Here is a 127,732-nt window from a genome sequence, read left to right on the forward strand (position 1 = left end):
GCCATGGCAATTGTGCCATCGGGTTCCACAGGGCTCTATTCTATCCCCCATGCTGTTTAACATTTACATGAAACCGCTGGGGGAGGTTATCCGGAGGTGTGGGCTGAGGTGCCATCAATATGCGGATGACACCCAGCTCTACCTCACTTTCTCATCAAAACCAGGTGAGGCAGTGGCTGTTCTGAACCAGTGCCTGGGCACGGTAATGGACTGGATGCGGGCTAATAAACTGAAACTCAATCCAGACAAGATGGAGGTACTGTTAGTGGGTGGTTCGTCTGCCCGGCTAGGTGATATTCAACCTGTTCTGGAGGGGGTTGCACTCCCCCTAAAGGATCACGTTCATAGTTTGGGGGTGCTCTTGGATCCAGAACTGTCACTTGAGGCACAGGTGAACTCAGTGGCACGGAGCACTTTTTAACAGCTTAGGCTGGTATACCAACTACGCCCTTATCTGGACAGAGATAGCCTAGCTACAGTTATCCATGCTCTGATAACTTCTCGTCTGGATTACTGCAATGCGTTATACGTGGGGCTGCCTTTGAAAACGGTCCGGAAACTTCAGCTGGTCCAAAATAGGGCAGCAAGATTGTTAACAGGGACTGGCCTGCGAGCTCATATTACGCCAGTACTTTTCCAGCTGCACTGGCTGCCAGTCCATTTCCAGGCCCGATTCAAAGTGCTGGTGTTAACATTCAAAGCCCTTAACGGCTTGGGGCCAGGTTACCTGAAGGATCGCCTCCTCCCATATGTGCCTGCCCGGACCTTAAGATCATCATCAGTGGCCCTTCTCCGTGAGCCCCTGCCGAAGGAAGTAAGGAGGGTGGCTACTAGGAGGAGGGCTTTTTCTGTTGTGGCACCCCGGCTCTGGAATGAGCTCCCTAGTGAGGTTTGCCTGGCGCCTACATTGTACTCCTTTCGGCGCCAGGTGAAGACCTTTTTATTTTCCCAGGCATTTTAGCTTTCTAAATTTTTATCTTTGCTGTTTTAAATCTGTATTTTAAACTCCTGTACTGCTGCTAGGTTTTATTGTGGTTGTATTGTTATATTGTGGTTTTAATGTCCTATATATTTTAAATTGTTTTATTGTGTGTTGTTTGGTTTTAGTTTTTGTGAACCGCCCAGAGAGCTTCGGCTATTGGGCGGTATAGAAATGAAATGAATGAATGAATGAATGAATAAATAAATAATAACCAGTTAGCTATACTTTGCAGTGGAATGAGAATTGAAGGTACCCAGTATGTTAGTTGCTGAGAGATGAGTTTGTATCTTTCTACCAAGAAACTCTAGCATGTTTGTCGTGAAACTCATATTCACTGTAGAGATTTTAAGTCACCCTTTCCTAACTTGGTGCCCTCCAGGTGTTTTGGATGTCAGCTTCTATCAGCCCAGCCAACATGGCCAATGGTCAGGAATGCTGGAAGTTGTTGTCCAAAATATCTGGAAGACACTAGCTTGAAGGAGGCCATCCTAGGCAATAGGATACACACCAAAGCCTCATTTTCACCCTACATAAAGTGTCGGTGCACCTTTGAACATACATACTACTCTTCTGGAATTGCGCATTGCAGAGAAAGACTATAGTGGGTGGGCAAGGCAATGGAATTCAGGAAGACTTATCCTCCATTACTGGCCTTCTCACTGAAAGGCCCTATTCACATGTAACATTAAGCCATGATGGTTAGGGAATTTGTGCATGTTGTGTTGGGGGAGAAAAGCCACCAAACCATGGTTCCAGAACCACGCCAGGCAACCATGCCCCTGCAGCAGCATTAAGGGCCCCCAGGCTGTCTTACTGTTACATGTAGTGTGCTCTCCAGTGATTAGAACAGGCTTCTGGTAGTTTCTAGGCCACGAACATAGAAATTACAGCCTAGAGCATTCTGTACCTCCGGTGATGCTCTAGGTGGTGTGGACTTTCTCTATGGTTGCCATCGCATAACGACAGATGGAGCAGCTGTGGTGGTGTGGTGTGGAGAGCCGGTGTGGTGTAGTGGCAAGAGTGTTGGACTGAGAGCTGGGAGATCCAGGTTCTAGTCCCCACTTGGCCATGGAAGCTCACTGGGTGACTTTGGGGCAGTCACACACTCTCAGCCCAACCTACCTCACAGGGTTGTTGTTGTGAGGATAAAATGGAGAGGAGGAGAACGTAAGCTGCCTTGGGTTCCTTGCAAGCGGAAAAAAGGTGGGATATAAATGCAATAAATAAATAGCTGGCATGTGCGTTTTCTCAGCATGAAGGCTGCTGGGATCATTGGCAGCAGGAGGATAGTTACGGTAACCACAGGGGATGGTGGGTATGGGAACCACACGGCGTGATATGTTTCCTGGTCATGTGCATCGTAATTTCACTAACCGCCCCCCTCCATAGTTACCCTTAGCCGCCTTCCAATGTGCACGTCTGAACAGGATCAAACTCTTGAGGAGCCTCAGGACTTCCTAGAACACAGCATGAAAAACCGCTGCTCTGTTTCACAATGAATCTTAATACCAGTACAGGAAATTGAGATATATGAATTTGTCTTCTTTGCTGAAATGTCACATAATTAGCATTAATGAGGTACCCAGAAACTCGTGAGCATTTACAACACATACAAGTCATGGTTTAAAGAACAAGGTGGCTCACTTTAATAACCACAAAAGTTGGTCACTATTTAACATGACATTCTAAAAAAAGTCACCACAGGATTCATTTTATAGTAAATTTACAAGTGGATGGTATACATTGAGATATAGAGGTAGAAGTTCACCGTTACAATATTCCACTAATACAGATTACCAAATTCAAGGCACAAAATTGTTCTTACAAAAAAAAAGTAAGAATTTTGTTTTCTGTTCTACAATGCAAATACTTTTCGTAAAAAAAAGAAAAAAAATGTTTACAATCTTTCCATAACCCAGTGTTCAAGTTGCATTCAGCATTAATTTTATCTCTGAGATTTCTTGGCATGAGAACAAAGACTTACAATTTTTCTTCTCTTAAGCAAATTGAGTTTTGATTCTTACAGTAATGGAGGGTGATGGGTGGGGGAAGGATTTTTATCATAAAATGTAGAAAGACTATGTAAATATAATTTAGATACGTCTTTGCCATCCAAACACACAAATGTCAGCTTTTAAAAACTGTTGACTCTAAAAGGGCTAGGGGGGTGTAATCAAGAAGTGTCCTGTATAGTTTCATTCTGAAAACTTGTAAAAATATACTTTCCTGGTGAATTAGGAAATATATGCAGTTGTTACACAGGAGGATTTCATTAAAATTTATCTGTTCAACACAGGCTGGGAGAACCCCTCAAACACAGCCCTGTTATGTCACATTTGTATAAAACGATTACACAGAAAATATCACAAGAAAATTAAGAATTTCTGAAACAATTTCATCTTCTAGTTGAATGACCATCTCAGGAAAAAAAAAACACCCTTACATAGTTTATCTCTACAAAAAAACAAAAGAAAAAATGAGTAGCATATGTTACTGTACATTTAGTAAGTTCCAAATGGACAAAGGTGACCACTACATTTTATACATTTGTTTTGCCTGTCATGGTTTCCAAGAACTCTAATAACTTTATATACAGTATGAAAAAACGTCGATTTTCTGTTCACTATACAGGTACAGGATCCGAGAGAACGCCACAGTACAATGTTAACAACTGCATTTGCTAAACGCAAGTGCTCTTCACAAGTCAATCGTTCGGTTTTGACCATAATTCAGTTACAAATGCCAGTCCTTTGAAAAACGTTAAATTCCATTTTTTGCTTCATTGTTATTTGTGGCCTGTTTTCGTTGAGCAATGAAAGGGTACATACACTTGTCTGCTCCTAAAAACCGGTACATGCACACAACTGCTTCAAAAGGCAGGATGCTAAGAGAGAAAGAAATTGAGAAATATTACTTTAGATGGCAGTTGATATAAAGCATTCATTTTTACAAAAACAAATGTAAGGAACTTAGAACTACTGTTTACAGCAGGGGTGGGGTCCCAATCTGGCCCTCCTAGGGGTCCCCAGGTGGCCCCACTCTCTTACCCTGGCCCCACCCCCTTTCCCCCAACTATTAATTGTTTGATGATCTCCCAACTTTTGAGCATCCCCTCCCCCCCAATTCAAATGTTGAAATGCCTCTCCCAAGGCTTAGTTACTGGCAGTAAAAGCTTTAAGCTCAAATAAGCTGGTATTTTTGGCCTCACCCATTTTGCCTTCACCATGCCCACCGCTGGAATGTGGTCCCTGAAACCACGTCCAAAATTGAATTCTGCCCTCAGGCTGAAAGAGGTTCCCCACCCTTGGTCTACAGTTACTATCCTATCCTTGCAGGCATAGTGAAGAAAATAGCCCAAAGCAACAAAGCAGTTGCGGAGTTGTTTTCAGCAGTTGTTTTCAGCCTATTTAAACCTCTTGACAGCCCAGTGTGAACAATTTGCTCAGCACTTTGCAGACAAAATCACTCGGATCCGCTCTGACTTGGATGCTATAGTTGATAAAGGCCCCGTGGATGTAACTTTGGCCCCTGCTTGTCCAGTGTTTTGGATACTTTTCCATTTGTACAGGCTGAGGATGTGGGTGAGCGCCACTACGTGTGTTCTAGGTCCTTGCCCTTCCTGGCTCATAAAAGCAGCCAGAGGTGGACTGGCCAAGTAAGTGGAGTGGTTAATGCCGTCCTTGGTCAAGGCAGAGTTCCAGCCTGCCTGAAAGAGGTGGTGGTGAGACCTTTGTCAAAAAAAGCCCTCCCTGAACCCCTCCATATTGGATAATTATCAGCCAGTCTCCAATATTCCATTTCTGGGCAAGATATTGGAGCATGTGGTGGCCTCCCATCTCCAGGGATTCCTGGATGAGACAGATGATCTAGATCCATTTTAGTCTGGCTCCAGACCTGGTTATGGGGCAGAAACAGCTTTGGTCACCTTGGTGAATGACCTATGCCAGGAACCAGACAGGGTGTGTGTCCCTGTTGGTTCTGCTGAACCTCTCAGCGGCTTTCGATACCATCGACCATGGTATCCTTCTGGGCTTCCTTGCTGGGATGGGACTTGGAGGCACTGTTTTACAGTGGCTCCATTCCTTCTTGGAGGGGCGGACCCAGAAGGTGGTGCTGGGGGACTTCTGTTTGACTCCCTGGCCATTGGCCTGTGCAGTTCCTCAGGGTTCTGTTTTGTCCCCCATGCTATTTAACATATACATGAAACCACTGAGAGAGGTTGTCCAGAGTTTTGGGGTTTGATGTCACCAGTATGCTGATGACACCCAACTCTACTTTTCCTTTCCATCTAATTCCAAGGAAGCTGTTGTGCTAAACTGGTGTCAGCCGGCAGTAATGGACTGGATGAGGGCAAACAAACTGGAGCTTAATCCAGACAAGACAGAGGTGCTCCTGGCCAGTCGAACGGTAGATCAGGGAATAGGGATTCAGCTTGTGCTGGAGGGGGTTACACTCCCCCTGAAGACACAGGTTCGCAGCTTGGCTGTACTTCTGGATTCAGCCCTGAGCCTGGATGCCCAGGCTTCAGCGATGGCCAGGAGTGCATTTGCACAGTTAAAGCTAGCGAGCCAGCTGTGCCCGTTCCTTGAGATGTCTCAGTGACACATACCCTAGTTACATCCCGTTTGGATTACTGTACATGGGGCTGCCTCTGAAAAGCGTTCAAAAGCTTCAGATGGTTCAAGGAGCTGCTGCCAGACTGTTGACTGGGGCTGGCTACAGGGAGCATACAACTCCCCTGCTTAAACAGCTTCACTGGCTCCCAGTCTATTTCCGGGCACAATTCAAAGTGCTGGTCATGACCTATAAAGCCCTGTACAGCTTGGGTCCAGATTATCTGAAAGACTGTATTCTCCCCTATGAGCCTGCTCCTGCCCCAAGATCTTCAGGGGAGGCCCTTCTCATGGTCCCGTCACCATTACAGGCACGTCTGGTGGGAACACGGGAGAGGGCCTTCTCGGTGGCTGCCCCAAGGCTCTGGAACTCCTTTCCCAGGGAGGCAAGAGTGGCACCCTCCTTAGGTTTCCGCAGGCAGGTAGAAACTTTTTTGTTCTGGCAGGCCTTTGGGGATAGATAGTCTGGACCTGTGAGAATATGATGGATTGATACTATTGTTTATATTGTTGTTGTCTTTTAAAATTTTGATATTTTATACAATTTTAATACTATTGATGATTTAATTATGTTTTAACTGTTGTATATTTCTATTTATGTATTTTAACTGTACAAGTTTTTAATGTTGTAAAGCCACCTTGAGTCCCAGTATTGGGAAAAAGGTGGGATATAAATAAATATATTTGTTTTTAAAATAATAATATCTCTTGTACAAGTAAACAAAGCCAAGTAACGATAATTGTTAAGGTTAAAAAGATGAAAGATTACGACTGATAAAATGTATGACAGAAATTAGAAAGTTTTAACTATTAGAAGTTTACGTTCTCACATTGTTCCCACAAATGTCCTGAGGAGTTAGGTCCTCAGTTTTAAAAGAGAACTAGACAAATGGAGACCTGCAACATCTCATGGAAATTTGAGGGCATCCACTCCCAAGCACTGGGGCGCCACACGGTTGCCTTCTAGAAAGATCTACTCTTGGCTGCACACACCCCAGATCTTTCTGACTGCTAGAGTATTGATGGCAGATACGTACAAAAATATTATGAACTCATCTGATCACTATCAGTTTTAAAACTAATGTAAAATCAATCCCCTGCCTCTGTAGATGTTCCGTTTTAGTTAAAAATTGAAGCATCCAGAGATCTGAACATAAGAAGAGCCATGCTGAATCAGACCAAGGATCCAGCATTCTGTTCACACAGTGGATGATCAGCTGCCTATGGGAAGCCCACAAGTAGGACATGAGTACAATAGCAACCTCCTGCTCATGTTCCCCAGCAACTGGTTTATAGAGGCATACTGCCTCTGGCACTGGAGGTAATATATAGCCTTCATGACTAGTAGCTGTTGATAGCCTTATCCTCCTTGAATGTGTGACATCCATTGAAAAGTAAGAAGGCTTCCTCCTTAAATGACCCTGGGCTGTTTCATGTAGAGAGTTCATATAAACTCTAAAATGATGCCTGCTTTTGCATACCAAGGCATCGAAAGTAGGGAGAAGGTCACTGGACAGTGGAATTTTTAATCAAAGCTGACCCTGCCATACTGCAGCAATGGACACAGCTGCTATCACCTCCACTAGCTTCATTTCACAGAAGGCGCTTGTGCCAATTAAATTAAGCTGAGCGTATCACTGGAAGATAAGACACATGGTGGAAGAAGAATTTTCCAGATCTGAAGCTACAGTGCAAGAAGAGATGGCTTAGTACTGATTAGCTCCAAATTACATCCCAAATTAAGAAGACATGTTTGCTCCCCACCCCCATTCCCAACTGTGGATTCCACATTATGGAGACTCAGCAGCTGGACAGAGATGTGGGGGGGGGGAGATGTTTGGGAGGGACCATTTATTAAATATGGGTGCCAGCTGGGCCTGGTGTAGTTTTTCTGTACTTCTGTGAACTATAAAGTTTCAGACACCAAAGGAGCCAAGTGTAAGGGAGGCTGGTAAGTGCCTTATGGCATCCACAGAGGCTGTGTGTGTGTGTGTGTGTGTACATTCTTAATATAGGGATGAAGATTAAAGATTTCTTTTAAGAAACTGGTGCCTGCAGTTATGGCCCTTTGGGATGAGGAGAAATCCCCTTCTCCCCACTACCAGGTCATAAAGGTTTTACCTTTTCAGAATTTGCCATGAACAGAGCTAGTACACTGAAAAAGAGTGAACCAAGGACCCCCCCCCCCCCCGAACCCAGATGAATAGTTTCAACTTCAGAGAGTTTGCTATATTTGGGAACAGAAATGACTTCACTTCCAGGGAATTGGAGGGGGGCAGTCTGTTTTTCTCTGGTCATGCAGCTTGACTTGCATGCATGACCTATATGATTTACTAAGCTATTCTTTTAATGAGAAGGGTACTTCGCCAGTGATTTTTTCCCCTGTAGCATGCTAGATTCAGGATGCAAATTAATTTGCAGTGCAGCCTTCTGCATGGGAGCCCCTGGTTTAGGGTTCTTCCAAATCCTCACATTGCTTCCAACACCTGTAGTTCTAAGGAATAGCTCTTACAGGGATCATCATGCCTCTTAGGTATACTGCCTATTGAAACTCTGTCATGCTCCTGTTTCTCCAAACAAAGGAACATGGAAGTCCAACAAATGGTTCTTGTTCACACAGAGTTTGCCACAGTGATGTTCCCATGCAGACTCTGCTAGCTTGCTGGGAGGGCACAGCTCAGTGGTAGAGCACATGCTTTGCATGCAGAAGGTCACAGGTTCAATCCCCAGCATCACTAGATAAAAGGAGCAGGCGAAGGGAAATACCTCTGTCTGATACCCTGGAGAGATGCTGCCAGTCAGAATAGACTATACTAGGCTAGATGGACAGAAATGAAATGGACTTATGCCAGGTTAACCTATGTCCCTATGAGTGCTCTCAGATCCTACAGGCCTGAAGTACACCAAGCTCTGCACTGGATGAAGGCAGTCTTAAATTAAAAATAAATTCTTGCATGTGTCAGTTTTTCCTATAGAGCCTCTGCCAGTTTATCCTATATATTTTTTTATGTCAACAGATACTTCCAATTGACTTGGGGGTCACCAGACTATTAAGTTCCTGTGAAGAAATTCCTGCATATAACTGTGTTGTTATTAGGGCTGTGCACCACTTTGGCCTGAGGCCCGAACCCGGAGTCGAAGAGGGCTGCTCCGAGCCACTTTGTGCCCCCTCCAAGGTGGAACGGAGGGGGCACGAAGCGGCCTGGCCTGGGTTAGGGGCTCAGCGTGCTTTGGCGCCTGGCCCGGCCCCCCCCCCACGCCTCCAGGTCCTTACCTGAGCAGCCCTCTCCTCGCTGTCACCATGCCTTTACCGTCGCACCACATCTTGAGGCCTGGACGCATGGCGACTCTCCTTCGAGGGAGTCGCCATTTTTAAAATGGCAACCTCCTGGAAGTTCCAGGAAGTTGCCAATTTAAAAATGGCAACTCCCTCGAAGGAGAGTCGCTGCGCATCCAGGCCTCAGGAGGTGGCGGTGGCGAAGACAGCAGCAGCGGGTGGTGGCGAAGGTGATGGAAGCAAAGGTGGCTCAATGGAGAAGATGGTGGCGGCAGAGGAGGCGGCAGCCCAGGTAAGTAGCTGGGGGGTTGCATGGGGGCGTTGGGGAGGGACCTGCTTCAGGTTTGGGGGGCCCCCGAATCTGCCTTAGCCGGATCAGGCCTGCCTCGGATTGGGGGGTCCCTGTACAGCCCTAGTTGTTATGTAATGATTACTCTGTGTGGCTACAGTGTATCTAAGTAGGCCTGAGGCCTTGTTTTGTTTCTGTTAAAGGCCTGGGTAGTAATTGCTGAGTAACGTTTTGAAAGGGGGGCGGGGGAGAGAGAGACAATCGCTTTGAATATTGTTAGATAGGGCCTGGGTGAGGTTCAATGAAATTCAATTCTGTTTGGCTGGAGATTCTAGCTAGGTGGAAAAGAGCGTCCGGAAAATGACAAGTTAAGGTCTGACAGTTGACAGTTAGGAGTCAGTCAGAGGGAGCCTGTGGAGAGAGGGAGAACGTCTGCTGGTTGGTGTGTGGTGTTTTGGAAGGGCTAAGAGAAAGCTGAGGAGAACGTTAATAGCCAACACTTAAATATTAAGCTATTCTTTCTCTGTGGTATTACCTTAGGTGGCTGGTGGAGTAGAGCACGCAGCTGTGTTATGCCAAGAGGCTGCCCTAAGATCTTACCAGAGGGAGGTTATACAAGTAGGCTGTAAAAACCTAGATAAATTGTCCAAGCAGCCAGTAATACAACGGGAAGAGCTTGGGTGTCAGATGAAGACTGTACCCTCAAACTGGACCTGGTTATAAGGGTATTTGGCTGGAATGGAGGTTTGGCGAATTTGGCCTGAGGTAAAAGAAGTCCGTAGAGGCTTGTAACAGCAACAGGGTCCCTTGAGTCGTAAAGAATTGTCACTAAGCAGTCTTTTGAAAACTCCAAAGTAAATATTAGTAATCCCTTATGTAGAAAATATCCCTTTAAAAAAGTATTTGTTTAATAGTTCAGCTTGTCTCTAGCGTTGGTGCCCATTTCATGCCTAAGACTCTCAGCTATTATGAGGCTTTAGAATATTTTAACAAAATTGATGGCAGAGGGAATGGGTCAGTTGGTGGAACTCTTGAATTATAGTGGCAGAGAGTTCCTTAGGCCCAGAAATATAAGCATTTGCTATAAATAAGAAACCCTATAGGTGAGATTGCCCAGTGAAGGAGCAGTTTCCCCATAGGTGGTGGCAATAGTGGGGAGAGGAAATCCCCCATAGAACCACACAGCTGTCCCAAGGTACAGTGCCCCGTAAAGTCTGTCTGCCCATTTATCTGTGAGAGTTGTAGATTTTAAGTACTAGGTCAGAGCGTCCAGGCAATCACCTTTTCATGAAAGTGACCATATACATCAGGCGAGGTGTGCAAATCATAGGCTGGTCTGTAAGTATAGCTCTCATAGCTTGTTTTACACAGTAATCTGGTTTCAAAGGTGGAAGGAATGGCTCAATTTCTTTTCTGAAAAAAGCAAACAAAACTAATTTTAGAAATACACTCACAGTAAAGTACATGCAGACAGAAGATAAAACTAGAGTTAAAAGTGCTTTTATCCCACTGATTCCAAAGGAAGAGATCTGATCTGGCAACTGTTTGTTATTCATGCCTCTGTTACATCGGGGTTAGACGATTGCAATGTGCTTTAAATGGGGCTACTCTTGAAGAGTGTCGAGAAGCTTCAACTGGTACAAATGCATCAGCTAGGCTGCGAACTTATGCTCAGTATCATGATCACATCATCCCAATACAGAAAGATCTACGCTGGTTACCAATTATTTTCCAGGCTCAATTCAAGATGCTAGTTTCAACTTTTAAAGCTCTACATGCCTTAGGGCCTGGCATAATAGAGGGGCCATCTATTTTGGTCTGAATCTGCTCGGTCATTCAGATCAGCAGGATCTTTTGAAGACACCCTCGCTCACAGAAGCCCACTTGTCGGGGACTCAGGAAAGAGTTTTCTCCTGTGTTGTATCTAAACTCTAGAATGCACTCCCTTTGTAGTTCTGAGTAGTCCCCATTTTCTCTGAATTCAGGAAGAAGGTCAAGATACATCCTTTTAACTTGGCTTATTAAATGGTTGTTAGTACTTTTAAAACTTGCTTTAATGTTTTACTATATATTAATCTAATTACGGTTTTTATTTTCTCCAATATTTGTAAACCACCTTGGTCGGCTTCAGAAAGGCAGCACAGAAATACAATAAATAAATTTAAACAAGTGCTTAACCTTCCCACTGAGATCAATAGGACTTCTTTAATGTATTTTGACTCATCCCTCCACTCAATCAGTGCTCCAGGTGATTTACAATAAAACCATAAAAAGAATAAAATACAGCCTTTTCAAAAAAACTAAACACAAAATGTACATTTGTTACAATAAAACAGGAACCCTATAAAAATCAAGGTGTGGCATTAATCAATTAAAGCTTGGAAAAACAGTAAGAGTATCAGCCATCTAAAGGCCATAACTGATTGAGGCAACCTAACCACCCCAACAAGGATGCCACAACCAGGACACTGCTTCACAAAGGCCTGTCTCGAGTCCCCTCCAACTTCACCTGTCTAGGAGGTGGGACATGTGACAGGGACTCAGAAGATGAACACAGGCTTTGGGCTCTTGAAGTGTTTCTAAATTACAAATTTAATCTAGATACACAAGAGTTTACAGATAATAAATAAATAAATCCAACAAGTGTAAGAGGCATTAGTACTATATCAAAAAAGGAAGTTAACACATACAATATATATTTGCAACTTGCTTTTAAAGATATTTGTGTTTCCCCATTATATGAACACAGTTATGATATTTTTATTATAATTATGTTTGTAAAGTGGGTAAATCTTACATTGAAACAAACCAGAACCATGCTGTTTCAACAGAATTTGATATAGCTGTGTTACCTTTTTCCAGGTAAGGCTGAAAATTAGAAAAAAAAATCAAGCTAGCCTACTTACCTAATTCTGCAGCCTCTGAACATTCCGGTGTCTACAAGGTAAGGGCAAACCAATGTTGTTTTAATACCATCTTTTTCAGCTGCCTTCAGTTCATGGCTCAGAGATTCATGAAAACCCACAGCTCCAAATTTACTGGCACAATAATCCTAGATTGGCAACACAAGAAGCAAGTGTGAAATAAATAAATAAATAAATAAATCTAAATTAAGAAGTGAACAGATTTGAAACCATCCTGTTATGTTTCTAAATGGAGAACATTAGGAAGCTCACATCAAAGCTCCACATTGTTTCAGTGTGACTGTGTGTCAAAATACTTCTATATTTCAAGCAGCAACACAAAAGAAATAGGTTGTCAGTTCAGCCAAATCTCTTTGCCATAGTTTGCTTCTATGGATTCTACCTTGAAATGAATAAAATATTCCTGCCTCAGGAATTTGGACAACAACTTAATTTGGGGGAACAGCAGCTAAATCACTATTTTTAGCTTTAATCTAAAGCAAGGGTGGGCAACCTGTGGTCCTAGGCCTAATTTTATGTGTTGTTGTTGGGTCCTTAAGTCGTGTCCGACTCTTCGTGACCCCATGGACCATAGTACGCCAGGCCTTCCTGTCCTCCACTCTCTCCCAGAGTGTGCTCAAGTTCATAGTCATTGCATCAGTGATACTATCTAGCCATCTCATCCTCTGCTGTCCCCTTCTCCCTTTGCCTTCAATCTTTCCCAGCATCAGGGTCTTTTCCAGTGACTTTTCTCTTCGCATTAGGTGGCCAAAATATTCGAGCTTCAGCTTCAGTATCTGTCCTTCCAATGAGCACTCAGGGTTGATTTCCTTTAGGATTGACTGATTTGGCCTCCTTGCAGTCCAGGGGACTCCTAAGAGTCTTCCCCAGCACCACAGTTCGAAAGCATCAATTCTTTGGCGCTCAGCCTTCCTTATAGTCCAGCTCTCACAGCCATACGTTGCTACTGGGAAAACCATAGCTTTGATTATACGAATCTTTGTCGGCAAGGTGATGTCTCTGCTTCTTACTATGCTGTCCAGGTTTGCCATAGCTTTCCTCCCAAGGAGCAAGCGTCTTTGAATTTCATGGCTACAGTCACCGTCTGTGGTGATCTTGGAGCCCAAGAAAGTAAAATCTGTCACTACTTCCATTTCTTCCCCTTCCATATGCCAGGAAGTGATGGGGCCAGATGCCATGATCTTAGTTTTTTTTAATGTCGAGTTTCAAACCAGCTTTTGCACTCTCTTCTTTCACCCTCAACAAGAGGCTCTTTAGATCCTCTTCGCTTTCTGCCATTAGGGTGGTATTGTCTGTGTATCTGAGGTTGATAAATCTCCCAGCAATCTTAATTCCGACCTGTGATTCATCCAACCCGGTGTTTCTCATGATGTACTCTGCATATAACTTAAATAAGCAGGACGACAATATACAGCCTTGTCGTACTCCTTTCCCAATTTTGAACCAATCGGTTGTTCCATGTCTGGTTCTTACTGTTGCTTCTTGACCCTCGTACAGGTTTCTCAGGAGACAGGTAAGGTGGTCTGGTACTCCCATCTCCTTCAGAATTTGCCACAGTTTGTTGTAATCCACACAATCAAAGGCTTTAGCGTAGTCAATGAAGCAGAAATAGACGTTTTTCTAGAATTCTCTTGCGTTCTCCATGATCCAGTGAATGTTGGCGATCTCTAGTTCCTCTGCCTCTTCGAAATCCAGCTTGTACTTCCGGTAGTTCTCGGTTCACATACTGCTGAAGCCTAGCTTGTAGGATTTTGAGCATAACCTTGCTGGCATGTGAGATGAACACAATCGTACGGTAGTTTGAACACTCTTTGACATTGCCCCTCTTTGGAACTGGAATGTAAACTGACCTTTTCCAGTCTTGTAGCCACTGCTGGGTGTTCCAAATTTGTTGGCATATTGAGTGCAGCACTTTAACAGCATCATCTTTTAGGATCTTAAATAGCTCAGCTGGAATACTGTCATCTCCGCTAGCTTTGTTATTACTAATGCTTCCTAAGGCCCACTTGACTTCACTCTCTAGGATGTCCTGCTCAAGTTCAGTGATCGCACTATCATGGCTATCAGGGACATTCAGATCATTCCTGTATAGTTCTTCCATGTATTCTTTCAACCTCTTCGTAATCTCTTCTGCTTCTGTTAGGTCCCTGCCTTCTTTGTCCTTTATCATGCCCGTCTTTGCACAAAATGTTCCCTTGATATCTCCGATTTTCTTGAAAAGATCTCTAGTCTTTCCCATTCTATTGTTTTCCTCAATTTCTTTGCATTGTTCATTTAAGAAGGCCTTCTTGTCTCTAGGGATGTACAAAAGTCACTTACCTTTTCGCAGCTTGGCTTCGCGGTGGGGGGGAGGCTCTTCGCTTTCCCCCCCGAAGTTCAGGCAAAGGGGGGGAGGCTTCCCGCCTCGCCCGGCCGAAATTCAGGCCGGGGAGAAGCGCCCCGTCTCCCCGGCCGCAAAAGAAAAAGTAAAAAAAAAAAAAAAGACCCCGTGATAGGCTACGTGACGTTTTACGTAGCCTATCACAGCTAGATTTCCAAAGTCAGCCGTGATAGGCTACGTAAATCGTCACGTAGCCTATCACGGGTGACTTTGGGGGAAAAAAAAAAGTGCGTATGCAAATGGCGGCGGCCCATGGGCGCCGCCATTTGCGTTCCTTATTTTGGCACGTCTAGTCTACGTAAAGATTTACGTAGACTACGGCGAAAATAAGGGCGGCGAAAATAGCGTGCCCTTATTTTTACCGTAGTCTACGTAAATCTTTACGTAGACTAGACGTGCCAAAATAAGGAACGCAAATGGCGGCGCCCATGGGCCGCCGCCATTTGTGTACATGCTTCCCCCCCCCCCAAAGTCACCCGTGATAGGCTACGTGACGATTTACGTAGCCTATCACGGCTGACTTTGGAAATCTAGCCGTGATAGGCTACATAAAACGTTACGTAGCCTATGCACGGGTGTATGTGTGTTTTTTTTTTTACTTTATTTTTTTTTTTTGCAATGGCGGCGGCGGCAGCCAGTCGGGAGACCGGCCGCCGCCCCCACCCGCGACGAACCGCCGCTGGGACCCACCGCCGGGAGGGACATTCGCCAAAGGTAAGTCCCGTCCCGGGGGGGGGCAGGGGGGGCGGAGAATTTCACCGCCAATTTCGGGGGGCCGAACGCGTTGGTGCTCGGCCCCCCGAAGACTTGGGGAGAAATTCTCCGCCATCCCTACTTGTCTCTCCTTGCTATTCTCTGGAAATCTGCATTCAGTTAGGTATATCTTCCCCTTTCTCCCTTGCTTTTCGCTTCCCTTCTTTCCTCAGCTACTTGTAAAGCCTCATCAGACAGCCACTTTGCTTTCTTGCATTTCTTTTTCTTGGGGATGGATTGAGTTGCTGCCTCCTGAACAATGTTATGGACCTCCGTCCATAGTTCCTCAGGCACTCTGCCTATCAGGTCTAATCCCTTAAATCTATTTGTCACCTCCACTGTATATTCATAAGGGATATGATTTAGGTCATACCTGAATGGTTTAGTGGTTTTCTCTACATTCTTCAATTTAAGCTGAAATTTTGCAATAAGAAGTTCATGATCTGAGCCACAGTCAGCTCCAGGTCTTGTTTTTACTGACTATATAGAGCTTCTCCATCTTTGGCTGCAAAGTACATAATCAATCTGGTTTCCATATTGACCATCTGGTGATGTCCATGTGTAGAGTTGCCTCTTGTGCTGTTGGAAAAGACTGTTTGCTATGATCAGCGTGTTCTCTTGGCAAAACTCTATTAGCCTTTGTCCTGCTTCATTTTGTACACCAAGGCCATGCTTGCCTGTTATCCCGGTGATTTCTTGACTTCCTACGTTAGCATTCCAATCCCCTAATGATGAAAAGGACATCTTTTTTTGGTGTTAGTTCTAGAAGGTGTTGTAGGTCTTCATAGAACTGATCAACCTCAGCTTCTTCGGCCTCAGTGGTTGGGGCAGAGACTTGAATTACTGTGATGTTGAATGGTTTGGCTTGGATTAGTACTGAGATCATTCTATGGTTTTTGAGATTGTACCCCAGTACTGCTTTTCCCACCTTTTTATTGTCTACAAGTGCTACTCCATTCCTTCTAAGGGATTCTTGCCCACAGTAGTAGATATGATGGTCACCTGAATTAAATTCGCCCATGCTTGTCCATTTTAGTTCGCTGATTCCCAAGATGTCGATGTTCAATCTTGCCATCTCATGTTTGACCACCTCCAGCTTACCTTGATTCACTGAACTTACATTCCAGGTTCCTAAACAATATTGTTCTTTACAGCATCAGATTTTCTTTTCACCACCAGACACATCCACACCTGAGTGTCCTTTCAGCTTTGGCCCAGCCGCTTCACTCTTTCTGGCGCTACTTGGAAATACCCTCTGCTCTTCCCCAGTAGTATATTGGACACCTTCCGACCTGAGGGGCTCATCTTCCGGCATCATATCTTTGAGCCTTGTGATACATTCCATGGGGTTTTCTTGGCAGGAATACTGGAGTGCGTTGCCATTTCCTTCTCCAGTGGACCACATTTTGTCAGAACTCTCCGCCATGACCTGTCCATCTTGAGTGGCCCTGCAAAGCATAGCTTATGGCTTTACTGCGTTACACAAGCCCCTTTGCCACAGCATGGCAGTGATCCATGAAGGGGCAATGATCCATGCCCTCAGCCTAAGTTCAAAAGCCCTCTGCATGTAGATCTCTATCAACAGCAAGCTATGCCTCCCCTGGCAGCCTCCCCTGGCATGGGAAGTAAGAAGAATGAGAGAAAAAAAGGAGTGACCCGCTCATTTTTGGCTCTAGCCTTTCCCACCACTGACTTTGGCCCTACCCACTGCTGCCATATAGCCCCCAACAGATTGCTCATGAGGGAATGTGGCTTTTGACAGAAAAAAAGGTTGTCACCCTTCTCTAAAGGTTTTTTTTTTAATTATTAAGAGAACAGGTATGCTTGGGGTATCTGCACAATGTGGCCTGGTTTGGAACAAACCACAATCTTAAACCAGGGGCTGAACTTGGTTTAAGATTCTGCTTTGTTCCAGTCCTTATAACCATAGTTTACTGGTTCAGATGCAGTGGGAAATGATGACTCAATTAAGACCCAGGAAGTCCTCAACAAGACTGCACTGAAAAGGGAGACTGGAAAAGGCAGTACAAGAAAAAGCATGCAGGCACAAGGGTCATGCATATCTTGGCTTAATAAGCTGTCTGAATTGGCCATTATTTAACCCCTTAGTTGGGGAATTAACTGAAAATAATTTCTTGCTGTTCTCTAGAGTTTTAGCTCTATCCAGTTGTATTTCACTAGTGATGAGCAAGAATGCATTATTGATGACTGAACCTTACTTCCGTCACAACACAAGAAGAAATGCCAGCTATTCTGGGCTCATATCTTAACAATATAGGACACACAGAAGTTCATGTTCTACATCCTTCTGATACCAGATGTTTCAGGTACCAGGCTGGTAAGGACGAAGAAAAGAGGTACACACAGAAGCCTGCCACTGCTTCGAGTAAATTTAAATACCAGTCAGGGATATGTAGTCTAAACCAGTTCTGGTTTAGTATGTCTAGCTTGCTTGTTCACAAATAGGTTATGTTCCATATAATCTTTCTGAACATAATGGACACCTTTGATACATGATCAGAACTATTGACTAATGGATACTGGCAGTATGAAATAAGTCCACCAAGACAAAGAGCTATTGGAATCAAAAGAATTAAAGATCACTGTTGACAGAAATAAATATACAAGCACTGCATATGGAGGAGTGATCCTCATTGGTATAGAACAGGGGTGGGCAACATGTAGCCTTCCAGATATTTTGGCCTGCAACTCCCATCAGCCCTTACCAGCATAGCCAATGGTGAGGAATCATGGGAGTTGTGGTCCTCAGGTGTTTTGGCCTACAAGTTGTCCATCCTGGTATAGAAAGTCACCAGCATTGGGGAAAGTGTTCTAGAAGCTGTTAAGATGAGGCTGGGAGAGAAAACAGGTGGCAGGTTATGCCATTTTGATCACACATGGCTATCCATTTCAAATAAATCTCTATGTCTTTGGCATTTTCCTTTTGAAGTAAGAACGTTATATTGCTCCACCTAGATTCCTCAAACTATCGCATACTCTAACAGTACTTTGTGGTGACACTGGTGCAGGGGTGTGTGCAGAATTGTTAAATCTCATATTGTTGGAACTTCAAACAAGCTTGCTTATTCTCATTCTCTCTGCAGTGATAGCTTCTTTGTTGTTTATTCATTCAGTCGCTTCCGACTCTTCGTGACATCATAGACCAGCCCACGCCAGAGCTTCCGGTCGGCCATCGCCACCCCCAGCTCCCCCAAGGTCAAGTCCGTCACCTCCAGAATATCATCCATCCATCCTGCCCTTGGTCGGCCCCTCTTCCTTTTGCCTTCCACTTTCGCTAGCATCAGCATCTTCTCCAGGGTGTCCTGTCTTCTCATTATGTGGCCAAAGTACTTCAGTTTTGCCTTTAATATCATTCCCTCCAGTAAGCAGTCTGGCTTGATTTCCTGGAGTATGGACTGGTTTGATCTTCTTGCAGTCCAAGGCACTCTCAGAATTTTCCTCCAACAACACAGTTCAGAAGCATCTATCTTCCTTCGCTCAGCCTTCCTTATGGTCCAGCTCTCGCAGCCATAGGTTACTACAGGGAATATCAATGCTTTAACTATGCGGACCTTTGTTGTCAGTGTGATGTCTCTGCTCTTAACTATTGTATCAAGATTTGTCATTGCTGTCCTTCCAAGAAGTAAACGTCTTCTGATTTCCTGGCTGCAGTCAGCATCTGCAGTAATCTTTGCGCCTAGAAAGACAGTCACTGCCTCCACATTTTCTCCCTCTACTTGCCAGTTATCAGTCCAGCTGGTTGCCATAATCTTGGTTTTTTTGAGGTTTAACTGCAACCCAGCTTTTGCACTTTCTTCTTTCACCTTCGTCATGAGGTTCCTCAGCTCCTCCTCGCTTTCAGCCATCAAAGTGGTATCATCTGCATATCTGAGATTGTTAAATGTTTCTTCCAGCTATTTTAACTCCAGCCTTGGATTCATCAAGCCCAGCACGTCACGTGATGTGTTCTGCGTACAGGTTGAATAGGTAGGGTGAGAGTATACAATCCTGCCATACTCGTTTCCCAATCTTAAACCAGTCCGTTGTTCCATGGTCTGTTCTTACCGTTGCTACTTGGTCATTATACAGATTCCTCAGGAGGCAGACAAGATGACTTGGTATCCCCAGCCCACCAAGAACTTGCCATAATTTGTTATAATCCACAAAGTCAAAGGCTTTAGAATAGTCAATGAAACAGAAATAGATGTTTTTCTGAAACTCCCTGGCTTTCTCCATCATCCAGTGGGTATTGGAAATTTGGTCTCTAGTTCTTCTGCCTTTTCTAAACCCAGCTTGGCCCATTCAACCTCACTCTTCAGGATGTCTGGCTCTAGCTCACTGACCACACCGTCAGATCTATCCCCGATATTATTATCCTTCCTATACAGATCTTCTGTATATTCTTGCCACCTTTTCTTGCTCTCTTCTGCTTCTGTTAGGTCCTTGCCATTTTTGTTTTTGATCATATCCATTTTTGCCTGGAATTTACCTCTGATGTTTCTAATTTTCTGGAAGAGGTCACTTGTCCTTCCTATTCTATTATCTTCTTCCACTTCTGTGCATTGCTTGTTTAAAAATAATTCCTTATCTCTTCTGGCTAATCTCTGGAATTTTGCATTTAATTGGGCATATCTCCCCCTTTCACTGTTGCCTTTTGCTTTCCTTCTTTCTTGGGCTACTTCCAGCATCTGAGCGGACAGCCATCTTGCCTTCTTGGTTTTCTTTTTCTTTGGGACGTTTTTTGTTGCCGCCTCCTGAACAATGTTGCGAACTTCTGTCCATAGTTCTTCCGGGACCCTATCTATTAAATCTAGTCCCTTAAATCTATTCTTCACCTCCACTGGATATTCATTAGGAATATTAGTGAGCGTATATCTAACTGCTCTGTGGGTCTTCCCTATTCTCTTTAGTCTGATTCTAAATTGCGTAATAAGAAGTTCATGATCTGAACTACAGTCAGCTCCAGGTCTTGTTTTTACTTTACTGACTCCAGGTCTTGTTTTTACTGTGGTATAGATGTCCGCCACCTTTGGCTACAAAGGATGTAGTCAATCTGATTTTGGTGTTGACCATCTGGTGAAGTCCATGTATAAAGTCGTCTCTTAGGTTGTTAGAAGAGAGTGTTTGTTATGCACAGTGAGTTGACTTGACAAAATTCTATCAGCCTATGTCCCGCTTCATTTTGTTCTCCCAGACCAGCTTTGTCATAACCATTTCTAGAAAGAAAATAATTGCTGCTGGTCATTATGTTGTTACGTACAATTTAAGTCAGTGGTACCTTAATTTTCGACAGAAAGTAGATTGGTCATGAACTCCCACCAAAAATCTGAGACTTTGCTCAAGTACCGTAGACTTTAACTTATGCAGCAAATCTGACAATGACATGAAGTTCTTTGACACACAAGAACAGTTTCAAGAAGTCTAACAAACCTCCACTCCAGCAGTACTGAATAGGCCAAGGGAACTTGCAACAGTAACAATGTGTCCGTGATTCAATTCCAGCATTTTGGGGAGGAATGCTTTAGTGGTCTACAAAAGAAGAATACAAGAGAAAGTTATTTAAGTGCAAGCCATTCTTTGGTCTATTTCTCCATCAACTAAAATGCAAGACTGCAGAGAACTTTATATATAATCAGAGTAAACCACCAGATTTGAAGCCCTGGTTGCATCATTTTAATTGAAATTTCAGAAAAGAACTGCTTAAGTACGAAGATTCCATTTAAGTAAAACAAGTGCGACAAGAAGCAAAGGTCATTTAGCTTCTTCTATTGCTATATTAACTTCAGCTACTAATTTTGATTTGAGAGCCAAGGTAGTGTAGAATAGTAGTTGTAGCAACAGAGCATCCCTACACACACCACCACCACCACACTTTTTTCTTAATTCCACCTTACCTCCCAAATGTTCTTATTCTCGCAGCAATCCTATGGGGTAGGGTAGGGTAGGCAGACTGAGATGGTGACTATTCATAGTCACATAGTGAGCTTTCTGGCCAAATGAAGATTTAAACCAGCTGGACTTCAAGATGGAAGATTTGGGTTCAAATTTTCACTTGGCCAGAAAGCTGGCTATGTAACTATGAATAGTTACCATCTCAGTCTGTCTACCCTACCCCATAGGATTGTTGCAAGAATAAGAACATTTTGGAGGAAAGGTGGGGTTAAGAAAAAATTGTGGTGGTGGTGTGTGCAGGAATGCTCTGTTGCTACAAATGCTGTTCTCGACACCTCTTTACCTCTGAACTGGCAAGTTGGAAAGGATAAGTGGCAATCCTCACTGGCCTGGATATAACCCATGTGCCTCCAGCTTCTAATCCAAGTGCATGATCACACATGCCATACAATTTCTCAAATATGTGCTATATAGACCACGCGTCGGTAATATATAAAAGGGCCACAAGCACTAATGGAATTAGATGCTTAAAAAAAATTAACAACCACAAAACAAATATCTGCAACTCTTAAGTGCATAATCCTACTAATGACCAATAATGACCATTCCATTAAATCATCCCCAAGTGTCTGAATAGCACCTAGAAGTCTAGCACATCTCATGTTAACCCACAGGAAGCCCCCCTATAAAGAATGATCAGATTTGTTCAGGCTGCTGGTCCAGATAGTTGTAACTAATTGTTTGTAGTAACCATTCAATATCCCATTGATTTCCATGGATCTGCTCTAAGTGCGACTAAGTCTGGATCCAACCCATATCTATTAGAATCAGAACTCAAGTATTTAATTTGTACCTCCTACCTAATTTCTTTCCCCATTATATATTGGTTAAGGGGCACTGAAAGAATCTATCCTCTACTTTTTCCATATTATGCTTCGTTAAATACCACCTCCCTTTCCCTCATCTTTTCAAACTGAAGAATCCTAATCTTACACATACTAATCCTACACATACTACTATTAAACCATGCTCTAATTAGTATTTTTATGAATGCAGCATTGTATCCAAGATCTTTCACAGTTCAGCAAGAGCTATTTCTTTACTGTACACATATGAAGTACATTGCATTGCTGCTTGTGTTACATTGTCTATTTCCTCTGCCAGTTGGCTTCATCAGCTAGTTTTGTAAGATCATTTGGCAACTTGATCATCTGGTGCAGATATCACAGACTTAGAAGTTCTGTATTTCATAAATCTGATCATTTAATAACTGTTTGGAAAAGTGGATAAGCACTAGAGGTTGCAACTTAAATTTGCTGCAGCACCTTTCTATTGTGCAGTGCATGTTGACCATAACATGAAAAAAAAAAGCTTTCTACTCTTTTCCAGCCCAGTATACTGCTCACATCTGCAAGATAATTCTTTATTTTGATTGCTGAAAAAATGAAATCCATTAGCTGGATGAATTCTTCATATGCCCGTAAAAAGTTTCAGAGAGAGTCCAGATGGAGATACAGCTTCCTTTTGCAAAAGCTAGGACTATTTCCTAAAAAATATAGTGTGTAACCGTTCTTAAATATAAGTTCCCATCTATCTGCTGTACTGAAATTAGGATCACTGTGTATCTTAGGAGGCTTCCAGCCCTCTAGAACAAAGACTTCTTTAATGAATGACCTTACAGCCATTTTGTAATATGAAGCAGCTTTTGATGAATAGTATCTAAGCTGCTTTTGTTGCCACAAGAGTACCACTGAACAATAATATTCATCTGTCTCATGCCTTGACACATTTCATTGGAATACTCTAGATCCCTGGTCAACAATTACTTTTTAAACAAAGGCTATATTTTCAAATGAACAAAGGTTTAAGGCCATAAATATTAGCTCTGCTCACAGACAGAATTCCACATACAACACAAAGAGCTATTTAATCCCTTCTATCCCCGAGTGACCAGTAGGAGAGCAAAGGGCCACTTACATATCGCCCCCCAAAACGGTGAAAAGTGACACAGATTTGCATAAAATTTAATGTGCTTATATATATTATATATGCATATATAGAAATTACTATAATCTAAACAGAAATACAATGTATCTAATCCCATCATGGAGAAGACCGATCAGGTGACCCGTCTGCCTGCTCAGTCTGTTGTCCAGGTACTAACTGTTGATGAACAATTTCAAGGTCTCTGCTTTTCTGTATGGTTCTTTCTCTTTAAACTGCACTTAAGTGGACAGTCCTTCAGACAGAGGACTGCCCTCTGTAAAGAAGGACATGTGGCCACCCTTAAGGCACCTCGGTTGCTCCTTACCATTTTCCCATGTCATTGGCACAGGAGTGAGCAGCTGCAATGCATAGTAAGGGTTAGGGTTAAGGTTCACATTACAGGCGAGAGCGTTAAAGTGCCCTTTGCGTGGAGGGAGGGGATAAAGTACAGCACAAGGCCTTATGATCAGAAGCTATGCTGGGAGCCATTTGAAAAGCCTTTGGGCCACTGAACCTCAAGTTGCTTATCCCATAGCCGAAGCTCTCTGGGCAGTTTACAGAAGTTAAAACATTAAAATACTATATATAAAGTTTAAAAATCATATAGATAAAAGCACACAGACAATACATTCAAACATATAAATAAAAACAACTTTGAACAGTCAGTTATAACTGAAGACATATCCAGGACCGATTAAAACTCATTATGTGCTGCCAAATGACTGTAAAATAAACAGGTCTTAACCTGGTGCCAAAAAGATAACAATGTTGGCGCCAGGTGGACCTTGTTGGGGAGCTTGTTCCACTGATGGGGGGCCACCACTGAGAAGGCCCTCTCCCTTGTTGCCACCTTCTGAGCTTCCCTCAGAGGAGGCACCCAGAGGAGGACCTTAGATGCTGAACATAGCATATGGGTAGGTTCATTTTGGGAGAGGCATGCCATCAGGTATTACAGTCCCAAGCCGTGTAGGGCTTTATAGGTTAAAACCAGCACCTTGAATTGAGCTCAGAAGCATATAGTCAGCCAGTGCAAGCGGGCCAGAATTGGTCTTATGTGTGTGGACCTTCTAGTCCCAGTTATCAATCTGACTGCTGCATTTTGCATGAGCTACAGCTTCCGAACTGTCTTCAAAGGCAGCCCCATGTAGAGTGCTTTGCAGTAATCTATCTTGGAATCCCTGTCCAGATAGAGGCGTAGCTGGGCCACCAACTGAAATTGGTAGAAGGCACTCCGTGCCACTGAGGCCACTTGCGCCTCAAGTGACAAAGATGGTTCCAGGAGGCCCTCCAAGCTACGGACCTGCTCCTTCAGGGAGAGCACAACCCCATCCGGAACGTGTTGAATACCCTCCATCTGGTTAGCAGAACCACCCACCAACAGCATCTCAGTCTTGTCTTGAGCTTCAGTTTATTAGCCCTCATCCAGTCCATTGTCGCAGCCAGGCACTGATTCAGCACATCCACAGCCTCACCTGAAGAAGATGAAAAGGAGAAATAGAGCGGCATGTCATCAGCATACTGATGACAATGCACCCCAAAACTCCAGATGACCACATTCAATGGTTTCATGTAGATGTTGAATAGCATGGAGGACAAAACTAATATTGTTAACGTTAATTGCATTTATATCCACTCTTCCTCTAAGGAGCTAAGGGTGCCACACATGGTGGTAGTCTTTTTCTCCTTCCCTCCACTTTATCCTCACAACAAACCCTGTGAGATAACTTAGGCTGAGAGACAGTAACTAGTCAAAGTTTACCCAGTAAGCTTGATAGCCAAGTGGGGATTTGAATCCTGGTATTCAGCCTTCCCCAATCTAGTACCCTTTAAATGTGTTGGACTACAGCTCCCATCATTCCCAACCAACATGGCCAAATAGCTGCTCTAATTACTATACAACACTATATAGATGAAAAGCTCCAATTATAAGTACAAACTTTACTTTAAAACATAGCTTGTTAGCTGCTTCTACAAATCTGTAACAATAGCCTGATGTTTCTCAGACTAATATTTGGTTATTTGATTTGTTTCCACATTGCAACAGGCATGCTAGGCCAGAACAAAAAGTAAAATAAGTCTCCACAGACACAGCTCCTTCTATAATTTCATCCCACAACACCTGGATATGCCTCCATGGACTTTGCTAGGATTCCACCTGCAGAAATCCATTTGAAAGATTAAGACATCTATAATTACTTTACACCAGTCACTTTACAGCTGCCATGTGGTTGCAGGAAGTGACAATGTGCTAGAATTGCATTTCTGCCAAATTGACTGCATCTGTAAGCCAGAACTAGGGCTCCATTTTAAGTTGCTCCACGTCAGTTCTGCACAATTAATGTTCCCCCTATTCAAATCAATACTGGCGGCTTTTTAAAGTTAAGCAATTAATTTTTTTAAATCACAGTAATTTGAAGTACTGAAAGCTAGCCACCTAGTGAATTTTCTTTAACTTAAACCACTTGCCAAACAAATTTCTTCACTGGGTAATTGATGGCTTGAACGATTTTAGTTTCACATTTGTACAATACGACTGCAGCTGACTCAATTCCATTCTTATGGCATCTGTGCATTTTCTAATCAGAGATGTCGGAACAGTTTTCCTTTAACAATTTTCACGTGTTCTTGTACTGCATTTTTGCTTGCAGGTGTTAAATGACTAACTCAGACCTCTGACCACCACACAAAAGAGGGTTTTTCACTGGGCAGCTGGGGGATGACAGAAGATTAACAGGTCCTCACCCACCCACCCTTCTTGCCTCTACTGTTGATTAGCAGAAAGATGATATTTGCTTCAAAGTTAACCTGGTTTGCTTGTTTTTTTCTCCCTCCCCTCCCTTCAAGTTGTTCAAAATATGAACTCTGCAAGATTTCTTTGCAGTTCAGGCAGTTTACTATTCCAAACAGCACACAAATTCTGGGGCCAAATTATACTGAAAAGTCATATTATGTTCCCATGCCCAATAATGTACATATGATTTTATTTATTTATTATTACACTTGTATCCCACGTTTTTTCCTCTTGCAAGGAACCCAAGGTGGCTTACATGGTTCTCCTCCTCCCCCTCTCCATTTTATCATCAAAAGAACTCTGTGAGATAGGTTGGACTGAATCAGTGACTGGCCCAAAGTCACCCAGTGAGCTTCATGGCCGAGTGAGGATTAGAACCCGGATCTCCCGAGTCTCACTCCAACACTCTAACCACTACACCACAGTTGATAGTTCTTTTAAAATAGGAAAAGAGATCAATTGCTAAAGCTAAGCTGCCAAGAAGTGGATGGGTAATGGGTCCTTCCTGTCCTGTCTTCCTATCTTCTGCTTAATAGCTATGCCTGAGAAGTGCAGCATGCCACATGCCATACCATTTACCACACACACACAGACTGGGCAAATGATAGAGAGCGACTGGAGGACACAAGGGAAGGGCTGATAAGTCCTACAAAGTACCAACTCCCTATCTCCAACACCAGAGCCTTTTAATGAAACAGCCTGCATGTTTTCAAACACATCACTGCAGCGTGTACAGATAGATAGATATAGATAGATATAGATACACACACGCACGCACACCCACTGAATCCTCAGATTCTGTGCCAAATGTTGGATTCTGCCAAGTTCCATATACAATTCTGTGTGAACAGACACATGATAAAACTATCATGTTTTAAGTTTGTCCCTATTCTTGTAGCCAGAGGCATCTGCAAACATCATGTGCACTGATAGAGATGGAAATCTGTTTCATTTATCACCAGTGCCAGAAACATAAAATTTATTTCCTTTTCTTGACTACAGGAGAGAACAGTTTATTCTAGGACAGAATGGTCTTGGGTGCAATACATAGTTCTGTTGATGTCACTGTTTTAGACAAGAAGAATCTATTTCAAGTAATGGGAACTGGGAGAGGACCAAAGAAGTGGTTATCTACATTTTTCCTAACAAGTAGATATTAGATGCCTAGAAGGGAGTGCCTTACGTTGAACAATGTATTAGTGGTTTTCCCATATATGAGACATCAGAACTATTTGCCTGGTTGTCTGTGGAATGCAAGACTTACTTCCAGGCAGTGAGGCAGAGAAGACTGAACAAAAGCTGGCTGTTCTTATGTATGTATGGGCATGCAGGGTAAAAGTTGGGGACTAGTTACTTATGTGGACTAGTTTCTTATGTGGACTCATTTAGGAGGCTAATATTTCTTATTCATTCCCAAGCTTTTCTTGCTCAGTTAGAGAAAAAAAAGTAGATAGCATTCTTTTATTTATGTAATCCATTCCTCACGGGAGGAAAGCTGTTGCAATGTAATGAAATGGTGTCATTGTGCCCAATTTCAAAATTTAAATAAGTTCATCCTTATTGTTTATCTAGTTTTCAGCTATGAGCTCTGCCATCATAAGGCGCCCCTGACCCCATTTCACATACCTCACAGGATCACTGTGAAGAAATGGAGAAGTCTCATGTATGCTGTCTTGGATGAAGGGTTGGATATAAGAGAGGAAAGGCAAAGGGACTTTTTTCTACCATTGTCTTATAGATCAGCTCATAGGCACTAGGTAGTTCTAGATGAAATACAGCATGCAACCAACATGATGCAACCAAAGCTTAGCTGCCTAGGCAATTTTACTGCAGATGCAGAAGTTCTCCATAGGCCTTCTTAATGCTTAATTTTCTTTAATTGTGCAACATCCTTTTCTATACTTAATTTAGTCTCAAGAACGCATCAGTTGTTCATTCAATTCAACTGGTTGGACTTGGACAAGGCAAAGCAAGTTCATGGTTCAGGCCTAGGTCTAAATCCAATGTACCATTAGTGGAAGAAATACCTGTTTTAGTGGAGCTCCGTTGCCTTTTTCCATTGCACAAGAGCTAGCAGACCATTTTGTAAACCTAAGATCTGCAAGTGGTTGTGCAAGTAGAACTTTAGCTGGAATCTCCCCTTGTGCATAGTTTAGAATTTGGTTTCTGCTAGCCCAACATTGTTTGTGCTAGAAGAATGATGCCGATGGATACAGCCCAAAGAGCAAATGCTATTTTTGATCTGTTATGTAAGTCAATAAAAACTCACAGTACAAATCCACTCAGCTACAACTACCTCCACATTGCCAAACTCTGTATGGAACTTATAACAGTTCAATGAAAGTGGATGAGTTTGTTAACAAAGCTGGACTGAAGGAGTCTAGAAATGTCTATACAGTTCCCTTCCTCCAATCTCTTGAACTATGACATCATTTGGGTGTATGAGGTATGCAATACAGCTGAACTCTTTTTAATTTGAATTGTTCACAGGCTAAGATAAAGTTCTGCAACCAGCATCCTGCAGAATTTACTCTGAGCGGAGTTATGAGTTTAGCACAAATGTTTTGACCTTGACAGCAGCCAAACTTTGCCCAGTATCAGTAGAAGTTTTACTTAAGGGAGAATGTGTAGAGAGCGCTCCCTCACCTAACCACCAATGCACATGTGGAATAAAACCATTATGGTGCCATCTTTCCTGGACTATACCATCCAGATATGTTTCAATGATCTCTCTGGGGAAGGAGAAACTCCATGTACACAGAAAACTAGCAGGCAGAAGGCTAAACCTTCTCTGACATGCTAGTTTTCTATGTGCAAGGAGATTTTCCCTCCAGGACCCAAATTCTTCTCTACTCCTCAGCTTGCAGTCTGAGGACTACAGCCCACCATACCCACAACCACACAACTTGTTTCTGACTCACGTGTTGGCTTTAATTTGTAAAGAAAAAGAGGTTAGTATATAGAGTAGCACCAACTTGGATCCAGAGGCAAGTTGTGAATTAGTCAAAGTAACAAATAATCTTTTTTAAAAGGTTTCCTATCTTAATTACTAGAAGTGTCCCCGTTCTAACATCAGGGTGATTTGCAGACATTTTCATCACCTTTAACATTAACGCCTATTACCTTGAGGGCTACAGACTTGATATTACAAAAAAGCAAAGATTCTCTATAATCTCAGGGGTATGCAGGATATCATAATGGGAGCTATACTATAATAGCAGCTAGCTGTCCTACCTTTTCTGGGGAAGAAAAGCTCTAATGGCTTTTTGGAAACCAATTTATGAAGCTGAACAATTATTTGCTTGTTATTTTATAGTTTTAGGGCAAAATGCTATCAAGATGCCTCTGAGTCTGGAGGCTGACGGGAATCCTATGCAGAGCGGGAGGAATGTGGAGGTGATCGTCACCTCCGTGTTCCTCCCCCTGTGCATTTTTGCTAGATGGGCTTTTCTTCCCTTCTCACTCGGGCTATGCAGGGCAGGAGGGAAGGAGGCTGGTCCCCCCCCAGTCCCCTTCTCGCCCACAGAACCACCCCCTTTTCCTCCTCTCCAAAGTCACAAGGCAACCTCGGAGACAGCTGGCACAGTTCTCTCCTTGCTGCTGCGAGGGGGAGGGGGAGGAAGCAAGGAGCTTGGACTCCTGGGTCTGAGCGCTGTCTCCAACCTTGGATCCAGGAATCCAAACCAAGATCCAGGAATCTGAACTATCCTATGGCCTCCCAGGTGCTGCCTAGGGGCCATAGGATTGCTCTCCCTGTTAGTATAACATTTTATGGTTATGATTTTTACTGAACACTTTGACTTATGGCAAACTTAACTGCCAACAGTCTTCATTTCCCAAAATTCTTTAGTTCTATTCACAAAGCTGTTAATTAAACAAGTTGAACAATTTTATAGGTCAAAGTACAACAATGAGAAAAGTTGAAGTATGAAGGCTTACCTTATTTTTAAAAAAATCCTAGACACAGTACTGCTCATGTATGGAAAAACAAATGTTCAAAAACAGAGAACATGGAAATATGCACAATACAAAAATAGTGCAATACAAGACACACACCAGCCTTCATCAAGGAATAGGGCCTCTAGCAACACCAATATCTTAATGAAGCATTAGGGAAGAGTGTTAACCAGCTTTTTTGCACCATCCTGACAGCACAAAGAAACTAGTTCAACTGGTTTGACAGTCATAAAAGGAATTCCCTTGATATGCACATAGCAGCTACTCTTGATGACTCTAGGATAGACAGGACTCAGTGTACTGTGCCAAAGAAATGCCAAGTTGTGCGTCAAGAAAATCCCACTTTTTCCCCAAGAGACAAATTGAATGCATTTGCTACAACTTGGCTCTAAAATGTGTATTTACTCTGCATGGAGTACTTTTTTTTTTAGAATCTGGGATACTTCAGCTGTGGAGAAAGAAGGCAAAAATAAGGGGAGATGTCCATGTGAGATAACATGAGTAGAGACAGATGTGTTAAGTACACGGAAGTCCTACTTTAGAACAAACAAAGCTTTAGCCTTTGTTGTAAAATGCAAAAGATACTAAACACATTATGCTCTGAGTGGTGTAAGCAGATGAGCCCCCCCGCCCCCCAAACCCTCACACACACCCGTGCACAGACACACACCTGCCTCTGCTTCCCTCTCCTTCCTCTGTGGTCTTCCTGACATCACATTTTAGATTGTAAACTCCTTTGGGCAGAGATCTTTGTAGAGTGCCATTGGGTTGGTTTCTCTCAGCCTAACCTCCCTCACAGGGTTGTTGTGAAGATAAAATGGTCTGTGTGGGGGAATAGAATCATGTACACCATACTGAGCTCCTAGGAAGAAAGATGGGATATAAACGTAATTAAATAAGATTGTTGCAAGGATTACACCAAGATAATGTATGTGAAGTGACTTTAAAACTCTAAAGTGCTACATAAAAGCAATGTGTTTGGAGCAATAATACCCAAAATATTATTGCCATTATTGATAGACAGTGGAAGTGCACCATTGTTAGAAATACAGGAGACATGCTGCACCAATTATATATCATTGCTTACAAAGGAATATTCTTTGATTAAGGACATAAGCTGTCGTTTTCTGGAACACCCTGCCAAACTAGACTAATGGTGCCATTAGTTATAGCAAGCATTTGCACTTCACTCCTGCTAGTTCCGTTTTGCTTCAGTAGCTCCATGTCTACCTCAGTGCAATGGCTGGGGGAGTGGGCAGGTTAGCAGGGTTGTGGGGAATAGATTTAGCTTTTTAAAACGCTGGGGCAGGGAAGTATTCACACAAAGGAGAAGGGAAGGCAGCCCCAACTGTTTGAGCTGCTGTTGTGGGATGGGGGGTTAAATGAGCATCAGCAATCAATACTATAGTAGTCAAAGAAAGAGAACTACCTGTTTAAAGAAGTGGTGGGAGAGGCTGAAGAGAGAAGAGGATAAAAGTATATATCCTGAAGGTGTCTCAACATGGGTGGGTGAGACTGCTGCTCATTGGTAAGTGTTGTCAGATGCCAACGCCCAAGACAGCTATTCACAAAATACTATAAAAATAGGATGGCTGCATTTTCCCCAGCAACTCAGGGCTGTGACTTCAATGGTGGAAAAGAAGATCCACTACTTGGGCAGGGAACACTGTTCAGAACCCTGGAAGGGCTGGGCAAGGACTGCATGTAATTTTTGTACCAAGTCCATGGACTGCCAATAAGCCCATGGATAATGGAGTTACTGCAAGGTGTGAGGGGAGGGAAAGGGGGAGAAGCAATGCTACTTTTTCTTCCTCTAACAGGAGATGTGTAGTCCAGAGCTAGAAAAGGGAAGAGCACATAGCTAAACCAGAGTCTAATAAGGGGAAAGATGCACACAAGCAAAAAGACACTGGCTTGGTTTTTTATCATTTTCCTTCCCTATTTTAAAGGCTGGCTGAGCACTCTGTCCTTAGTACCACCGAAAGCATTCCGCCTCAGTTGCCTAGAGCACTTGGGCACCTAACTATGGACACAGCTTTTCCTTCAAGAGCTGCACTTGCAGGAAAGAAACTTCACATTTCTCTAGTAGCTCAACATTTTTTAAATTATGAAAAGCGATATTTCCCCTGCAATGACAGCAGAATGGTCCTTTTCCATGTTAAGAACAATTTTGTGGCGGCCTGAACCAAAGTGTTCTCTAAGGTGATGCTACAGCTCTGGAATCATTCTCCAAAGGATAATTGCCAAGCTGCCCCACTATTAAGGCCAAACTAGACATGTGGGACATTGGATCTTTGATGCATTTATGTTTGGCTAAAAGCAGCTGCAGGGGTGAGAGGTGACATTTAGCTTAACCCTTTCCCCATGTGCCAATTCCCTGATGCAAAATTACTACCCACCACCAATGCTATTAGCTGCAATGGGGAAAACATACAAGTGCCTGTATGTTTTATCTTCCACAACTAGTAGCAGCAGGGATTATCACAGGGGGAAAAGTTATCCCACTCCACCTGCAGTACAATCCAAATGCAACCCTTCTCTCCCCACACCCAGCTGCTGCTTTTACCAAAAGGCAATGAAGTTGGTCCAGAGATCCATTCATCAGTCTCCCATGTCATGTGTTTGGATCATACATTCAGGCAGAGTAAAACACCCTTGTAATTTTCTTGCATTTTTAATACAGTTAAATGGTGTTGCTGCATTATTATTGTTGTTTTATTTACAGAGTCATTTTAATTTTAGTTGATTATACATTGCCTTGAAGTATGTGTAGCAGAAATGTGATTTCCTTAAGTCTTAAACCAGACTGGCGTACCCAATGGGCTGGATTAGGCTCACAGGCTGGAATTTCCACTTCCCTGCCTTAAGAGATGACATTCTTCTCCTGAGCATTTCTTTGGGGAGCTAACAAGGGTGACGATTACTAGCTAGTTCATCCTTGGTTATCCAACCATTTGATAAACATAAGCAATATTCTATAATTTATAGAATATCTAAGTGTTCTACAAATTAGGGATGGATGAATCAGTCAATTCTACTTTCTCCCACATTTCAAATTTTTAAAAACTCAAGATCTTTCCATCCCATTTATGAAGAAATGTGTAAATTCCGGCAAGCCCTTATGAACAGGGACAGATAATTCCAGCATGGAGAGGACCATATTGTACCTGTCTGCCATGTGGCTGATAAAGGGGGGAGCCTGTTAGGGAGAAAAAAAAAGAGTCGATAACCCTAATTCAGTACCACAAACATGGTTGAATTGAAACCCAGACTTTTAAGAGTTAAGCATCAAAGCCCTCGCTGCCTGGATGGACAAATCTGCCTGTTTTGCTTTCTCCCTTTCTCTTTTTTAAATATCAAGTTCTTTCCATCTTGTTTATAAAGAAATTAACAAGGTTGGTAAGTTCTTATAAAAACAAGAGAACAAACAAAATTCTCACCCATCCCTACTACAGATACAAGAACAAGAGAAGGGTTTCATACCATGTGCCATAATAAAACAATCCTTCCACAACTGTTAACTTTTGCCAATAAGATATAAACATGAAATTATCTAAATACTCAAAATGAACCAGGGCAGAAAGAAGAGGGAAAGAGGAATATCATCTTGCTAGTAAGTCCACAGAAGTGGGAAAATATCTCAAGAGTTTCTAGGGAGTAAGCTAAGAAGTGGGTGATGTTCTAGTTTATACCTACAGGAATGGGTTGTCCAAATATTATCTGAAGCAAGAAGTAAACAAACATTAGGTTTTGATTGTCACAGTCATTTATTTGTGTGCTATAGAATGTTAAACCCTAGCCAAAGAAGATGTCAAAGGTTAAAATGGCGAAAGTGTTTGTCGTACAAGATTACCATGCTGCCCGACAAATAGTGAGATCAGCTCAACATTGCCAATTTCATAGCATACACAAATGGTTTTCAAACTTTCTATCTGCACATAAGCCTTTTCACATATGCTTGCTTATCACAGACATCCTGTGTATTGCATAGGTCTTGGAGGAGTGCTCCATTTAGGTGGAAATCTGGCTAAGCTGTTGGGCCTCATATGAGCTGACAGAGCACCCCAGAACATACACCTTACATTAAAACATTGCAGGGGAAGATTGGTAGAGATGGGCAAGCTGTCCTTCAGGGAGACCATTTATTTATAATACTTATATAACACTTAATATAATAAAATCTAAGTGGTTCACATATACATATTAAAATTCATATTTAAATACACTATTAAAATAATTTCATCTACAACAACAATACGAAACAAAACAAGGAACAGTAAGATGGAACAGCATATAATTGCAATTATTTACAGGCCACAGAAAGCCTGGGTAAACGTGCATTTTCAGGAGGTTTTGAAGCATACCACATTTTCTGCATCCCAAACTGCACGGGGGAGGGTTTTCCAGAGCGTGGGTGCTGCCACCGAGAAGTCCTGCCTTTGATATCATGTGGTGGCATTCTGTTGTCCATGGAATGACCAGCAAAGCCTCCTCTAAAGATCTTAAAGGTCAGCTCTGTGTGTGTGTGTGTGTGTGTGTGTGTGTGTGTGTGAACAACACAGCCTTGAACATGGCTTGGTACCTAATGGGCAGCCAGTACAGTTCTTTTAATGCAGGTGTTATGTGAACATAGCTGGGTGTCCCCCTGACCACCCTAGCTGCTGCGTTCTGCACTAGCTGCAGCTTTCAAATCAGGTACAAGGGCAGATCCACATACAGTACATTACAATAGTCTAATTACAATCCAACCAGTGCAAGGATCACCATGGCTAGGCTGTCCCTATCCAGGAGTGGGCATAGCTGGTACACCAACCAAAGCTGGTAATGGGTTCTCCAGGCCACTAAGGTCACCTGGGCTTCCAGTGACAAAGATGGATCCAGGAACACCCCCAATCTATGTAACCTTCAGACTGAGTGCAACCCCATCCAGAACAGGCAAACAGCCCAATTCCAGGACCTGGGAACCACCAACCCATAGGGTTTCTGTCTTATTAGGATTCAGCTTCAGTTTGTTAGCCCTCATCCAAGCCATAACTGCAGCCAGGCACCAGTTCAGAACGTGCAGGGCCTCTCCCAATTCAGATGTCACAGAGAAATCTACTGTGCATTCTGGTGACACCTTGCCCCAGATCTCCTAATGACCACTGCAAATGGCTTGATATAGATATTAAATAACTTTGGGGACAAGATAGTGCCCTGTGGCATACCACAGTTCAGGTGCCAAGGAGTCAAGGCACAGTCACCCAATATCATTCTCTGGAATGGACCCTGCAAGTTAAAAGCCATACCATTAACAAACAATGCCTCCAACTCACGGAAGTGGTCCAGGAGGATACCCTGATCAATGATATCAAAAGCCACTGAGGGATCAAGTAGTAACAGGGTTGCACTCCCTCTATCCCTCTCCTGAAGGTCATCCAACAGGGTGACCAAGGCCAAATCCATCCAAAAACTGGGCTTGAACACAGTCTGGAATGGCCTTGACAGAATCACCAGCTCTGGCTACTGGATATTCTCCAGAACATTCAAGAATCCATTGAATTCCGAAAGCCCCTGGAAGTTGACCATCTTCATGGGTCCCCCACTCCAGCAAGGAGGGACTGGCATCGTGAGATCAAATTTCACCAGAAAGTGATCAGACCATGAGAAGAGGATGATTTCCACCCCACCCCCTGAATATCCAGACCACCTCCCTCATGCCCAGAGACAAAGGCCAAATCTAGGGTATGGCCTGACCTATGTGTTGGGCCAATGACAAACTGAGACAGCCCCACAGTTGTCATGGAAGACATGAAGTCCTGAGCTGGTACTGTTAAGGCAGTCTCAGCATGGATGTTGAAAGTCCTCCAGGAACAGGACCTAGGATTCTTCAACACCACATCCGAGACTGCCTCAACCAGCTCGGTCAGGGAGACCACTGGGCAGCAGCATGAGCAGTACACCAATAGCATCTTCAATCTGACTCTTTGGCCCAACACAAGATACAGGCCATCATAGCCCAACCCAGGTTGAAGGGGTTTCCTGCTGACCAAGGGAGCTTTTATGGATTGTGGTGACTCTCACCTCCCCTGGCTCTCCAGCCTGGCGCTGTACCAAATAACTAGATGGGCAGAGCTAGGCCAGGTCTACACCACCCAGGTCTCAGTAATACTGACTTTATCATGAGTAACTCCCATTAAGGTTCTGAGGACATCTAATGATTACCTGAAAATAAGTGGTCCAGGCCAGTGGTTCTCAATTATTTTTGTGAACTTCTTGAAATTTTCTGGGTTTCTTGGACCACTTAAGCATTTTTTGTTATACAAATCAAAGAGCATACAAAAATTCATACTTTTAACATTTTTATCTTCAGTGCTGACATCATCACCCAAACCAGCCCTTTATTATGAACACAGGTCCTAGGTCAGGGCCTCAGTCTCTTTGATAATCTGGCCCTGGTCAAAATGGCATCAGAAAAAGAATAAATCAAGTACAGGCCCAAGTAAAGATATTCTTGACTGTTCTGCAACCTTTCCACAAACCATCTGAATGTAGCCTGTGAATTTTGTTATGGCCTAGGCCATTATTATTGTCTAAGCCATCATATTTTTGTTATTTCTTATTTACTGAAAGTTTTTTTAAATATTTTTTAACAATAAAAGAACCCCTTCCCTCCTTCCCAATTATACAGTTGATAGTACAACAATAAGCATCCATTTTGTATTGTTCTCTCTGCCTACTCTTCCCCAGTCTTAAGCCATTATATAACAGCTTGCAAAGAGTTCCAAACAGAAAGGTTATCCTACAAGTTAAGGCAGAAGTGGAGAACCTTTTTCAGACTGAGGGCTGAATTCAATTTAGGAGATCTCAAAGGCCAGTAGTGGGCGGGGCCAAATGCAAAAGTGTGCGTGCGTGTGGGGGGGATACCAAAAGTACCAGCATATTGTAGCTTAAAACTCTTACTGTTAGTAACTGAGCCTTAGGAGAGGCATTTCAACCTTTTAGAATGGGGAAAAAACTGCACAAAAGCCAGGAAACGACCAAACAATCAATGGTTGGGGTAAAGAGGTATGACCATCTAGGAACCCTGGAGAGCCAGATTGGGACTCTTCACTCTCATTCCTGAGTGAAGAGATTTCCTCTCTGGGGCAAGGATTGGGACAGAATAATTCCCAAATACATTAGTGAATCCCCAAGTAAAGGTTTACACCAGGGGTGAGCAATTGGCTATGCTGGCTAGGGCTGATGGGAGTTGTAGGCCAAAACATCTGGAGGGCCACAAGCTGACCACCCCTGGATTAAACACTCTTCTACAATCCAGTACCAGTAGCCAGAAAGCTATCCAGAAGCAAGAAACTAAACACACATAGATGGGGTTTTTCTCAACAGTACATCACACTTTCTGGCCACAAAAACTTACACTTGTTAGTGGCAAGCTCCAAATGGATTAGCCATTGCTTTCCATCTATTTAGTCTATTCAAAGCTGACCCTGATTCAGGATCATCAGGAAGCAAAAGAAGTTGGCATAGACTTTAATAAGAACAGCAAATAAAGAAAAACTCATGAAGGTTAGTTTATTTTTAGGCATAGAATCTAAGCCAAGCCCCATTAAAGGAGTCGCCTTTTGTCTTACACAGTTGTTCATTATACATTAGAAGTTTCCTAGCACCTAAATCCTAAATCTCATTTACTAAAGCATTCCATTTCCAGTTGTGAGAATTCACCTCAACATCAGAGCCACTTCCCATTTGGTTATGAAATAAATGAATGCAAATATCTACCCTTTTTTACATGATACCAATTCATGTTTTATTATTCTTTGTCAAACACACACACACTTTTTCCTTTTAAATGTACTTAAAGAGATACTGTGACCATTTAAAACAGAATCACTACTAATAACACTAGCTGGTCCTACCGTTAGGGCAGAATGAAGCAGTTGCCTCAGGCAAATGATTTTGGGGGTCAACAAAGGGAAGTAGGTTCTTAGTTATTGGACTTATTATGGGTTGTATTCAGTGACAGTCTTAACTTAAGTCCTGTTCATTTCAATGGATTTATACTAAGTAGGACTAACACTGAATACAACCCAGTAATAGTATTTTTACTGCTAGGGAGAGATGCTTGCTGTAGGAACTATGCACCTTGAAGGTGGTGTGTGTGTGTGTGGGGGGGCATTTGCTGATCCGCTAAATGCAGCAGGGTATTTTGGGCCAGCCCTGCTACTACTCCAGATGGACATACATCACTTTTACACAACACCTCTAGTTTTTGAGGTACTGCTTTAGTTTTTGAGGTACTGCTTTTTCTTCTGGGAAAAAGAGGGCAGGGCAGGAATTTCCCCATGATGTTCCAGAGGGTCCCTCAACCCCATGGGCATTTCAGAGCATAGATACATTAAGATGAACCAAGGCTGGGAAAACAAAAGTAAATTTTTGAGGTTCTGTTCTGTGAAAAGTAAGGTAAGTGTAACAATGATACAAATATAGAGTGGATTGCTCCCTCAAATAGGAGGCAAGACCAAAGCAAGTTTGATTAGGAAATGCAAAAAACACTAGGTGAAATATAAATCAAGACGATATACAATACTGATAGCTCACACATGTGCTCTAGCCACGAGCATCAGAACAAATTAAAATTCATACTAGAAACCAGGTCTAAAAGAATAAAGATTTACATACAGCAGCAGAATTTCCACCTTAATGAGAATAAGGAAAAATGTTTTTACTTAAAATAGCATTTTGCTTCTTGACTTAACTGTGCAATCCTACACTTGTATACTCAGAAGACCCAATGACTTCAAGGAAGCAGGAAGTCTCAGGGTAAGCTTCCTTCCCTACCCACCCTTAGAGAACAACAGTGTTGACAGATTTGTTATGTCACAGCGTGTCCTTGGGGCAATTTTTCCACTATGATGTGACTTGATGGTAGGAGGATCTGAGTATACCACTCAATGTTGATAAGGCATACTACTTAGAAACTGTATCATAAGGCTGAAGCCTAGGACAGAATGCAAATTTTACTTCTATATTGAAGAGATAAGAGCTTGTTTTTTCCAGTTAAGTTTTATTGGCTGCACCCATCTCTATTTTTACTGCTGTTTGTTGATTAATTTGTTGGATTTTAGATTTTAATGTTTTTAAACAGGTGTTAAGCCACCCTACGTGCTGTGAAGTCTTGCTGAAGAAGAATCAACATGGCTTCTACAAAAGTAAGCCCTCTCTTAGTAACCTTGCAGAATTCTTTGAAAGTATCAACAAGCATGTGGATATGGGGGATCTGTAGACATTCTTACTTGGACCTCCAAGAGGCTTTTAACACAGTACCTCACCAAGGGCTCCTGAACAAACTTAGCAGTTATGAAATAAGAGGACAGTCCACTTAGGGATCAGTAACTGGTTAAAGAGTAGGAATAAACAGACTGTTCTTGCAATGGAGATACATAAACAGTGAGATTGCCCAAAGATCTGTATTGGGACTGATGCTCTTTAACCTGTTCATAAATGATCTGGAGTTAGGGGTGAGCAGTGAGGTGGCCAAGTCTGCTGATGTAAACAAATGATTTAGGTTGGTTAAAACAAAAAGGGCCAGCAAAACACTCCAGAAGTTCTCTCCAAACTGGAAGAATGGGTGCCAAAATGGCAGATGTGGTTCAAACAACTGCAGTGATGCATGCTGGGGCAAAAAATCAAAACAAATTTCGTGTTGGATCACTATGAAAGGAATCAAAAATAAAACCGCCAGTATCATAATGCCTTTATACAAATCTATGGTACAACCACTCTTGGAATAATGTGAAGAGTTCTGGTCAACACACCTAAAAATAGATACTGTGCAGCTGGAAAACATAGAGAAAAGGGCAACCAAAATTATAAAGGGGCTGGAGCTACTCCCCTACAAGGAAAGGTTGCAAGAGTTGGCATTTAGCTTAGAAAAAAGGTGTGTAAGGCATGGAGGGTGGAAAACATAATAAAGATGTAGTGACAGCCATTACATTCCTATAAAGCAGGGGGGTCCAGAGGCCATTTTTCACAGCCTAGATTCCCCCTTTCTGTGGGACACACTTCGTAAGGTGCCAGAAAAAAAAACCTCCAATAGCAAATAGCTAAAATTGGTGATGAACAGTTCATGCCTCCAAATCCGTCTTATTTTGAACTAAGATTTAGCCATTTTAGCTTCCACAGTGGTTCACTACTGCTACGGGTGCCTAAAACTACCAAATCTTGCTTCAAAACAAGCAAGATTTGGCTGATTTAGGCTGCTGATTTTCTGTAGCAAACTGACAATGTTTTTGCCACAACAAATTTTAGCAGCAGTGGGGGAAAGTGATGGCCACATGCAGCCCACATGTTACCCATCCCTGCTATAATGCCATGCTGAATTTAAATTTGCAGATCATCATCTTATTCAGACTATCCCCAGTTTACATGAAAAGGTCCCTGGTTTGATCTTGGCATTTCCAGTGAACGGGTCTTAGTTAACAGGGCTGGGGAACACCTCTGTCCAAGACTTTCGAGAATCACTGGCAGCCATAGTAGACAAAACTGGGCTAGGTAGACAAACTAATGATCTTACTTGGGATAAGGCAGTTTCATGTGTTCACATACACCTAGCTGAAAGTTATCTTTCAAGACGAAAACCATAAGGAAAGAGCAGGCTTTACAGCTGCTATGTGTGTCAACTGAACCCAATCCTTTGTCAACTAATTCAGCTTCAAATACTCTTAGCCAGTAGAAAAACAGAATAGCTTTTTAAGGTTATGTGTATGTATGGGGAGCAGTACATATAGAATATTTTGAATCAGCAGTTATATGGAGGGGTAAGGAAATGCTCAGGCCAGAAGAGAGTCTTTTGCTTTGAGCAGAGCTTCCAAAGATCAGCACTTTAAATGCTAGTAACTCATTATTTAGGGAGCAATCCTATGGCTGCTAGACAGCAGCTAGATGGCCACAGGATACGCTGTTTTCCAGGAACTGACCTCCTGACTTCCGCAGTGCCTCGGAGGCAGTGCGGAACAGCTCCGTCCGCGCTTGCAAGAGGAGCGTGGAGCAGCCAGAAAGGGGCATGGCTGGGGGCATTCTGGGGCAGGGAGATCGTAATTGCCTATACAACACATCCTATGTGTCGTACAGCAGCCTCCTTCGCCGCTCTGTGCTCCTGCAGCCTAGCTGAAAAAGCAGGGCAGGAGAAGCACGGAGGGAATGATCCCCTCTGTGCTTCGCCTGCCCTGCTTTGGATAGGCAGTCGCCTCTGAGTTCGGAGGTGGCTGCCTATCTAGATAGGATTACACCCTTAAGAAGTTAAAGCCAAGTCCTTCAGGCCAAAGAGAAACGAGATAAGTAGCTGGACTTATCTACTCCTCTTTCAGTTCACACATGAAAACATTATGCATTTGGACTTTCATTTCCAGTCCTGTACTTTACATATGAGCTAGTTTACCACCAGTTTGAGGTATTGGGCACCAAGTCTTCAACTATCAAGATTATAAGGAACTATCAAAATATTTTCAAGTTCAACCTTAAAAAAAATCAGAGAGTTTCTTTTATGTTCATGCCCAACTTTCATAGTCCTTTCCTATAACAGCTGGTATATTCCAAGTCTTTGCATTGACACAGTAGTAGTCAACAGACTTCATGGCATCCCTTAAAGATTAATAGTTCAAGCTAAAGGATCAAATATATTTGATGAGTGATCTGGGCAAAAACAAGCAAACTATCTAGAAAACAAAAACATCTAACTGTTTTGCCCTCAAGGTCATATTATGTTATAATTTAAAGAAATAGAGTTTGGGACAAGAGATGGGGGGTGGGGGAGAAAGAGACTGAAAATAATACACACAGGGAACCAAGGTTTAATGAGATCCATTTTCAACATCATTTTAGTTGTCTTATTGTTCATCATTTAAGAAGTGTCTACAAGATATTGAGGGGGTACTTATAAGCAAACTCCCTCTGCTGAAGAGCCAGGTGGTCTATATTTAGACTTTCACAGAGAAATGGAACCACCATCTAACATTAACACCAGCATATGCATTTAGTCAAACAGTTGTACTAAAATATAGGAGCAGCAGTTGTACAAATATAGGGCAAAGATCTTTCTGTATATACACAGAACAGTCTATAATACTATTAAAATTAATCCTGCCTGGCATCATCTTAGGTTGTTCTGGAGGGGATAAAGAGGCGATGTGCACACTCTAAATATGGTATATATACATGGCATTTCAAAACTATTTTTAGCTCAGCCTAAATGTTTCCATAAGATTGCAGGTTAGGAGATCAGGAATGTACCGGGGTTCTTCCATTCCCTTTCCTCCTACATGAATTTATGTATAGTCTCTTGGATAGACTGCTTTAGCCATAGTGTAGCACAGTATATTTATCAGTACTAACTATGGAGAACAAGAATTGCCCTTATAACCATGGAATGAGGTAGCTTCTAGAAGTAAGTTTATCAGCCTGTGAGCTGAATAGCCTACTCAGAGCTGAACAGAAAACTTGGTACATAGATGAAATCTCTCCTTTTAAGCCATTAGGACTAGAAATGCAAGAACAAAAAATGTGTAGGAGATATTATTAAGCTTCCCTATTAAGCTATTAAAAATCTAAGAATCCTTAGCAATGCTCTGTTTAACAAGAAATGTTTTTATTTTATGCAAATTATATTTGGATATGATATTAAGTATATTAATAAAAATTAAAAATTGATCAAAAGTTTTTCTCCTTACTAATTCTTGTTAGTACAAGAACAAAACTGAATCCAGCCTAGAACAGTTTTTGGTTACAGTAAAAAAACAGTTTTATGTTTTGTTAGAAGTCATCTAAAGATACTTGACTGGCAGCCAACGTCTACCTAAATACTGGAACCAGGGCCAGCCCTACCATTAGGCCTATTTGACTTCTACTGGGAGGTCTGTTAAACAAATTGTGACATCTTGACAAAGATTGACATAGCTTGTGCTGCAGAGAATTGCTCTTAGGACCATTCAAGCTCAAGGGTTGTGCGACAGGTTCTGTGCCATCTGCAAGTATTTACTTAACCTAGCCCAGGGAAGGAGGTTGACACCACCTTCCTTCAACAAAGGCGGTACAAGTGGGCTAGCCAAAATCATGTCAGGTCACAGGTTCCAAGCCAGCCAGCAAAATAAGATCTGGATGTTCTATAATATAGCAACATTTTATCTTCCAAATGGAGTGATTTGACTTTAGCAAACATCCGAGAAAATAGCCAGGCTGCCCACAATATGAAGGCAATGGTTCAGCCTCTACGTAAGACCAGAAGTTTAACTTCACTGTTGTTCACCTTGCTAAAGAATTCCTGCTCAAATCACAGTGTAAAGCAGACACTATACACCCTTGGCTTGCACTGAGGTAGGTAAATGTATGTAAGATAGTAACTGAGAAGTTCTGTTGAATACAGTGGTCTGGCTTGGTCTGTAAGCAAACAAGATGTATACTCAATGAAATTCAGCCAGATTGCAAGAGAACTTATGCCATGGTTTCAGTTTGCTGGACCACTCACTCTGGTTTCCCATGTGCCAAACAAGGCCAAGTCGGTAATCCTCTCAAATATGCGTCACAACATGGCAGGAGAAGAAAAAGGCAATCCTAAACAATATTCTACTATACTGGCACTAAAAGTGGTGATAACATGGATAATTGTTGTTAGAATTTGTTGTTATTTGCAGAAAGTAAAGAGGTAACCAATGTTGCTATTCTTCACTATGCTTGATTTGGCAGATATTGTACACATGGGTCAACAGCAACCCAATTTAGAACCACATTCCCAGAGAGAGAAGCAGCGCTTGTTAGTCAATTGTGTAGATGACTCAGATGTACATATGAAAAGAGTATTCAACAGCTGCTTGCTCACCATGCTTCAAAGAGCTTTCCCATTTCTTGCTTATGGCAGAAACAAGCAATCCCAGTGAGCGGCCACTGTTCCATTTCACCAAGTTCAACTGACTGGAAAAGCCGGTATGGAAAATAGCAAGTGTGTGAACCGAACATGGAGCATCAATACCGTGATGACAAAATTACTTACAGGCTCTTACCAACGATGGGCTGGTTTGCACAGTGAAAATAAGGCAAGGTGACTTATTTAAGCAACAGTGGCTTATTTAAATCACGGTGTATGCTGGGCACGGTTTCCATAGTCACTGCCCATGGGTTGTTGTTGGAGGGGGAAAACAGCCCTTCAGCAGCCCTACAAGCCATGGTGCCCACGTTTGGGCAACACAACAAGCTGCGCCCAGGCAATGATCACTCGGCACACACTGGGAGTTAAATAAGCCACCATGGCTTATTTTGATCATGTGAATCCGGTCTATGAACTTAAGAAGAGTTGTGCTGGATCAGACCATTCAAACAGTGGCCAACCAGCTCCCCACGGGAAACCCACAAGCAGGACATGAATGCAACAGCACCCTCCCACCCACGTTCTTCAGCAACTGCTGTACATAGGCATACTACCTCCGATACTGGAAGTAGCATATAGTCATGAGGACTATTAGCCATTGATAGCCTTCTCCAGGAATTTGTGACAAGGATCACACACACACAAAAAGCCTTCCTCTCTGGCCTACTGGCAAATGGCATCTGTCAGTGGAGTGATCACAGAAAGTTAGTTGGTTTTAAGTTAAATTAGTTGGAACTAACTTGTGCTAACAATTTCAAAATGAGATTTCAACATGACCCTACCTTTTCAGAATTAAGACCATAACTTGGACAACCATAGAGACCAGGATTTTAGCTGGCAGACCAGTGTTAGGATGCTTATCTCTAGCATGCTAGAACAAAATGATTTACATCAGTTACAGATGTTAATGGTTCACATTTTGTGTTTGGATACTTAAGTAGTTCAACTATGTTTGGGTAACCAGCAATTGTACTCTTGATATTTTGGTCTGGGAAAACAAGAATCGCTTAAGCATCCCCAGAAGAAAATAATTTCTTTGTAAATGAAGTTCATAAGAGGACATCTTCATTTAAGTACAGAAGTTGTAGGCTGCTCCATTCAACTACACAAAGTCTGTAAGGCAAGGTCTGGACTTGTTTAGCGTAGTTCTAAAAGTGGTACTGGGCCATTCTAGTTCAAACAAAACAAACAGTGACAGCTCCAGAGCAGTACTTCAAAGGGGAAAAAAGAGCTTGAAATGAAGAGTATCAAAAGGATTTCTAAAACATGACTAGGACTGTAAGCCTAAATACACTTACTTGAGAGTAAGCTCCACTGAATTCATCGGGACTTACTTCTCAGTAAGAATGCATAGCATTGTCCTTCATAGCTGCAATCCTATATATGCTTACTAGGAAGTAAGACCTACTGAACAGAATGGGACTTTTCCGTAAACGTGCAGAGAACTGCACACCAGTGGAATGGACACCACTTCTGGACTGAATTCCCCTTCCCCCTGGAACCCTCCCATTCATCCTCCAAATCTGCTCTGGGGGATTGGGGACCCTCCAGAGCAGATTGGCGTATGTGAGGAGTGAGGCTGCAGTGGGAGGAACCTCCCATTATCTGAGCAGAAGTCAGTTCATGTAATGTTCACTTTAGTCCACTGTTTGCTTTCCATTGATACTTCAGGATTTTTAAATATTTCCATAGAACATACAATGTTGTAAATAACTGTTGATTTAGATGCTCGAAGCAAGAACAGCTGGCTAGTCCAGGATCCTCCCATATTTTAATGGCAATGATGCCATAAGTGACAAAATTTCCAAGAACTCTAAATTTTACAATGCTCTTAAGTACACATTTACCAAGTTAGCAAACTTCTCTGCTTTTATAAGTATGAACTGGATATATACTTCATTCATGCATAAAAAGCCTCTAAGTACATTCTATTTGGAAAACATTCAAGACAAGATCTTTTGAATTATCCAACGAATGTGTGCTGAAACTGGCTCTTCTTTCAGATCTTACTTTAACTCACTCAACAGTGTGTGGTATGGATCTAAAGGGTATGCTTGACACAAGGGGTCACGAACCAGTATTCTACTCTCATATCTTAAGATAGGCTCAGCAAATACTTAAAAGTCTCAGCAACACAGAGTCTGCAAAGCATTTCAACACTATAGATGCTGGAATTGTCACCGTGCCTATTCTTCAATGGACTCTGAAGTAGATTTCATAGCATTATTCAAGAAAATAATTCTGAGTGTAGCCAGGCAGCAGAGCAAATCATGCTTTTCAGAACATTTGTTGATATAAACAGATGAGGGAGACTAATCACATGATTCTCTCTGCAGATCTGCATCACCCAGCATGCTTAAAATGAAATTCTATATAACAGCCTTCCCCAACCTAGCATCCTCCAGATGTGTTGGACTACAATTTGCATTATCCCCAGCCAGCATGGCCATTGGCCATGCTGACTGGGATGAGGGAAGATATAGCCCAATACATCTGGAGGGCATCAGGTTGAGGGAGGCTGGTATACACTCTTACCTGGGAGTAAGCCCCAATGAACACAGTGAGATTTAATTCAAACTAAAATATATAGAATTGCACTCTTAGCAACTAAAACAATACTTGCTCAAACTCTACATAGATACCTTACATTGTTAGTACCTTACACTGATAGTGGTGGTACAGAAGAAGGGTCACTACGGATATTCAAGATTCAAAGGAAAGATCCATAGCTTCATGATAGATAGCTGGGAAACACTTCTGCTTGAACTTTGGACAGCTGCAAAAACTCAAGAGAAAATACTGGGTTTTGTAGACCAATGGTCTCCGTCAGTGTAAGGCAGCTTCACATGTTGAAGATAAAGACTTTTTTTGAGTCAGTTCCAATGAGATAAATGAGCTAGATTATGAAGTTGGTTTAAGTGAAGATTTTAAAAAATCTTCATGTCACAACAGTTTACAGGTCTGCTAATGCCTCTGTATTAGTGGCTCTAATGCAGAGTCACACTCAAGTCTACTGAAATCAGTGGGCTGTATTCAATGTTAGCCCTACATAGAGCAGATCCACTGAAATGAATGGCACTTAACTTAGGCTAACAGTCGACATAAGCCAAAAGGACAAAAGTTAGTTGTGGCTAACATGTACAATTGTTTTCACTTGAACATTTCACACTAATGTTTTCTGGATGACAGATATATAGAAAGCACAAGATTGTAACGACAGAAACATAAAACTCACATTCAGCCCTGAAGGAGGAAGTGGCTGCAGATTTTAAAAAATGTATTTCATTTTATAGGTAAAGAGACAAGAAATTGAATGTAGTAACAGAAATAATTATAAACAAGGAGTCTTATGGCACCTCAGACTAACAAATTTATTATGGCATAAGCTTTCGTGGACATTTCGTCCACCTCAGATTCATGAACAGTTTTGCCGTAATAAATTGGTTTTGCTCTTTGTTTTTTGCTGCAACAGATTAACACAGGTACTGATTTGGAAATAAGGATATTTACCCAGAAGTGTGCGTGGCAGTTAACCATCATGGTCCTCTCAATAAGCTCATCGGGACATTCTAGAAGATGGTGCCCAGAAACCACGCCAGCATTGTTAACCAGGACCGAGACTTCACCAACCTCCTTGCGGACTCTTTCTGCAGTTGTGTATACATTCTCTCTTTTGCTCACGTCGCAAGTGTATGTGTGAACTTGCAAGCTGTAGTGAGGTAGTGCTTCTTCACCATGCCCAGCTGCTTATAGGAATTCAGACAAGCAAAGAAGAGGGGTGGGGGGAGTCTAATTAGAGGTATTGTTCAACGTTTACATATCAGGAAGTAAGAACTAGTAATTAATCAACCCACTTGTCAGATTTTTATTGCCCCCAGTTCCAAAAGGTGCAGGAAATTGGGACAGGTTACTACGTGCCAAGACAGTGAGGTATCTAACCCTGCACAGCTTATCTTCAGTTGTAATCTGTTGATACCCAATGGAAGACACTCAGGCTACGGAGTAGACCAACACCAATCCAAACAGAACAGACACCTCAATCCACAAACTACTTCAGCTGGAGTATTTGAATTTGAGATAAATGGGAACAAAAACATGCAGCCTGAGCCAATACATATTTACACAGAAGGAAGTCTTATTGAGTTCAGTGGATTCATTCTCAAGTGTGAACAGCGCTGCAGGCTTAATAGGTTTAAAAATAGAACTACTCTATTTTAACTGGTTTGTATAAATGGTGCACATGTACTAAAGAAGCATAATAAAAACTGGTGCAGCCACGTGCGACTAAAGCTGCAATTGTACACCCACTTACTTGGGAGTAAGCCTATTGAAGTCAATGGGATTTCCTTCCAAGCAGACTTGTCTAGAATGGTTTAATAGATTAAACAGATGTGTTTCCCCCCCCTTCTCTAATTAATTACACTGTCCAACTCCTACAACCCTCAACCCAGATTTCCACACAAAAGGCACTTAAGGGCATTCACATTTCACCATTTACAAGGTGACTGAGTGTTTCTAGAAAAACAGTATCTCCCTGGGTTGCTCTATATAACTAAATATTTGCAGACGTTCATTGCCATCTCTATATAATGATGACAGTAATGCTATTTGAACAGATTACTGCTCTGCTCATTACCTTCCCGGAATATACATCAAATAGGTACAAAAGAAGTGCAGAACCTAGTAAACATTTGGTCAATTCTGCTTCCCCCTGAAACCTTGGGTTATTTACTTTGATTTCCTAGATTTTTATGGATGCGGTGTTCACACTCATATCTAGATGCAATTTAAAATGTATAGCACATCCCAACCAAAAACATCAAAGCAGATGAACTTCTTCAGTTCTGGTCTAGCCTGGCATTTTCAAGTCAAAGATAGCAACAATTGCTTCTAGCATGTAAATCTCTGCTTTAGTGAAGAATGATCATATCCCTTTCTAAACTTCTTGGGTAGCGAGAATGGAGAACATTCCCCAAGGGCCACGACGACGTGAAAGATGGTCCTTGCATTTTCAACACGTTTTTTGTGATAGAACTTGTGAAACCTAACTCAACAGCCCTTCATAGGAAAGCAGGTAAAGTCAATCTGGAGAAGGTTACAAAATAGTGGTACAAGTTATTGTTCCTCCCTGCTCTTAAGCAACTCGCAGAAATCTCTTCTCCTGCAAAACCTATAAGGCACCTAAACCATCTCCCGTATTGCCCTGACTAGTACCATCTTTTTGCCTAAAAACAAAGAAAACCCTCAAATCCCCTGAAGCGGGACTAAAGGTTAATCCTAAATAGAAGTTTGTCTAGGTGCAGCAGGAAGCTTCTGTTCAACAACGCTATCAATGAGGCAACAGTTTCGGCTACTATTATTGGTTCCTGAAAGGTTTAATCTTTTCCTCCGCATCAGCGTATTTTATTTTAACGTATCATAGGCATTTCCATATACACCTTGCTTTTCTTTCTTATAGGAAAGGGGCACTTGATTCTCCATTGTTATTCATTACTGAAGAATCTGGCGCTTCTCCCGGCTCCTGTGGTCCGCAGAAAAGGAGAGTACGAGGCCACACGCGCGCGCACACACACACACACACGCACACACACAGTCAACAGGATCCCTTTACCTTTCTGGGCAGCGGCCACGGCTTCCTCGGAGACCTCTCGGTAGATGTGCCGCACCATGCCCGCCGTCTCCTCGTTGCTCTGAGTGTTGATGTCCCACAGCACCAAGCGTGCCCGGCGGCGGGCAAACTCCAGCGCGAAGAGCCGGCCCAGCCCACTGCCAGCTCCGGTGATCAGGCACACCTGCCCCGCCACGCTCTTCTCCTTGGGGCGCATGAGCCATTTGGCGGCGGCCACCACGAACGCCCAGAGGACTTTGAAGGTGACGACGAAGAACTCCAGGACGATGTTCATCGCTGCGGGCGGCTCCTTCGGGCGGCGAGGTGGGCGACTCAGCAGATGCGGCGGCAACCAACTTGCGAGCGCCGTTAGGCGGCCGCGGGTACTAACGAGGCTACTTTCGGGGTTCCCTGCACGGAAATCCTGGGAGCGCCGCCTCAGCAATTCAGTGAGGAGCAGCGCGGCAAAGCATAGTCGGGAACAGCCTCTACTCTCAAGGGAAAGGCAGGCAAGGGTCACCTACCCACTGGCCAAGCCTCTTAGCCCGCCTGAGGGCACCTGGCCGGGACCGCAACGGGCGCCTCGGACCGAAAAACTTCGCCCTCTCAGGGTGCCCAGGAGCCCGCGGCGGCTCCTTGCTACGGGCACGGAGCGGAAGAGCAAATCTCGGCGCTCCCTAATAACTACCCTGATCCTGCAGCGGCGAAGCCAAAGCCAGCGCGGCTCAGCCAGGGAGGCCGGCAAGTTTAACGAGCCCAGCAAGCAAGTTTCCACGGGGGCTGCCGCCGCCAGCCAGTGCCTTCGCCTAACACCCGCTGCTTCTTCTCTCGCGCGCGCGCTCGCCGCTTGGCTCAAGCCGAAGGGCGTGCTGCCGCCGCCGCCGCCGCCGCCGCCGCCGCCGCCCTCACAGCTCAGGGGGGGAACGCAGAAAAGGCTGAGCGGCAGCGGCTGCGACGCGCCTCCCTTCCCAACCCTACCTGTCCCCTTTGCCCGGCAGCCGCGCCACAGCCCACCCCCTCTCGCCTGGAAGTGAGCATCTTCCCACCGCTCGGACCTCTATATAGCCCCGGTGCGAGGGGACCAGGCCCCCTCCGCCAGCTCTCCCGCCCCCGCCATCCTCCGCGCTTCCCGGCGCCGCCCCCTCGTCGCCCACTTTGCATGCCTGGGCCTTCCCCCGGCGCGTTTCCGCCCAGCGGCGCCGCCTTCCCCTTGCCACGAAGAGCCCGGTCCGGCGGCACGCGCAGCGCCCCTGGCCCCGCGCACCCCGTCCCCTCCCGTCCCGTCCGCGCACTCCGGCCGCTTTCCTTTCCCCGCTCGGGACTGCGGCGGCCCCTGGCCAGGCGCGGGCGCTCGGACAGCTGCCGTCCTGCGACGCTGAATTCCGGAGCGAGGCCCGTCTCGATCCGCAAAGTCTTGTGGCGCGTTGAAGGCGAACCGACGTCGTGATAGCATAAGCTTTTCGTGGACTTGCGCCAGCCGCGACAGAATCCGTTGCAGCGCAATCCTCTGCTTGTTTAGACGGGGGGGGGGGGGAGTCCTACAAAGGCAGAGCAAAAGTCCTACAACTCCCAGCATTCCCGGCCAGCCATGGCTGGCCGGGAATGCTGGGAGTTGTAGGACTTTTGCTCTGCCTTTGTAGGACTTTTTTTCCCCCCCCTGCCTAAACAAGCAGAGGATGGCGCCCGTAGCCTGGTCTTGAGGGTACTGTAAAGACTCTTTGTCGTTTTCCCCGCAACGTACTAGCGCGGCTCCTCCTCTGGAAACTCTTAAAACACTGCTAGGGAAGCGTGAAGAGGAGCGGGCTGGAAGTACAGGCGAAGCGCGTTGGTGCCGCCTGCCTGAATCTGCACTCCCACCTCCGCGTGAGCCTTTCTCCGTCTTCGCCTGCAGCTCGTTTATCGACGGAGACTAACCGGTCCCTCTTGACAGCTCGAGCCATAAAGCATTGCTGGGCAACCCCAAGGGCACAGTACTATGCGTGTTTAGAGTCCCCAACCAGCCATGCAGGCTGGAGAATGCTGGGGGTTGTAGGGCTTTTTTTTCTGTCTAAACATTGATAGGATTGCGCCCTTAGGGCCAAAACATTAAACATGTGTCTAGTAGGTATGGCTGCAGTCCTATACAGCCTTACCTGGGAGTAAGTTCCGTTTCGTTCAATGGGGCTTACTTCTGAGTAGACATCTATAGAATTGCATTATCTTTTCGTTTTTACTTTCCGGTAGATATTGGGAGCCGATACCCCCCCCCCCCCCCGTCCATTCCAGACTCTGGATCTCTGGCGGAGTCGCGCACCTGCTCTAGAGCAAAAATAGGCATACAGTCAAAGTAATGTTTTGGCCCCAAGCCAATTTATTTGAATGGGTTTAGACGAGCCTACCTATGGGTACGATCGGGCTGCACAACTGCAATCCTATATACGCCGACTGGCAACCTAAGTATTCCGATGCATGCACTGAATATGAGGCTTACTCCCAGGTAGATGAGTGCAGGACTCCGGCAGCACTCAGAGCGTTGGGGAACAGTCTGATAAGGAAAGGAAATAGTATTTTTTACTATTGCCACTCGGCAATCCTGGGGAGCCCAAAAAGTCACGAGAGGTGGCCTACATTCACCAGAATGCATAGCGCGGCCGTTCGTACAGTCTTGCGTAACATCTAAGGCGCCCGCTTGGGTGCCATAAAGACTACAGGTCCCATAGTGCATTGTGAGTTTTCATTTCGCTCTCTCCCGAAGTTCGCGAATTTGGAAGTGCATGCTGGGAGATGTAGTTTAAAGTTGGCATCTGAGTTCCCCCCCCCAGTTTTTATTAACTAGCTTACAACGTCATTATGTTTAGAATGCAATCATGCATGTTTACTCAGCAATAAGTCCTGCTGTGCTCAACTGGGCTTACTCCCAGCTAAGAGTGGGTTGGACTGCAGTCTTAGGACATCTCTACACCAGCCTAAAATCCTGCATTTACAACGGGGCTTTCTGCGTCCGTTTTAAATGCAGAATCACAACTACTCCCTTTTTCACCCGCTTCCTTCTCTCCAATCCCTTCCCCAATCCTTCTCCCTGTATCTGAGTTTTCGATTATCTTTCATTGATCTCCCTCCTCTTCTTGTCACTTTTCCTCTTTTTACAGAGGGAACTCAAGCAGAACACAACAGGGTAATTTGATAGCTCATTATCTGCGATCTATTTAAAAACGGAACAAAGGGCATTTAGGGCTCCTTCACACTGAGCTTTTATCCTGCGATTGAGATTGCTCCTTCATGGAAGTTTGCGGGCTCTTTACGTGATGCCATGATCATTCAGGGCGTCTCCTGCACTAAATGCCCTTTGTTCCGTTTTTAAATTGATCGCACATAATGAGCTATCAAATTACGCCGTTGTGTTCCGCTTCAGTTCCCTCCGTGAAAGTAGGAAAAACATTAGGAAGAGGAGCAAGATCAACGAAAGGCAATGGAAGACTCAGATACGGGAGGGAGGAGGGGGAAAAGGGAGTCGCTGTGATCCTGCATTTAAAACGGACGCAGAAAGCCCCATTTTAAATGCACGTTTTTAGGCTGGGGTGCGGGAGATACCTTGGATGTTAACGGCGTCATGTAAAGAGCCCGCAAACTTCCTTGAAGGAGCAATGTCAATCACAGGATAAAAGCTCCATGTGCAGGAAGCCTAGTTTGTCTCCTATGCAGCTTTTATATAACAAGCCAGTTTCGATGGTATATTCCAATTTCCAGGCTGAAATTCTGTGCGCAGGAATAAGCCCCATTGAACTCATTGGGGAAAACCTTTACAATAACCATGGACAGACGTACACATTATATGTCAAGTACATAGAATTTACATACTTCAAGCGATATATACATGGATATATTAATTTTAACGCTCAGAAATTGAGATTTTTGATAAATGCATAGCTATCAATGAGATTCCAAAGTTGGTTCATACAACCTGCTGGCTGAAAGAATCTTATCACCATTTTCTACCTTTTCGAAAAGAAGTTATCGTAAACATCATCCTTAAAATATACATAAGGTGGTGCTGGGTGTTCCCCACCGCCTAATTTTCTTATTGCCGAACATATCCGTAGTTATGTATGTGTTAAAGTCACTGGCGTTTATCTAGCCACCTCATTTCCCTCTTTTCCTCAGGCATTACGTTAGTGAGCTAACCCTGGGGCTTTCGGCACAGTGGTCCCTTCCATTCGGTCGCTGACCGACTCGTTATGTTCACTGCGCATGCGCCAGGTCTCTCTTTTCGGGCGGCGACCGCAGCAGCCATGGCGGGTGAAGAGTGAGTAGTTCTTTCTCATCAGGCACAATCCATTGGCATCCGCGGTTTTTAGAGAGCCGTTCATGGTTTCTTTTTCTCTGGCATCAGCGCTGAGGGACCCATCGTCTGAAAAGACGTTGCTAAACCGTTCTGTCGTGTACTGTCTGGAGGGGGCTTGACGGGATATGTGGCTGGGAACTGGGGAGTGCCTCTGCTGTGAGGGATGCGTTGGGAGTCGGTAGAGGGCTACTTTCTGAGGAGTTAGACGATGCCGACCCAAGCGGGGAGGTGGCATTCGTAGTTGGCGGCTCCGAAACCCACTAGGTTGCCTTCTTTCGGGGCTTTTCGGTCCTGCAGCTTGTACGGCGCGGCCTAGGCCTCGCTGTTGCCTTCCGGTACACGCGTGGACCGGTTGCTGAGTGCAAGGAGAGGGCAGAGGAATTGAGAAGCCTGTGCTGACACGGTGCAAGCGTTGCCCTTCTAGCGAAAATGTATTTAGGGCTGTGAAGTTCCATACTGCCCAACTTTGCAAACGCAGGATTGGATCCAATGTTAGTCCTACTTGTAGTAGACCCATTCAAACGAATGGGACGTAAGTTAAACTAGCATTGGCTACAAAGCATTGGATAAAACCCACAGCAAGGGTTCTATGGGTTAGTAACAAGAGAATTTGGGTGGGTTGGGTGAGTTTTCCAAGATCGTTTGCCTGAAAAAAAGCATCTTGGAAGTGCTCTTGATGTCCATAGTAAACTTAGGTTACCATGAACACTGGAAGAAACCATGTTAGCAGGAAAAAATGCAGAGTGTAAGCAGCTTTTCTTTTGGCCTTACGTACAGATATGAGGATGTGTATGTGTGTGTTTTTAACAAAGGCGCAATCCTATGTATGTTTAGACAGAGAAAAGGCCTACAACTCCCAGCATTCCCCAGCCAGCCAAGGAGTGCTGGGAGTTGTAGGCCTTTTCTCTGTCTAAACATGCATAGGATTGTGCTGTAAGCTACAAAAAAAGGATGAAAGCTTTCTGGGCCCTTGGTTTGTTAAACATGTTTGTAATTGTAGTACAGCATTAACGATGGGAATTTACTGAATTTATTAAGTATTTGTTAGTTACTCAGTAATGTACGTTTTTTGGGTGGACAATTCAAACAGTTCAAACAAGATCCTTAAAATGTGATCAGAATACACACTGCGAATTAGATTAACTCAGAGACCAGAACCAAAGCAGCAAAAATAGAAATACCAGTCAGTGCTTAGAAATGCTACAATAATACAGTCAAACCTTTGGATATGGCATAGTTGCTATTTAGAAATGCAGGAAAGCATGCCCACAAAGAGGCAAAAAGATTTTAAAAATGTACATTAAAACTAAGTTCATTTAATAAAAATGTGTCTGAAAAATAAGTTTGGAATACACACTTTGTTTACTCAGAAACTAGTACAGCCATAATAACTGGTTTATTTATATTGTAAGTTAAATAGTCTAGCTGAAGTTGATCCATAGCTACACTTTAAATTTTTATTTTGCTTTATAATGTAGAGCAAAGAAGAAGGTGCCTTCGGTTCCAGAAAGCCTTTTGAAGAAAAGGAAGGCTTTTGCTGATATAAAGGCCAAACGTCTGAAGAGGCTGTTGGTCCAAAAGAAGGTGAATGTGGCTTAACAGCACAATTCTATGCATGTTTACTCAGAAATAAGTCCTATTGTATTCAGTGGGGCCTTACTCCCAGGTAAGAACATAAGAGCTGTGCTGGATCAGACAAAGGTCTGTCTAGTCCAGCATGCTGTGGCTAACCAGCAGCCCACAGGAAATCCAGAAGCATTATATGAGTGCAGTAGTATCTGCCTGCTTGTGTTATGTAGAAAGTTTTTTTCAATACTTGTAAAAGTTCAAAGGCAACAGCATGGATCTCCCTTATATTGTTTAAATTTAAGAAAAGAGCAAAGCTATTTTAAAAAGTTGGCATGCTAATACATTTAGGCAACCCAAAGATAGCCACTCATCTATTTCAGTGGAGTTCAACTCTCTTCCACCGTGATGTATGAGACACACATATTTTTCAATGTCATAAATATATTCTCTTACATACATTACAGGAATAATTGCCTGAAAAACGTTAATTACAACTTTAAAACTGCCAGCACTTTACTTGATATTTGTTGTGTTCTGGAATGAAATCATTCTTTGAAGTATCATCAGTTAATGAAAGTAAGAACCAGTGTGGTGTGGTTAGGATGTCAGACAAAAACTGGGAAGACTTGCTCAAATTTGCACTTGGTGTTGAAGTTCTTAAAATGACTTTAGGCCAGTCTAGTCATGTGGGGTTTCCAGAAAATTTTGAATTGGATAATTTGCATAGGGTAATTTACATCAGAAAACTTTCAGTTTGCATCGGAATAAATTCTGATATTCTATAGCAGCCTTCCCCAACCTGATGCTCTCCAGATATCACTCTGATCCATTTGGAGAAAGGGCGAGATAAACATGGAAATAAGTGCATCTCAACACATTGCTGTTCTCATTTCAGTTGCGAAAGTCAGAACGAAAACTCATCTATAAAAGAGCCGAGGCCTACCACAAAGAGTACAGGCAGATGTACCGACGTGAGATTCGTATGGCCCGAATGGCCCGCAAAGCTGGCAATTACTATGTACCTGCCGAACCCAAACTGGCATTTGTGATCAGGATCAGAGGGTAAGATGAACAAATGTGTTGCACTGACTTAATGGTTAGCAAGCTTTTGCAACCCCGCTGTCCTTAAAGTGCTAATTCAAGAGCGTTCTTTATAGAAGTTTGTTCTAGTTGGCGTGGTTTTTATCCACTTTGTGTGGCTTTTATCCCATACGCTGTCTTCAGTGGGTTCTATTCTTAAGGGTGGCCTACAAATTATTTTAGGTAGATTTAGATAGAAGTTATTCTTAGCTAAAATCAGTTTTAAATTGTCTAAAAATTGCTCAGTGGTGTAATAAGTTCTATGAGGGGATAGGACTTTGTTTCTTCAACCTAAGAGGCCTACAGACAATCCTCGGTGCAACCTGAAACCATCACAGCACCTATTAGATCCTAATTTGAATGTCTTACTTTCTCCCACATTCCATCTTAAGACCAACTAAATGCTGATTCCATGTCTTCAGCATCAGCCAGATTTTTTCCTCTCCCCTTTGCTTTGCTTACCACTTAGCCTCATGAGTTCTGAAGAACTTGAAAACTTGCACACTATTTTGTGACATGTGTGCTGGCCTAATAAAGGTATTGCCCTAATAGAGATTTAAAAATTAATCAATAGCACCTAAAATAACAAAACGTAACAGCATAGTGTCAAAAACAGTGATATTTAGAAGAGGACAAGAAGTAGTGATAAAACAGATCAACTACCAAAGGCTCAGGAGAATACGAATGTCTTTATGTGATGTCTGAAAGATGGTAGAGTTTAGCACCCAATTTAATTTTAAATCCTGAAACAACTTGGGACATTTACCCTAGAGGTGTTGACCTGGCACCAACATTGAAGTTCTTCTGGTGCCAGGTAAAAGCATTTTTATTTACCCAGGCATTTTAATTTGTTGTAAACTGGTTTTATGGATTTTAGTTAATGCTTTATTACTGTATTCTTATGATTAATTACACACCCCTAGAATCCTAAAAAGGATGAAAGGTGGTATAAAAATGTTTTAAGCAAATAAAGTTGGCACCATACAGGTACCTCTGGGAAGAGTGTTCCACAAATAGGACCTCCTTTGTTGTGGCACCCCATCTTTGGCTGCCAGCTGCCTAATCCTTAATCGTTTCCCGCTTCCAAATTCTCCTCATTTTGAAATGGTCAAGGACTACGGTTTACACTTGTATGGATTTTTGAGTTCTGTAGTAGAGTATTTTGTGTAGCAAAAATCTAGATCCTTACAGCTGTCCAAAAAAATGTTTTGCTGTGAATGTTAACTACAACTTAAGTTCAGTTGTCTGTTGTACTATGTATTTTGCTTAATGGAATGAAAATTCTTTATTTCAATGGAGTTGATAAATTTAAATATCACTGCTGAAAATGAGCTTACTTTACTGCACCTTTTAGAATTAACGGCGTTAGTCCCAAAGTTCGCAAGGTACTGCAACTCCTTCGCCTGCGTCAGATTTTCAATGGCACATTTGTGAAGCTCAACAAAGCATCCATTAACATGCTGAGGATTGTTGAACCTTACATTGCATGGGGGTAAGTTGAACCTTGAATACAGTAGCTGCTAGTTGAGTACCTAATGTGACTTCTATGAGTAATATTTAGGGCATTCAAAATGTTGTTTTCTGCTAGTCTTGTGTTGAGAGAAGTAGTTCTGCTTTCTGCTCCAGAATGTGGATTTCTACTGTTACCATCAGCAGCGGACTGAATATGAGCTTATGTGCGTTTGGCTTTTAAGAACAATGGAGCACAAAGAGTTTGGTTGCCCTCTAAAGCTGTAAAGAAAACATTGGTCTATATTAGCCCATAAGAAGTATAAAAATTTTGCTTGTGGTTTCACTTGCGAGGGAAAGATCCAGTGAGTTTTCATGTGCATTTCATATTCATCTCTTGCATATACTACTGTAAGCAAGCCCCAAAATGTGTATGAAATAAATGCATATTCTTCCTCTGTTTACCCTTGTTCCATCCTGTTCTTCTGATGATTTCTCTGAATCAAATTCTAGATTACAGGTGCCTTGGGGCAGGGACTTGTCCACTACTTTGTAAACGACCGTGCATGTTAATGGCATAATAGACATTGTCCATGCTGGCTGGGCTGATGAAAATTGTAGTCTAACATCTGGAGAGCACCAGGTTGGAGAGGATGATAATTGTATTTCTGTATCTGGAATGACTACTCTGGAGTAGCCCTTTGAAGGAATTTCTGAGGAAACAACTCTGCTCCTTAGCTGCCCCGCAAATTGACCTTATACTATCTGATTATGGGCATTGAGATGTTAGTCTCATTTTTTTGAGAGCACACCAACCTTATTAGAGATCTTCGACATCTGTGAGGAGGCTAGATTGTTTCAGCCCTGGATTAACATTTGAAGAATGATAGTGGGTCATACCTGGTTTGTGGTATCCAACAGGTCGTGGGCCAGAATACAAGCCTCTGATAAATAACCAGACTTGGATAATTACACTTGCCATAATGACTGTGTCACTACCCTCTGGCAAGCCTGGCAAGCAAGAAGCCTTCCTCCCAACTTTGAAGCTGCAGAAATGGGCAGGAATCATCCTGACAGTTTCATGGAGATTTTTCCTACTCCCTAGCTCCAAAGTTGGGAGGAAAGGGATGTGTTTGTTCAGGATACCTGAAGAACCTTTTCCCAGGGGAAGATCCCGCAGGAGCAACTCTTCTCTGTTGTGATAGCGGGGTAAGCACAGTTGGTTGAGACACAACAAAGGGTTTTCTGTGGCCATAGTGAGACTATAAAATTCCCTGCCTTGGAAGCTTCATTTGATTCCTCTTTCTTGACCTTGGTGTTTACTGAAGACATTTCTGGTCTGGGTATTTTAATGCAGTTTTAATAGCTTGCTCCATGTGAGAGGTTTTTATGTCTCTATTTTAATACCTTTTTACATTATTTAAGTTGTGTTTAATGTTGCAAGCTGCCCTGTGTATTGTGATTGCAATAGGATGGGGTATAAATTGTCTTAATAAAACCAAACCAGTACTCTTCCCCACCATCAGTCTTCCAGCCCAACGCCTACATGTTCCAAGCAGATTTTCTTCCATGTAAGATGAAAATCTGATTTCTTCAGCACCCTCCTTTCTGCCTTGTCAGACAGAGGGCCAGTTTACATGATTTAACAGCCCACCATGTCTTACAGAGTGTGCGGGCAGCCATTTTGGATATTCCAAGGCCAGCATGTGGCTTGTCATGTCAGCTGGGGACTATGGCGTGTGCCAGGGTAAGACAACCCTGACATAACCCAACAATAGACCATGGGTTATGCCAGGATTGTTTAGCCCTCACAGTCCCCAGGTTTGGACAATATGATACGCTACGGCCAGGACTTGAATATTCAAAAGTGGGTTACAGTCTTTTGCTGCATGTTTGCTTCTTGGTCCTTGGTGGGAGAGCAGCTGTTCCGAGTATTTGAATTTAAAAGTCTGTGTCTGGGTCCACCTTAAATTTTTTTAGAAAGCAGTTAGCTGGGGTAATTTTAAATGAGTACAGGATATACAACTAAATATATGCTTGTTTTGACAGTAGCGCTTTTAAAACCTCCTTACTTGTAAACATCTGTTGATGACAGTTTGTTAGGTGTTGTATTCCTAGTGGAGCCTTTCCCAATGTGGTGCCCTTCAGATGTATTTGACTAAAATCCCTCTCAACTATGACCATTGGTGATGCTGGTTAGGACTCATGGGAGTTGTGGTCCAAAATATCTGGAGGACACCAGGTTGGGGAAGACTGCCCTAGTGCATTGCCAGTGGACTGATACATTTGGCATATGCATTTTTGTAGGAATCATAAGTAATTTACAAATGCAGCAAACTACTCGTTATGCTATTGAATTAGCCAGTGTAAGTAATTCCTTACCTTTTTGTTTCAGTTATCCCAACTTGAAATCTGTCCATGAGCTAATCTACAAGCGTGGTTATGGGAAGATCAACAAGCAGCGTATTGCTTTGACAGATAACTCTCTGATCAAGAGTTGTCTGAGTAAGTGCAGCCCAGGTGTTTTTGCAATCATGGCAGAACAGGCTGTTTAAATGATGGGTGACTTGTGTATAGTTATATCTGTAAGCCTGTTGCATGTTTAGCACATGTTCTCTTCTTCGCAATTCCACTGGCTGTCTTGAGCATCTAATGTCTTGATCTTTCATGTAGTAGCTGTTCCTATACTGCTCCAAACCTTTCACAATGCAGCCACATGTGGAATATGTCTCATATTTTGCTGTGCCTCTGCCTCAGATTCTCCCTACCCATTCTTACATACAAGTAGGTGGTATTTCCTTTGGAATAGTAGTGATACCTCCACCTTTATGGAAGATTATATGAAACACTGGATTTACGCTAAAGTTGGGAACAGAAAGAAGTTGTATAGCACAGTGTTTTGCATTTCTTAGCACATTCAAATTGTTTCACTGACATTCTCAACTGTTAGAACTGCTCTATATGGAAGGCCAGTATAATGCTTGTACTGCAAGATAGGTGGTGAGCAAATGTCTTGCCAAAACCTATCCGGTTTGTGATTTGATATTTGAACCAGAGGATTTGTGGCACTCTTAGCCATCACGCTACACCACACCAATACTTGTATCTGTAGCTTAGCATTAGAAGCCAACATCAAACTAGAAAACTAGCTTACGTTTTATTGAATAGCAGACAAATGCAAATAGACTTCTCATTTAGCAGAACCCGATTGGGACATTCTGAAAGATGATTTGAGTAATGGTGACATTGACATTTTGGATTAGTGGCAGAATGTTTTGAATCCTGTGGAGGCCACTGTAGTGCAGTTTGAAACTGGGCTTCCCTTGCGCCAGTCCCTTTTCAGCTATGAGAAGGGACTGCCACAGTTCCTTCTCATAGCTTGCCAACTCTCAGGTGAGTTGGCAAATTACAGTCTCTTGGCCTGACATAACGGGGTGGTTGTGAGAAGCAATGAGAATGGTCAAGCACGTTGTAGGGTGACCTTTACGTAACTCTTTATTTCTAGAAAAGTACGGCATCATTTGCATGGAAGACCTGATCCATGAAATTTATACTGTTGGCAAAAACTTCAAAGCGGCAAACAACTTCCTCTGGCCATTCAAGCTGTCTTCTCCACGGGGTGGAATGAAGAAGAAAACTACCCACTTTGTAGAAGGTGGTGATGCAGGAAATCGGGAAGATCAGATTAATAGACTCATAAGGAGGATGAATTAAAGGTATGATGGGATGGATTAAAATGTGTTTCGTATAAGTTATGGAGAGATATTACACTTTGGTATAAGCATTTTCAGTAGTCTCCATTTTTTACTACGTGCAGAGTATTGTACTGCTAATTTCTATTTTCTAGTATAGCAAGAGTGGGCAATATAGCACCATTGGTTATGCTGACTAGGGCTGATGGCAGTTGTAGGCCAAAACATTTGGAGGGCCATAAGTTGCCCATCCTTGTAACATCATCATCGTAACAGTTTTAAATAGGTAGTACTGGAACAGGAGATGGAGAAATATAAAGGCTTGGATCCAGAATTCTTGTGAACAGAACTCTTATCAGTGCCTGAAGGGAAAGTGCTTCAGAGCCCTATGTTAACAGGCTCCCATAGGAAAAGGGTGTGTGTGTAAATGTGTTAAAATAAATTCCATTGATCTGCTTATACCTCACTGATTATGTGATATGGTGAAATTCTACTACATCATGATATCAGTATGGCAGTTCTACAAAAATGATGACAAATGTATCTAGGCCAGATTGCCTTAATGGAAAATAAGAAAAATATAAGAAAGGTGCACAACATTTACTTGATAGTACATTATTCAACATTTAAAAGTTCTCTACATAGGGTTTGAGGAAAGAGTACATGCAAATAAAGTGGAGATGATAGTTGTCCAAGCACAGCATTACACCTCTATTGTGTGAGGTTGATTCTAGCAATGTGCCTCACTTTGCTTTGCACTTAAGAGTTCACATTGTTAGGTTAAGCAGCAAACTATAGCTTTCTTATTCAGAAGCATGAATTGTGCCATCTTTTAGCATTAAACCAAGTAAACTTTGTTGGTCCATTTAAAAGAACAATACCCAAATCCATTCCTAATAAAAGCATTGGAAGACATCAGACAAGTGAGTATTCACACAAGAAAGGGTTGCCCTGTAAATAATCGCAGCTCTTCTATGGCTCATAGGAAATTCTCAGAAATATTTTAACTAATAGAAATGTTACTAATGCAATATTCATTTACAAACTCACGTAATGAAATATATATAAAAATATAGTTTATGCTATGTACTTTATGTTTGTTTTTAATGTTTATCTGTTTCTCTAGGGGCCCAGAAGATGACTTCCTTACTCATTGTTAATAAAAAAAACCAAATGTCAGTGCATATTGCTTGCTCTGTTCTTTCTTGAACTTATATTGACTGACAATGAAGTAGAGTACTTCTGAAACCTAATTCCATTCAAAATTGATTAGATAGTTACAGTAAATGGTAAACTGAACATTGCCATTGAGAAAGTTAAAACTAATCTAGGATTAGATTGAGTCAAGCACCAAAACATCAGATCAGTTTGTGTAGAAGGAATGCCTTTGTCTAAACAGTGCACAAGAATACAGCTAAGTTTTGCTTCCACCTATGTAAACAGAAGAGAACAGATCCACTCACAACCAGTCTGGATCCAACCTTTTGTCCATTCCTGCCAGGTTCACTTCCATTCCATTAATGACTCATTAAGGGTGCAGTCCTGTGTGACGTGCCCTGGGTAGTGGGCACTCGTAAGCCTCCAAGCTTGGAGGCTTATGATTATCCAATGCGCCTCCTGCTCTCCATTTTAGCTAGTCAGGCAATTCTGCCTGTCTAGTGGAGGGGGAGGGAAGGAAGCTGGGGTGGCTATAGGATTTCTCGTATGTCTGCCACCTCGGTCTCCTGCCCCCCAGACACCCCCTCTTTCCCATCTGTTTTCTGAGCACAGAGAGGTAGCCGGCGTGGTTCTCTGTATGTCTCCCACAAGGGGGCAGGGAGAGCAGTTTCCTGGTTCTGAACCCACAAACCAAAGTATCCTATGTCCCCCAGACACTGTATAGGGGACACAGGATTGCTCTCTAATGTGCTTTACCTTCTGTAATAGGTCTTTGCAAGATGGAGTAGGAATGTACTGTTTCCTATTAAGATACTGGCTGTTGACCTGCTTTCTCTTAATAGAACACAAATTTCATTGGATTTAATGGGATGCGCCTAGACAAAATGTACATGTGAAAAAAAGTACTGATTTGGGAGTACAAGAGCCTCTAAAAGTTATCTGCTAGACCCTGTTAGAAAAACTGCACAATTCTGGTTATTAAGCAAATACACTCCAGCACATAATAAATTAACCAGGGAAACATCTGAAGCTGCCATGTTGTGGCAGTTGGCACAGACTCCACTGATATACATGTGCCCACAGGGAACACAAAGGCCAGTAAATGGGGGAGCTATATTAAATCAAAGCCCACAGAACAACTGCTAACAGGCTATGCTGGGCGCTCTTCCTCTGCAGGCAATGCTAGAAGAGAGGTCACCCCTGAAATTAGAAGATGGCCTGCCTGCTTCTAAGTAGCAAATCCAGTGGTTATAATTATGGGAAAAACTCAACCATAGACACAATATTTTTCAATAATTGAACAGTCCTCTAATACAGAAAGTAGCATTAAAATGCTGCTTTTGGGGTGTTTGTGTCAAGACATGCTACATTTCACATATTGGATGATGGAATATTTAAAATTACAAGTCTGTCAAGTGTGTACAGATGGTTAACATTTTTGTTTGGATAACTGCAGGCCTATAACTTTGTGAATTTACACTTATGTGGACAATGATAACAACTCTACAAACATATAAAATGTTTATTAAATATCACTGATCTCTCTGTTATGTTAATTGTGAGGTTCACTGATCAACATAATATTTGTGAAAGGTTCTGTACATAGTAGTGGACAAGAAAATATTAATTTGTTTAATGAGTTAATATTAACTGCAAAGGAGCCTGCTCCTTGCCCAGCAAGTTTTCTACATCTCATGTTTCTTGGTTTTCCTACTTTTTCTGCTTTTCTCATGATGAATGGTTTCACATTCCAAGGCAGCCAGTTCACAAAGCCGCTGGACATACTGAGGTGGAGCTCCACTGACAGGATCTGTGAAACGGTAACCTAGGAGAAGAACAAAGGACTCCTCTTGATTGCACACTAATATTTATTTAATGTATAATGTGCTCTCTGATAGAGTACTTGAAGTGGCATTACATAAAATACATCAGGTAATCAATTATATCTGATACCTTCAAATATAAATAGATGTTTTGGAAACAAGACATAGTGATCTGTGGATGGCTCTAAGATGGGCAGGCAACCCAGTACCCCTAAAGTGCTTTGGACTACAACTCCCATAATGCCTGATCATTGGCCATGCTCGCTGTGGCTGATGGGAGTTGTACTTCAAAACATCTGGAAGGTACTAGATTGTCTATCCCTGTTTTAGGATATCTCTGTTAAGCAGATAGTGTGGAGAAGGGGCCACAATGCTGACAAGCCTGATCCATATATGGAATTCGGTTGATCATGGCAACTTGGAGAGCAGCCTTCAACATAAATGGCCAAGTCCCCAAAGAATTCTGAAAAGTGACAGCATGAATCTCCAGAGGCAGACCAACTCAGCTCGACCATTAGTGTCTACATGGCGCAACTAACCAAGCATTTATAAAATACAATATAAGGCCTGAAAACAACTGCTATGCCCCAGATCACCTGAAACATTACATCCAGCATGCGATCTACGTTAAAGCCTCTGGGCTTGTCACAACAGGCATGATACACAACAGCAATACTGAGCATGGTAATGGAAATCTCTGGGGGTCTACACACCAGGCCCAAGATAAATTCTGTAAGTCACTGAATCTGAGGCATCAAATTATACAACAGATTTCCCAGATCATTACAAAATATCTTTTCTATACTGCGATGTTGTAGAAAAAGTGTTATTCTGAAAGATGCAAAACAGCTGTGTTTAAAACCCAGGCTGCAATCCTAAATAAACGTCCTATGGGGTAAGCCTCATTGAACACAATGGAGCCTGAGTAAACCTGCATAGGATTGTGCTGTAAACTGTTTCCTATTTTACCTTATCATTTAGATGATCATCATCATAATCATTTGAATAAGGCATGCATTTAAAGTCACAAATTTTCATTTGTAGTGCAATCCTATGTATTTTTATTCAGAAGTCCCACTGAGTTCAGAGTGCTAACTTTCAAGTACATTCATTTAGCAGCCAAAATACACTGAAACATCCACCACCCAAAAGCAAATCGTATTTGTTTATATGAACACAATTATCTTGTAAGAGGAACAAATCCAGAATAATGATAAGTAGCTCCATAATTAATTTCCTTTTTATGTTAATTGTCTGAATTAAGCCTTTGAAATATGATTTACAGGCATACTGGAAATGTCTGTTCGGTACATACAACAGACTTCAAGAAGCACTTTTATAGGGGAAACAATATTGAAGAGAATGCAAAATGGGGAGAAGCTAGTTCACAGTAACTGAGTGAGAAAATGAGCTTTACTTAGAAATGGACAGTGAAGCAGTGAGAAAATTAATTTGGCTTGCAGATGCAGCCTGGTGATGACAGAGGGTAGGAAATGTAAGATATTTACCAGACTTGAATTTTGACCCTTCTGGAAATGAAATTAGGCTGGAACACCGGTTATATTTCTTCAACCTATGAACATTTGCACAAGAACACGTATTAAGAAATAAAATGTGTTACATTTATTCTATAGCAATTCATTGTAACTTTGCAAAGGAATCTTCCAAAGGTATGAGGATGAAAAACATCTTGATTTATTACTGACATGCCTACTCTGCAAGCATTCCTTTATCAAACTACTTATGTTTCTATAGCAGCCATCATCCAAATTCCTAGTATATTCTTTAACAAGCATCAAAATCTTTGTTCTGACAAGACTAGGAGGCAGTGGGCTGCCATCATTAGGTAAGATACAATACTGAAATACTATTTTCTGAGGTTCAGCAACGCTGGGCAATAGAACTGGGAAAGAAGCCAGTTCTGACAATTTTATTATGCTAGCCATAACATTCCCTTTAAATTTCCCCAATCTGCAAGATTTCACATACATACTCCTATGCAACCTGATCTATGATATTAAAGGAGCTAGCATTACAATCCCACAGATGTCTACTGAAGTCCCACTGAATTCAGTTACCTATCCCCAGGTAAGTGTAAAGACTTTTGGACTAACTATACTAAAATCTAGTTAATTTTGTCCTAATTTGGTTGTATACTGTGAGGGTACTGGCAAAAAATATTTCTTGCGAGTCTTCCTCAGACAATACAGTAGATTCCAGAAGTCTACCCAGGTGTAAGTTTTCAACAGGAGCTCTTAGCATTTTCTTTTCAAATCTCAAAACTTCTATTTAAAACATCTGCTTCATTTCTAAGAAATGAAAGTGAAATCAAACAGCTGAAGCCAAGCAGGTGAGGGGTCTAGTCATTGCCCAGATAGGAGACCTCCTGGGTGCATGCTCATGGAAGAAAGGTGGGATGTAAGTGAAATAAGGGCAACATCACATCAGAAGACCTCAATTTGCACAACTGGATGTCCTCCCCCTGCACTCATCCCCTTGCCTGAGGATCCCCCAACCCTCCAGGGCAGATCTGGGGGCACACGGGGAGGGGGGAAAGGGGAATCCATTCTGACAGTTGTGTCGGTTATGTTGGCAAATGAACACAATTAGATATACCCCGAAATACTCAATTTTCATGGACAAAGTCACTTCCCTGTTTAGTTTAATCTTATTTCAAGAACAAACATTTAGAGGACAGCCTAGTAAAAACCCTTACTTTTTTTTACTTCTGTAATTGCCAGCATTACTTTTCACAAAGGAAGTGGTTGTGTGTGTCCACTCAGATCCTTACCTCACAGCACCTAACTCTCCTGCTCCTCCATGCATCCCAGATGTCTTCAGAGAGCCTGGTTTCCAAGAATACATCCCTCTTTTACCTATATCCCCCAAAGCAATATCTCCTCTATAGGAAAAAAGAAGAAATATTTCGAACAGTGATGGGCTTTACAGCAATACAAACGAACATGGTATTACTTCTTATTCACACAGTGCTACTAGGAAAGTTCTTACAGCCTGATATACCCAAGAAGGTTCTATCAGCACTATGGTTCAACTAACTTCCTCAGTCTTAATGAAGCTTATGTCCATTTCCAGCTACGGTCTATTTACAGTGCAAGCTTATATCCTGTTGCTTCTGGTTTGTATTATCTTTATCTGGTCTTCAGTTGCTAGAATATTATGTGAATCCCATGTTTACACTGCTGTGTACAGGAAAAGTAGTCTGTAGGCTACTCTCATGGCACTAGCAAGAGTTTTGTCTGGCACCTTAGATGGATATTAAAGTAAAGCTATCTAAGAACTGTGCAGTTCCACAAAGACCAAAAACAAATAAAAAAATACATAATTAAAGAAACTGACAAAGAAGTAGGTGAAAAGTAGAGTTGTCTGGTACCTACCTGATCATCCTATGCTCCAACTTGGAAGGCAAAATTGAAGACAAGAATACACTGGCAGTAACGGTCAATTATAGTCCCAGTCTAGAGAAGCATGTAGTTGACTCCACAAGCCATTCAAATTAAAAATACCTTGTGCTATCACAGACAATGGAATTAACTCTTAAAATGCTGTAACTATAGAAAGCAAGTAGCACCTACACTAATTCTCAGTTTAGTTGTCACCAGTAAAACTGATTGCATGACACACTGACCTGGTCCAAGCACATATCTCAAAAACGTCAAGGAGAGAGGCTGTATCTCAGTGGTAGAGCACTTGCTTTGCACACAGGAGGTCTGAGGTTCAATTTCTGGTAACTCCTGGAAGGCCACTGCCAGTTAGTGTTGATGGTATCAGGCTAGATGGACCAATAGTCTGGCTCAGTATAAGGCAGCTTCTTACCTTCCTAAAAACTATGAAAACAGATGCTGCCTGCACTCTTCCCTAGGCCAAAAAGCCTGATCCTGGAACAGGAATTAACCGTGCACACAAAACCCCAGTTAGACATAAAAAATACCAGTCATTTGTCCATGAGGTGGTGGTGGGTGGCTAAATTGATGGTTAAATTTAATCCATAGATTCTCCTCCCCAGCCCCACCAGATAGGATTTGTGGTATCGAACACAATCCCAGCTCTGGACTAGGCTTTTAGGTCTGGGGAAACAAATGTACACTATTCATGTGGCACATGCATTACATCCTATTGGATCAGGGTGACTAAAGCCCCATCTTGACATGCCAACATTTAGTCTTCAGGAAGATAGCTTTGGACCACAAACTTTACGGGGTGAAATTACCACAGTACACTTACAATAGTAAGCTTAACTGGCTGACAATATAAAGGGAAGACTTACCTGTTTTTGTAGAAGTTTCCAATAAGATATTGTGACGAAGTAGATGGAAGCAAGTATAAAGGTGGCAAACTGGGGTCATCTTTACTGTAAGAGCTAAAATGACCAAAACAATAAAAAGTAAGTAAAACGCAGTAAGACCAGCACTAGCAGGTGGAACACCTGGGAGGCTGTGGAAGAAGAGCTGCCCTCATTGCCACTCCCCTGCCCATCCCTTTTGATGCTGCCAGCTGTGAGTCGTCTAGCCAGCTGAGAAATGTGTGTGTGTACACCCCTCCCCCCACACACATATATGTAGCCTCCCAACTCATTACCACATGTAGCCCTCAGGGCTGAAAAGGTTGCCCATTCCTGCCTTTATTCAAGGTGATCTGCAGGAGGAAGTACTTCTGTACATGGGTTCCCTTACTGATTGGCACTGATAGTTCTGATCACCTGTTTGGGTGGTCAGAGCCCAGCTCTTTCCTCTCTCCTCTGAACAGGTGATCAGTAATGTTACAGCTTATGGTCACAAACATCTGATTGGGTATGTCCTGCTCACCAGTGTATCTCTTTGTATCACAGCCAATCAGCCTTGAAACATATGTGGATTTGGAAATATCTGAATCTCTGCTTTAACTTCCTAAATATCCTGTGGAAGAGTACCTGTACCATTACTGGTGTTTTAGCAGTGTTACTGTTCAATCTGTTTTACTTTAGATGCAGAAATGTATGCTGTGTGTTTCATATCCCATTGTTACTTTAAAAATTAATTAGAACATGGCATCTTATGGGATGTGCGTATTAAAAATGCCACTGCTGGTCTTCTGAATTGTCTTGTGCAGTGCACTTTGAGAGTAAAAAAGCATAAACACTTCACACAAGAACACAAACTACAGTAGTATACCTGTTTGGAAATGGATCAGCAGCACCTTGTGGCTTCTTTGCAGCTGGAGAGGGGTTTGGTATTGCTGAGTACCTCTCAGATCCCTGAGTAAGACTTGGCACTACAGCATTTTCATCAGAGTCTCTCAAGCCATATGCAGACGTATATTCTACTTGAAGAAGTAGTTCAAAGTAGTTCAAAGTAGGATACATGGAACATCAGGCCAAAACTTCAAAAAGCATAGCTACAGTCTTAATTATACTTGCTTAGAAGTTAGCCCTACTGAAAGCAATGGGAGACAACATGTCCAGGAAGGGGCAGGTAGGTAACCTCGTCTGGTCCTTGTTCAGTTACCTGGTCAGAAGGAACAAGTTCACCTAATAAGGCTACTGTCCCAAGCATGTACAACAACATATTGTGAAGGGCTGAAGTACCCTTTTCTGAAATCATACTTGTGTGTACATGCTTTCACCAAAACAACTATACTAACCAAACAGAAACAAGCACCTGTCTTCACCATGTCAAACCCACAGCTGAAGTTTGTATCTAGAATGTCCTCATGTTTGACCCACTACCACTACCATTTATACTTTCCATCTACTTGGAGTATACCTGGTATTTCTCTCTGATGTACTAATGCTGCAATCCTATACACACCTACTCAGAAATAAACCCCACTGAGTTCAATGGGGCTTACTCCCAGGTAAGTTATAGGGGTGAACCCAAGTGAAAAAAGGAACAAGACGTGCCAATTCCAAACCCCTGGAATAGCAATGTCATAAAATATGGGGTTAAAGCCAAAATTACGCTAGCAGGAGTCTGCTAGTGCAATGGGACTTAATCTCTCTCTATCTCTGTAGCCTTCTATGCTACCCAAAAATCTGCTCTAGAGATTCCCAGCCCTCTGGGGCAGATTTTGAGGGTGTATACGAGGGCTACAGTTCCCCTTCCAGTTCCAATAATAGAATGGCTTCCCTCAGTGGAATGACACCATTGGATACAACCCAATGTTTCCAGTGGGAAGAATCCCACTGCAAAAATATAGTTACTGTTTTAAAACAGTGACAAAAATATCATAATGTTGATCTTTACATTTATTTTTATTTTATTTATGTAAGGTTTATATAATTGCCTTCAGCAATGCTTCCAGTGCAATTTACAAACACACATGATTAGGGATGTACAGATTTTGTACAATCCATTCTGTGTTTCACAGATTGTCAGATGCCTTTCACTTCATTGTTTGCTGATTGGTGGAATCGGATGTGTTCCAATTTCCTGAATTTGCGTAAATATGCACTTGCACAAATCCTCCCCAAAATGCACATTTTCATACTTTAGCCTATGGGGAAAATGCACATTTTTGGCTGGTGTTTTTTTATTTTACTTATTTTTCTACAACTACATTTGTGTCAAATTCCAGAAAGTTTAAAAAATGGCCTGCACGTCTCTGGAATCAGTGCCACTCAAGACAAGCTGGTCTGCTATGGAACCCATGGGTCGGAGTCATAGAAATCCAATCTCATTTGATTCCATTGCAGCTTTCTCCAACTTCCCTATACATGATACAGACATCAAATTTACATAAATTACAATACATTAAAAAGCCTGGGAAAGTAATAGCAAAAAAAGTACTTTGCCTGGTGCTGAAAAGATTGTAACACTGACACCAGCCAAGGTTCTCTTGGGGCACCACAACAGAGAAGGCCCTGTCTCTGGTTGCCACCAACCTTACTCCAGATAGAGGAGGCACCTGGAGGAAGCCTCTGAAAGCTCTCTGTTTACAAGCAGTTTGATAGGGAAGCAGGCTTTCCTTCAGGTCCCTGAATCCCAAGCAAAGTAGGGCTTGAAAACATTAAGAACCACACTTTGAATTGTGCTCAGTTGCGGTTAGTAACCTGGCAGCTGTATTCTGAACCAACTGCAGTTTCCCAACAGACTTCAAATGCCTCCCCATAGACAATTCAGTACAGTATTCAATTTTAGATGTTACCAGGCTATCTCTGTCCAGGAAAGGCCACAGCTGGCACACTAACCTAAACTGATGATAGGCATTCCTTGCCACAGAGGCTGTCTAGGTCTCCAGTGACAAAGTACCCCAAAATGCAAATGTGATCCTTTAGGGGGAGTGCCGACCCATCCAGAATCAATTGAACACCATCTCTATCAATAGATGAACCATCTGTTAACAGACTGTGTCTTGATGGGATTGAGTTTCAGTGTATTGGCCGTTGTCCAGTCCATTACTGATTCCAGGCACCAGTTCAGCATTTCTACTGCCTCACCCGAATGTGATGAAAGAGTAGAAGTGCTGTGTGTCATTAGCATACTGATGGCATGTCACGCTAGATAACTTCTACCAGAGGTTTCATGCAGATATTAAGATGTGTGGGGGACAAGAATCATCTGGAACCCCTTAGCATAAATGCCAAGGGTTCAAGCAGTAGTTCCCGCCTCCAACTTTCAACCCAGAGAGCCTATACAGAAGGTATTGAAAACCGCTTTGAGATCCAGGAATAACCTGGAACTACAGAATGTACAGTAAAGCAGTTGAAAGGATAATTCTGTTCCTTTTGTAGCCAATGGTTTAAATATCTGTTGATTATAAGGAGATGAAGATCAGACTCTCAAGAAAAAGAAAAAGTGCAAGGGAAAAAATTAAGATAAAAATTATGTTGAATCCCCATGGCAATTTCAACGACAAGGGACTATGGACAAACGTACAAACAAATTTGGTAGTTCCTTTTATAAAACAAGTCTACAGTAAGTAAGTCTATAAAATGGCAAATTAAACATTTTACCTTGTTTTATCCTTTGTGTCTTTATCACTGCATTCTTCCAACTGTTCTCAAAAAGGTGACTTCCAAATGATTTTCCTGAGATTTGTTTTTCTGGAAATCTGTGGTCAGACGTTAGGATTGGCAATTTGTGTTCTTTTGGTGGTTGAGAGGTGATACGCCTGCTGTTTCAGACATCAAAATGAAAGGCCACAGTGGATACATAAAAATAATAAAACTTGTCAGGCACAGACATTTCTCAGGTAATAATTGGGTCACCACAGGAACCTGGCCAGTATTGCTGTGTGTCAAAGGAACCCTACATGATCATTCCACAGCAGCCCTTCTTTCTCTGGCCAGCTTACTGGTTCTATACGTTGGGTGGATTCGCAAACAAGCCATGCAGTATGGGTTGTTCATGGAACCCACAATGCACCCAACAGATGATTGGGCTCACCGTGGGTTGTTTCCCCCCTCAGTCCTCCACCCAGTATCCCAGGGTTCTGCATAGGAGAACCCGTCTTGTTTGTCCATCCCTCCCTCTCCCTGCTCCAAGTGCAACCCCATTTGCATTCCCCAGCTTTCCAGGCCCGACACTTGCACAAATGGGGCCATAAATTATTACTCTGGCCCCATCAATTTGAGCAAATCTTCATTATTTTATTAATATTATCCTCCCTCTGTTTTTCACAGTTGTGAAAATGTGCACTGAAGGCTGTCGAACTATAGCCTTGCCCTGTCTACTGCCTTGTATGTTTCATCTGTCAAAGGGAAGGAAATGTACTAGGAAGCATACAAGATAATTAACAAGACCAGACTGCATATAGGCCAGTTTAACAGCCATTGACAGGTCGGGAGGGGGGAAAGAGGACTAGATCGCCCCCTTAGCAAGGTGTTCCTCAGGGTTTGAAATGTTGAACTGACCCTTGGGGGTCCCCCACTTCCATTTCACAGTTCCCCAAGTCTCCAGCAAGTCATTTTAAGACTGATCTAGGGTCCACCCCCTTTCTCAGCTCCACTGTTACTGAAAATGGGAGCCTATTACCAAAAACATCAGATCCAGCCTGGAAGCGAAAGGGGCAGATGACTTTAAAACCAATTTAAACTGGGAGAAGGGAGCAGCCCTACCTTCTTATAGAATGCCCTCCTTCCCAGAGACTTTCACCCCAAATCCAACCCAACTCTGTGCCAAGAAACTCAGGTTTACTGCTATGCCAAGTCCTGCCCAAATTCACATCCTGGACTCAGTTTATCTTGCTAGCACAAAAACACCAATTTGGGACTTGTGTTACTCAGAAACTGGCTCCTCCACTGAGGTTCCAGATTTTTTCTTGTTTGTCTATGAACTGATAGCTGCTGAAAGGGCAAATCCACCCCCTCCTCTCTTTGGTCTCAGAAAACTGCATTTCTAAAAGAATGGGGCTGAGCTGAAGCAAGCCCAGATAGCAGCTATGTAGTCCCCCACTTCCTTTTCTGTTTTGCCAAGGACCACCCCCATTTGCATTTTCACCGAACTGGTTTTGACAGAGTCGGTGGCTTTGAATCTCTGTCAGTGCTGAATCACCAGGACTTGGCTGCACCCCCTTGCCTTGAAGAAACAAACTTCCTGAGTAAATCTCTCTACAAGCTATTTGATTTGTAAACTGTGATCTGCTAGTCTGTTTGTTTTCTCTTTAAATATTACATAAACAGTGTCTTGCAAAGAAGAATGGCAACCATCACAATGTTTGTAAGGCAAACATTTGTCCTGCTGTTGCTACTGTCAAGACAACACCAGGCTAAGCCATGCTGTGGAGTCCCAGGTGGACTTCGTCCTTCCCCCCTGTAAGTTGCTTTGGTCAGTTAAGTAAATTTTAGTTAGCTAATCCTATGTTTCGTTTTATCTTAAACACTACTGTCTATTTCTGAATTTATCTCTGCTTGCTTCTTGAAGAAATATACTCAATTGGAAACTGGAGTTGATTTTTTTTTTTTTTTCCTAGCATGAAGTTGCTTTACCCAGCCTGCCTAGACCATTCTGTTGGTAAATTCTATTACAGTTCTGTGGAGTTTAAAGGAAGCTCTGGAGAAGGGGCCTCTCCTTCTCCAGAAATACAAGTTGTAGGTTTGGATTCTTACATGTGCAGGCTAAGAGGAGTTTTTAATTATGTGAATAGTGGCAGTCTATCTCCAGGAGATACAACAAAGGGTGTCTTGCAGCTTATCCTGTCTCAGAAGGTTGGAGGTGCAGACTCCCATTTGTCACAACTAGGAATAAAGAGGATGGATGAAAGAAGGGAAAAGGCTCGCTCTGAGTCTCCTCCCTGCAGGTCACCAGCAAAGAAGGAAGTTCCACAGGCAATGACTACATACAATAACAAGAGATTCCAGCCAGCACCTTTTAACTACTAGTATGTTGTCATTCAGGTGAGGACCAGTGTGGTGTAGTAGTGAGAGTGTTGGACTGGGAGCCGGGAAATCCGGGTTCTAGTCCCTACTCAGCCATGGAAGCTCACTGGGTAACTTTGGGCCAGTCACAGACTCTCAGCCTAACCTACCTCACAGGGTTGTTGTTGTGAGGATAAAAAGGAGAGGAAGTAGATAATGTAAGCAGCCTTAGGTTCCTTGCAAGAAGAAAAAAGGTGGGATTTAATGCAATAAATAAATAAAATAAAAAGGTAGTACAAGCAGTAAACAAAGGGCACAGTTCATACCACTTCCTCTCTATGCAGCCCCCTCAGCTGCAAAGAAGGCACAATCCCATGCAGAAAAAACTCCTCCAACTTTCAGTATTCATAGGATTGCACCATAAATTGCCCATCTCCATCATTGGGAGTGAGGAGTTATTGGAGGAATGCTAGGTTATGGTGGACTAGGACTAGTGTGGTTGAGCTATAAAGTAACAATCAACCTCTTTTGAAATCAAGTTGGCCCTGGCTTAATTAAAAAACAACACTTACTGTGTGAGTTTACAATAATAATTTCAGGCCGTAGTAAAATACTTACCATTCTGGAAGGCATGAGATCTCTGGGAGCTTACCATCATGTGCTTGCGAATCTGGAACAGAACAAAGTTAGAACTTTCTAGACAAAGTTAGAACTTTCCTGTGAAAATGTACATGTAAATATATTTGTATTTTAAAAAATGAAGTAACTATTTCACAGTAATAAAGCTTTTGTTTTAGTTGCACGTAAAAAAACAAACAAAGAGCCATGTTGGTCCATAAGAAAAACATAAACCAAAATCCACAGTTGGGGAATACCTTTGGCATGTGCACAAATTTATCAAAGCATGTATGCAATGATTAAGATTATTTCCTTTCCTCCCATTTAAAGAATAAATTGTTCAAATCAAGATCTGGCCAGGATAGGAGGTTAAATTGGGGCAGGGTGGGAGGGGGAGATTACTTGGATTGACAAAACATTTACTTGCTCTTGCAGATAGCACTGGCAAAACAAAATAAAACACTTACTTTAGTCCAAACACTTAACATTATTTAAGGCTGTGAATACTAGAGAAAGCAATTAAAAGTTTCTGTTGTTCACTTATAAGCTACCTTTCAAGGATCTCATAAAGGTTTACAAATCTAAACACAATGGATTGCATCCAGACTTAGTCATACCACTGAAGAGTCAGTGGAACAAATTTTTTATGACTAAGGGTGCAATCCTATGCAGGTTTAGACTGGATGGGGAATGCTGGGAGCTGTAGGACTTTTTTCTATCTAAGCATGCATAGCATTGGGCCCAAAATTAAAGTTAATGGACAGAAAAACAAGTAATGTTGGCAGTATCAGAAGCCAGCAGTCAAAATGAAACGATTTACGTAGGTGAGAGAGCAGACAAATAGTCTGTTAATAAATAGGCATTCAGTTGTATACATAGTGAAGAAAGCTTGCCTTCACAAAGTACTGACAGTTAGAGTTCAAATATTTATTTTGATCTAACTGTAGCATATGTTTGCTATTACTTTAATCTATTCTTGCTGGTTATATGCTTAACTCAGAATGGCTTTCATAAAACGGTCACTTCAATTTTGTATTATAACAATTTTTTCAGTTCAAATATATGAGTACTCTCTGCCTCTTTCTTATCTAAACACTATCCCCTGTCCAGCAACTAGTATTGCCATCACAGTAGAGGAAGGGAGACCAAGCTCTATTTTATCCCCCATGCTGTTCAACATCTACATGAAACCGCTGTGGGAGGTTATTTGGAGGTGTGGGCTGAGGTGCCATCAATATGCAGATGACACCCAGCAGTACCTCTCTTTCTCATTAGACCCAGGTGAGGCAGTGGCTGTTCTGAATCAGTGCCTGGACACAGTACTGGACTGGATGAAACTCAATTCAGACAAGACAGAGGTACTGTTAGTGGGTGGCTCTTCTGCCCAGCAGATATTCAACCTGTTCTGGAGGGGTTTGCACTCCCCCTAAAGGATCACGTTCATAGTTTGGGCGTGCCCCTGCACTCAGAACTGTCACTTGAGGCACAGGTGAACTCAGTGGCATGGAGCACTTTTTATCAGCTTAGTCTGGTATACCAACTACGCCCTTATCTGGACAGAGATAGCCTAGCTACAGTTATCCATGCTCTGATAACCTCTCATCTGGATTACTGCAATGCATTATACGTGGGGCTGCCTTTGAAAACAGTTCGGAAACTTCAGCTAGTCCAAAATAGGGCAGCAAGAGTGTTAACAGGGACTGGCCAACGAGATCACACTTTGCAAGTACTTTTCCAGCTGCACTGGCTGCGAGTCAATTTCTGGGCCAGATTGGTATTAACATTCAAAGCCCTTAACAGCTTGGGGCCAGGTTATCTGAAGGATCATATCCTACCATACGTGCCTGCCCGAACCCTAAGATCATCCTCAGTGGTCCTTCTCCGTGAGCCCCTGCCAAAGGAAATGAGGCGGGTGGCTACCAGGAAGAGGGCCTTTTCTGCTGCAGCACCCTGGCTGTGGAATGAGCTCCCTAGAGAGGTTTGCCTGGCACCTACGCTGTATTCCTTTCGGCGCAGGTGAAGACATTTTTATTCTCCCAGTATTTAGCATTTTAGCTTCCAAGTCTTTTAGCTTTGGTGTTTTAAATCTGTATTTTAAATCTCTGCATTGTTGCTAGGTTTTATTCTGGTTGCATTGTTATATTGTGGTTTTAATGTTTTTATATTTTATATTGTTTTATTTGGCACTTTTGGGTTTTAATTTTTGTGAACCACCCAGAGAGCTTCAGCTATTGGGTGGTATAGAAATGGAATGAATGAATGAAGGATTCCCCCTTACCAATCAGTTCACACACTCTCTGCAATGAGATCCACCACACAAAACTATATCCATGTTAATCTGGAATAATGACCATAACTCTTAGCTCCATAGAAACACTAAGTGCAGCCCAAGATCGTAAGGTGTGCCATCCCGAAAGTTCAAAACTGTACCCTTTTAGCAACTTTGAACATAACAGAAACATAATGATTAAAAGTGCATTATGGGTCAAATACTTGTTATCTTTTTACTTTTAAAGTGGAATCCTCAAGGCTTCATCTGTGTTAGGTTTTACTCTTGCAGCCAGTTGCAATAGAATATATTAGAATGGGGGACGGGGGGGAAACAGAGCTTCAAGTATGTGCAGTGCACCCTTTCTTCCAAGTAATCCCAATCAGCCCCAAAGTGCTGGGGAGGTATTTTAGGCAGGCTTGAGCTCCAACACCTCTTTAATACTTTGCATTTGCGCAGTGTATTTAGGCTGCTATTCTGCACTCTTATTACCTAATTCAATGGGCCTTATTTCTTCTGACTGAGTAGATATGTATACGGCATTAGCGTCCTAAGTGCTTCACATTCATTTTGCTGCACATCCTGGTATTAACATCCCCATAAACATCATCATGTGTGATGGGTAGTGTTGGACTGGGGCTCGGGAGATCCGGGTTCTAGTCCCCACTGGGCCATGAAGCTCACTAGGTGACTTTGCGCCAGTGACCGTCTTTCAGCCTATCCTACCTCGCAGGGATGTTGTGAGGAGGCTCATGTAAGCCGCCTTGGGTTCCTTGCAAGAGGGGGAAAAAAGCCGGGGCATAAATGCAGCAATAAATAAAACACTAAACAAATCAGCACCCCTATGCCGCAGAGAGGCCGAGGCGAGAGGGCGGCCTACGCCGCCCGCTTCTCCAGCGGCCCCGACGTTTGGGGAGAACGATGCGGCAGCTGAGCCGCGCGTGCCCCCGCCGCCCCCGCCGCCCCCGCCGCCGGGCGCACTCACGGACCCCGCTGCTCCAAGCGGGTGCGCGGCTGACCCCCGCTCATAGCGGCCCTTCCGCCGCGCTCGCTCGGGAGAAAGGCGGAGGCGGGTCAGTGGCGGCCACAGCGCCGGACCCCTCGCCTTGGGAGGACTGCCGGAGCTGGAGGGCCCTGGCGGCGCCCATGGCCCTCCGCGCCAGCCGGCGCCCAACAGCGCGGCGGCGGCGGCGGCATCTCGCCCCACCAGTCTTCGCTACTGCAGCGCCAGGCCGGGGCAAAGCCCGGGCTGACGGTTTCTAGGCAACTGAGGGAGCCGCAATAAAGAGGCGAGGCCCGGCCTGCAGCCAAAGCCGCCTTCGTAGGCGGGGCGGAGGCTGGAGGTCCGGGCAAGGCGGCTTTCTGGGCCTCGGAGCGACGGGGAAGGCGCCAGCAGCGCCAGAACGTGGCCCGTTAGATTCGCTCGCCGTTCTCCTCCTGGCACGATCCGAGAGATCCCTCGTCTTTTCATAACTTTATTCCTGCAAGGCAGGCATGTGCGAGGTAAACGCCCTCCGCATCTCTCTCTCTCTCTCGGGGTGTTTTAAAAGCAGAAGAGCTTAAAAATTAAAAGAAGGGGGAGCCTTGTGAGGAAAAAGGCAGCACCCCTATGACCAAGACTCAGAACGGTTGCTGTCTGTTACATCAAAAACAACACACCCGAAAGGCCTCCCACGGCATCCCGAAGGCGAACATATTTACTGCCGCACAAGCTTCTTGTTGGATGGATGAGGCGTGTGCTTGGGTGGCAGGTTAGTTATAGGGACGGGATGTAAGCAATAGAGCCCCAACGCCATGAAATGTATGGACATCTGTTAGCCTGTGGTCCTATGGCCACTCTAGAAAACAAACGCTTTCCCAGTAATTAAAGTCAGGGGCAGATTCATACTGTTACCAGGGGCAGCCCTAGACTTGACTAGCTGCAAGCAGCTGGCACTGGAGGTGAACCATGCAATTGGCACCCCAAACCCCAATGACAGATCTAGGCTGAAGTTTTTGTTAAACTGGGAAATATTTTGCCCCTGTTTTCTGTTTAATGAAGAGGCAACCCCCCCCCCCCGCATCTTCAGAAGCAAAAAAACAAACAAACTTAAAACACACCCAAAATATGTCTTTAAAAACAACAACTAAGCACAGAGAGCCTCATAAAAACAACAAAGGACATGAGCACAGCCCTGGAAGAAGGGTACCAGTTGCATCCTTGGGGCGACATAGCCAACAAAGCTCCGTCAGCCCTCTGAGAGCAAAGGAAGCGGCGGGGGGGGGGGGCTCTCCCTTCCTCCAACTGGGAGCAGCAGCAGGGCAGGAGGATATCTCATCACCTGAGGGAGGACCAGGTCCCAAAGGCAGATGGCCTCAGTTAGCCATGCCATCCGCATCTTGCTCACCTCCACAGCCTCGGTTATATTCTCTCTCTACATGCACAGGAATTGAAAGAATGACTTCTTCGTTACTTTATTTGTATTGTGTGTTTTTTTAAGTTCCTTGAATTTGGCACCCTACTTAACTAATTGCCCATGGCGACCACCTAGTTCACCTGTATGGACAGGCCGCCCCTGACTCTTACATTACTCCCTCCTCTTCAGACTATCCTTTTTAGTTAATCCTGACTCTGCTCATGTTTTTGGTCACTGTTAGTTCACACATCATGCTAAACCACTCTGAGAATTAGCTACCATGGGTTTGTTGTTTGCTTGTTAACCTCTCAGACGATTGGGCACTCTGGCTTGTTTCTTCTTGTAGTCCCCCCACCAGCTCCCGGCATGTATTCCAGGCACCTTTGCCACAGAACTTCTCATTTCTTCGGTCCCTGTGTCAGCACCCTTTCTGCAATTGGTCCGCTATGATTGACAGCTACCAAGGGAAACTCCGCCCCCCCATGCATCAGATCATCAAATGGAATTAATTTTCTGAGCTGTTATGAATATGGTAACATGTTCAGAACTTTTTTTCAGGGTCTTGTGCAATTGCTATTTAGCCCAGCATAGAATAGGAAGGACAAGAGACCTCTTCCAGAAAATTAGAAATATTGGAGGTAAATTCCAGGCAAAAATGGGTATGATCAAAAACAAAGATGGCAAGGACCTAACAGAAGCAGAAGAGATCAAGAAAAGTGGCAAGAATATACGGAAGATCTGTATAGGAAGGATAATAATATCGGGGATAGATTTGATGGTGTGGTCAGTGAGCTAGAGCCAGACATCCTGAAGAGTGAGTGAGGTTGAATGGGCCTTAAGCATTGCTAATAACAAGGCAGCAGGAGATGACGGTATCCCAGCTGAACTGTTTAAAATCTTGCAAGATGATGCTGTCAAGGTGATGCCAGCAAATTTGGAAAACACAAGAATGGCCAACAGACTGGAAAAAATCAACCTATATCCCCATACCAAAAAAGGGAAGCACCAAAGAATGTTCAAACTATTGAACAGTGGCACTTACTTCACATGCCAGTAAGGTAATGCTCAAGATCTTGCAAGGTAGACTCCAGCAATTCATGGAACGAGAATTGCCAGATGTACAACCTGGGTTTAGAAAAGGCAGAGGAACTAGAGACCAAATTGCCAATATCCGCTGGATTATGGAGAAAGCCAGGGAGTTTCAGAAAAACATTTATTTCTGTTTTATTGACTATTCTAAAGCCTTTGACTGTGTGGATCATAACAAATTGTGGCAAGTTCTTGGTGGGCTGGGGATACCAAGTCATCTTGTCTGCCTCCTGAGGAATCTGTATAACAACCAAGTAGCAACGGTAAGAACAGACCACAGAACAACGGGCTGGTTTAAGATTGGGAAAGGAGTACGGCAGGGTTGTATACTCTCACCCTATCTATTCAACCTGTACACAGAACACATCATGCGACGTGCTGGGCTTGATGAATCCAAGGCTGGAGTTAAAATTGCTGGAAGAAACATTAACAATCTCAGATATGCAGATGATATCACTTTGATGGCTGAAAGCGAGGAGGAGCTGAGGAACCTCATGACGAAGGTGAAAGAAGAAAGTGCAAAAGCTGGGTTGCAGTTAAACCTCAAAAAAACCAAGATTATGGCAACCAGCTTGATTGATAACTGGCAAATAGAGGGAGAAAACGTGGAGGCAGTGACAGACTTTGTCTTTCTAGGCGCAAAGATTACTGCAGACGCTGACTGCAGCCAGGAAATCAGAAGATGTTTACTGCTTGGGAGGACAGCAATGACAAATCTTGATAAAATAGTGAAGAGCAGAGACATCACACTGACAACAAAGGTCCACATAGTTAAAGCAATGGTATTCCCCGTAGTAACCTTATGGCTATGAGAGCTGGACCATAAGGAAGGCTGAGCGAAGGAAGATAGATGCTTTTGAACTGTGGTGCTGGAGGAAAATTCTGAGAGTGCCTTGGACTGCAAGAAGATCAAACCAGTCCATACTCCAGGAAATCAAGCCAGACTGCTCACTTGAGGGAATGATATTAAAGGCAAAACTGAAGTTCTTTGGCCACATAATGAGAAGACAGGATACCCTGGAGAAGATGCTGGTGCTAGGGAAAGTGGAAGGCAAAAGAAAGAGGAGCCGACCAAGGGCAAGATGGATGGATGACATTCTGGAGGTGACGGACTCGACCTTGGGGGAGCTGGGGGTGGCGACGGCTGACAGGAAGCTCTGGCGTGGGCTGGTCCATGAAGTCACAAAGAGTCGGAAGTGACTGACCGAATAAACAACAACAACAAACAGAGATCCCCCTCTTGTCAATGTCCTTGTCAAATTCATCATCCACTTCCCTGCTTGCCTTGCTAGCGAACACCTTTTTCAGGTGCTACCAATTTCATCTGCCCCAAAAGCTCCTGCTGCAGCTGCCAGCCAATTCGGCTCCCCTTCATCCCCCCATGCTTGTCACTTTCCTCCACTGGTCTCCATTGTTAGCTATCTGATAGACATATGGGTTACAGAGCAGCAAAGATATGCAAATTTCCAGGTAAAGATACAAAGTAAAGGAACTGCAACTCCCATAATTCCCAGTCAGCATGGCCAATGGCCAACACATCTGGAAGGCACGAAGTTGAGGAAGGCTGTTCGCATAGAATCATATAATAGTAGGGATGGAAGGGGCCTACAAGGCCATCGAGTCCAACCCCCTGCTCAATGCAGGAATCCCTGTCAGAACATCCCTGACAGATGGCTGTCCAGCTTCATCATGAATGCCTCCAGTGTGGGAGAGCCCACTACTTCCCTAGGTAATTGGTTCCTTTGTCGTATTGCTCTAACAGGAAGCTTTTCCTGATATTCAGCCGGAATCTGGCTTCCTGTAACTTGAGCCCATTATTCCATGTCCTGCACTCTGGGATGATGGAGAAGAGATCCTGTCTTGCCTTTTTGTGACAACCTTTCAAGCACTTGAAGAGCACTATTATATCTCCCCTCAGTCAGTCTTCTCAAGGATAAACATGCCCAGTTCTTTCAGTCTCTCATAGGACTTTGTTTCCAGTGCCCTGATCATCTTTGTTGCCCTCCTCTGAACCCTCTCCAGCTTGTCTGCATCCTTCTTAAAATGTGGTGCCCAGAACTGGACACAGTACTCCAGATGAGGCCTAGCCAGTGCTGAGTAGAGGGGAACTAGTACTTCACGTGATTTGGAAGCTATACTTCTATTAATGCAGCCCAAAATAGTAGGGGTGGGCGGATCACTCACCCCATTCCGGCTGGGGGGGTCCACAGGTGGGGGAGGCGATCCATCCCTCCCCCCAGAATCCATCAATGCCAGCTCCGCTCCGTGTTGATCCTGCGGAGCCGGCCACCAGCTCTGCATCGCTGGCGAATGGTGATACGGCCGGCAGCCCTTGCCATGCCGTAACGCTGTGCTAAGTCTCTGGGCGCAAATGGCATAGTGGGTGTCAATTGCAGCCATAAGGCTGGTAGATTAACCTAAATGCAGCTGTAAATGGCTGCATTTAGGCTAATCTACCAGGTTTACAGCTGCAAATGGCACCCACTACGCCATTTGCATCCGGAGACTTAGCACAGCGATATGGCATGGCAATGGCGGCCAGCCATATTGCCAGCGATGCGGAGCAGGCGGCCGACTCTGCAGGATTGACATAGAGATGGATCCGACCCAGACAGATTCTGGGGGGAGACGAAGGTGAGTGCTCCGTTCCGCCACGGGCCCCAATGGGGCCGGATTCCAAGAATCCGGCCTCATTGGGATCTGTGGCAGAGTTCTCCCCCATCCCTACAAAATAGCATTTGTCTTTTTTGTAGCCAGATCACATTGTTGGCTCATCTTCAGCTTGTGATTTACAACAGTTCCAAGATCCTTCTCGCTTGTAGTATTATTGAGCCAACTATCGCCCATCTTGTAACTGTGCATTTAGTTTCTTTTTCCTAGGTGCAGAACTTGGCATTTATCCCTATTAAATTTCATACTGTTGTTTTCTGCCCAGTGCTCCAGCATTTCAAGATCACTTTTTTGTTTCTGTCTTCCAGGGTGTTAGCTATCCCACCCAATTTTGTGTCATCTGCAAATTTGATAAGCATTCCCTGAACTGCCTCATCCAAGTCATTAATAAAAATGTTGAAGAGCAGTGGGCCCTGCGGTACCCTGCTAGTTACCTATCCCCAGTTTGAGAAGATCCCATTGATAAGCACTCTTTGAGTCGATTCTGTAGCCAACTGTGGATCCACCTGATAGTTGTTTCATCTAACCCACTTTGAGATAGTTTGCTAATCGGGATATCATGGGGCACTTTGTCGAAAGCTTTGCTGAAGTCGAGGTATATTATGTCCACAGCATTCCCACATTCCACAAGGGAGGTTACCTGATCAAAAAATGAGATCAGATTTGTCTGGCAGGATTTGTTCTTGACAAATCCATGTTGGCTCTGAGTAATCACTGCATTGTTTTAAAGGTGCTTACAGATGGATTGCTTTATAATCTGCTCCAGAATTTTCCCAGGGATTGATGTCAGACTGACTGGTTCCCAGGTTCCTCTTTTTTGCCCGGTTTGGAGATACGAACAACATTAACATTAGCCCTTCTCCAGTCATCTGGCACTTCACCAGTTCCCCATGATTTCTCAAAGAGAATAGACAGTGGTTCTGAGAGTTCTTCTGCCAGTTCCTTTATTACTCTAGGATGCAGTTCATCTGGCCCTGGAGATTTGAACTCATTCAAAGTAACTAGGTGTTCCTTGACCATATGCCTATTATCTCAAGCTGCAATCCTGCCCCTTCAGCCTGTACTTCACCTTTGCCAGGGGGCTCATAGAGTTCTAAAGTGTTTTACTATGACTTGGAGATGTTTCTCTTTCGATTGTGTTTTTATAATGTTAAAAGGGGGTGTGCTTTATTTCAGAATATAAACAGTACCAAGGAACAAGCATAATGGTTATGTAATACTATAGATTCCATAGCATTCCATAAAGCAAATATAAGAAGCTGTGTGTGGTGTCTTTTTAAAAATAATGATGTGGCAGTCCTAGTTCCAAATAACAGGTCATACAATACCAAACTCTGCATTGCCAATCAAATCATAAGAATTTTTAAAAGAATAGACTATTCCTTCAGAAGTGGAATTTACAAGTTTAGCAGAATCAAAGATATAAATTGACTGTACCACTTGAGATTTCAGTTGAGGGAGATCTATGTTAGATTTGCGGTGCTGCCAGATGAGGCTTTTACCCTGCATTCGCCCTGTCTCAAACATGGAATTTCATAGCAGTCCAGATGATGTTGTCTCCCATTTGTAATCCTCGTGTATTTTCTCACCACTTCTCCCATCTATTTTCCTTCCAAAAAAAAATCTGTTAAAGAAGGAAAGGTGGAATAGCTGCACAACGCCTTTTGATTGCTAGTGCTAGGAGCCATCCATTCTATGCAGGTTTAGAAAGAAAAAAAGTCCCACAACTTCCAGCATTCCCCAGCCAGCATAGCTGGCTCGGGATTGCTGGGAGTTTTAAGACTTCTTTCTGTCTAAATATGCATAGGATTGCATCCTTGAAACTACTTTTCCATGAGCAGGATGGGGGTGCTTGCTGAGTAATTCATCATATGAGCTCCCAACTGCAGTACAATCCAAACGTAGATATAGCACTTCAGTGAAAAGTGGGCCTAGAGGGAAGGGGGATATTCTTATTTTTGCTTCATAGATCTTCCTAGCTATTTATTTGGTCATGAGTAAGTGCAAGCAAGGGCATAGTTTTGAATACTGACAAAAATTATCACACTGTTATCTCACCGATACTGGTTTGTGTGATCTGATGGGAGACATGGGATGCTTTCTATATCTCTGGAATTCAAAGTAAAATGTGCCCCAGTGAGAATTTTTTTTATCATTTACATGCTTGCTTTGTTTTCTAAAGTTTAGGCATACACAGCTGACCTGCAGCGAAGAATCTGGAATTTCGTAGGCATAAAAATTGGCCATATAATGAATGCTGCTAATGCCAAAAATATCAGTGTATGCAAAAAACGTAAGATGGTCGTGTATTTGCATTTGTTTGATAGGAGGCAGGAGCTTGAAAAGCCACACCACAAACCCAGCAGCACACTCCCCTGACTCAGAGGTGAAGAGCTGGGAGAACAGGGAAGCAAATTTGATAACCCTGTAAAATACAAGAGGTTCATTGATAACAACCATCTCTGTGATAGGAGACACAGCCTACTAAATTCTCAGTTATCCAGCAGGTGACACTCTAGAATCCCGGATCAGTAAAGCAGAAACAAACAGTACACATAGTATATACATGGATGCAATTTTTGTCCAAAGCATTGAGCAGTTAAAAGGTTCTGCTAAGGTTAATGGAATAGGAAAGGTAGGATGTTAAAAATAGCTATACTGTGTACAGAAATGCAAATACAGAATAACCAGCAATCTCAGGGTGCTTTTACTCCATCCTGTGGTCAAGCTGGGGGAAAAAATTAGCAGTCTGTGTATTTTTCTAGCCATTTGTGAAATTATGAGCAAAGTATTTCTTCAGCTTTCTAAAAGTAAGACATGTGGAACTCTGGCAAATTGCAGAAAAAGATTGCCCTGAGATTATTTATTTATTTCTATACTGCCCAATAGCCGAAGCTCTCTGGGCGGTTCACAAAAACTAAAACCAAAGAGCGCACAATAAAACAATACAAAATATATAAAACATTAAACCCACAGTAAACAATACAACCAGAATAAAACCATAAAAAAAGTAGCAGCAGTGCAGGGATTTAAAATACAGATTTAAAACAGCAAAGCTAAAAGTCTAAAAAGCTAAAATGCTAAAATGCCTGGGAAAATAAAAAGGTTTTCACTTGGCACCGGAAAGAATACAATGTAGGTGCCAGGCGAACCTCACTAGGGAGATTATTGGTCATTGTGTTTGCATTTCTTTATGGAGTATAGCTATATTAACATCCTAACTTTCCTATCCTATTTACCTCACCCCATTATTTTCTAGCAATTGTTTCCCTGGTCTTCTGAGCTTCAACAGCAATACAAGGAGCAGTTTCATGCTTCAGTAATATAAAGTATCTTTGGTGTTTGTGATGTCATCCAAAAGGACATCTTTCTAGACAAAACATTGCAAAGTACTTCCTAACCAACAGACATTAAGTGTCAGCAAAAAATATGCCCATAGTACACGATGGAAACCTTGTGCTATCCCAACACTTGAAAAGAAAAAAAGATTCCACTGCCTAGAACAAAATGCACCCACCAAACTGTTGCATAGCAGGAGTCACCAAGGGCTGCACAGAGAGAGCTATTAAAAGTGTGGGAAAAGTACAAACTTAATTGCTTTATGATTGGATTTACTGTAGCAAACATGGTCACATTCTACCCTAAAGTATCAGTTTGGTAGCCTGGGTAAGAACTTGCGCCTGGCTTTGCTGCTTGATGCTGAGGTGGTCTCCTGTCTAGTAATGCATTTTCTGCAGCTGAAACACTGACTGATGTATCTTGCTACCAACATCTCTGTTTTGATAACCTCTCATTTGAATGATTGCAACATGCTTTGTGTTAGGCTGTCCTTGAAGAGAGTTTGAAAGCTGCAGCTGGTGTGGAATTCTGTGGCCTGTGTTTTAGCAGGGCTGGTGGGCTGCAAAAATATATTTTTTCCTATCCTTGCTCTTCTGCACTGGTTGCCAATAAGCTTCCAAGCCCAATTCAAGGTTCTGGTTTTAAACTTTCAAGTTCTCTGTCCTGGGCCCTGCATACCTGAAGGTACACCTTCTTCCTGTTGAGGTAAGCTGGGGAGACTCTGCTTTGGATCCTGTTTTTCCAGGAGGTTTTCAAGGGGGGCTTGAGCAGGGGTCTAGGTCTTATGTGGAGTTCCCTGCTCAGGAAGAACCATCTGGCCAGCACCCTCTATTTGCCAGCAAAGACCTGTCTGCTTCAGCAGGCTTTCACATCTGTCCTAAACTGTGATGGAAGTTAAATGTAAACTGTAATTGTGAAATGCTGTTCTGTATATTTTTCATATCTGCTGTTTATGTGTTCGAGTGTTTTTTTTTTATTTGTTGCTTTTAAGTTGTAGCAAACTGATTTTTTTTAAATACATGGTAATAACAATATTGTGAACAATAATTAGAGATGGGAGGGGATTTTAGCCATATGTTCTTATTCCATAAAGTAGGACAAGTCATATATCCAGGTCAGTAACTTTATGGATGGAACACATTGAGACTGGGAATGGATGGCCAGCTTGTCCACTTAACCAAGAAGTCGATCAGCAGGGCTGGCCCACCCAAGACATTTTGTTGCCTGAAGAAGAACAGCAAAATGCCTTCCATCTCCCCAGTCAAGGTGCATAGTATCCAAGGACAGTCAAATTATTTTGGCACTGGAGGCAGAAAATCCCACATGTGCCTCTTCCCCATGCCTGGCATTAAAAATACAATAAAAATAAATAACCACAAATTTGCTGCTGTTTCATGATGCCGAAAGTCAGCTGACTGAAGCAGCTGGCCCAGTCTGCCTAATGATAGGGCTGGCAGTGCATGTCAGAAAACATAGCCGTTATTCTTCCTCTCTGCACTACTATAAATGGCTAGATAGGCAGGGATAGGAAAGCTGTAGGGAAGAAAAGGGTGTCTCCTTGTTCATGGGCATCCTCACCACTACCTCCTCACACTTGAGAAGAAGTCAGGAAAAGACAAAGAGGATGCAAATAAGGAAAAGTGGCATTTCTCTGATTTGGTTCTTATTATGACCAGGTTCACACATAGCTCTAAGTCATGGTTTATTTCACCCATGGTTTGTTGCCCTATCCAGGGTTTGTCTGGCAGATTATATTTTTAAAAAGTGGTTTGTTTTCTCAATCCCCGAGTTGTTTGTTTCCCTCCTCCTTTGCCTGCGCCCTCCGTATATCCTGAATGTCTTTGCAGCACTTTAGTACTGGCATGTAGAGAAGGAGGTTTTTGTGTGTGGTTTTTTTTTACCATTCTTGCTTGCCCCCCTGTAGCCTGGCAAAATAACTGATGAACAACGCAGGGTTCCGGGTTCACACATAACAACACACAGTTTCAACAACCCGGAGTTCACAATCCAACATCAAAGCATGGGTTCTCTTTCTGAGTTGTCCTTGGTAAACAAACCATGGCTTGTTACCATGGCTAGGTTCACACATTACAATAACTCAAGAGTTCAACAATCCATGGCTTAAATAAATAAACTATGGGTTAGCATTATGTGCAAATCAGATCATAGTGTCTGATTGATGGTCTTATAGGCCCCTTCCAACCCTACTATTCTATGACCTTTGAATGTTTCTTAAAAGTTGTTGACCTATATGATGTTGGATTTGCCTTTTATAGGACTCTGGAGATTTTCAGTTCCTGGTTTTATAAACTTTAATGATAGTAAAATTGCCCCAAATAGAAGCCATTATAAGTCTTTTTCTTAGTTTTTCATTAAATGTTAAATCTTTTTGTCAACGCAACAAAAAGACCAGACTGATTTAGTAGTTCATTTTAATATTGCACAGAAGAGAAATTAAATGCAAACAAATGTTGCATTTCCCATGGATTTATAGATAAACTTCACATATCAAAATGAGAAAAAGTCAATAAAACCAGATTCTTACTTGTTAAAAAGAAGGGGGGAAGTTGGCAGGGTGTTTTGTCAGGCCGTAGAGGCCTGAACTTAACACCTCCAGAAGGCCTAAAAAAATTTTTTTTTTTTAAAGGCAACATTTCATGCAACTTTAGACTCTGCTATGTCTAATTCAGTGGAGATAAGCCACACGCTGCTACTTCAGAGTACAGATAAACATTTTTTAAAAAATTAAAACAGGTGCAGAATGCAATAGGTTTCTGTCTAGGTCCTATGACAGTGTTGCAAAAACAAAGGAATGAGTAGAGTTGCCATCTGATCAAAAAAACCAATGTGGCCAGGTTTTGTTTGTTTTGCTTTGGGGCCAGTTGCCAGAAAAGCAAGGACTATGCTGTATTTTAAAAGCTGTAGACTTTAGGTAAATAGATGGCTTGTCTATAGCCCATATCTGGCATCATTCTGGGGCATTGTGGTGGTGGTGGGGAGGTGAAACTCATCCCAAAATGGGGAAGAAATTTGGGGACATTTTGCAAAGTGGCATTTTACTGGGAGGCAGGAGAAGAAATGAAAATCTCAGGACTTTTCTGAGAAAAATGTCTTCTGAGAAATTTTGGCTGAGCTCTAGTTGACATTCTTTAGGGTTCAGTGTCTTCCCCAGAAACGTCCAAATGTTAAATTTCTGAGGGTGAATTCTGGATACATCTTGTCTCTAAGGTGTGGAATGATGATTGTACAATGAAAGGCAGGATATTCATGCACACTTCTTGGCCACCTCATATGCAAGGTAAACACAAGAATCCTGAACCCAACCCATGATAATTTTTCTGAAATTTCTTCTCTTTTCAATTTCTTTTTCAAAGCCATTTTTTTCCCCTATAAAATTGAATTAGAATGGCCAAAAATAAGGAGGGAGAAATTTTTGGCACAACACTAGCTGTAACTAAATTCCATTCTGTGGGACTCCAATCTCAATGCCATGCACATTTACTCAGAGGTAAGTCCCACTCTGTTCAATGAAACTTACTCCGTGGTATGTATGCTTGAGACTGAAGTCAAAGTTGTAGCTCAACCCTATTGCTTTTGATGAGTCTTAGTCCCAATTCTGGCTGGAATACAAGGCACAGACAATATGGATGCTTCAACAGTCCAAACTTTATGAAACTAGGATTCAATCTATTCTTCAGCCTAAAGCACCCACATTTTAACCTACCCTGAACTACAAGGACAATAAAATCATCCCAATTTTTGAATAAAGGAAGTAAATCCTTCTGGGGGCTCACAAGCCATTGTCAGTACTGATTTCCATATCTAATCCATCTGAAATGAGGTGGAGGGGGAAATGAGAACAGAAATCAAAAGTTCAGATAGACTTGAAATTCAGTGTTCTGTGATTATACAGTGAAACATCACTTAATAAAATAGAATTATAGCCATGTTAGCAATATTATTTTTATTATTATTATTACTGCTGCTACTACTACTACTACTAATTTTGGAAAGTGGTATAGCCTAAACTCAGGTTGATCTGAGCACTGACCATCAGAGTCATTGTTGAGTCAGGATTGTTGTCATTCCCATAGATGCCTTGATTAGCATGTACCATATCACTGCCTTTAAGCTGAATTTTATTATCATTGTTAACGAAGTATTAAAAACATTTTCTTCAATGTTAAGTGCGACAAAATCTCATTCAATGCTTCCAACTTTTACTTGTGAACCAAGAGAGGAGATTCCATCAAGCAACAGCTCTATCTAGGTACCCTTGAGTTAAATGGGATGCCCCAACTGGAATCCTATGAACACTCTACAAAAGCGACTTGCCCCCAAACCCAAGAAGAAAGACACAAGTCCAGTTTTATTAACATCTAATCCTGACACTAAAGCACAAACCAAGGTGCAGCAGCCCAAGACGAAGGCAGTGCAGAGAAGGCAAAACCGTGTTTCTCTCTTGGGGCTAATTTGAGTTCAACAGGGTAAAATTACTTTGCGGTTCCAATTCAGGCAACCACCTATTATTATTAATTTCATTTTTATACCACCCAATAGCCAAGGTTCTCTGGGCAGTTCACAACAACTCACAAAAAACAGAACCACAACATTATAAACACCACACAACATCACATAATACAATATTATAATAAAACACAGGCTCAAATTATTGACATAAAAATTTAAAACAATTTAAATATCTTAAAACAATGTCAATACACTGGCAAGTTACAGGGGGGAAGCCATTCCTTCAGCTAGGCTGCTAGGCCTGACAAGGATCCAATGGAAAGAAGGCTTACCTTGTCAGGTCTATCTGAGGCTTCGTTGAAGAAAATCTGTGTCAGGGCTGTGATAAGCTCCCGTCCCTGTACTCTGAAGTGCTGCAGCCCAAACACAGTTTGCCCTGACTAATCAATGGGCCTAACGCTCCTCACTTGGCACTCTTGACTCTTGATGGTTGTCATCACGAAGAGTTCCATCGTAAGCCTGAGGGTAACAGCAATAGAACTGGTCATGTTCTGTCTGCATTGGTGTTCTGTCTGGCTGAGGTGTCCTCTCTGCATAGTCCACAATACTAAACAAAAAAGAAAGAAAAGAAAAAGACTGATATAACTGATATGGTTGTTATGACATTGGTATGACTGTGTGCCATCAAGTACTTTATAAACACTGTATAAAATTATCTTATTGGTCTAGTGCTGTTCTGTTAGGTCTCTTGCACCTTGTGTGTTTGTTTTGAGCTTTGTCAGAGCATTGACATGATGGGACTGTTTGCCCCTCATGGTGGCAAATCGTGGCTCAATGGGAACAAGAGGGAAGAGGTCTACCTCACTGAGTGCTACTCACTAGTGGCTTCCCTTGTGTGTGGCTCCAGTCCTGCTCCATGTTCCATGCCTATTGATCCCTCGCCATCTGGATCGCAGGCCATGTACAAAAGCATGGTGGGAATCCAATCCATGCCTACCTTGGAGTAAGGTCCAATGAACTCAGAGCGGCTTATGTCTGAGCATGCATGGGGCCTTACATACTCACCTGGGTGGCTCCTCTCAGAGGATGTTGGGGTCTGAGTGCAGCAAAGAAATGCATCTCTAGGCTTTTTTTTTAAATAAGTCGTTTTATGACCTGGCAGGACAACCAGCATTGGAGGGGAGGGGGTTGTAAGGTTTCATTATGACAGAGGAAACCCCACTGGGCCATATTTGAATCCTTTGATTGTCCATATATGGTTATATTCTATTTTATTTTATCATGAAGTGCCCCGATAAGTTGATGGAAAGTTTCTGTTGTTTTATATCTGTTAATTCATTTTAAATCTTTGAATTGCTGCTAGGTTTTATTTGGTGTTTTTTTTCTTTAGTTTATAGTGTAGTTTTAAACTTTTGTATTGTATTTGATCATGCTGTATTTTATGGTTTTAATTGTTGTGAATTGCCTGGAAAGCTTCAGCTATTGGGTGGTATAGAAATGCAATAATAAATAAATAAATAAATAAATAGGTGGTGTATACATTTAAATTATATATATATTGTTGTTGTTCAGTCGTGTCCGACTCTTCGTGACCCCATGGACCGTAGCACGCCAGGCCTTCCTGTCCTCCGCTCTCTCCTGGAGCGTGCTCAAGTCCATATTCATTGCATCAGTGATGCTATCTAGCCATCTCATCCTCTGCCGTCTCCTTCTCCTTTTGCCTTCAGTCTTTCCCAGCATCAGGGTCTTTTCCAGAGAGTTTTCTCTTCGCATTAGGTGGCCAAAATATTTGAGCTTCAGCTTCAGTATCTGTCCTTCCAATGAGCACTCAGGGTTGATTTCCTTTAGGATGGACTGATTGGACCTCCTTGCAGTCCAGGGGACTCCTAAGAGTCTTCTTCAGCACCACAGTTTGAAAGCATCAATTCTTTGGCGCTCAGCCTTCCTTATAGTCCAGCTCTCACAGCCATACGCTGCTACTGGGAAAACCATAGCTTTGATTAGACGGACCTTTGTCGGCAAGGTGATGTCTCTGCTTCTTACTATGCTGTCTAGGTTTTCCATAGCTTTCCTCCCAAGGAGCAAGCGTCTTTGAATTTCATGGCTACAGTCACCGTCTGCAGTGATCTTGGAGCCCAAGAAAATAAAATCTGTCACTGCTTCCATTTCTTCTCCTTCTATATGCCAGGAAGTGATGGGGCCAGATGCCATGATTTTAGTTTTTTTTAATGTTGAGTTTCAAACCAGCTTTTGCACTCTCCACTTTCACCCTCAACAAGAGGCTCTTTAGATCCTCTTTGCTTTCTGCCATTAGGGTGGTATCGTCTGCGTATCTGAGGTTGTTGATAATTCTCCCGGCAATCTTAATTCCGACCTGTGATTCATCCAACCCAGCGTTTCTCATGATGTACTCTGCATATAACTTAAATAAGCAGGGCGACAATATACAGCCTTGTCGTACTCCTTTCCCAATTTTGAACCAATCGGTTGTTCCATGTCCGGTTCTTACTGTTGCTTCTTGACCCTCATACAGGTTTCTCAGGAGACAATGAAGCAGAAATAGATGTTTTTCTGGAATTCTCTTGCTTTCTCCATGATCCAGCGAATGTTGGCAATTTGATCTCTAGTTCTTCTGCCTCTTCGAAACCCCGCTTGTACTTCTGGTAGTCCTCGGTTCACATACTGCTGAAGCCTAGCTTGTAGGATTTTAAGCATAACCTTGCTGGCATGTGAAATGAGCGCAATTATACGGTAGTTTGAACACTCTTTGGCATTGCCCTTCTTTGGAATTGGAATGTAAACTGACCTTTTCCAGTCTTGTGGCCATTGTTGAGTGTTCCAAATTTGTTGGCATATTGAATGCAGCACTTTAACAGCATCATCTTTTAGGATCTTAAATAGCTCAGCTGGAATACTGTCATCTCCGCTAGCTTTGTTGTTAGTAATGCTTCCTAAGGCCCACTTGACTTCACTCTCTAGGATGTCTGGCTCAAGTTCAGTGACCACACTATCATGGCTATCAGGGACATTAAGATCTTTCCTCTATAGTTCTTCTGTGTATTCTTTCCACCTCTTCTTATTCTCAACTGCTTCTGTTAGGTCCCTGCCTTCTTTGTCCTTTATCATGCCCATCTTTGCACAAAATGTTCCCTTGATATCTCCGATTTTCTTGAAGAGATCTCTAGTCTTTCCCATTCTATTGTTTTCCTCGATTTCTTTGCATTGTTCATTTAAGAAGGCCTTCTTGTCTCTCCTTGCGATTCTCTGGAAATCTGCATTTAGTTGGATATATCTTCCCCTTTCTCCCTTGCTTTTTGCTTCCCTTCTTTCCTCAGCTACTTGTAAAGCCTCATCAGTCAGCCACTTTGCTTTCTTGCATTTCTTTTTCTTTGGGATGGATTTAGTTGCTGCCTCCTGAACAATGTTATGGACCTCCGTCCATAGTTCCTCAGGCACTCTATCAGGTCTAATCCCTTAAATCTATTTGTCACCTCCACTGTATATTCATAACGGATATGACTTAGGTCATACCTGAATGGTTTAGTGGTTTTCCCTACATTCTTCAATTTAAGCCAAAATTTTGCAAGAAGCAGCTCATGATCTGAGCCACAGTCAGCTCCAGGTCTTGTTTTTACTGACTGTATAGAGCTTCTTCATCTTTGGATGCAAGGTACATAATCAATCTGGTTTCCATATTGACCATCTGGTGATGTCCATGTGCAGAGTCACCTCTTGTGCTGTTGGAAAAGAGTGTTTGCTATGATCAGCGTGTTCTCTTGGCAAAACTCTATTAGCCTTTGTCCTGCTTCATTTTGTACACCAAGGCCATGCTTGCCTGTTATCCCGGTGATTTCTTGACTTCCTACTTTAGCATTCCAATCCCCTATGATGAAGAGAACATCTTTTTTTGGTGTTAGTTCTAGAAGGTGTTGTAGGTCTTCATAGAACCGATCAACCTCAGCTTCTTCGGCCTCAGTGGTTGGGGCATAGACTTGAATTACTGTGATGTTGAATGGTTTGCCTTGGATTCGTACTGAGATCATTCTATCATTTTTGAGATTGTACCCCAGTACTGCTTTTCCCACCCTTTTGTTGACTGTGAGTGCTACTCCATTTCTTCTAAGGCATTCTTGCCCACAGTAGTAGATATAATTGTCACCTGAATTAAATTCGCCCATGCTTGTCCATTTTAGTTCGCTGATTCCCAAGATGTCAATGTTCAATCATGCCATCTCATGTTTGACCACCTCCAGCTTACCTTGATTCACTGATCTTACATTCCAGGTTCCTAAACAATATTGTTCTTTACAGCATCGGACTTTCTTTTCACCACCAGACACATCCACAGCTGAGTGTCCTTTCGGCTTTGGCCCAGCCGCTTCACTCTTTCTGGCGCTACTTGGAAATACCCTCTGCTCTTCCCCAGTAGTATATTGGACACCTTCCGACCTGAGGGGCTCATCTTCCGGCATCATATCTTTTAGCCTTGTGATATGTTCCATGGGGTTTTCTTGGCAAGAATACTGGAGTGCGTTGCCATTTCCTTCTCCAGTGGACCACATTTTGTCAGAACTCTCCACCATGACCTGTCCATCTAAGGTGGCCCTGCACAGCATAGCTTATGGCTTCACGGAGTTATGCAAGCCCCTTCGCCACAACAAGGCAGTGATCCATGAAGGAGTATATATATAGTGTCACAGGAAAATAAAACTCTTCCTGTGGCCCACATAAGCCCAGCTACAGGCAAGATTAAGTCTTAATTAAAAGCTTTGCTGCCACTTCTCAAAGGTACACAGCCCGTATGATCCTTTCCAAAATCTTAGCTATGCTTCAGTATTCCTCTTCCAGATGTCCCTACATTGAGAGACATCTGGAAGAGACATCCCTACAGATGTCCCTCGGCATGGCCGAGTGGCCTCTGGGGAGTGGGTTTCAAGGTGACCATCACAAAATGACAGCTCCTCCCTTCTGAAAGTGGAAATCTTATGAAGAGATTGAAATCTGGGCAGGATTGTGAGGAACAGGGAGAAATATGAAATCTAGGAGCCATGTCTAGGGATGTCGGAGCAATCCACAATGGAATCTAATGGGTTCAGATTTCTATGAAAATCCACAACAGAATCAAATGGGTTTGGATTCCTCAGCGGACCGACTTTTCCTGAGTCCCACGGATTCTGTGAACCATTTTTTAAAAAACTTTCCAGTACGCAAATTTAGTTGTAGAAAAATATATAAAATTAAAAAACACCAGCCAAAAATGTGCATTTCCCCCATAAGATTAAGCAAGAAAATGTGAATTTTTGAGGGATTTGTCCATTTGCACAAGTGCGCATTTGTGCAAATTCAGGAAATTGGAAAAAATACAGTTCCATCACTGAGCAGACAACGGAACGAAAGGCACCTGACAATCTGTGAAACACAGACAGAATGAATTTTACCAAATCTGTACATCCCTAGCCATGCCCCATGTTGTATACTCCCATGTGATATCATGGATATAGAACCTCAGGTCTGGGGGAGAAATCCAACCCTCCGGTGTTCCCTTCCCTTGACTCCGCCCCTCCATGGTTTAGCAAACAAACCAAGGGTTAAAACTCTAGGTTGTTTCTTCCTCAACAACCCAGAATGCCAGGTTCAGCACTGGGTGGGTGGGTTCCTGGGTCATTTGCAAAGTGGAAGCAATGGGCAGATAGGAAGTGTTGCCTCAAACAACCATGGGTTAATTAATTAACCCATAGTGGGTCATTATGTGCCAACAAGGCCACTGAATGGAAGTTTCCCTCACTTAAAAATGATTTATAAAGTTGGGATCATTGAGTCAATTATTTTGCCAGTATGAAGAACATGTGTACACATTGTTATAGGTTTACTAATACTTCAGAAAAGGCTTTATAAAAAGCCCTATTCAGGCATGATTAAAAGTGGATAGACTCATCACGTGAGCAGGAACAGGACCATATCACATCACACTGTAGCTCTGCCCACAGGTGTCCATGTGTACATCATGAATGGCTATGGGCGGAGGTATGTTGTGATATCAGGGGGTGGGGCTACTCGGAACTTGGCACAGCCCCGTACCTACTAACATGGTACAGGGATGCAACAATGGCAGTTTTTCATTAGCAGGGACACTGACATCATCTGCCAACCCACTCAGACTTCCCAGTTCCCTCTGAGCTTAGCAGCAGTCCTCACAGTAGCTTGGGTGGAGGGGGAATGCATTTTCTCAGCAACAATATCTTTTTCCCAGTTGTAATGCAAGTATTTTGGGGTGGCTTGGTCTTGAACGGCAATTAAGACACACTAGTTTTACAAAAGCTGGTGGAGATAAGAACCAGCTAGAACTGGTTTGTTGATATGGATCTACCCAGCAGCCTGCATTTTGGGACTCTCCCTGGGGGCGTGGTTATGTGGCCTGTCAATATGAGCATCTGCTCTTCAAAATTTACTACTACGCCGCTGCTCTCGATCCCACCATAGGAATGCAATGCCCATTTTTTCCAATATATTTATCTCCTGCTTTTCAGCCAGTTTATTGATTTGATTTCTTATCCTGTCTTTCTACCAAGAAAATGGCAATAGGGGAAATGTTTATTTATTTATTTATTTATTTATGGATTACTTTCACTTTTCAAAAATACTAATTTTTCAGGGGCCCAAAGGCAGAAAGAGGGATCAGCAAAAATTTCTCCCCACCCCCCAGTCAGGCATTACCAGATCTCTGCCAACTGAAGGTCAGGATCCAATCCAATATCAGTTCTACTGGTGGACTTAAAGCTGGAGAAGATTCTCTGAATGTTTTGATTCTCAAGTGACAGTTGATTCTATGTGCTGGGGTGTGGGGAACTAAAGAGAAAAGGATACCGCTGCTTGGGCTTCATTTCAGTGCCCTTCGCCTTTTTCCTTGCAGTTCAACTATTTCTCCCTTGATCTACAGTCTAAAGTTTGTGAGACTTCTGGGGATAAGGTTTTTTAATCACCTTTCAAGAGTGGCTGGGCTCCTCTAAAACCGAGGGCAATCAGCTTGCCTGTTGCCAGAGTGCCAAGATCCAACGAAGCCAAAATAGGGTCAAAAGTTGTTTGGCTAGCGTCCCTGGGAGGTTTTATAGAATATGCCTGATTAAATAATGCATTAAGCCTAGGCTTGAATTCTTTCCCTACTTATGAACATAATAATGTCAGCTTTCATTTTTTGATGGCGCTTCTGTGGAAAAGCTCCATGAGCAGAATGAAAGACGGGCAACCTGAAGGAAAAAAGGGGAGATGTTCTCTCATTTCTGAGTTTTAACCACACTGACGTGGCAGGTGTTGTCTTTGTGCATTCAGTGAGAAACTTGGACATGTTTTTAGAAAAGGCAACAAGTCCTGATGTAGACAGCAGCAAACCTAGCTGCATTAAATTTTTTCATAGAATGCCTGTTGAATTATACACATTAGCCACTAGGTGGGGCAAGGAAACAAACCGCATTTTGCAATAGTTTATAGATCCTTCAATCTCAGATTGCTTACAGCACCTTCAGTTTGTATTCCTGTTTCTTCTATCTGTATTTATCTATTTTTAAATACTGTGGTGCACTTCTGGGATAGGCAACTTGGTGCTCTCCAGAGATTTGGTACTCCAACTCCCAGAATTCCTGATCATTTGCCATGCTGCCTGGGACTTAGGGAGTTGTAGTCCAAAACATCTGGAGGGTTGACTACCCTGAGGTCAACTACTGTTATTGGAAAAGCTCCTAAGCCTATTTTCAATATTTTAAAAGTTAAATGAAATAAATAAAATGTCCTTTACATGATCAGGTCAATCAAAAATCATAACTGAGAGAAATGCTGCTTTAAATTAATGTAAGTATACTGTATCAGTTCTGAAGGCAAAGTGCTTGCCTTTTCTACCCCAGTATGAGAGCTGGAACATATGTATCTCTGATTTCCTGTGTGGAGTATAGTAAAAATAGCAAAAAGGCATGGAGGCAAGCAGACGTGTATATAAAAAAAGATTGAAGGGGGCAAGAGACAGCTAGCTCCTGCTAGCACACATACTCGGCTCCTCAGCAAATAAGGTTTTGTCATAAACCTTTTAATCAAGGCTCCTAATAGTTCTAGGAACATGTTAGAATAATGGTACGCTTGTTAGTAAATGGTGTCAGACATTTTTTCAGATGTATTGAAGGGGAAAGGATTTCAGACATTGTTTAATAGGACAACAGCTGAACCACTTAAATGAGTGTACAAAGAACAGTCAGTCTGGCATTTTTCAGGAAAGATTAAATTTAGCCTGGGCAGAACTACGCCGGTTTTCAAGGACAATTTAAACCATCAAGGAAAATTACATTCGTTTGACCTCTATAATGTAAGCCCTCTAGGGATTTTATTTATTTATTTATTTATTAAATTTATTAATCGCCCATCTGACTGGTCACCCAGCCACTCTGGGCGATGTACAACCCGCCATAAAACAATTTAAAACAATAAAATTTTACCATAATTTTTTTTTTTTAAATACCCTAACCCACCCCAAATACCTGCCTGAACAACCACGTTTTTAATGCATGACGGATGCTCATTAAAGAGGGGGCATGACGGAGTTCTCTAGGGAGGGAGTTCCACAGAGTGGGGGCCACCACAGAGAAGGCCCTCTCCCTCGTCCCCACCAGTCTAGCTGTCCTGGCTGATGGGGCAGAGAGAAGGCCATCTGAGGCTGATCTTGTTAAGCGGCCTGTCTGGTGTTGCTGGAGGCGCTCCTTAAGATAGGCTGGGCCGGAACCATATAGGGTTTTAAAGGTCAAAACCAACACCTTGAATTTGGCCCGGAAAACAACTGGTAACCAGTGCAACTCCTTCAGCACTGGAGTGATGTGATCTCGCCGGCGGCTGCCTTTAATCAGGCGAGCCGCCGCGTTCTGTACCAGCTGCAGCTTCCGAACCGTCTTCAAGGGTAACCCCACGTAGAGCGCATTACAGTAGTCTAAACGAGAGGAGACCAGGGCATGTACTACCGATGGGAGCAGATGGTTGGGAAGGAAGGGGCGCAGCCGCCGTATCAGATGGAGTTGATACAGCGCTGTCCGGCTCACAGCTGACACCTGAGCCTCCATGGACAGCTGGGAGTCCAAAATGACCTCCAGGCTGCGGACCTGGTCTTTCAAGGGTAGCCGTACCCCATTCAACACCAGGTCAACATCCCCCAGCCTCCTCTTGTCTCCCACCAAAAGTACCTCAGTCTTGTCAGGGTTGAGCTTCAGCTTATTCCTCCCCATCCAGCCACTCACCGTCTCCAGACATTTGGACAGGGATTCTACGGCCAACCTTGGTGAAGATTTGAATGAGAGGTAGAGCTGCGTGTCATCCGCATATTGATGACACTGCACCCCAAACCTCCTGATGATAGCCCCCAGTGGCTTCACATAGATGTTAAATAGCATCGGGGAGAGGATGGAACCCTGTGGCACCCCACAAGTAAGTGGCCACGGGTCCGAAACCTCCTCTCCCAGTGCTACCCTCTGGTACCTGCCGGAGAGGAAGGACCGGAACCACCGCAATACAGTGTCTCCAATGCCCAACCCCTCCAGGCGGTCCAGGAGGATACCGTGGTCAACGGTATCAAAAGCCGCTGAGAGGTCGAGGAGAACAAGGAAGGAGCATTCACCCCTATCCAGAGCCCTCTTCATATCATCCACCAAGGCGACCAAGGCCATTTCTGTCCCATGCCCAGGCCTGAAGCCCGACTGAAATGGGTCTAGATAATCAGTTTCTTCCAAGTGTGCCTTCAACTGCACCACCACCACCCGCTCAATCACTTTGCCCAAAAATGGCAGATTTGAGACTGGGCGAAAGTTGTTCAGAACTTGAGGATCCAAGGAGGGCTTCTTTAAGAGTGGTCTTATCACTGCCTCCTTGAGGGCTGATGGCATCACTCCCTCCTCAAGGGAGGCGTTCACCACTGCCTTGATCCCCTCACCCAGTCTCTCTCTGCAGCTCATTATGAGCCAAGATGGGCAAGGATCAAGTAAGCAGGTGGTCGGCCTTACAGATGAAAGCACCTTGTCCACTTCATCAGGAAGAAGAAGCTGGAACCGATCCCACAAAACCGGTTTGCCACAGGCCGCCTCTTGCTCACTAACTGTATCCACAGTGTGCAGAGTAACACACCTAATCTGATCAATTTTATCTGCAAAGTGCCTTGCCAAAGCCTCACAGGAGGCCTTAGAATGCTCCAGTGGTTCCGGAGCCACAGGACTGACCAGGCTCCGGACCACTTGGAACAGCCTCCTGGGGCAGCACTCTGCAGACGCGATGGAGGCAACATAATATTCCTTTTTTGCTGCCTTCACCGCCACGTGATAGGCTGAAGATATAGCTCTAGCCCGTGTCTGATCGTCTTTGGATGACAACAAGGCAACGCTGGGGGGTGTGGGTGTTGTGCAGGCTCTGATAAAGGCATGTCTGAACGCTAATCAGATAGAGCCCCTAATATTTGGCCTTTGTTATGAGAACTTGATGAGGAAGGACTCTGAACTTCTGAAGTTTTTTCTGAGTGTGGATGGCATAGGTTTTGAAAGGAGCTGCCTACAAATTGTGAGCCAGGACCTGCTGTAATATAGAAGGAAATAAAACAGCATTTCTGCTACACCAACAGTAATCAACAGTGTCCCTTAAAATAGTGCTTCTAGCTAGATGGGAATACTGGAGAACACACCCACAGTCCCAAGCATCAATTAGGCTTGCTATGAGGTTCATTTTGACATATAATTCATGTGATATATATTTCTCAGAACATAGGAAGCTGCCTTAGCCATGTCAGATTATTTATCTATCTAGCACATTTGTCTATCTGGCATCAGCTCTCTGTAATCTCAACCAGAAGTCTTTCTCATTGCTGGCTACCGAAGAACGGTCTTACTGTACGTGTGTGTGTGTGTGGGGGGCATGGTGGCCCCCACATTGCTCACGGTGTCACACCGACTCTCGCAGGTTTCTTTAAGGCACAATCCTATGCAGGTTTAGACAGAAAAAAGCCCTGCAACTCCCAGAATAAACGATTCTTCAAAGATCCTGAAAGGGGGGGGGCAGAAGGCTATGTCTTGAGGGTGCCATTGAAATAAGCACAGAGACTGCGTTCTTGGTCTTTAAACATTTTTAATCAGAGTACCAATAACGCCATGAAATAGCAACAAGTAATGGTGAGCGGGCAGAAGAGACAATACAAATAGAAACAACTCTGCCTCCCCACAAACTTGCACCTAGGGGCTTCCAAACATGTCCCTTCATCACAATTGTCCCGTTTGCCCACATATATTCGCAAAGTGCCTTCCGAACTTCATTCCCCTGTTCATTATGCAGATTGTTGTCACTGACGTAGGGAATCCCCAATGTGTCCAACACAATACGGTTAACGTCCTGCGACGCATCTGTCAAAGCCTCTCCATTCGTCTCGCAGATATTATGTAGTATGACACATGCAGAAATCACCAAGGGAACATTTTCGTTAGCTACCTCCCAGCGAGACAACACCTGCTTTTCAGCCTGCCAAAAGTGCGCTCCACCATGTTTCTGGCTCTGCTGAGGCAGTGGTTGAAGTGAGCCTCCTCTGGCAAGAGTTTTCCTCCAAAGGGCTCCATCAGCCAACGATGCACGAGGTAAGCTCCATTGGCAAGTATCAGCGGTGGAATTAGCACACCGCCAGCTTTCCACATTGGGGTCCCTGGGACAAATGCTCCAGCATCCATGGCTTCACAGAGTGCAGAGTTCCGAAACATGTAGGCATCATGATTTCTCCCTCTCTATCTGATTTCTACATTGATGAAACATCCAGCGTGGTCTGTTGTGCCTTGTAGAAGCATGGAATAGTAGTGCTTCCTATTAATAAATTCGCTGCCTTGCCTAATCGGGGAAACTAGGGACAAATGTGTCCTGTTGCAAGCCACAAATACTCTAGGGAACCATAGGGCAGAGAAGCCAAGCATTGCCTGGAAAGAGAGGAGCGAGCCTCGTTAGGAAGAAGCAGCAAAAGGATTCCTGTCTGTTACCAAGCAAAAGATGCATCCTGCTCATAGCCCCATCTGTGCCCACACTTGTCCAGACAAACCCCATCAACCACAAAGCACCCCACGGCACCTTCCATGGTCGCATCCCGTGGTCCAGGACACACGCACACACACACACACACACACACACACACGCACATCCAGGAGGACAGTCGTCACCATTCACGGAGTAATATTTGTAAAATTCTCCACAGAGCATATTGAGCCCGCGTCACGGGTGGAAAGCTGACTTCTCCACAGCTTTAGTCCACGGAGCATTGCTTCTTCAAAGATTTGAAGATGCTTGCTTGTCCCCCAAAAGCCGCACGACCCGCCCCACGACCCGCACTCACCACGTCCACGTCCCCAAAGGTTACTGTTCTCCGTAGCACAACATGTTCCAGAGCAAGGCAGACCTCTACAAAAATTTCTGTGACCGTGGATTTCCCAACACTGAACTGCTCCGCCGCAGTCTTGTACAAGGAGTGATTGGCGACCTTCCAAATTGCGATGGCCACCCTCTTCTCCACTGGGATCGCTCTGCGCATTTGTGTTGATCGTCTGCTCAATAATGGGGACACCTTGGCCATGACTTGAAACAAGGTGCAGTGAAATATCCTGAAGTGCTCGATCCATTGTTCGTTGTTCCAGACCTTCAGAACAAGGTTCTCTCACCAGTCCTGGCTGCTCGCCCGTACCCAGTACCTCCGGAAAACTCTCAGGATGGGGAGAAAACACACGTTCTGCACCAGGGTCACCATGTTTTGTAGCATCTGTGAAGCCATGTTCAGACAGCGATGATGGTACCATCACAGTATCTGGACCCGAGACCTCCTACGCTGGGATGCCAGCTGGTCAAGAGCAATCAGTGCCTTAAGAGCACACAGCAGGGCATTTACAGAGACAAAAAGCAGTCTGTAATACATGGGCATTTCTCGAACCATGGCTTCTAGCAGAATTCAGATCCAAAGAAAGATACAATGTTTCCAGAAAGAGAGCGCAAGGAATCAGTGGGGCGAGGTGACGCAGGCGCAGTGGGGTTTCCCTTGACCAACTGCAGAAACAGACAGAGGGAGGGGGAGGAGAGGGATGGTGTGCAGGGTATTGGCTGAAGCAGGAAGAGTTGCCGCTCCTCCAATGACAGCCGCCTTGCTTGAGAGCTGGGAAACTGCATGGTGCCAGAGTGTGAACCGTGCTTGCGCATACGACGAAGTACTGGAATGGGGAAACAGGGTGAGTCTGGATAATCACGTTTTAATGTGAGTGCATTTAACATGACATGATGCCGACTTCATTGCGATGGCGGGCGCAATGTATATGGGCCCCTGGTCTTTTTTAATTGGAGATACCAGGAACTGAATGTGGGATCTTCTGTATGCCAAGTACGTGCTCTGCCAATAGTCCCTCCCTTTTTCTGGTTGTCTTTCTCTTACTGCATTCAGTGTATTGGTTGGGTTGTTGTATTTTACAGAGTTAAAGTTGGGGAAAGATAAAGAAGAGTTCTGGGATCTCATTTAGCAGACCGTACCTCACAGTTTAGGGGACTCTGGAGGTGGAGAACAAAGCCTCCCCTGCCCCCCATCCACCTGATGGCAAGGCGGTAATGATAACATGACAAAAACTTGGGTATATTTGTAAACGCTGGTGGCCTTCAGGAACCATGATTTCAGGAAAACAAAACCAGAGGTCGCGTTGCTCTTCTCTGTGTTGTCTTTTGCTCTATGGCCTGTCTAATTAGAAACAACCCTCTCCAGTGTGGGAGAAATTGTAATGCTGTAAACGATAGGACACATTCAGAAGCTTTTGAATCAGTCAGTTACTACATTACCTGACCTCTGTGTGAACTAGAACTATGCTGCTGGCTCTGTGAATTACAGGTTTTTGAGTGCCGAAGCCAGCGCTTATTGAAGGAACATCTGCTAATAATGCAACTGCAGCAGCGATTTCTGAAATCAATCAAGAAGTGTGTGCTATTGGTTATTCACTGTTTCTGCAAGCCAGATAGATGTTTCATGGTGACAGAAAGGGATAGAAAATTAGTTTTATAGGCATTTTATAAATATAATAAAAAGCTTGGTAAATAGGCATTGGGTATTTTGTTTTTACTTCTAGATTGCATCTTGCTTCAGATCAAGTCTTAAGAGCTTTGTCACAGAAATAGATGGTGTTTCTGCAGAAAATGTTTATAACAATTCTTAGCACTTACACAGAATGCACACTTGTATTTGGCCACATTTGTTGGTGCAACAGGGGCATGTTCATGCTGCTCTTTGGTCAGCGTGGTTCAGTTCTATGGTTGGTCTCTAGTATTTGAAGGGATATTGAAAGGAACTTTAGAGGCTGGAGGTGGAATAGGTTTTCTTTTCAGAGAGCTGAGGGTGTATGATAGTCAATGGGAATGTTCATACATAACAATAAGCCAGAATAGCTGGCTTATCCTGGTTTACTGTAAATGAGCAGTGTGCTAGCACATACAGCTCATTCACTCCTGCTTCATTCATCCCTTCATGTGAGCAGGTAAAACAAACCAGAAATGGAAAGCTTCATGTGATACCGAAATCAAATCAGCACTTTCCGTGGTTTTTTTTAGAGCAGAGAAAATAGGGAATTATTTCTGACGGTGAAAGAATACATAGTTTCCTCTTGTGTATTTGCACTATTCTGCTATATCACAATGCCACCTAGAGGTTATGTAGCAGAAAAGCAGGAAAGGAAACACTCCTTGTGTAGTGTTTGGATCTCAATTCTTCAATGAAACCAAAAGTAGATGCAGTAGATTAACAGCCTTGTGTAGAACAGCCCAGTGATTAATACCTCCTTTCAGAGAAGGGTAGGTTCTACATGACTTGAAGAGTTTACTGTAAGGAGTGCTGGTGAAGTCCAGTGGATTGTTTATTGGGCACAGACATGTGTAACTCCAGCCATGAATTCCATGCAGAACAATACATCTTGTGGAGGAGCAGCTTTTTTTGTTCTTTGACAGAACGATGAAAATCAGGGGACCTTCCCTCTAGGTGGCAGAGAGTAATAAGAAATTAATGGCTGACCATCATTTCCCAATGTTCTACTCCAGCAGAAGATTTATGATATATGTATGTTTCATTGAGATTTAAAAAGAAAGAAAAAAAGGCTAAGAGCAAAATAAGAATGTGTTGAGAAAAGTTGTAGTTAATGTCAGGAAATGAGCTGATATTAATGTTTACAGCTGAGAGAATGAAACAAAGTTTTATTATAGCTGAAATTATTCTTGGAATTCATCTAAAACAGCCCTAGAAGATGCAACACACTATTAAAAGAAAGTGAAATGGAAAAGAGAACAAAAGTGCACAACCATCCATAGTTTTGTCCAAATATTTTGCTTCATTATAATCCTTCACTTGTTACTCGGTATATAATGTGTTGCTTCTCCCTGTACAATATTCAAAAAATTCAGTCCTTGCTTTCCATTGCTTCAGTTAAAGTTCTGGTTCATGCTCTGTTCAGCACTCTTCTTTTGTCTCACCACTGTGTATATGTGTATATGCATTTTTTGGTAAATTTATAAGTTGCCCTTCAGCACAAGGCTCCATGGGTGGAGTATAATTACAAACAATACAACCAAATACAACTAAAAACACAAAAGACTAACATTTCAAAAGTAGTAAGCCATAAATAGATGATAGAACTCAAAATAAGGCATAGAAGCCAGCTAGTCAACGTGCAGAATGCCTAAGCAAATAAGTCTTCACTTGGCACTAAAATGACATCAGTGTTGGCGGCAACCAAACTTCTCTTGGGAGGGCATTCCTAATACAAGGGATGCCACAACCAAGAAAGCTTTCTCTGGTCATCATCTGCCTGACTCCTCATGGCTGGGTGAGGGTTGTTAGGGAAAGTTCTCAGTGGTTTGGGCAGGATAATGTGGTAAGAGGTGGTCCTTATTAGACAGGTCCCAAGCCATTTAAGGTAAGTTGGTCAGTCATCTGTACTGGCCCACTGCCTGAGACCTTTGCACCTCTAGTCCTATTATCATACAGTCATAGAGTCATAGATTTGGAAGGGACCTCAAAGGGTATCTAGTCCAAACCCCCTGCTTTCTTTAAAATAGGGGTGAGCAACGTGTTGTCCTCCAGATATTTTGGCCTATAACTCCCTCGCCAGCATAGCTAATGGTGAGGGATGGTGGGAGTTGTAGGCCAAAACATCTGGAGGGCTACAACTTGCCCACCCCTGCTTTAAAATGGCATCTGTTCCCAGAGCTGATACTGAAATGGTGATAGGTTGAGAGAGAAATGGTGGGGGGAGGAGACATAAGGCCCCTTCACACATTACTCATGCAAAGGGGGACTCCACAAGTGCAAGTGGCTGTGGGACTTTGCTGCAAGGCCTGCCCCCAATGTCAGATGACTTTTTCAGCCCTGATCCTGATTTCCACGTACGGAGTGTGGATGTCTGCAAAAGAGAAGCCTGTGTTGCACACATGGACCTCTATGGGTCAAGATTGGTGGCTGAACCTGCATGAAATTACTTAAAAAATACATCTGTCATTCAAGCGGAAAAACTGGTAGGAAGCTGGGCTTATGCCACAACTGAGGAACCAGATCTGAGTTTTCTTTTTATACTACATATGCCTTCATCCTATGTGTGTACTCCATGGGAAGTGAAGCCTCTCTCAAATCACTAAAAAGCATGCTCTATCTCCAGCCTAATATGTGAAGTAATAAAATGAAGGGGCAGTGCTGCTAAGCATGTGCAGGGTGCTTTCCCCTTTCCACTGAGTAGCCAATGGGTTAGGGGTTCTATGGTGGTGGTGTGGCGGTCATCCTGGTTCCTCTCTGTGAATAACTTAACCACTGAATTTAACCTTTCTTGGCTAGTTAAGCTTTGATTGCCGCACTGAAGCTCTACGCAAAGTGCTTGGAACTCATGTGTCCCCCCCCCCCCCAAGCTGAGAGGGAGGGTTTCTACAAAACTGAGAGATACCAGGCTCGGATCCAACGGCTTTGTGCTAAGGTAAGCAGCAAACAAGCTCTTCACCATGGTAAATATTCTTGTTTTTTCACTCCTAGTGCTTTGGAGGTCAAGTTCCACAGAGGGGCCTCAGCCAAAGTGAGATCAGTTCATCATATGAAGAATGAAGGCAATTGTAAAAGGCCTGAAATGCAGCACATTTGGCTTCAGAATTTCCTCAGGCTTCAGGAATTCTCAGCTTTATTACGCCTCTCAGCCCACAGAGTGGGAGTGTTTTGAGCAGTCTGTACTCAATTTTGCATGGGAACAGCATAGTGGGAAATGCTTTATCACCCACAGAGAGGTGCGCACAGGCTTAGCTTTCACTGAAGACCCTCACTAGCAGCTCTTTGGCCCCTGCTCCTCGGGTGACTCACAGAAACGTTGGTGGTTAGTAATATATACCACTAGCTGATGACAGATATGACCCACCTGCCTCAGTCAAAACAGATTTCCTTTCCCCTGCTTCTCCCAAGAGAGTCAATGTTGTTATTGAACAGAGAGAAGACTCTGATGGGCTGCTGTGTATTTTGAAAAGACATTAAAGCTTGTTGCATAAATTGCTCATTCCAACCAGAGGATTAACCACTTGAAAATGCCAATGCCATTGGTTTGGTCCAGCATCAAAAGGGCAAAGGCTCCTTCTTCAAAAACAAGAGGCTTCAGGAAGAGCAGTGTTGTAAGATGATCATGCCCCTTAGGGGAGATAGATAGATAGATAGAGCCTTCAGAAAAGGTTGTCCCATAATAGTCATGTTTTCTACGTAATGCTTCATCTGCATCATTGTAATGAGGTGAGAGGGTATGTTCCAAGCCATGTCTCTTGTAACCTATAACCAGGTACATGAGGAACATTTGGAGAACATAGGCAAACTCCTTTGTGGTTGCTAAGGTTGGAATAACAGTATAGGAAACTGGCTTATACCAACTCAGACCGTAGGTCCTTCTCAGTATTGTCCAAACACATTGGCAGTGGCTTTCCAGATTTCCAGAAGCGGTCTTTCCCAGCACTACCTGGTGATGATAGGGGTCGGGAACCAAACCTAGGACCTACCGCGTTCAAAGCATGTGCTCTACCACTGAGCTATGGCCTCTCACCTTACCAGAGCTTTGCTAAGAGAAGCAGAAATGGAAACGGGTGAGGCAGAAGTGTGAAACAGAAACTGCAGCCTAGAGAATGTGTAGGTCAGGTTTGGCCCTATCAAGCAGAGGGACGTGACTGTCTCAGGCAGCAGATGTCGGGGGCAACGGCAGCCCCCGAGGCTATTCTTCCTGAGCCCGCTGGCCATTCCCATCCACCTATGCTGGCACCACAGCAGCAGTGATGCTTGCTTACTGCTGGCCTAGGCTGTCTGTCTTACCTAGTTGCTTTCTCCCATTGTGTTGCAGGAAAGCTGGAAAAGGCTTCTGACCATGCGAACAGACATAAGAGGCAGCCAGCCAGTACATGCACTCTACCAAGTGCCGGCCAAGACATTTCGCTGCCTCAGGCAAAGAGCAATATGTGCCCCCGCTCCCGTTCCATGTCCAAAAGCTGACTGGACTGGCAGTTGAATTTTTATTGAACACTGAAAATGGGACTGTAGTAAAATGGAGAAGTGCTGTTTTTATAAAAACAGTTCAGCAGATTGTGTTTATTGCTGGGATTAGCTGTACCGGTGGTAGAATAACTTCTTTGCTTAGTTGGGACTGGTCAGTGGGGTTCCAACAACAGTTATGGCTGTTGGAAACTAGGGACTGGGGGTGGGGGGGAGGAGTTAGATGTCTTTTGTGTGCTGGTTTATTATTTTACTTGGTGTTGACAGAACATACATTGCTTTTACTGTTATTTAATAAGAAAATAAACATTGTTATTTATCCAGTGTGACTTAGTGGAGGTCAATATCCACGTGGAGCTGGAAGTTTATACAGCAGCAGCAGAGAGCGCAATCCTATAAGGATAGGCGGCCGCCTCTGAACTCAGAGGCGACTGCCTATCCAACACAGGGCAGGAGCAGCGTGGAGGGGATCGTCCCCTCTGTGCTTCAGCCACCTTGCATTCACAGCTAGACAGCTGATTTCAGCTGTCTAGCTGCGAGAAGGCAGAGTGCGGTGGGGGCAGATGCCAGCCGATGCATAGGAAGGGTTTGAATGGCATTTCCGCCCTCCCCACCCCGGCACACCCCCAGGAACGCCCCGTTTTCACCACTCCGCGCTCTCCCCCCCCCCCAGAGTGTGGGACCATTTCATGCTGCCTACAAGGCAGCACAGGAGGGGGTGGAGGTCGGTTCTCAGGGAACTGACCTATCCTATGGCTGTCTAGCCACTGACTAGCGGCCATAGGATTGCACCCATAGTTGCCCTGTTATTGTTGAGCGTACAGGATAACGGAAGGAAAACACCTCAAGTAATGGCAGCAGGCTAGTAATGCCAGCGTCAGACCTCTCAATTCTACAGGGTGAGGTGTCATAGGGACAGCATCCTCCACCACACCTGTAGGCTGCAAGCTAGCTTAGAGGGCGCAGGGCAATCACCTGGTACAAACCTCCAGCACTTGCTGCCGCCTGCTAGCATCTGTTGCTTGAGGCAACCACCTCACTCTGCGTAATGGTACGGCTGGCCCTGGGCATTTGGTCTGCTTACATGATGCTTGATGGTGCCTCTGCCACTGCAGTCAGCGTTTGAATGAGCAGGCTCCAGGCAAAGCAGAGAGCAAGTAATGGTGAGGTAGTGAGAACAGAGCTGAACCCTTCTCCTCCCCCTGTCCTGTCACTTCAGAGCAGGCCTGGGAGAAAAGTACCTATGTGATGAAGCAAAGGAGGTGGAGAAGGGGTCACACCTCACCTGTGTTTCCGTTTGGATGTAAAAACCAGGCCTCTATTACCACCTTATGTGAATGGGGCAGGCACATGAACAACGAACATGGTTTCCCTGTCACAGTTTGCCTGTAATGGGAAGGCAATAAGTGTGTGGAGAGAATGGGAGTGATATGCTCCCAGCTACTCACTAGACAGTAATTACCCCCACCCCCTTGTGCCTCTTCGCTTTGAATTCCTTTGCAAATCCTCTTTATAATATTTGTTCCTGGCTTCTCCATGCTGTTAAGGATTTACTATCCCTTGACAGATGAAGTAAATTTCATATTTCAGAAAAGGTGTTAAAACAACCTTTCACTCTGGTGAGTAATGATCAAAACAGATCTTTGACCCATGTGGGGAAAAAAACCCAGCAACCCCAAACTGGGAGGTCTGTTCTCAGAGAAGTGTTTTGGCGCTTCAAGAAGTCCCTCAATATACTTAACTAGTAAACACAGCAGAATTAAATGTACCCATGCCTCCAAAGCAGGGGGCGGGGGAAATCCAAAAGTTTTGTATTTCAGATGTAGTGGGGTGAGGGGAAAAATACCTTCTAGAAGCACAGTACTTATTAAAATGGAGGTTTCTAAACCAACCCTAAATGCTACTAAGCCCTTAAAAATAGAAGTTAATCCCTTAAAATTATTTGTTATAATTTTCAGGTAATCTCCAACTAATCCTGGAATAGACTTTCTTAAGGCCTAATTTTATGACTTGATCTGCCAGGAAATAATGGCTAGTTTACACTCAGCCTGGGAATATAAACTGTACAGGTGGGAGAGAGCCTTGACACCCACCCTCCCCACACACAGACACCAATGCATTCAACTTTTAATGGGAATTCAGATCATAGGTGTGTGAGTGTCTGTGAGTATGCCCTCACTTGTGCAATTCATCCACTCAAATAAAATAAAATAAATAAATGATGGAAAGCACAAACTGTCCAAGCTGTTATATAGGGTAGATACAGGGAGAAGGAGGGGGAAAAGGGAGCACGTGAAAAAGGGAGTTGTTCTGATCCTGCAGAAAGCCCCATTTCAAAAGCAGGATTTCAGGCTGGTGTAGAGCTGCCCATAGTTGTTTATGTTGGGGCTAATGTGAGTTGAACGGTTCAGTTCACATTAGCCCCAACATATACATACATACATGAAGCAGCATCAGTGTACACAGTGCCTTAGATATAAGATAGGCACAAATATAGAGGACCCTGGACCCTAGGGCCAGCCCAAGACATTTTCCTGCCTGAGGCAGAGCAGTAAATGGTGCCTACCTCCAAGTCAAGATGCATAGTACTCAAGGCTGGTCAAGTTATTTTGGCAATCGAGGCAGGAAATCCCACAAGTACTTCTCTCCTGGCATTAAAAATACAACAATAAATTAAATAACTAACAATTTGTTGACACTCAATACCAGCTGCCTGAAGAGAGGGAAGGGAGAAACAAGAGGAAAGGACAAATGTGGGCAAATGTAATTACACCTTATGTGGGGTTCCCACAAAGCAGAATGATTTGATAGGTGTGTCTCACAATACTTTACTATATTGCTGTGGTTAATGAGGCACAACACTCTTGGATCAGGCACAGCAATGCTCAGTCCAAGAGCTGCTCCCCATCTTTATGACTTTGAAAAGGATCTTGGAACACACTATGCTCAGATCACATGGTACACCTGTCCACTCCACCATTAGGGATGTGGTTACTGATCTGCACAAATTAAATCCATTGCACAATAGCCGGGTTGCACTAGTCTATTAGGCCAAGTTGATAACAAAGCTTGCCAACTGATTGCACAGTTTCATGAGCTGCTTTCCATGAACCATGTTGAGATTCGGCAAGGTTTAATTGTTCTCACCGAGCATGGCCATTTTGGAGGTGGACCAGTAGCAGGCACGTCTGCAAAGTGCCATCTGCCACTTCAGTCCTGCTTCAACTCACCTGCCAAATCTGGCTTCAGACAGGTGCCTGGGCAATCATGGGGAAACGTCTACTTACAAAGTACCACTCTGTACTATGAGCAGAGTGGTTTTACTTCCCTCTTTCAGTGCCCTCTGAGAAACAGGTGGGGCTAACATTCCAAAAGCTGTGTGAGGTTTCCCCGTTGATGAAGTTGACAGAATGAAACATTCTTGTTTAATAAAGATGAATTTCAAGACCTGGCTAGTATCAAATATTCAGCATCACAGAAGATGGCTCCTGATAGGTTACTTAGAAACTATGATTACACCCCAACTCTAAACATTTGCAATAGCAAATCTGCCTGTAGGGCTGGCATAAAGCCCTTTCAGCACCACCATAAGCTCATGTCTTGTGACACTGGACAGTGTCAATGTTAGTATCCTTACATTTAGTGGTATATGAAGCCATAGGATTGGGCTATTGTATAGCTTTGCTATGTAGAACTGTGGGAACTATTTATTTTATTGTACTATTGTTTTCTTTTTGGATCTCTAACAATGTAATGTTTTATTTTTGCTTATTTTTTATTGTAAGACACTTTGAGGATTTCTCTTTAATTAATGGAAAGGTGGGATATAAGTTTCTTAAATTAAAAAAATCAATTTCTCAGAATTTGTGTTCACATTTCCTTTAGAACAATGCAGAGTTAATTGCAAATTCCTATGCAGCATATTTACACCGAAGCAAATCCCACTGATGTCGGCTTACTCCCAAGTAAGTATGACTAGGCTTGCAAATTTGCAGCATTAGAATCTAGCCCCTTTGTGCTTAGTAAAAAGGGCCTGTATCGTTGTTTCACTCGTAAAGCTTTTTAATCTAAATTAAGAGACTGGAAAAAAGAGTAACTGGCCACAAACTTGGCAAGTTTTTCTTTTTCTCTCTATTTTTGGTCTCAGCTTTAAAACTGTAAAGATTTCCTTTTAAGGCAAAAAAGGAACATAATTTCCAGTGGTGCCAGTGCTATCAACTGTATGGCTAATATTACTTTACTGTGCCAGTATGTGTGTGCGTGTGCACGCACACGTTTAAAAACTCAACACAAAACATAAAATGGGAACTATGCTATAAAAGTGCCTTCATTGTTCCACATATGGTGTGAACAGAGGAATTAGTTTAGATAATCTGCAGCTAATGTCTGGGAAATGTTAATTTTAAAGCTATACGAGTTGAAGGTCTCTGAGGTTTAAATAAATATTCACATAAATATTATGAAAACCTCTACTCCTTTCAGTGAGAATCTGTGGCATGAAGTCTAATGAGATATAGTTTGTTTGCATTAATCCCTCCTGGCACGTCACTATATATATTTTAAAAGCATAGGCTAGTTTTATATGCCAGGGAAGACTGTTGGGCCTCTAAACCTCAAAGCTCTTCCTTTTGAGTAATCTTATTTAACTTGGTTTCTCTACTGCAATCTTAATGGCTCTACTAATTATGTTAGGGTTGCCACATTTTCTGTTGAGGATCTTGTGCTTTCAAGAACCACATGGCAGGCCAAACTTTCTCCATCATTGCATCATCTTCATTCTGGGAAAATCAGCATCTCCTGAATCTTGGCCTGAAATCCCACTATTAAAGGTGTAGGAAAGTTTGGGGAGGGGCCATAGCTTAGTGCACATGCTTTGAATGCAGGAAATCCCAGGCTCAATCCCTGAGACATCTGCAGTTAAAGGGAGCCACTGCCAGCTGGTATAGACTAGATAGACAAATAGTTCTACTGGGTGTAAGGTAGCTTCCTATGTTCCTAGCCAAAATTATGCCTGTAAATTCTCAATGACTTTAATGACAACGAACTGAGCACTCAGCATGACCTGTGCTCCCTAACATTTCCTTTCCTTTATCTCAGGGGTCCCCAACAGGGCTCACAAGGCCTTTAATGGTACCCTCGAGGTAATTTACCTTGGTTTACCTTACTGGAAACTGCCTTGGTCGCCCTGTGGGATGACCTCTGCTGGGAGAGGGACAGGGGGAGTGTGACCCTGTTGATTCTCCTGGACCTCTCATCGACCATGGTATCCTTCTGGATAGGTTGTAGGGATGTCAGAGAATTCCGCCACGGATCTCGGTGAGGCCAAATGCCAGTGCATTCGGCCCCCCGAACTCCGTGGCGGAATGGCCTGCTACCCCCCCCGCCACCCCGCGGATCCCCCCCGGGACGAGACTTACCTGGGGCGGATCTTCCGGGCGGCGGCAGCTCCGGCGGTGGCTGGTCTTCCGACCAGCTGCCGCCGCCGCCATTTGCAGTCTTGAACAAAACAAAACAAACGACGTGATAGGCTATGTAAAGATTTACATAGCCTATCATGGCTGGGTTAAAAAAAAAAAGACACGACATGATAGGCTACGTAAAGATTTATGTAGCCTATCATGGCTGGGTTTAAAAAACAAAACAAAAACCGCGTATGCAAATGGCGGCGGCTACGGCCGCCGCCATTTGTGTACGCGGTTCCCCCCGCCAGAGCCCTCCGCGGCCGGAAATCCGGCTGCAGATGGCTCTGGCCTGGCTGGGCCTGGCCGGCTGCTCCGTGGAGCTGCCACGGAGCACAGCCGGCTGTGGAGGATTCCGGGGGGGAGGAACGGATCACCTCCCCCCTGGTCGAGGATTCTGGGGGGAGGGACGGAACGACTCCCCCCCACCATCAACATAATCCGTGGAAAGTTAAGTGACTTTCGTACATCCCTAATAGGTTGTCTGGGTTGGGAGTTGGGGTTGGGAGCTGGGTTGGGAGTTGCACTGCAGTGGTTCCGCTCCTACTTGGATGGCTGACTCCAGAAGGTGGTGCTGGGGGATTATTGATCTGTGCCCTGGTAATTGTGCCATGGGGTTCCACAGGGCTCTATTTTATTCCCCATGCTGTTTAACATCCACATGAAACCACTGGGGGAGGTTATCCGGAGGTATGGGCTGAGGTACCATCAATATCTGAGGTACCATCAAGTGATCCCCTTCATGGATCACTGCCTTGTTGTGGCGAAGGGGCTTGCGTAACTCAGTGAAGCCATAAGCTATGCCGTGCAGGGCCACCCAAGACGGACAGGTCATGGCAGAGAGTTCTGACAAAATGTGGTCCACTGGAGAAGGAAATGGCAACCCACTCCAGTATTCTTGCCAAGAAAACCCCATGGAACGTATCACAAGGCTAAAAGATATGACGCCGGAAGATGAGCCCCTCAGGTCGGAAGGTGTCCAATATGCTACTGGGGAAGAGCAGAGGGTATTTCCAAGTAGCGCCAGAAAGAGTGAAGCGGCTGGGCCAAACCCGAAAGGACACTCAGCTGTGGATGTGTCTGGTGGTGAAAAGAAAATCCGATGCTGTAAAGAACAATATTGTTTAGGAACCTGGAATGTCAGATCAATGAATCAAGGTAAGCTGGAGGTGGTCAAACATGAGATGGCAAGATTGAACATCGACATCTTGGGAATCAGCGAACTCAAATGGACAGGCATGGGCGAATTTAATTCAGGTGACCATCATATCTACTATTGTGGGCAAGAATCCCTTAGAAGAAATGGAGTAGCACTCATAGTCAACAAAAGGGTGGGAAAAGCAGTACTGGGGTACAATCTTAAAAATGATAGAATGATCTCAGTACGAATCCAAGGCAAACCATTCAACATCACAGTAATTCAAGTCTATGCCCCAACCACTGAGGCCGAAGAAGCTGAGGTTGATCGGTTCTATGAAGACCTACAACACCTTATAGAACTAACACCAAAAAAAGATGTCCTCTTCATCATAGGGGATTGGAATGCTAAAGTAGGAAGTCAAGAAATCACCGGGATAACAGGCAGGCATGGCCTTGGTGTACAAAATGAAGCAGGACAAAAGCTAATAGAGTTTTGCCAAGAGAACACGCTGATCATAGCAAACACTCTTTTCCAACAGCACAAGAGGCGACTCTACACATGGACGTCACCAGATGGTCAATATCGAAATCAGATTGATTATGTCCTTTGCAGCCAAAGATGGAGAAGCTCCATACAGTCAGTAAAAACAAGACCTGGAGCTGACTGTGGCTCAGATCATGAGCTGCTTCTTGCAAAATTTCGGCTTAAATTGAAGAACGTCGGGAAAATCACTAAACCGTTCAGGTATGACCTAAATCATATCCCTGATGAATATACAGTGGAGGTGAGGAATAGATTTCAGGGATTAGACCTGATAGACAGAGTGCCTGAGGAACTATGGACGGAGGTCCGTAACATTGTTCAGGAGGCAGCAACTAAATCCATCCCAAAGAAAAAGAAATGCAAGAAAGCCAAGTGGCTGTCTGATGAGGCTTTACAAGTAGCTAAGGAAAGAAGGGAAGCGAAAAGCAAGGGAGAAAGGGGAAGATATACCCAACTGAACGCAGAGTTCCAGAGAATAGCAAGGAGAGACAAGAAGGCCTTCTTAAATGAACAATGCAAAGAAATCGAGGAAAACAACAGAATGGGAAAGACTAGAGATCTCTTCAAGAAAACTGGAGATCTCAAGGGAACGTTTTGTGCAAAGACGGGCATGATAAAGGACAAAGAAGGCAGGGACCTAACAGAAGCAGATGAGATTAAGAAGAGGTGGCAAGAATACACAGAAGAACTATACAGGAAAGATCTGAATGTCCCTGATAGCCATGATAGTGTGGTCACTGAACTTGAGCCGGACATCCTCGAGAGTGAAGTCAAGTGGGCCTTAGGAAGCATTAGTAACAACAAAGCTAGCGGAGATGACAGTATTCCAGCCGAGCTATTTAAAATCCTAAAAGATGATGCTGTTAAAGTGCTGCATTCAATATGCCAACAAATCTGGAACACTCAACAGTGGCCACAAGACTGGAAAAGGTCAGTTTACATTCCAATTCCAAAGAAGGGCAACGCCAAAGAGTGTTCAAACTACCGCACCATTGCGCTCATTTCACATGCCAGCAAGGTGATGCTCAAAATCCTACAAGCTAGGCTTCAGCAGTATGCGAACCGAGAACTACCGGAAGTACAAGCTGGATTTAGAAGAGGCAGAAGAACTAGAGATCAAATCGCCAACATTCGCTGCATCATGGAGAAAGCAAGAGAATTCCAGAAAAACGTCTATTTCTGCTTCATTGACTACGCTAAAGCCTTTGATTGTGTGGATCACAACAAACTGTGGCAAATTCTTAAAGTGATGGGAGTACCAGACCACCTTACCTGTCTCCTGAGAAACCTGTACGAGGGTCAAGAAGCAACAGTAAGAACCAGACATGGAACAACCGATTGGTTCAAAATTGGGAAAGGAGTACGACAAGGCTGCATATTGTCACCCTGCTTATTTAACTTATATGCAGAGTACATCATGAGAAATGCTGGGTTGGATGAATCAGAGGTCGGAATTAAGATTGCTGGGAGAATTATCAACAACCTCCGATATGCAGACGATACCACCCTAATGGCAGAAAGCGAAGAGGATCTAAAGAGCCTCTTGTTGAGGGTGAAAGAGGAGAGTGCAAAAGCTGGTTTGAAACTCAACATTAAAAAAACTAAGATCATGGCATCTGGCCCCATCACTTCCTGGCATATAGAAGGGGAAGAAATGGAAGCAGTGACAGATTTTACTTTCTTGGGCTCCAAGATCACCACAGACAGTGACTGTAGCCATGAAATTAAAAGACGCTTGCTCCTTGGGAGGAAAGCTATGGCCAACCTAGACAGCATAGTAAGAAGCAGAGACATCACCTTGCCGACAAAGGTCCGTCTAATCAAAGCTATGGTTTTCCCAGTAGTAATGTATGGCTGTGAGAGCTGGACTATAAGGAAGGCTGAGCGCCGAAGAATTGATGCTTTTGAACTGTGGTGCTGGAGAAGACTCTTACGAGTCCCCTGGACTGCAAGGAGGTCAAATCAGTCCATCCTAAAGGAAATCAACCCTGACTGCTCATTGGAAGGACAGATAATGAAGCTGAAGCTCCAATATTTTGGCCACCTAATGCGAAGAGAAAACTCCCTGGAAAAGACCCTGATGCTGGGAAAGACTGAAGGCAAAAGGAGAAGGGGACGGCAGAGGATGAGATGGCTAGATAGCATCACGGATGCAATGAATATGAACTTGAGCACGCTCCGGGAGAGAGCGCAGGACAGGAAGGCCTGGCGTGCTATGGTCCATGGGGTCACGAAGAGTCGGACACGACTGAACGACTGAACAACAACAACAACCATCAATATGCGGATGACACCCAGCTCTACCTCTCTTTCTCATCAAAACCAGGTGAGGCAGTGGCTGTTCAGAATCAGGGCCTGGGCACGGTAATGGACTGGATGAGGGCCAATAAACTGAAACTCAATCCAGACAAGATGGATGTACTGTTAGTGGGTGGTTCGTGTGCCCAGCTAGGTGATATTCAACCTGTTCTGGAGGGGGTTGCACTCCCCCTAAAGGATCAAGTTCGTAGTTTGGGGGTGCTCTTGGATCCAGAACTGTCACTTGAGGCACAGGTGAACTCAGTGGCACGGAGCACTTGTTATCAGTTTAGGCTGGTATACCAACTATGCCCTTATCTGGACAGAGATAGCCTAGCTACAGTTATCCATGCTCTGATAACTTCTCGTCTGGATTACTGCAATGCATTATACGTGGGACTGCCTTGAAAATGGTCGGGAAACTTCAGCTGGTCCAAAATAGGGCAGCAAGATTGTTAACAGGGACTGGCCAGTGAGCTCATATTACGCCAGTACTTTTTCAGCTGCATTGGCTGCCAGTCCATTTCCAGGCCCGATTTAAAGTGCTGGTATTAACATTTAAAGCCCTTAACAGCTTGGGGCCAGGACCGCCTCCTCCCATATGTGCCTGCCTGGACCTTAAGATCATCCTCAGCGGCCCTTCTCCATGAGCCCCTGCCAAAGGAAGTCAGGCAGGTGGCTACTAGGAGGAGGGCTTTTTCTGCTGTGGCACCCCGGCTGAGGAATGAGCTCCCAAGTGAGGTTTGCCTGGCACCTACATTGTATTCCCTTCAGTGCCAGGTGAAGACCTTTTTATTTTCCCAGGCATTTTAGCTTTCTAGACTTTTAGCTTTGCTGTTTTAAATCTGTATTTTAAATAGGGATGTTGGAGAATTCCACCACGGACTCCAGTGAGGCCGGATTCTTTAGAATCCGGCCCCCCAGAGTCCGTGGTGGAACGGGGCAATCCCCCCCACCACCCCGCGGAATCCCCCCAGGACGGAGCCTACCTGGTAGCGGAATCGGTGGCAGCGGCGGAATCGGCGGCTCCTCTTCTGGCTGCTGCCGGGATGCTGTGGCCACAAATGGCGGCTGTTGTAGCGGCCGCCATTTGCATGGCTGCCTTTTGCTATGATAGGCTACGTAAATACTTACGTAGCCTATCACAGCTTGGCAGGGACACAAGTGGCGGCTGGCGTAGCAGCTGCAGCAGCCTAGCAGCCGCAGGAATCCCGCTACGGCTGGCCCTGGCCGGCGGCTCTGCGGAGTTGCTGCCGAGTGCAGCCAGCCAGGGAGGATTCCGGGGGGGAGGGACAGAACACCTCCCCCCCACCGCGGATGCCCCGGAATGGAGCCAGAGGTAAGGGATTCGTACATACCTAATTTTAAATTCCTGCACTGCTGCTAGGTTTTATTGTGGTTGTATTGTCATATTGTGGTTTTAATGTTCTATATATTTTAAATTTATTGTGTGCCATTTGGTTTTAATTTTTGTGAACCGCCCAGAGAGCTTCGGCTATTGGGCAGTATAGAAATGGAATAAATAAATATTTATATGTATACAAGGCAGGTCTGCAAACTTCCTGGTTTTAGGTTCATGTACCTCTACTTGCCATTTTGACTGCACCCTTGCTCTCTGGCCAAAGTAACAGGTTACAAACCTATTACTCCTATTCTGTGCCTCCTAGGAATGGGCATGAGCAGTGGGTGGCTGCTTTGGAAGAAGAAAGGTAAGCGTTCCCCTTGAATGCAAACCAGCAGTACGGGTATGGGACCAAGTGGGCTAGGATCTTTTCCATCTGAGAGGGGAGCACAAAGGGAGGGCCTTTCCTGCCTACTTGCTCATCCTCCTAGCCGCATTGCTTAAGGGGATGGGAATGATGCTTGGTCTCCAACCCTTTATTTTTGTGTGTTGGGAAGTGCAGCCCTTGACTTCTGTGTCCTTGTTTGTTGGGGGTGAGTGGGTAAAGCAAAGGAATTTCACATCCTGTTCATGTACCTGCATTGCTTTACCTCCAGGCTCTTGTGTTTGGGATGGTTTTCTTGGCCCTCTTCTGCCCCCCTTTAAGTCTTTTTTCCAGTGGCAGAGAGGCATCCCAGCTTCACCTCTGTCCTTCCACCATCATGTTTTCAGAGACTCCTCTGCAGTACATTTCTCTGTGTGTGCGTGTGCGCTTATACGATCTGGAGTGTGTGACTGAAGTTGGTTACCACCCATGAGAGCTTGTGCCAGTTAGTATTAACATGTCAGTAGTCTTTTTTTATGGTGCTACACAAACCTCATTGTTGTGTTTAAAGTTGAGTTTCCTAGTAGGACTAAAAATAAGCACTCTCTTAGTCACGATTTCTACATGTGATCTCCCTCAAACTACCTTAAAATCACAGCTCTGCAATGTGATCTACAATTTCAGGTTGGTTTGAGGGAGATCCCATATTAAAATCATGGTGATCAGTGCCTCTGATCCTTCTATGCTATGGTTGTGCTGGCAAGTTTGGATGTTTGTATTTCTGCGGAAGGAATGTTTAGATGTTTGTATTTCTCTGCCAGGAATATTTGGATGGTTGTATTTCTGTTATAACTATTTGTTAATGTTTGTATGTTTGTATTTGTTTTGTTAGTAAATTATTTCACATTCTAACTATTTTACAGTCTTGTTATCTTTCTGACCTGACACCCCACCCGCCACGGTGGCCATCTTGTAGACACACATCCCTCCTTGGCAGCCATTTTGTGAGTAGCTGTGCCTACATGGTGGCTGTGAAGGAGTGCTGGAGCTAATCCCAACATCCCTGCAAGGTAGGGTAGGCCAAACCTGGCCTCAAGCCCCCCCCCCCCAACCCAGCAACCCCCCTCTCCTGCCAAGAGGCACTGAATTTAGCACTAAGGTTGAACAGAAAGTATCACACCAACTTGGAGTTGGATAACTGTTTATTATAGGGGAAGGGATAGAGGAAAGGGGAGAGCTGGAGGAGGTAGGTTGTACAGACAATTACAAAGCTGAAACCTTGCAAGGAAAACCAAAGCATACACAGGGAGCTTTTATACCACACACCCAAGCAAAATAACCAAACTAGCTAGCCTATCCTTTCACATACCTAAGTATGGGCCTCCCAGGATAGCACCCAGCTAACAGCAGGTCAAAACCCACCATAACCCAGGGAGACACCTCTCCCTCGACCTCCTTTTAAGGCCTAGCCCCAGCAACCCAGGGCAGATTTCCACTAGCCAATCACCAGCTCAGTCCCCAAAGGGACCACCTTCATCCAGAAGAGGTAGGATCTTCCTACCAAGCCCAGCTGTTATCTATTTCCCAATTAACAGGGACTGAGCAGGGCCAAGGAGCTGGCAGATAAGACACCATTCCAGGTGGATGCCTGGGACGTGATGCCCGGGCCTGGTCTAATGGTGGGAAACAGGCTGCCGTTCTTGACAGTGGCCATTTTGTTACTGGTGCCCATGGCACTCTGTCAGGATTCCAAATGTGCCACAGGCCAAGAAAGGTTGGGGACCCTGCTTTATCTGGTCCCCACCCCTGTCCTGGCTTCTCAGGATGGGTTACATTATAACACATTTAAAACTAGGGTTAGCAACTTTTAAACTACCTCTGTAGCTGTGCTTTGCCAGGCCTTTGGCCTGAAGCAATTAGTATGGCGTTCCATGAAATTTAATTGTATAAAAAGCTTCACCTGCTATTTCCTGACCATCAAGCTGCTGATAATGGCACAAGAACAAGACAAGGTGTGTGTTTTTCCTGGCTGGTTGTTAACCCTAATTAAAATTTAAATTCATTATCTTAAATATGTGTTTTTAAAATGACAAAATCATAAGATTTAACATCTAACAAACCAAAACTGCGTGGTACTAGCTTAAGTTAGGTCACAAAAAGGAAGCTATAAAGATGAGTAGGGTAGCCAGATCACAGATCCTCCTATCCCTTTAAACATAAGACAGTGGCTGCTGTGCCTCCCACCCTATTTCTCCACCATTCCCCACATGCACCATTTTCCCTCACCTACCGTGTGGTAAAATTGGAGTCCTAGTTGCTATACTACACAGGGAGAAAGTGTGAGTGTGAAGGAATGGTGTGGAAGAACTAGCAGCCACATTCCTATGAAAGGGAAGGGCCATAACTCAATCCCTGATCACAAATTCCATCCCTGACATCTTCAAGTATGGCTAGGAAAGATGCCAGTCTGAAACCCTGAGAACGATTGCCAGTCATTGCAGAGCAGTAGTGGGGAACCTGCGGCCTGCAGTGCCCGCACTTACCTCACCCCACTTAGGAAGGAGTAGGTGGAGGGGAAGATTGGACACTGTTTCTTGAAGATGCACAGAGAACCTTAAGAAAACATTATGCTCAGCAGGGCACACTTCAGCTCTCAGTGCCCCCCTTCTTTTCTACATGAGACATTTATTGTGAGCTCATCATTCCCTACTCATGTTTACAGGTTGCTTATATGATGTAGCAACCCTCCAGTTTTGCTTCTGTTTTTAACGAGCACCTTCAGCGAGTTGTTTAGAGCAGAGAAAATGTGGCATTTAATTGTGAAAGCAAAATAAACTAATTTTTTCAGTTGTGTATTTGCCCTATTCCACTATGCTACAGTGCCACCTAGGGGTTATGTAGTGGAAACACAGGAAAGGAAATGCTCTTCACATAGTGCATGGATCTCAGTTCTGCGATGAAACCAAAAGCAGATACAGTGGATTAACAGCCTCATGTAGAAAAGCTCACACATTTGGCCTTTCTCTCAGGAAAGACTGGGTGGGGGGAGTGTCAGATACTGCCCCAAAGACACATGGAGTGGCTCTGGGAAGTGCCCCTCAACAACGCAGGCTTCCTCCACACTTTGTGCCTCCACCCCCACTCCAGCTCGGAGGTGGATGGTGAAGGTGTAGAGGCTTGTCTCTGTGGCTGTGCCTGCTGGGTGGTTGGAGGTCAAATCATCAGTCAAGTGCAGAGAGACAGAGAGAAGGGCGTGGCAGAAAAAGAGAAAAGGGGAATATGACACACAGAGAAATGGGGTTGCTCCACCCACAGTTGGCTCTGGTTCCACCACTGGTTGCAGCCACCCATTGACTTTTTGTCTGGGACAGCGGATCTCTTCATGTGGGCAATACTGAGCTAGATGGACGAATGGTCTCACCTGGTAGTATAAGGTAGCTTCCTATACTGTAGCTTCTAGCTCAGGTCTGCTCTTTGTTCTGAGCGGCAAAACTTCCTTTTGCACCACAGCGTAGACTGGGTTTCATGTTGCTTCCTAGAACTTGCCTGTACTGACTTTTCAGGATCAGAATCTGGCATGACTTTTGTATGCTGCTGTCTGATCTTGATAAATACTAGAATATTCTAATGAATTATACATCTGGTATAGAAGGAACTAGTGCAGAACAAATCATAATGTACTGAATTTGTAAGAAAGCCTATTGATCAATAAGCATTAAAGGCAGCTGCCAGCGTGATCACATCACTCCAGTGCTGAAGGAGCTGCACTGGTAACCAGTTGTTTTCCGGGCCATATTCAAGGTGTTGGTTTTGACCTTTAAAACCCTATGTGGTTCCGGCCCAGCCTATGTCAAGGAGTGCCTCCAGCAACACCAGACAGGCTGCTTAACAAGATCAGCCTCGGATGGCCTTCTCTCTGTCCCATCAGCCAGGACAGCTAGGCTGGTGAGGACGAGGGAGAGGGCCTTCTCTGTGGTGGCCCCCACTCTGTGGAACTCCCTCCCTAGGGAACTCCGCCATACCCCCTCTTTAATGAGTTTCCGCCACACGCTGAAAACTTGGTTATTCAGGCAGGCATTTGGGGTGGGTTAGGGTATTTTTAAATAATGTTTTAATGTATAATTTTACTGTTTTATATGTAAAACAGGTGATCAGCCAGATGGGCGATTAAGAAATTTAATAAATAAAATAAAAAAGCCAGGATAGCCAATTATGAGGGATGATGGGATTTGTAGGTCAAAACATCTGAAAGGCCACAAGCTGCCAACCCCTGGTGTAGAGTGATCCCCATAGACTCTATGCATAGAGCAGCATAACCGAACCTGTTGTGCCCCTCTCTTCCCATTCGGCATAATGACCTGGTACTATGCCTCCTTTGATGCAGTTAAGGGCTCTTCCTCTGAATTTGGATCAGCTACTTTGACTGGGGTGATGCCAGTTTCCAGTTCTCAAGTGACTGAGGAGCAAAGTAGCCAATTACCATGCATTGGCATATTTCTTCCACATACTCTAATCCAGGGGAAGGTAATGTGACGCCCACAGGAACCAGTGCACCCCTGGATACCTTTCTTGGCATCCACCAACATACTCTACCTGTCCGACTTAAAAAAAAATTAATAAGTTTTCTTACCAGCAGGTGGGATTGCTGGAAAATAGGTTTCTGTTGGTGCTGAAAACTGTGGATTCAAAGGAATTGTTTAATGTTCAGACTGCACCTCTGCCCTGTACTCAGTGTTTTGGGAGGTTACTTGTCCTTTCCCATGCCCTCCATGGCACGGCAGCCATACTGTGGTGTTGCCCAGGACAGTTTCTCATATTGCCAAATGTACCCATGGCCCAAAAGGGTTGCCTACCACTGCTGTAATCATACTCTTCCACATGCTCTAATCTAAACATTTAATTAATGTTTCTTATTACCAAAATGTTACAACAACAAAGGTTCAGAGATGGAGAACTTTACATACTATCCACCCCTCCCATCAAGGAGTTCAGGATAGTGTATATGGTTCTAACCCCCTCATTCTCAGCACAAACCTGTGAGGTAGGTTAGGCTGAAAGAGAGTAACTACTAGTCCAAGGTCATCCTGTGACCTTCATGGCTGAGTGAGGATTTGAACCCAGGTCTTTCAGAATCTAGTCGAATATGCTAACCAGTATACCACACAGGCTCTCCAGTATTTATGGAGTAAAAAAATGGACCTTAGGCATTCTTTTAGGCCTGACAGCAGGGGTGAGCAACTTTGGAGGGTCTGGGGACCAATTTTTGCCCACCAGGGCACACCCCACCAAAATTGCCACCGCATCACTGAATTGCAGCAGCGGCAAAAAAGGGTCACACATACCCTTTAAAACAAAATTTGCAGTGAATATGCACTTTATTTGAAAGGTAGATGGTGCTTCCAGATTTCGAAGAGCACAATTTGCCATTAAAACAAGGCACGTTCTCACTGCATGCCATGTTTTAAAGGGGAAGCGTAGCTTTTTGGCCACTGCTGCTGCTATACTGCCAACATTCAGTGGTAATTTGGTAGTGGCACTTTGGTGGATGGCCAGGGCCAGAAAACATCCTAGGGAGTGGGGAGGCACGTACAATGACTGAGAGACACACATGAGTTTGAGCTCAAAATAAGGTGTTAGATCAGATGAGAATTTCTGCACATGGTTTAGGTGAGACATCTCAGGATCCCCTAGTTTAAATTACAGATTAGAATTGTTCAGGGTTTGCTTTTTTCCCACTTCTAAAAATCATCTATACAATTATTCAGAGATGGAGTGCTTTGTGTTTTGGGGAATATAAAATGCTTTTGCTCATTCGGAAGCTATAACAAATCCTTCAGTCTGATATACCTGGATTAATATTTGTCAGATGAAGGATTGCTTGTTCTAAAAACGAAACCCAAATGAAAAATGAAGGGCATTTTTGGTGGTGATGTTCCATTGACACACACCTTTATCTTTGCATATCTTGAAAGGACGGACCTTCTGTCAAGTGAACATTTGTATCGACACAATCCATGATGTTGTCTCACTTCAAAACCTGAGAATGCCCATGTCCCTTTTATTGGAAGCAAACTTCAGGAAAGTAAATAGGTGGGCATGTGCAAACAAGCCTGAAAGAGAGAGAAAAGTGAAATGCAGAATCTTTGAAATCTTCTCATCTAGATGCCATCAGTTAAATCCTTTAAAAGCAAACAGGAGTGAACAATCTATATTTGTGCAGGTTAAGGCCTTCCAGGAAGTTTGCTCAGATTGAGGGGTGTGTGTATATGGAATGCTAGACTGACAGCTAATAGATGGGAAATATACTTTGAAGTTGATCTGACTGTTCCTTATATTCTGTATTCAGTACTGCTGTGGCTATAACTTAAACCTGAAATATAAAACCAAAGCTGATTAGGCTATTAATCATTCAACCAAGACCTATGCTAACAATGTTTCCTGGCTAAACACGGCTT

General features: G+C 43.6%; 3 protein-coding genes across 6 annotated transcripts; 1 reads left to right on the plus strand and 2 right to left on the minus strand.

Moving 5' to 3' along the window:
• Window positions 1-2,581: 2,581 nt before the first annotated feature.
• RDH10 (retinol dehydrogenase 10) lies at window positions 2,582-50,876 on the minus strand. The gene is made up of 6 exons (XM_084849313.1): window positions 49,353-50,876; window positions 47,252-47,484; window positions 20,649-20,747; window positions 12,068-12,213; window positions 10,443-10,574; window positions 2,582-3,866 (listed from the first exon to the last, which is right to left on the minus strand). The coding sequence occupies exons 1-6, from the start codon at window positions 49,642-49,644 to the stop codon at window positions 3,743-3,745; spliced, it is 1,026 nt and encodes a 341-aa protein (XP_084705439.1). The 5' UTR covers window positions 49,645-50,876; the 3' UTR covers window positions 2,582-3,742.
• A 2,713-nt stretch (window positions 50,877-53,589) lies between these two features.
• RPL7 (ribosomal protein L7) lies at window positions 53,590-62,644 on the plus strand. Its single transcript, XM_084849319.1, has 7 exons — window positions 53,590-53,631; window positions 55,149-55,254; window positions 56,135-56,301; window positions 57,674-57,811; window positions 60,164-60,273; window positions 61,274-61,484; window positions 62,587-62,644. The coding sequence occupies exons 1-6, from the start codon at window positions 53,618-53,620 to the stop codon at window positions 61,480-61,482; spliced, it is 744 nt and encodes a 247-aa protein (XP_084705445.1). The 5' UTR covers window positions 53,590-53,617; the 3' UTR covers window positions 61,483-61,484; window positions 62,587-62,644.
• Window positions 62,645-63,087: 443 nt separating this feature from the next.
• C4H8orf89 (chromosome 4 C8orf89 homolog) lies at window positions 63,088-78,842 on the minus strand. Of its 4 annotated transcripts, none has more exons than XM_084849316.1 (8): window positions 78,609-78,842; window positions 75,351-75,402; window positions 72,390-72,550; window positions 69,610-69,757; window positions 68,727-68,819; window positions 67,233-67,343; window positions 65,950-66,014; window positions 63,088-64,443 (listed from the first exon to the last, which is right to left on the minus strand). In XM_084849316.1, exons 1-8 carry the CDS (start codon window positions 78,646-78,648, stop codon window positions 64,304-64,306), a joined length of 810 nt encoding a protein of 269 aa, XP_084705442.1. In that variant the 5' UTR covers window positions 78,649-78,842; the 3' UTR covers window positions 63,088-64,303. The 4 variants fall into 4 exon arrangements, with proteins under 4 accessions (XP_084705442.1, XP_084705441.1, XP_084705440.1 ...); XM_084849315.1 differs by having other exon boundaries at window positions 69,610-69,760; XM_084849314.1 differs by having other exon boundaries at window positions 78,346-78,842.
• Window positions 78,843-127,732: the final 48,890 nt, after the last annotated feature.

This window comes from Heloderma suspectum, chromosome 4, assembly GCF_057233095.1.
Source record: "Heloderma suspectum isolate Gila_16-S chromosome 4, 16-S_ref, whole genome shotgun sequence".
In the NCBI taxonomy this organism is placed as follows: Eukaryota; Metazoa; Chordata; class Lepidosauria; order Squamata; family Helodermatidae; genus Heloderma; species Heloderma suspectum.

What these genes read in the sequence shown, in the direction of transcription:
- RDH10 (XM_084849313.1), bottom strand. Translation starts at nt 49,644, where the DNA reads ATGAACATCGTCCTGGAGTTCTTCGTCGTCACCTTCAAAGTCCTCTGG. An exon ending in TCAGTACTGCTGGAGTGGAG is followed by an intron (nt 12,214 to 20,648) that starts GTTTGTTAGACT and finishes TTGCCAATCTAG; the next exon opens with GATTATTGTGCCAGTAAATT. An exon ending in ATGGTCACTTTCATGAAAAG is followed by an intron (nt 3,867 to 10,442) that starts GTGATTGCCTGG and finishes TTTCTCTCTTAG; the next exon opens with CATCCTGCCTTTTGAAGCAG.
- RPL7 (XM_084849319.1), top strand. An exon ending in GAACCTTACATTGCATGGGG is followed by an intron (nt 57,812 to 60,163) that starts GTAAGTTGAACC and finishes TTTTTGTTTCAG; the next exon opens with TTATCCCAACTTGAAATCTG. An exon ending in TCTGATCAAGAGTTGTCTGA is followed by an intron (nt 60,274 to 61,273) that starts GTAAGTGCAGCC and finishes CTTTATTTCTAG; the next exon opens with AAAAGTACGGCATCATTTGC.
- C4H8orf89 (XM_084849314.1), bottom strand. Translation starts at nt 78,421, where the DNA reads ATGCCCCGGCTTTTTTCCCCCTCTTGCAAGGAACCCAAGGCGGCTTAC. An exon ending in CCTCACAACATCCCTGCGAG is followed by an intron (nt 75,403 to 78,345) that starts GTAGGATAGGCT and finishes GTTCTGTTCCAG; the next exon opens with ATTCGCAAGCACATGATGGT. An exon ending in AGGGTCAAAATTCAAGTCTG is followed by an intron (nt 64,444 to 65,949) that starts GTAAATATCTTA and finishes TTCTTCTCCTAG; the next exon opens with GTTACCGTTTCACAGATCCT.